The following is a 117,654-nucleotide window of genomic DNA, read 5'->3' on the forward strand; positions in this document are numbered from 1 at the left end:
ATCACACTCAGTCCTGCTGTTCCTGGCTATTTGGGGCTCCCTGGAGGAAGGTCCGTAACTAGGACCTTGGCCTTCCTACTCTCTGGCTGGACGAGCGTGGAGAGGTCACCACGCTGATGGTGACACCAGCCCTGGTGGGTTCAGGCGGCACTGACGATTTTGCTCATGACAACCACTGCAATATATGTAGTAAGGAACTGCAAAATTAAAAGGAGCCAGGCTTGATAAAAGAAACCACTGCCCGATGTCCAGGCTGCGTCCAATTTCAGTTTTGGTGTTCCCTGTTCCCTAAAATATTCCTATGAACTTTTTCGCTAACTTGGGAATATTTCACCTAGGCCCTTAGCAACTGCAAAATCAATTCATAAAGCTTGTGTTTCTTTTCCCTGATTTTTTTTTAAAAAAAGAACAAAGTGTGAATCCGGTTGCCAAGCCCCAGGAACACGCTCGGACGAGCGGGTGCTCCTGCTGCCTGCCCCCACGGTCGCCGTGACACAGCCCGGGATGGATGGTTCTGTTCCTTATTCCAGCCGGCTCCAGAGACTGTCACTGTGCCAAACCTGCAAGTGCACACCCATGAGGAGGGCTTGGTGCATGTGCACATACGCAGTGCTGTTTCCCTCACACTACACAAGGGAAAGGATCAGAAGGGGTTTTTTTGGGGGGGTTGGAGAGATGGCTCAGTGGTTATAAGAGCACTGGCTACTCTTCCAGAGGACCCAGGTTCAATTCCCAGCACCCACATGGCAGCTCACAACTGTCTGTAGCTCTAATTCCGGGGGATCTGACACCCTTAAACAGACATATAGGCAGGCAAAACACTAGTGCACATAAAATAAGAAGGAAAGAAAGGACCTTAAGAAACGTTTAATCCCTACCCCACCCAAAAGAAATACTTCATTAATGCTGTTGTCTGAGAAGGCCCTGGTGGGGGTGGGCAGGTACACGGGACTGCGTGTGATGAGTGGCACCACTGGGGACACTTGCTGGAAGGAGACCTCAGAACTGAAGACAAAACTCTAAATGCAGACCATAGCTTTCACTTGTTATGCCACAGTGCAGGAACAAAACGTCACTGTAAATGTAGAGATGTCCCCTAATGTCCCTGTTTCTCGCCTACTGTGTGCACTGCGGCCCAGCAGAGGGTCAGGTGGTGAAGCAGCCCTTGTCATTTGCATCGTGAAGGGGCAGGGCTGTGTGGCTTCCGGCCCACATGCAGACTGTGGGACCCAGGTCGCTTCTGCAATTTTCTTTGGCAGTGGCCACCAGGGTTAAGCATGACCGGTGATGCTCCTTGTAACGGCCACGGCCACGCACTACTGCCTGGGCGTTTGGCTGAGAAAGAAAATAGTCTGGCACTCCCAGGAGGCCCGGACACCTCCTCCCAGTCCCAGGGGCCAACAGTACAGGCAGCACTCCAGGGGGTGGGCCTGAGTGGCTGACTCTGCCTTCCATGGAGCATCCACATCATGGGGAAGGCCTGCCACTGGCTGAGGCCCCTTCAGGCTGCCAGACCTGTTCTCGCCTCCACCCACTCTTTTCTTTCACAGACAGTGCAAGTCCAACTTCGTGAATTCCATTGCCTAAGAGAAATTTGCTTTTAATGTCTAAATGCTCTGAGGAGTAGGGTGGGGTTGGGCATGTACAGGAAAAGGAACACCTCTTGGGAAAAACGCACACACAGGTGTGCAAGCACACACACGAAGTCCTTTGTGCTGCCAACACTCTCCATGACGTCACTGGTCAAACTGCTCAGGACTGTCGGAAAGGGTTAAGCCAAGAATTTCTGTCGTGAATATTTCTGCAGTGATTTCGTCTGGAAGTATTTTTTCGAGGCAGATTTTTTGATCTAGACAGACAAGAAAAGAAAACCAAATGCCTTTCCAGTGATAAGACTCCTAATAAGAGGGAAGTCTCAAAAACCCCGAGGGAATGGCACCAAACAGAAGTGGGAGGTGGGCGGGAGAGATGGCTCGGCAGTTAAGCACCTGGGTTGTAGTCTCAGCACCCGTACGGTGGCTCACAACCATCTGTCACTCCAGGTCCAGGGGATCTGGTGCTGTCTTCTGACTTCCCTGGCACCAGGCATGCACATGGTACACAGACATACACAGAGGCAAAACACCCATACACATAAAACCAAATCCTTGTAGGAAAAGAAGGGTGGGGTAGGCAGCAGTACTTGGAGCCAAGGGTCACCCCTTGACAGTCCAAAGCAGTGCATTATGGAGTGGAGTCCTGTTGACCAAGGTCCTAACGACCCTGGCCAGACAATAAAAGGAAGAGGTGGCAGGGAGACAGGCCAGGAATCTCTGCTTCCACAGTCTCAGGAACTGTGGGGTCCTGACCACAAGCTATCCTGGCCTTGTTGGAAGAGATTTTTTTTTTCTCCAGTCCAAGCAAGCCTGAAAGAGCTGTCTGAATTGGTTCTTCCTGAGTTAAGCTCACAACGGTAACATCTGTTCGTGACAGCTGGCTAAGATGAAGCGCGGCGTTCTTGGGGTACAGCAAGAAGAGGAAGAGGAGCTTTTGTTCGTTTGGTGCTGGGGACAGGATCCAGGGTTTCAATCATGTGAGGAAAACTCTTTACCATCCAGCAACACCCCAAGGCTAGTATGACCTCGGAGACTTGAAGCTGATGGAAATGTCTTAGGGGAGAAAGTGCTTGCCACACAGTGAGGATGGAGTTCAAATGCCCAGAACCCACATAAAAGCCCAACAATGGGGAGGTCCCTTCTAGCCAGAACCTGCCAGGCAGATGGGGCCTCTTGGAGCTAGCTGAGTGGACTTGCCAGAACTGAAAAGCTGCAGATTTGGTGACACCCTGCCTTCGTGAATGAGGTGGAAAATGGTCAAGGAAGACACATGGTGCTCACTTCTGGCCTCGATACTCACTCACAGGCACATATGCATGTGTACCTATTCAAGAGCACACGCATGCACACCATACACGTGTACACACACAAGAAAGACAAAGGAACTAGAGGGGTGGGTGAAATGGCTCAGTGGGTGAAATCATTTGTCACTTAGTCAGAAGACCTGAGTTCTATCATTAGGACCTACATGGAGAATTGACCACACACACACACACACACACACAGAGAGAGAAACAGAGAGAGACAGAGACAGAGAGAGAGAGAGAGAATAGAAAGACATAAAGAAAAGCTTTTTTTTTTTGAGGCAGGGTTTCTCTGTGTAGCCTTGGCTGTCCTAGACTCACTTTGTAGACCAGGCTGGCCTCGAACTCACAGCGATCCACCTACCTCTGCCTCCCGAGTGCTGGGATTAAAGGCGTGCGCCACTATGCCTGGCTAGGGGAAACTTTTAAGAGAAAGAACTTGAAGCCAGATATGGTAACATACACCTGTAATCCTGGCACTTGGGAGGTGAAGGCAGGTAGGCCAGGGGTCCAAGGCCAGCCCAGGCTACATAAAAAGACAATCTCAATGCAAACAAAACAAAAAACAAAAAAACTAATGCCAGGCATAGTTGCACACTCCTTTAATCCTGGCACTCAGGAGAGAGCAGGTGAATTTCTGTGAGTTTGAAGTCAGCGTTGGCTACATAGTGAGTCCCAGGCTAGCCAAGGCTACATAGTGAGACTTTGTCTCAGAAAAAAAAAAAAAGAAAAAGAAAGAAAGAAAAGGAAGGGAGAGGGGAAGGAAAACTAACACTAGAGAGAGAAGGGAAGAAGAGAAAGAGAAGAAACGTTAAAGTTCTGGCGGCCCGGAGCTGAGTTTGTCCGCCTACCCAGTTGTCCATGGCTGCCTCACTGCGCCCTCCAGGAATGGCTGGTGTGCATCTGCCGAAGCCGGAGAGATAAAGAGTGGCCCCGTGGGATAAAGAAAGGAACAAGGTCAGAAAGCACTACAGGGCAGGCCGAGCGGGAACAAACGCGCTCCTCTGGCAGCCACGGCCATGGCTCACTTGCTCCGTCATCACTTAATTCATGGGATTCCCAGCAGACTGACGCTGGTGTGTGCAGGGTCTAAGGAGAGCGGCTTGCATCAGTCGGGAGAACTAAATGCAGTTAAGTCTACAACAAATTTGCAATTGTCGGTTACCAGCCCGGACAAAGGCAGGCCAAGTACCTCGGTTAGCGGTGGCTGCAGGCTCCGATTTCCAGCCCTCGGGATTCAGGCCAAACAGCGTGGAGAAACAGTCGTTCATCTCCTCCTCTGTCATGTGCTCACCTGGGCATTGGAGGGTAAAAGGAGTCTGGTTAACTCTGGGGCTCCAGCTGACGTCTGGGGCGGAGAGTCAGGAGAAGGTCTTTTGTTTGTTTGTTTTGAGGCTGGGTCTCATGTATCACAGCCTGGCCTCAAACTCAACTGTAAGGCTGAGGATGACCTTTGAACTCCTGATCCTCTTGCCCCTACCTCCCAAGTGCTGGGATTACAGATTTGGGCCACCAGGTCTGGGGTGTGTGGTACTGGGGGGCTAACCGGGGCCTCTGAGCTTGCTAGGCAAGCACCATCTGGAGCCCAGACTGGGAAGTTTGCATCTTCTTTCTTCCACTTCCAAAGCGCTGTGGTTGTAGTCGTATTTCACCACATCTAGTTGGAGATTTTTTTTTTCTCACATTTATTTCTTTGTTTATTAGTGTATGTGTGTGTGTGTGTGCGCGCACGTGTCTGCCATGGTAGATGTTGGAAAGAGGTCAGAGGACAACTTCTGTGAGTTCTCTCCTGCCACTATGTGGGTCTTAGAGACTAAACTCTGGTCCTCAGCCTTAGCAGTAAGCACATTTACCCGATGAGCCATCTCACTGGCCCATAGCCAGAGAGCTTAAAGAAAAGTAATCTACCATTTCTTTAGACAGAAAGATGATCTACAGAGTCCTATTCTGTCATGATACTTCCTTATATGGTGTTATAAAGCTAGGGAGAAGACGCCGGAGCTTGTAGAAAGAGGCACGGCAATGAAGGCTCAGCTTGCTTTATTTCCTCTTCTAGAGCCATCCTAGCTTGCAATGAAAGAGCCTCACATCTGTCAGATACGCAAGACACATCACAGATGGGAATACCCGTCCAACTGCAGTGTGGCTTGGCTTCACGAACCTGTCCTGACCTTATTCTAGCCCAAGGAAACTGATAAACAGGCAAACACTTCCCGGGTTCCACACGCCAAGCTGGGTGTGGTGGTGTACACCTCTAATTCCAGCACGAGGGAGGCTGAGGCAGGAGGATGAAGACCTCAACAGCTGAGGACCAGTCTGGGCTACAAAACAAAACAAAGCAAGTGAGCATGCGGCTGGGACCGGGAAGCTGAGCCGAAGCATGCTTCTCTTCAAATATTTTTCTTGCATTTGAATTTATTTATTTTTGTGGGTGGAAGGAGTGAGCATGTGCCATGGCTGGCGCTTGGAGGTCAGAGTACAACTGCTCCCACCATGTGAATTCTGGGGGCTGAGCTCGGGTCTCCAGGCTTCATGGCAAACACCTTTACCCACTGTGTCGTCTCGCTGCCCCGTGGATCACGTTTCTCATTTCTAGGTCAGGGACCTTTTCGTTAACCGGCACTTGTCATATACACAAGACACGACAAGATGGCCCTGAGGTGGAAGCCCTGTCACATGACTGTTCGTCATCACAGATGGAGATCCCAGGCGTCGGCCTGCCCTAACTGGGCTCTTTCTGCTGGGAATGGCACGGGGGTGCGACCAGATGTCCTGGCTCATAGTTTACCTTTAGTGAGGAGCAAGTTCAGGAAATCCTCTCTCCGAATAGCCTTCTTCCCTTCGGAATTGGTGAAACCGAGCACGTCAAAGCTCTCCTGGATGCCTTCCATGGTGTTGCCAAAGGGCGGCCTGTGGTTAATATACACTTTGAGGAAATCCGGTAAGTTGATTTTGTTGATCAGCTTCCCAGTGTCCACATATTCGCTAAACTTGATTTCATTAAACATGTCCTCAATCTAGAGAAGAGATCAGAAAATAAAGCAAAGACAATGGTCAACATAAAAAGATACTTGGTTTAAAAAAAAAATAAGGGCTGGGCGTGTCGCAAAAATCCAAAATAAATAAATTAATAATAATTAATAATAATAATAATAATAATAATAAAATCTTGGTTATGGCACTTGTGAAAACTGGAAAGGCACATGTATTTGCGGGTTGTGTTGTGTGTCCCCTGCCCCCAAGAATGCTGAAGTCCTAACCTTGGGGACCTTATCAGAAATGGGGTCACTGCAGATATCATTATAAAATGAGGTCATGCTGGAGTGGGATGGCTTTTAATCCAATGCATTTATCATTATACCATCACAGCTCAGAGCTGAACACAGTGTGATGCCATGTGCACCCATTTCCTCTTGGTCAGGAAACAGAATGCAGTGTCAGAATGTAGGAGGAGCCCGAAAGGAGCCAACCTGACAGCTGACACAGGGAGCATATGGCCCTGCTGACACCAAGTTTACATTCTGTCAGAGGACAGAGGACAGAGGATTCAGTGCTTAGTGTTGAAATAAAATAAAATAAAAAATATTTTTTAAGACAAGGTTTCTCTGTGTAGCCTTGGCTGTCCTGGTCTCGCTTTGTAGACCAGGCTGGCCTCGAATTCACAGTGATCCTCCTGCCTCTGCCTCCCGAGTGCTGGGATTAAAGGCGATAAAATATTTTTAATAGACTTTTTAAAAAAATTACATCTATGTATGTGCATCTCTCTGTATATGCACATGTGAGTGTAGGTGCCTATGTGTGCCAGAAGAGGGCGTTGAATACCCTGGAGCTAGAGTCACAGGCGATTATGAGCCACCTAATGCGTGCGTGCAGGAACCAAACTGTGGTCTTCTGCAGGCACAGCAAGCACTCTTAACCCCTGAGCCATGCAGCCCTGACTTATTTTGTTTTAAGCCACCCAGTCTGTGGCATTTGTTCTGCCTTGATAGTTGTCACTCTGTCCATACCATGTGGACTATCACAAATACTATTCTGCTGTGTCACTTTTCACCCTAAGGATCTTACACTGTATCAGCCACTTCCTCACTCTGAGACATATGCATTAGTTCGTTTTAAAGGCAGAATCTAGCTAGGCATAGTGGTACACAACAGGCATAGTGGCATATGCCGGTTTCCTTATGATCAGGAAGCAGGCAGCAATATTGTCTTACATTCAAAGTTAATCTGTGTGACATAGGAAGTTCTAAGTTAGCCAGGGCTAGATAGTGAGATGCTGTTTCTTTTTCATTTTCTGTCTTTGTTTGTTTGTTTCTTTCTTTCTTTTTTCCCCAAGACAGGGTTTCTCTGTGTAGCCCTGGCTGTCCTGGACTCACTTGTAAACCAGGCTGGCCTCGAACTCACAGAGATCCACCTGCCTCTGCCACCACTGCCCAGCAAGATGCTATTTCAATAAACAAACAAAAAAGTACCTTCCCAGCTAGGCAGTAGTGTTGCACACCTTTAATCCCAGCATTCGGGAGGCAGAGGCAGGTGGATCCCTGTGAGTTCAAGGCCAGCCTGGTCTTCAATGCGAGTTCAGGACAGCCGAGGCTACACAGAGAAACTCTGTCTCGAAAAACAAAACAAAACAAACAAACAAAAGAGTACTAAGGTGACTGCCATTCAGACTGATCACTTGTCTGGCATGCCCCAGGCCTGGGGTGGGGGGGGTTGCGGGGTTTCCACTCTCAGGACCACCAGAAAACAACTGAATGAAATCCCTAAGCCCAGCTGGCCTTTCTGTTATTGTGGAAACTGACAAGCTGATTCTGAGATTAATACTGCAAGAACTGACAAAATTGTAGAGAAAAGCCAGTTATGGTGGCACATGCCCATAATCCCAGCACTTGGGAGGCAGAGGCAGGTGGATCTGTGTGAGTTCAAGGCCAGCCTGGTCTACAAAGTGAGTCCAGGAGAAACCCTGCCTTGAAACAAACAAAAAGAAAGAAAAGGAAGGAAAAAAAAAACCAAAGGAAGAAGAAAAAGAAGACCCCCACCTCCCTATTTCCTCATGTGCCACTTTCTTGAGACACTATGGACCTCCACGCTGCGTGGAAACACTACATGAATTTTCCTTTTCTTGCTACCTCACTGGCTTATGGGGTTCTGTTATTGGAGCACTTGTCTCTAAACCAGGGATTATTTACTTTCACTTTAAAGATACTCAAAAATGAGACCGTTTAAAACCTGTTGCTCTCAAGCTGTTCCCTGCAGCATTCGAGCCTGCTGGGGCCTTAATTTTCATTCTTCCCCTTACAGAATTTTGCTGCTTAAGATACATGTGTCAGGTTGGAGGGAGAAGGAAGGTGTGACCATTTTTCCTCATGTGTGAAAGAGAACTGCCAGATGCTGGCAGCCCGCCGAGCTCTTGGGAAATTGCATTGCTGGTTACGAGGAGCTGTGACCAAAAGTGTGTACACACTGTGTGTGAGGATGCTATTTCACAGTCAGCATCTACATAGTTAGCATTTACACTCCACACAGCTGCACAACTGTGCACTAGATTATAGATGAATTTTATGCACATTAAAAACTGGTATCGCCAGGTGTGGTGGCACACGCCTTTAATCCCAGCACTCGGGAGGCAGAGGCAGGTGGATCAACGTGAGTTTGAGGCCAGCCTGGTCTACAAAGCGAGTCCAGGACAGCCAAGGCTTCACAGAGAGACCCTGTGTTAAAAAAAAAAAAAAAACCAAACTGGTATCATGTGTATACTATAAGAGAAACTTTTAATTTTAATAACAAAAGCCGGGCGTGGTGGCGCACGCCTTTAATCCCAGCACTCAGGAGGCAGAGGCGGGTGGATCGCTGTGAGTTCGAGGCCAGCCTGGTCTACAAAGTGAGTCCAGGACAGCCAAGGCTAACACAGAGAGATCCTGTCTCGAAAAACCAAAAAAAAAAAAAAAAAAAAAAAAAAAAAAACCATAAAAAAAATTTAATAACAAAAAACTGACTTCTTTTTAGTTTATGTGTATGAGTGTTTGCTTGCATTATGTATGTGCCTGGAGCCTGAGGGGACCAGAAAGAGGTGTTAGATTCCCCTGGATGGTTGTGAGCTGCCATGTGGGTGCTGGGAACTGAGCCTGGATCCTCTTCACAAATAGTAACTTTCACTGTAAACTCCTAACCTCTAAGCCACGCCTTGGGTCCAGTTTTAATAATTGTAATCATATTGGGCTGGAGAGAGGACTAGGTGGCTAAGAGCACTGGCTGCCCTTGTGGAACACCCAGGTTTGATTCCTAACACCCACATGGTGGCTTACTGCCAGCTGTAACTCCAGTTCCAAGGGATCTAAATACCCTTTTCCAAGCTCTGGGGGCCCCAGACACACAGGAGGTGCACAAACGCACATACGTGTAAAACACCCACACACAAACATTTTTTTCTTTTGGTTTTTTTCAAGACAAGGATCTTCTGTGGATAGCCCTGGCTATTCTGGAACTCTCTTTGTAGACCAGGTTATCCTCGAACTCACAGAGATCTGCCTGCCTCTGCCTTAAAGATGTGTGCCACCACCACCCAGCTAAACATTTTTTAAATGACAAAAATATTTTTAAAAATTTGATAACTGTAACACTTAAGATATATACACACCATTACTTACTTAGTAGAGTCATAATTTCAGATAGCAGATATACATGTTCAAATTCTTTGTTTTTGTTTTCTCTGTGTAGCCTTGGCTGTCCTGGAGCTCACTCTGTAGACCAGCCTGGCCTCAAACTCAGGGATCCACCTGCCTCTGCCTCCCCTGTTGGGATTAAAGGGGTGTGCCACCACCATCTGGCTTTTCTTCAAATTCTAACACTGCCATTTTCTGTGTATGGGATCTTCAGTGCATTATTTAACATTCCTTATCTTCAGCCTTCTCATCTTGAGGGGGGGGGGCAAAGTATAACGCGTAAGCCCTGGGCTGGTTTTTGCTGCATTTACCCTGGGCTTCACTGTTGTGAATTACTTTTTGAGACAGAGTCTCATGTAGCTCATGTTGGCCTCAAACCTGGTATGTAGCTGAGGATGACCTTGAACTTCTGATCTCATAGACGTGTGCTGGCATGCCTGGCTTATGCTGTGCTGTGGATTGAATCCAGGCCTGCCTGCACGCTAGGTGAGTACTCTGTCATCTTAGCTACATCCCCACCCTGCACTGGGCTGTTTTGAAGCATGCAAGTAAAGTGTCTGCCCAAGGTCGGGACTGAACCGACAGTAATTATACTGTGATTGTTAGAATTCATGTAATTACAATATAAATTATAATTCTGTGTTAATGACATATGATCAAATTTATAAGTTATAAGTATATAAATTATAATACATATATGTTGCTGACATAATATGTGATTTCACTAGATTCCTCAGTAGGGGACTGTGGTGACAAAGGGAACTGAAATGCCTGCATTTGTCATACCCAGAGTCCCAAGATCTTGGCTAGTGCCACTTAGTAGGTCATTCGCCTCTTCTTCTCTAAGATCACGGCAGGGGCTGGCAAAATGGCTCAGTGGGGAAAAGGGCTTGCCGCACAAGCCTGGCTACTTCAGTTCCATCCCCGGTGAGAGACTGACTCCTCAAAGCTGCCCTCTGACCTCCACATGTACGTGCCACGCACACTCATAATAATAATGGTAAATGGTGAGTTGGCAGCTTGGCTTCCCGGAAACCCCCTCTTGAGCCTGTCTGCAAGCGTTAGCGACAGAGACAGGTTCTGCCGCATGACTAGATAAAGTTCGTGCTTAGGGGGAGGACTGTGGTGATGGACATGGTCCTCCCAGCGCCTTCTGGATGCCCTGGTGTGACCGTGACTCTGGAGATCCGGGAGGCCCAGACGCCCAGCATACAATGCTCTGGTAGTCATCTGCCGAGCTATCTATGCTATTCTCATCCTAGGCCGTCCTCCGCTGAGGCTGTGGTCTGTTCCTTCCACCTGGAGAGATGCCATAGTTCTGAGGGCAGCTCCCTCGCCCATCGATCCTGATTTCATTAGTTTGGGGCGCAGCGTCAGTCATACTATTTAAAAGTTCCCCAGGTGATTTGAAGTGTGGCCGAGGTTGAGAAGCCTGGCTTCTAGGTGAGGGTTCTCAAACTGTTCAGGCCAAAATGGCCCCGGAGGGCTTTTTAACAAGTGTGTGTGTGTGTGTGTGTGTGTGTGTGTGTGTGTGTGTGTGTGTGTGTCCAAAAACGAGCTTTGTTTACAAGTCCTCAGGAGGCTCTACACTTGCCTGGGGGAGGGGAGAGGGTTCACAGGGGTGACATTGATGCAGACTAAGGCTGTGGCTTTCAGCAGAGCTAGGACAGGTGGCAGCTGCAGGGCAGAGAGCTCCCGGTTTGGGTCGGTCTGTTCTCCTGGGACGCTGCAGCAGCAGCCACTCTCAACTCTACTTCCTCTGTGCTGGGGCCGCACAGAGCCTGACTGCTTAGTCGCTCAGAGAAACAGGAATGAAGACATGAGTGAACGGAGGGAGTGGACGGTGATGGACCACGGAGGGGTTCTTTAAAGTTCACAAGAGCGGGGCTGGAGAGATGGCTCTTGTTAAAAGAGCTCTTGTGGAGGACCCAAGTTCAGCCGCTGGCAGCTGCCTGTCACTCCAGCCTCAAAGGACTTGATACTCCCTTTTTGGCTTCTGGGAGCACCTGCAATCACACACACAAAACTAAAAGTAAAGATCAGTCTGACCTGGTGGCGCCTGCCTTTAATCCCAGCACTAGGGAGGGCAGAGACAGGAGGCTCTCTCTGAGTTTGAAGAAGCCAGCCTGCTTTCACAGCAAGCTCTAGGACAGCCAGGACTACACAGAGAGACCTTGTTTCTGATAAATAATAAGCAAGCAAAAAACAAAAACAAAAAACCTCTTTTTAAAAAATCTGATAAAGCCTTTTGGAACAAAACAAAAACAAAAATCCGTACTGACCCTGGTGGTGCCCACCTTTCATCCCAGCACTCAGGAGGCAGATGCAGGAGGATCTCTGTGAGTTTCTGGCCAGCCTGGTCTACATGAGTTTCACAACAGCCAGGGATAGTAAGATACCATCTCAAAAAAAATTAAAATTAAAATTAAAAAATCCCCTCAAAAGCCTTATTTGGAGTAACCACTTCCTGCCCTAGCTCATGTGACCCGGCTTCTAGAACGGCCTCAGCCTTGGCTTAATTGAAGTAGAATATTTACTGAATGATTTCTTACCTGACCAATAATTTTAAACATTTAGATATACAGCATGTTGTCCCTTGTTGGTGTTGCCACCTCAGGCCCTGCGACACAAGGCTGAGCTGATCTTGGTGGCCTGAGTCCCTCCCACAGATCGATTTTCCTTCAGCCCTGTACTGAACCCTGAAGGCCTTTTGGTTTGCAATCCCTGTTGTCAGCCACAGGAAGTCACCGAGGGCTTCTGAATCCCGTTTCATAATTAAGTTTTATAAGCTCCCTATTAAATGGAGAGCAACATGATATACGTGAACCGAGGCCACTTTCCTTTTGAGGAGGTGGCTCTGGGGGACCGGCATGCGTCCTTCCATGAGAGTGTCATGGGGTCAGGAGGATGGAGGACTCTCCACACTGCCCACGCCCTCTTCCTGCCTCACAGGGTTTCTCTGTGTAGCCTTGGCTGCTCTGACTCACTTTGAAGGCCAGGCTGGCCTTGAACTCACAGAGATCTGCCGGCCTCTGCCTCCTGAGCTCTGGGATTAAAGGACATATGGCAAGTCAGTCCTTTGCAGCAGCTCATCCCCCACGCCCCGTGCCCTCTCCTGGTTGCCCACCCCAGCATTTTCTTACAGGTTTGCTTTGTTCTCACCATAGGTATTAGAACACTTCCTTCTGTCTTTGTTGTTATTATCACTGTTTTGTGGTCCTAGGTATGGAACCTATGGAACTGCATGTGCTCAGTGAGCACTCAGCCTGACCCTTTGTTCCTTTTTAAGCAGAGCACTTTTACCTTCCCAGTTAAAAGGAGCACTTTGTGGCTTCTATGGCAGGGCCACTTCTTGGCAGCATTATGTCTGCCCTATGGGGCCTTTCAGTAACTTGAAAGTGACAGATTACATTGTGGAATTGCAACAGTCCATCAGACAACAGACGCACGGCTAGTGAGTGGCTAATGGGAGAGCGTATGTAGCATGCGTCCTTCTAAAGGTTTTAAAGAGATGGTCCTGCCCTGAATGCCAAGTCCTGTAGCTTTTCCCAAAACCACGAGAGTAGGTGGGCGAGGTACCCACCCACTGTCAGAAATTCTGATCGGGTCCTGGGCACACTGAGGCACCCGGATGCATGCTGGTTTCCAGTCAAGAAACAACATGGATAAAAATCCCCTAACAGGCACACACAGAACTCCCACCCGGCGAGGCGATTCCACTCGTTAGCACACGCACAGGAGAAATGGAGAGCCATCCACACAAGCACTGCACAGGACAGCATCACTCATGATAGTGCCGTGCTAGAAACAACCCAAAGGCCCATCAGCCCGTGCACAAATACAACGCGGCAAATTCACCAATAGAATATTATTCAGCAATAAAAGGAATGAAAGGGGATCAAAAAGATGGCTCAGCTGTTGGGAGCACTGACTGCCCCTGTGAAGGATCTGGATTCCGGCACCCGTGTATGGCTCAAAACCATGCAGAACTACAGCTTCTGCACGTCTAATCTCTTCTGACCTCCACCTGCATCAGGCATGCACTCCGTGCATCAACATACATGTAGGTAAAATACTCATTTGGGTAAATAAAACAAAGAAATCCAAAAAATTTAAAAAGGTCCATCATCAGCCAGGTGTGGTGGTGCATGGCTTTAATCCCAGCATTTGGGGGGCAGAGGCAAGCGGATCACTGTGAGTTCGAGGCCAGCCTGGTCTACAAAGCGAGTCCAGGACAGCCCGGGCTACATAGAAAACATGTCTTGAAAAAACGAGAGAGAGAGAGAGAGAGAGAGAGAGAGAGTGAGAGAGAGATCATCATCATCATGATGACATCATCACCACCACCATCCTCATCCTCATCTGCATCCTCATCCTCATCACTGCAGTTAAAAGTAGTTGCTACTCTGTCGGGAGACTTTTCTGGCCCCAGTAAGTAACTGCACTTGTAATGGAAGTCTTGTGTTTTTTTGTAAACTCAGTTGTGATATGTAAATATGTTTTTGTTCTAATCTCAAATGTAGGATTTTAGTTTGAGCTTTAGGTTGTCCGCTCTTGTTAATTGTCTCCTGAGGGGCGTGGCCTTTGCCAGCTGGTGATGCAGCAGGGAGAGGGGTATGACCTCTGAGGCTATAAGTAAGAACACTGAGAGAACGCTGTGTGGTGTGTGGTGTTGGTGTGTACCTGTAGCAGTTGGAAGAGATCAGAGGTGGACAGTGTAGAGGTTTGGAACAGACAGATGGAGAGCAGCACTTCGGAGAGCAGTGGCTTGGCGGAGACAGGTATATCCTAAAAGAACCTAGCTGGGGCTGGAGAGATGGCTCAGAGGTTAAGAGCACTGTCTGTTCTTCCAAAGGTTGCCAGTTCAATTCCCAGCAACCACATGGTGGCTTACAACCATCTATAAAGAGATCTGGTGCCCTCTTCTGGTGTGCAGGCACACACACATGGGCAGAATACTATATAAATAAATAAATCTTAAAAAAAAAAAAGAACCCAGTTGACCCTAAATAGCAGGGAGAAGTGAAGGGGCCCCCTCTCCCTACTAACCATCTCTCTCAGGCCAGGCGTGGTGGCACACACCTTTAATCCCAGCACTTGGGAGGCAGAGGCAGGTGGATCACTGTGATTTCAAGGCCAACCCGGTCTACAAAGCAAGTCCAGGACAGACAAGGCTAACATAGAGAGACCCTGTCTCAAGAAAAAAAAAAAAAAAAAACACCAAAAAAACAAAAAAACCCACCATCTCTCTCCTAGGTAAGGTTGGGAGATTGGAAGGGAGGTTGAGGCCTAAATGCCCCAAATAAAGTAGAGTTAAAAAGAAAGAGTGTTACATGTACTCCTGTGTTCAAATTTATATGCAGAGACACACACAAGTACATAATTAAAAAATAATAAGTAAGCTGGGTGTGGTGGCGCATGCCTGTAATCCTAGCATTTGGGGAAGCAGAGGCAGGCAGAACTTTGTGAATTTGAGGCCAGCCTGGTCTACAAAGGACAGCCAAGGCTACACAGGGAAACCCTGTCTTGAAAAAAAAAAAAAAGCAAAACCAGAAAATAATAAATAGCAGTTAACATTTCTTGCTCCCGCAGAGGATCCAGGTTCAGTTCCCAGCTTCCACATAGTGACTCACAACCATCCACAGTCCCAGTTCCAGGGGATCTGACCCCATTTTCTGAGTGTAGCAGGCAAAATATTCATACACATAAAAATAGGTCAAAAATGAAAAATTTAAAGAATAAAAATATTAGCCAGGTGTGGTGGCTTTGATCCCAGCACACTGGGGGACAAAGGCACCTGAATATCTGTGAGTTCAGGGCCAGCCTGGTCTACATAGTGAGTTCCAGGAGAGATAGGGCTATCTAGAAAGACCCTGTCTCAAACAAACAAGAACGAACAGATTAAAAACTTAAATATTAAAAAATAAAAAGGTGAAGGTGATGCATGCTACATTTTGAATGAATCTTGAACATGCCAAACCGAATGAACTAAGCCAGACGTATCACATACTGTATGATCTATTTTTATGCAATCAAAAATAGACAAGGCTGCACAGACAGAGGACAGATTGGCAGTTGCCAAGGCAGGGGGAGGAGGGGCAGAAAGTGGCTGATAATGGGTATGGGCTTCTTTGGAGGATGACAATATCCTGGGGATGCACAGGGTTGATGACTGCACAGTTCTGTAAACAACCTAAAACCTACTGAACTGCACACTCTAAATAGGTACATTGTATGCCGTGTGTTATTCTACAGTAAAGTAGTTTTTAAGGAGGTAGGCAAAGCCAGGCATGGTGGCGCACGCCTGTAATCCCAGCACTTGGGAGGCAGAGGCAGGTGGAGCTTTGTGAGTTCAAGGCCAGCCTGGTCTACAAAGTGAGTCCAGGACAGCCAAGGCTACACAGAGAGACCCTGTCTCGAAAAACCAAAAAAAGAAAAAAGAAAGAAAAAAAAGAATATATTTTTCCCAACATCTCTGTTCTCCATCCAGTCTTTTATAAGCATGAAGGTAGAGGTCGATGCACACTTGCTGTGAAAGCTACCAACAGTGGAGCATAAGAAAGAGTACATGCCTTGGGCAGGGTGCAGCTCAGTGGTCAGGTGCTCGCCTGGCACAGAAACAAACAAAAACCCGGAAATCCAGCGGCATGCAGGGATCAACATCTCCCCTTCTTTGCACCAGGGCACATCCTGGGTCTGGGCTGAGCCTGTGTGGTTCAAACTCTGGCTCTGCCCTCAGTAGCAGAGTGGCCATGCAAACTCCCTCCCTGCTCCAAGCCTCACTTTCACCACCTGTTAAATGGGTAGGATAAATAAAGCAAGGGCCTGCATGCTTCCTGGGGCCACCAAGAGTTCCAGAGCCCACAGGACTTCATGGTATCAGGTGCACACTGAGTGTGCAAGAGAAAAGCATGCTCCCCCCCCCCTCCATCTGCTTCACACTTGGGGTTACAGTGTCATTTCCTGCTTGCTTTATCCAGTGGCTCACAGGTATTCTGGGATTTACTCCAGTGTTAATGTATAAATATTTTTGCCTTGCCACCTTTCTGCAGGAAACTAGCTGGGTGACCGTCCTGCTGCAAGCCTCCCCCAGTCAGGCCTCCCCTAGAACACTGGGCCACTTCTCTTACCTTAAGGTGGAAATAACCTCCTGGTATTACTTTTCAGAGCAGGCTCCAACCTACTAGGAGCCCTGGGGGCTTTTCCAGAGGCGGAGCTGTACTCATGACAACCCCTCCACCAATTGGCTACGACCCCTACCCCTGCTGGGACCACAGCCTAACAGACTAGCATGACCGGCTTTGAGAGGCTCTTGTGTGTTGTCTTTTGTTTTTTGTTTGTTTGTTGTTGTTGTTGTTGTCCTGAATACAAAAGCAATGCAAACTATGTGCTGGTAGTTTAAGAAAATAGCGTGAAAACATAAGTAGTAGCCCCTGCCCCCTTCACAAGCACGCTGCCTGCTGAGGGGACAGGGAAGCTGTTAAGCAAGCAGGCTTTTCATTTTTAGACCCTTGATGGGCTGACACACCTGCCCAGGAGATAGAAGCTGAGGAGAGCCAAGGGGAAGGTGGGTGTTCCCAGGGCTCCCGAGGCAGGAGGTAGGAAGAGCTAGGGGTGGTAGCAGGAGAGATCCCAGCGGGGTGGAGGCGCATCACGAAGCTCATGGAGGGTGGCCCCATGCAGTGAAGTGCAGTTATGTGTGACCCTTTCTGGCACCTCAAGAATGTTCCTGGGGGAGCAGGCTTCGTGTTTGTGTGCAAATCGAGGGAGAGATGAACATCAGGCCTGGGGTGATGTCACATGCAGAGACCGGGCAGGCCGGAGCCTGCTGAAGGAGACCACAGTCAGATTTCAGTTGATCCCGGAGGTCCCAGCTCACCTCAGACTATATGTAGGAAGTAGGAAGAGAGCGATCGCCCAACTTGCAGCCCCCCAGGAATGAGTGTCATTACAGGCTTGGAACCTGTTCCTTCAGGTTAGGCACACAAATACACACGATTATTGGGTGCTACGGAGGACGGAACCCAGGACCCTCACACACGCACTACCACTGAGATGCCACTAAGTTCATTTTGAGACAAGGTCTTACTCTGCTGCCCAGACAGGCCTTGAACTTGTCATTCTCCGGCCTGCCGCAGCCTCCGGAGTAGTCGGAGGACAGGCATGCACCGCCACCAGGTCTGGCCGTATAAGTAATTATCCATGTAACTAGAGGCTTCTATCCTTGCTCTCACTCTCCTCCAAGACAGAATGCTGGGGTTACAGAGATGCACTTGATTTTATGTAGTGCTGGTGAGCTTTGGTGAGCTCTGAACCCAGAGCTTTGGTGAGCTGAGCACTCCACTGAGCCCAGGCTAGCCCGTCAATCTCACTTTCAATGGCTCCTGAGTACAGGCCCGCCTTATTTTATTGATCCTATCTCCCATCATTGGGCATTAGAATTGTTTCAATTTTTAAGAACTTTGTTTTATGTGTATGGGTGTTTTGCGTGCATGAATGTCTGTATTCTATGTGTGTGCCTAGTGTCCTCAAAGGCCAGGAGAAGGTGTTAGGTCCCCTGAAACCGAAGTTACAGACAGCTGTGCAGCCATGTGGGTGCTAGGAATTGAACCTGGGTCCTCCAGAAAAGTGGCCAGTGCTCTTAACTGCTGAGCTATCTCTCCAGGCCAGTTTCTTCAGTTGTTGCTGCAGTTAACAATCCTGCAGTAACTGCCCCTTCCCTATGGGTACCATCTTACATGTGTGACATTTTCTCTAGAGAATATATCCTTTTCTTAACTTTTAAAAAATTTATTATAAGCCAGGTGTGGTGGTGCATGCTTATAATCCCAGCACTTGGAAGGCAGGAGAACCTCTGTGAGTTTGAGGCCAGCCTGGTCTACAAAGCGAGTCCAGGGGAGCCAAGGCTACACAGAGAAACCTTGTATCAAAAAACCCCAGAAAAATAGAAATAAATAAATGTTTTTAATGTGTATGGGTTTTTGCCCAGCATGTATGTCTGTGCACCACACGCATGCTTTGTGCATGCAGAGGAAGAAAGGGGTATCAAATCTCTTGGAGTTAGCGTTACCAGATGTTTGTGAGCTACCATGTGGGTGCCCGGAATTGAACCTAGGTATTCAAGAAATGTGGTCAGTGATCTTACCTTCTAGGCATCTTTCCAGCCTGCAGTATACAGTATACATTCTTAAAATGAGATGTGTCAGGGCTGAAGAGATGGATAAAGGTGCTTGCTACCAGGAGTGATAACCTGGGCTCAATTCCTGGGCCCTACATGGTAGGTAGGAAAGAAAACTCCAGCAAGTCGCCCTTTGACTTTCACATATGCATCATGGAGAGAGAGAGAGAGAGAGAGAGAGAGAGAGAGAGAGAGAGAGAGAGAGAGAGAGCGCACACATACACATACTTGAAAAGTCAAGCAATTTCTCTCTAAACACTTGGGTAGAATTCTCCACTCCTGAGATTGCCCAGTACATTAAGGAACTTGGCAATTATCTGAGATCAAACAGTAATGCCAGGTTTTCCTGATTTTCTCTTCGTCCTTGCAGTTGAATGAGGCCACTGGGCGCCATGTGCTCATTTACTCACTCATTCAGTTAACACGTGCTGAGCGCCTGCTATTGGGGCGCTTGCTGGGGGCACATATGTTTCTACCAGGATTAGCCTTAAATTTATTGACCTGAGAGGTCGCACTGATCTTAAGTCACTACAGAACAGCCCAGATTACTCAATGCTGTGTGAGGCACATGAGAGGAGGGAGCCAGCAGCGCGCAGGCGGTCCTCCCAGTCAGATGGACATTAGAGGCGACTTCCTGACTCTGCCAGTGGTAGAGCCTGGGCACTTCCTTCTGGCTCCTTCTATGGCGTTACACGCTTTGCTCACTGTTCATCTAAAATAGGGTGTGGCGCACACCTACCATCTATCTATCTACACTACTCTGAAGAGGGGCTGGAGAACTGCCAGCCTGTGCTACGTAGGGACTCAAAACAAACCAAGGAACAAAATGAAGACTTGGAAAAATCCCCCTCTTCAATCAGCCCGCTAGGCAACACTCTGTGTATGTGCACCTTTCTGTAGAAGAAAGGGGGGCTAGGAATTCTTTGGGGAGGGTTGTATTCTTGTGAAATTTGACTTCAATGTACTGTACTATCTTCAAATCCAGAGATGGCTGTAATGATGTAAGAAAATTATGAACACTGCACGGCCTTGGGTCGGGGCTGGTTCGGCTCTGCACTGAAGTCTTGTGTATCTATCCCCAAGCTGGCTAGGCCAACTTCTCTGCACAACTTCTTAGGGAAGTCAGGTGGAGGGGTGGTGGAACAGTTGTGTTCTCATAGGAAGTGTTCCATGAACCTCAGCAGAGCCCAGGGTCAGAGATTTTAAAGCCCTGAAGAGATTTTGTTTTTAATTGCTATAAATCTGACATAAGAACAACAGATCATTCAGGTATAGGGGTTGCATGCCTGTAACCCCAGCACTTTAATCCCAGGAGGCAGAGGCAGGCAGATCTCTGTGAGTTTGAGGCCAGCCTGGTGGTCTACAGAGTGAGTTCTGGGACAGTCAAGGCCACACAGAAAAACCCTGTCTCAGAAAACAAACAACAAAAAGGAGGAGAAGAAGAAGAAGAAGAAGAAGAAGAAGAGGAGGAGGAGGAGGAGGAGGAGGAGGAGGAAGAGGAGGAGGAGGAGGAGGAGAAGATCAGAAACATCTTGTGCAGCTTCTGACATACAGGTGCATGAGTTAACAAAATCTGCACACTGGATCATGGGAACTTCAGACAACATCTCCAGAGAGTAAGTGCACTCGTGTGCACAGTAAGGAGTGTAGGGTTGGATGCTGCAATGGAACTGGGACCTTGGCCAGACAAGACCCATTACACTGAGCTATGCCTCTATCCCAGTGGCTCTCAGCCTTCCTAATGCCGAGGCCCATTAACATAGCTCCTCATGCTGTGGTGACCACAACCATAACATTATTTTGTTGCTACTTCACAACTGTAATTTTGCTACTGTTAGGAATCACAGTGTAAATATTTTTGGAGATACTGGTTTGCCAACGGGATCTTGATCCACTGTTGAGAACTGCCACTCTCGCCCAAGTAAATGGTTTTTGTCATTTGGGGTTTTTTGAGGCAGGGTTTTTTTTTTTTTTTAATTTCACTTTGGTTGTTCCCCCACCCCATGCCACCCCACCCCCCAGGACAGGGTTTCTCTGTGTAGCCCTGGCTGTCTGGACTTGCTTTGTAGAGCAGGCTGGCCTCAAACTCACAGAGATCTACCTATCTCTGCCCTCCGAGTACTGAAATTACAGATGCGTAGCACTGTGTCCAGTGAAGCAAGGTCTTATGTAGCCCAGGCTAGCCTAGGACTTGCTTACACAGCTGAGAATAACCTTGAACTTCCGAGGGCTGGAAAGACAGCTAAGTGTCAGAGTGCTTGCTTAGCATATGTCAAGCCCTGGGTTCTATGCCCAGCACAGAGAAGGGTGTGGAACCTTGAATGTCAGAGCCCGCAATAGGCAACCCAGGGGCCAGAAGTATGAAAAAGGCAGCTACACTGGGTACTTTTCAGACACTTACCATGTCCCATGGACTAAGCTAAACAGCTAGTTGCCCACAAAGTCTTCCCAGAAGCCGAGGAGGTGGGTGCCACCGCTGTCCCAGACAGAGCTAGGGAAGAGCTCCACTGCTGAGCCACATCCAGAGCCCAAGCACAATCTCAATTGGGAACCACGCCACTTGGCTCACGTCCTTCCCATGAGGGTGGGTGGCCAGGCCTGGTAGCCTGGGCAGTGTATGCTTCTAGACCGTGATGAGGTCAGGCCCACCGTTACCAGGTGGTGGCCGGGGCTCTGGAAAGGAGGTCCATTCCTGTATCTGGGTCTGTGGCCTCTTAGGCTCAAGCAGTACAAAGGCCATTGAGGCCCAGAGAGAAGGGTGCTTCCTGGAGTTGGACTTTGAGGCTCCGGGTTCAGTTGAGCTGCACACTGCCTCTATCTAAGACTTGGATTTCGGGGGCTGGAGAGATGGCTCAGTGGTTAAGAGCACTGTCTGCTCTTCCAAGAGGACCTGAGTTCAATTCCCAGCAACCACATGGTGGTTCACAGCCATCTATACCGGGGTCTGACGCCGTCTTCTGGCAGGCAGGGGTAGTATATGCAGATAGAGCACTTAGGTACCCTTGACTTACAACCAAAGAGGATTCCTGACCAACAGTCTGCAGTGGGTATTGAGGCCCTTGTCCCTGATGGTGAGCAGCCCTGGGAAATGCCACTCAGAGCCAGCCTCGGAGTTGAGGGCTTTCCACATGGCTGTGTATCCCAAAAACCCTGAACAGGTGAGACCCTAGCCAGGTTCCTGTCCCAGCTGGCTACGACACTCAGCCTGCAGTGAGGCCTAAGAACCCCATCTCACTTAGTTGACAAATGCTCAAAGGAATTCTGATTCTTAGACATTGGAAAGCAATGTCTAAGAACACAGTTTTGTAAAATAAGGACAGGGCACAGTGTCATGCGCACCTTTAATCTCAGCACTCTGGATACAGAGGCGGGTGGATCGCTATCGGTTTGAATCCAGCCTGGTCTACATAGTAAGTTCCAGGCCAGAGTTACATGGGGTGACCCTATATCAGAAGATCAAAGCCAAAACAAAACAAACATTTCTCTGAGAAAGACTTGAACTCCTGGGCTCGGGCTCCAGACTGTCAGGACAACACAACAGCAGCTCAAGGAATACCTTCATGCGGGCTGTGTGTGCTTTCTTGGCCATTGATCACAGGTGAGTGCTAGCACACCTGGCTGGCAATAGGGCCTTAAAGCTCCTGTTCTCTGACGTGGCCCAAGCTCTACTTGGACTCTGAATGATGGAAACAGAGATGTTCAATGTAGCTGTGGAGACATAGCCAGATGCTCCTGACAACCCCAGCATCAGTCAGCTAGGGAAGGAGTCAGTTGGGCCCATGGCTCTTAAAGGCCCATCAAGCTCACAAAACAATGGAAACTTAGGGTGTTGATGCTGTACTCATAAACATACCCTCACTAAAATACATATGTACACACACAGCTTAACACTGATATATTGTATATGTAAATATACCATAATGCCAAAAAAATTTTTTTTTCCAAGACAGGGTTTTTCAGTGTAGCTTTGGCTGTCCTGGACTTGATTTTGTAGATCAGGCTGGCCTTGAACTCACAGACATCCACCTGCCTCTGCCTCCCAAGTGCTTGGATTAAAAGTGTACACCACCACACCCGGCCCCTGCTAGTTCTTTTTTGGCATTATAATTATAGTTATATTTAATTATAATTTAAAATACAGATATGACTACATCACATATAAACAATAGAAGGGAATTCATCAAAAATATTAAGTGATTATCTCTACAAGGTTCTAATTTTGTTGTTTTGTTTTTTGAGACAGGACAGGCTAGCCTCAAATTTGTTATGTATCTGAAGTTGACCTTGAACTGCTGAAGCCCCTGCCTCTGTATCTGAAGTGCTGGGATTACAGGTAAAGCGGGTATTCTTAGTGTTAACGATTACAAAACCAAAATCTCTGCCACCTCTGAAAACCGCTGAAGGTGCTCCATCTCCTGCAGCATCAGGCATGCAGCTAAGATTTCAGTCTTATGTAAAACTAAATAAGCACATCCACCTCACTGGTGTGCAAATTTGTTTTGTCTTTAACAAATAGTACCATTGTATGAAAAGCAAGACTTTTTAAAAAAAAAATTGGTTTCTTCATAGTTTATTATCAGCAAATCTTTGATTTGTGTACACCAATGTACCCAGGGTTGTGTAAAAGTTTCTTAGACAAAAACGGGGTTGCAGGCCAGGTGGTGGTGGTGCACGCCTTTAATCCCAATACTCAGGAGGCAGTGGCAGGCAGATCTCTGTGAGTTCGAGGCCAGCCTGGTCTACAGAGTGAGTGTGAATACAGCCAGGGCTACAAAGAGATCCTGGCTCCCTATCTGCACATACTCATGCTGGCCAGAGAGACCAGGCAGCAGCAAATGTTTAGGAGGCCCCGCTGCATCTAAGACCACATGCTTACAAGGAACCTGTCTTTGAAAACAGGACACATCTTTACCTCCACTCAGTTACTCAGGAGTTCATCGCAAGTTCTCAGAACCTTCTTGCTGATCTATTGCTTCAGAAAAAAATGGCATGTTTCCAGGCTGGCCCGCAATGACTGCTCCCAGAGGCACTCGTTATAAATAGCCCGTCTCAGCACTGCTCTTGTTTGCCTTCTACCTACCTTCTCCTCCGATGGGTAAAAGCCAATTGCTCTCATGACGAAAGGAAGCTCCGACAGGCAAATATGCTCAGACACCTGCCTGGTCTCCATTGTGTCGATACCTTGACTGCGGATCTGAGAGTAGTAAAAATAGTCCTCCAGCTCCTGTGTCAAACGAAACAGAAACAGCACACAGTCCGCCTGACGTCAGAAACGGCCATGAAGGGGACATTTTCTAGAAAGTATATTCTAAGGGAGCTTTGTAGGAAAGCATAGAGGGTTAATCCCCAGCACTGGCTCTACACCCTTGACTAGGCTCCCAGGAAGTGTTTACCCTGATGGCAATTACCCTGTAGAATTTTCCTTGCCTGCCACCAGACACCAGACCATAGAATGGGGTCAAGTCTTCACCCCCAAGAGAAACGGCCGCCTCCAGGGCACTGGAACAATAGAAAACATCACCATTAGGGGGTACTCATGCACGAAGCTGTGGGGCCCCCGCACAGATGGTGGCCTCTGAAGGGCCCTCTGAGGCGTCTGTAGTCAGGGTCTCTGCAACTTGCCTAGGAAAGCCCCTCGGTGATGAAGCCTATGACAGAAAATTCAATTTCAAGTGTGGAGCGCAGCCGCACAGGGCACCACCTTAATTATGGTGATGCTCTCACTCTGATGACAGGGCAGACGCTTGGCAATTTGTCTGAAAGCTTTGGGGACCACATTTCTCCTGGGGGTGGGTGGGGGCTCCAGTCTGAGACCTGAACCCTCCTAAACTGAGGGCTGCTGTGCAGGTGCGCTGCCACCAGCACTAATTGCTTCCAGAAAAGCCCGGGAGATCACAGGGACCCATGCCAAGCGGATAAAAATAGCCTTCCGCTCTCTAACACAGGGTCAGATTTTCCAAAAATAGGCCCTTTGAATGGGAAGAAAACCTACTTTTGCATGAGACCAACCAACTTTTCCTCACACAAAAGGCAAATAATCTAAAATCACTGTATTAAAAAACAAAACAAAACAAAACCATTCACTGGATTTCTGCTAATTCGGTGAATTAGAACCCACTTCAGTGAAGACTCGTGGTGAGGAACTGAAGCAGCCAGGACTGAGCACACAGGGGCATGCACAAAAGCTGCGTGACCATGAGAAACACCCACCTCGGCTCAGTTTCCTCATCTGCGAAATGGGTAAGGTCATACAGGGCTGCCGTTAGAACTAGACAGGTGAACACGCATTAAGGACTTGCCACAGGCCTTCCGCCTCTCCCCTTCAGAAACCATTCCACCACTCCAAGCCACAAAATGTCCTCTGCCCTGTAGCTGGGGCCAGAGGAGGGCCTGATGCATTTGCTCACCACGTGCTCTCCAGCCTGAGGTGCTCTCCAGCAGGGCCCAGTCTTCTCCCTACTTGGCACTCACAGGAGACTATGAAGGCAGGTGACCAGCTAGCCGTTTCTCTAGGCCAAAACTTGCCTGACCCTGACTCAAGGCGTAACAAAGTCACTTTCAGACATGCTGTTGTAGAGCAGGGTGTGAGGGCCGGAAGTGATGTGGGAGCCTGTCACCACTAGGAACCCCCAAGGGTTAGGCTGCAAATACACTTGGCTCCCTAGGACACCCCAACTTCCTGGGTTCCCTTCTCTCAGATAACTTTATCAAGCTGATATAAAACGCACGCACGCTTGTGTGGTACTAGAAATGGAACCCAGAACTTCCTACATGCTAGGCAGGCACTCTACCAAACTGAGTCACAGCCTGGGCCCTGGTAGACAATTTTATTGTTTACTTGTTTGGAGTTTTTACATTTCTTTCCATTAGTGAAATGCTGAACATATTAAGTCACCAGAAGCAGCAATAAAGTGCTAATTAGTTTATAATGATCCTTTGTCCCTACAACAGATTAAATTGAAATTCTTAGAAGCCTGGATTCTAGCCAAAGCATAGGGATGCTCCTGGGAATCCCTACCAGATCCCAGAATGACTGGGGACAAAAACAAAAAAGGGGAACTTCACCGCTCACCCTTACCACTGGCCCCAAGGGGTGCAGGTGGCAAATGGGCGACACTTTGGACAGCTTATGTTGGGGGCCAGATAGGGAAATGCTTCTGGGTGAAGAGCTAGCTCACTTGCAATCTCCGAGCTCCCCCCAGATCAGCTCATGCAGGATGGCAGAGGCAAAAGGCAGAGTTGCAACTGCGATTTAAAGCCATCACGCACCAGAACAGATTTTGCCAGCTCTTTTCTCTCAAGTTCTGGATAAGAAGGAAAGCGTGAACATCTGCCATAAAGAGAAAGATGTGCGCTTGGCAGATGGCAGGGGCAGACGTTCCTGGGAGCCATGAATCAGGCTGCCTTTGGAGGGAGGGAGGTGCCTCTGAGGAGTTCAGTCTGCCCCTAAAGCTGGAGTGCACAGGCTCATCAGAAATAGGTCCTATCCCGTTTCATACACAAATGCCCTTTTCAGGAAGAAAAGGCAGGAAGGACAAATTTATAGATGACTTAACTCTAGGTTGGTTACCACGTTCATACACGTAAACCAGCCTGGTCCACACAGGACTCTGTAAGAGTTGTTACTCCCATGTCACACACGGCGTCTAAGGATCAGAGACACTAAGAAAACTGCCCAGATTCCACAGCAGAGACGACAAGCTATCTCTCTGACATCAAAGTCCCATATTCTTTGATGTACAACTCTAGAATTTTCCAGCCTTACTTTCAGCAGAGTGGGCCTCCTCTCAGGGCAGGGAGGGATAGAGGCAGCAACAGACAACAGATTATTGGGGGTTTTGTGGGGTTTTTTTTTTTGTTTTGTTTTGTTTTGTTTTGTTTTGAGACAGGGTTTCTCTGTGTAGCCTTGGCTGTCCTGGACTCACTTTGTAGACCAGGCTGGCCTCGAACTCACAGTGATCCACCTGCCTCTGCCTCCCAAGTGCTGGGATTAAAGGCGTGCACCACCACCGCCCGGCTGACTCTTAACTCATCCTTACTGTTTCTGTAATGTCCACTTTGGAGACTTGGCCTTGGTTTCTCTGGCCAGCATTGAGTACGTGCAGACACTTCAGGGAGCTAGGTGGAGCCAGGGGCACTCACCACCCAAGATGGAAGTGTAGCCCGTGGGCCATGAGACTGCACCACAGCCCGTGGTCTGCACATCACTGTCAATAAGAAGCATCCTGAGAGACAGGTATGGTTTGTCCTAGCACAGCAGGGGACATGCAGCAGGCACTTAGCAAGTGTTGTTGTAATTGGATGGAAAGAAAGGACCTAAGGGCTGGAGCAACAGCTCTGGGGTTGGAAGTGCTTGCGCTCTAGTGGGCGGCTCACAACCACATTTACTGCATCTCCAGGGGATCCAATGCCCTCTTCTGGCCTCCCCATGCATATGTATAGACTTAACATGCATGAGAGTGAGTGCACATGCAAGCATGCGTGCACGCACACACATACACATACAAATATATCTTTTTTTAAAAAGGCGTAGAGCCGGGTGCAGTAGCGCACACGTGTAATCTCAGCACTCGGGAGGCAGAGGCAGGAAGATCTCTGTGAGCTGGAGGCCAGCCTGGTCTACAGAAGAAGTCCAGGACAGTCAAGGCTACACAGAGAAACCTTGTCTCAGAAAAACAAAGAACAAAAACAAACAAACAAACAAATAGGTGTCTACATTTCCTTATGTATGCCCCCTCACGTACCTTAGGTTGATTCTCCACTTTACCACTGAGTGATCTTGGCCCCCTGCTGTGAAGGCATAGCGCCCATCATAGGAAAGGGCCATCCCAGCCACCCCGTTTGGGTGGCAAACGATGGCACACGTTTTGTGTGGGTTGCCGTCAATTGGTAAGATCTGGAGTCCGACCTAGAGAAACAAGTGCAATTAGATATTCAGACTTGGCTTCCCGAGGCTCAAGCTAGCCTAGTGTACTCCGGCTTACTTCCAGACCCTCGTGCCCCAGGCACACGGCTGGAGCCGTCCGTCAGAGTCAAGTTTAACATATAACTAGGTGCAGTGGGTTTGCGTGTCTTCCATGAAGACTAGACTTTTTTCAGGTCGATAAGAAAGAAAGAAGAGGGCTGGAGAGATGGCTCAGAGGTTAAGAGCACTCTCTGTTCTTCCAAAGGTCCTGAGTTCAATTCCCAGCAACCGCATGGTGGCTCACACCATCTATAACGAGATCTGGTGCCCTCTTCTGGCTTGCAGGCACACATGTGGGCAGAACACTGTGCAAATAATAAATAAATAAATCTTTTTTTTTTTTTTAAGAAAGAAAGAAAGAAAGAAAGCATCCTTTGGAAGGCTGTGAGTTTTCCCTGGGAAACGTTGAGAACTCAGCTCAGAAATGTCTCGTAGGGACTGGTGAGATAGCTCAGTAAGGCGCTTGCTGTCAAGCCTGACTGGGTTCTACCCCACATGGTAGAAGGAGAAAGCGGACTCCTAAAAGTTGCCCTTTGACCTCCAAACACACTATGACACATGTGCATCTACATACATACACACTTGAAAATTAAAACAGAAAGAAAGAAATGCCAGCCAGAAGCCAGAAGCCATTCTCAGTGATCTGTGGCAAATCCCAGTATGGCCAGTGGCCCATAACGGAGGTAATTCTGTGCTGCAGATAAGCTGAGGGCCCTCGGGGTTTTGTCATCTGTTTTATTACTAAATGTGTTTGTTTGGGAAGGGATGCTGGTGCCTCGGTGCATGTTTGGAAGTCAAAGAACAGCTTTTCCATGCCAGCCTCTCCTCTTACTGGGTTGTAGGGGAGCGGGGGGAGCTCTAATTCAGGCCTGTAAGTGCCTTTCCTGGCTGAGCCATCTCGCCTGCACAGGGCCTTGTGCTCTTTGGACTCACTGCACTTTCTTGCAGGGGTAGAGGAGGCAGGACTACTACCTTGTCTTTGTTGATAAACACCAGGTAGCGCTTCTGCAGCTCCAATGTGGATTTTACCGGGAGCACTTGCGTGTGCTCAATAGGTGACCCATAAGCAGGTCCAAGAAGCGTCTTTCTGTAAAGGGGAAAGAGAGGAAAAAAAAAAAAAAGAGAGAGAGAGAGAGAGAGAGAGTGTGTGTGTAAACTCCCTAAACTTCAACATATTTTTTAAGGTTGGAACTCACACCGGCATACTTTCGTTGTTGTTTGGGGGCTTGCTATGAGGTCCAGGCCAGCCTAGAACTGACCATCCTCCTTGCCCCAGCCTCCACAGTGCTGGGATTGCAGACACACACGGCCACCCTGGACTCCTTATCCATTTGTAATTCTGAATTTCCTGTCCTGCTGCTCCACTAATCCCTCTGTAAGAGCCTCCCATTCAAGCACTGCCAGAGGCTCCCAACAGCAAATGCTCCAGAGGACTGGAGGGAGACTCTGACCGGGAAGAACAGCGGCCTGGTGCTGACTTTCCCTCTTGATGCCAGAGAAATCGTCTAGGCAAGCGAGTGGCATGCCTTGGTGGGATGGGAGGCCCACAGGCTGGAATGAGACGCCACCCTCTGTTCCAGACATCCCTGAAAACAGGTCTGTGTGACATGCATGTTGTCAAAACACTGGTGCATCACATTGTGATGGCACTGGTCAGGCCTCTTTAATTTGACTTTAAGATTTCTTATTACATCTTTGTGGCAAGGGACGCAGGGGCAGGGCAGTTTTCTTTCTTTTCCTTCTTCTTCTTCTCCTCCTCCTCCTCCTCCTCCTCCTTCTTTGAGACAGGGTTTTCCTGTGTAGCCCTGGCTGTCCTGGACTCACTTTGTAGACCAGGCTGGTCTCGAACTCACTGTGATCCACCTGCCTCTGTTTCCTGAGTGCTGGGATTAAAGGTGTGTGCCACCACTACTCGGCTTTTTTTTTCCCCCCCTAGTCAGGGTTTCTCTGTCCTGGACTCACTTTGTAGACCAGGCTGGCTTTGAATTCACAAAGATCCTCCTGCCTCTGCCTCCCTGGGTGCTGGGATTATAGGTGTTCACCACCACGCCCAGCTGCAGGGTTGGTTTTCCAAGGTGAGCTTTGTCTGCTGGGCTGTGGGAGGCTCAGCATTTTGGAACACTGCAGGGCCCACCAGGTTCACATTGCCACATGCTGGCAAGTGAACATAGGCAGAGGCACACAGCTAAGAGCCCAGAGACAAGATACGAAAAGACTGGGATCTTTGTCCCTGGTTGGGGGAGTCGTGGAGGGCATGGGCTGTGGAAATAGTTGTAGAGCCACTCAAATGACCCAGAAATGCCAATCCTATGGCCATTCAAGGATATATGTCTGCCTGTCTACACCAACCCCTATGCCCTAGTGCTTATGACCACTACACGATGGAAACAGTGCAAATGTCTAGCGCCATCAGCAGGCGCACAGGTGAAAAGGACAGGGCTGACCCTCGGCTGTAACGAGGCACCAGCTCATGTCACAATGGCTCAAGAACATGCTAAGTGAAAGAAGCCAGACATGGAAGGCCACATGCTGCGTGGCTCCACCTATAGGAAAATGAAGCTGTTTGCACATGTGCAGAATAGATAAGTTCTGGGCAGGAGCAGGTCAGCGGCTTCTGGGGACACGGAGGGGCAGGGTTGGGGAGTGTCCACCGATGGGAACCAGAGTTTGGACTTGGTTTTTGCTTTTCCATGTGGACTCACTATGTAGCTGAGGATGGCCTTGAACCAACGGTCCTCTTGTCTTCACCTGGCTTACTGGGTTGGTAGAGGTTGAACCCAGGACTTTGCACATGGTAGGCAGGCATTCTACAAATGGAGCCAAATCCCCAGCCCAGGAACCAGCTACCTTTTGGGTGTGATGAATGCTTTCTTGAACTGCACAATGCAGTGAATATAATGATGATGATGATGATGATGATGATGATGATGATGATGATGATGATGATGATGACGAGGACGACGATGATAAGCACTCAAAATCGTTTCTGGCACACAGTGTGCAACTGTCAGCCAGCAACAGTCAACCTGTCTACCAATTTTACAGAATTCCTCTCTCTTCATTCTGACTGAAAGGCGCTTCATAGTCATTGAAAAAAAAAAGTTCAAACCTTTAGACAGGTGTAGAGTAAAACACCCACATTCTGCAGTGCTGCACCCTGTCCCAAGAAAGACAAGGGTAACTGTTTGGTGCATGTGACTCACTGAGAAACTACATAAACGTGACTTCATATGAAGAGAGGATTATACTATTCACACTTATTTGGCAACTTGCTTCGTCTCTTACTAAATCTTGGAGGTACTGCCTGCCATGTAACTGTGCAGACAGCTATCTCATTGCTTATTTTTCCCCTTTGCTAAAAGCGTCATTGTGTGCTGGTGTACTGACAAGACATCACTTAACCAATGCCCTATTAACGGACATTTGGATTGCTTCCATTTCACAACATATTTCCAAACAAGAGATCCTTTTACTTATGTCTTGGCATAAGCGCACAGGCACTTCTGCCGGCTCTATTCCTAGAAGTCGGAGGATATAAAATTTAACAGAGGGTGACAAATTGCTTTCCCCAAAGGTTACGCCAATTTACACCCCCAACAGTGGTTGGACGGGCGAGCCTGCTTCCTCACACCCTGGCCAATGCTCGGCGCCATCAATCACTTTTATCTTTACTAATCCCATCTGTAAAAGACGATGTCTTGCTTTCGTCTGCATCACGGGCAGGGGCCGCTGAGCATCTGCTCCTATGGTTACCGGTCTTCCTCTAGGAGCCGCCTCTCCATTCTGTCAAACGTTTTAAAATGCACTTTAGAATTCTTTTGGGTCCATCATGAAGAGGCGACTCCTCCCCAACTGAACTGTGGTTACTGGACTTGTTTCTCTGACTTAAGAGATGCCTTAAGCAAGGGCTCTTGTTTTGGAAGGAGAGAAATGTTCTGGACCTGCAGGAGGGGGAGTGGTGGCTATACAGAGTTATATATGCCCTTCATTTGAATGCTTTATGACTCTGGCTTCCAGCCTTGCTGAGTTATTGTCTATACTTGAGTTTAGCTGAGATGCTGAGATAGTAATCTTTTTTTTAATTTTTGCTTTTGGTAACTGTGTAGATGGGCTGGGTGGTGCATACATGCCGTGGCATGGGCGTGTGGTGCATACATGCCGTGGCATGGGCGTGTGGTGCATACATGCCGTGGCATGGGCGTGGAGTCAGAGGACAAGTACTTTTTACCTGAGGAGCCATCTTTTAGACATGTACACTGTTTTATTTTGAATAGATTTATTTTATGTAAATTATTTATTTTTATTTTATGTACATTGGTGTTTAGCCTAAGTGTAAGTCTATGTGTCAGATCCTCTGTAGCTGGAGTTATAGATATTTGTGAGCCACCATGTGGTTGCTGGGAATTGAACTCAGGTTCTCTGGAAGAACAGCCAGTGCTCTTAACCACTGGGCCATCTCTCCAACCCTGTAACTATTTACTTAAAAGATGCTTTGAGCTAACTTCAGATGAATGATTAATAGGCAGAACACACACACACACACACACACACACACACACACACACACACACACACATGTGAAGAGCCTCCTGAAGCTCTCTACCCAGTCGCTCAAGGATTTTAAACACTGCGCCAGACTTCCTGTCAGAAGATGTAAGGGCTCTGTCATTTTTCCTCCTGCCTTCTGGAAAAGAACTGTCACTGGTTTGGGAGGAGTGGACAAGTGTGATGGTTCATGCTTGTAATCCCTTGCTTGAGAGGCTGAGGCAGAAGGCTGGCTGCAAGTTTAAAGCCAGCCTGGGCTACAGAATGAGATGGTGTTTCAGAAAGAAAATCAAGCCCCCACAAAACCAAACCAAACAGGAAGAAAGCCTGGGGCCTTTGGAAATCTCATCCAAGATGCATTCCAAAGTATGATCGTGGCCAGGCATGATGGGGCATGCCTGTGTACCCAGAACTCGGGGAGACTGAGCTACACAGCAAGACCCCATGCCGGCAAACTAAAACCAGTCAACCAATTCAAACCCCCTCCAGCAGCCTGAGCACGCCGCTGCTGCCACTGCCCGGTCAGACCCTCTGTAGATGGCAGACCCAGAGCTGAGGGCTGAGTCTTGGCCTGCCCGCCTAACTGGCTCCTCAGAAATCATGAAGTCCCCCTAAACCTCAGAGAGACAATACTTTGCAAGGTTGTGGGCAGCTGAAGACAAAGTGGTCAGATTGCAAGGACAGCACACATTGTCAGTGTCCAAGGTGAGGAACCTGGCGGCGGCGGCAGCGTGTGCCTTCCATCTAAGCACTCGGGAGGCAGAGGCAGGCAGATCTCTGTGAGTTTGAGGTCAGCCTGGTCTACAGAGTGAGTCCAGGACAGCCAGGGCTTCACAGAGAAACCCTATCTCGGGGGAGAGAGAGAGGGGGAGAAAAAGAAAAAGAAAAAAGAAAAGAGAACTATGGCTACCCCCAACAAAAGGTTCCTTGAGCAGGAAGGAAGACCACCCTCTCACATCCCACCTTGGGTAATGCTGCCACCTCCAGCTACTCTTTCTCTCCAGTCTCCTGCCTCATGGCTTTAACATCCTCTGCTCTTGACCCCAGCTCGGCCTCCACACATAAGCAGGAGTCTAACTCAGGTGGTCGCTCTCACAGGCAGTGGATCTCGAAAGTTTGCCTTGTCCGAACGTGGGTGTGATGACGGATCTCAAATCTGTCCTTCCCCAACCTTCCCATGTCGTTCAAGGCCGATTCCATTTTTCTGCCTACAAGGGCCTCAGGCTTCAGGTATGTAGGGAAGTTTCCTCGCTGCCCCGCCCTCCCCCCCCCCACGCCCTAGCAAATACTGCTGGCCTCATTTCCAAATACACCCAAAATCTGCCACCTTCAGGTAGCTGTCATCTCCGCAAACAGCCTCCTACGCTAGCTGTACCCCTTACTCTGCAGCCCACAGTCCAGTCCTGGGATGGAAACTGGATGCCAGGAGCTCTGCAGGTGGCCTTGCCCGCCCTCTCCACTCACCCTTCCCCAGTTCCACTCCTACCAAGCCACTTTCTTAGAACTCCTCGGCCCCCGAACACCTTGTTCTTTCCGGCTCTATCTATGGGCTCCCCAACCCCGACATGTCCCACGTCTCCGTTTACTCTGCCTTCCCTAAGCTCTCCTCCCCATCCCTGGTACTCTTTGAGGACAGCAGCCCATTTGCCCCCAGGAACTCCCTCTCAACATCTGTCTAGTCACTGTGCACAGCACCTACTTACTAGCAGGCTGTCCATCCCGTGATGGTGCTTTGTTTGATGGTACTTTCACCACCCGGAACACTACCTGGTCTGTTGGGGGGTTGGCCTGGTGCTATGTGTTCTAATGCTGATTACTGGCCCCCGACATCTGGTTGCTGTCCCAACAAGCTCAGTCTCACGTACACCAAGTAATGTGTGAACTTTGCTCGTCAATATCCTCTGACTGGTTAAATAAAATAGCTGACAGCCTATAGCTGGGCAGAAGAGAAGTAGGCGGAGCTTAGGTTTCCGGGCTTGGGGTCAGATGGGGACCACGAGGCAGGAGAGTAAGCCAGAGAGGAGGAGGTCGCCATGGGGCAGCATGGACCATGAGCGTGTGGCCACGAGGGCTGGCCTGATGGAGCAGAAGCAGCCCAGGCAGGGACAAGTATGGCAGGTAACTTAGGGCATGGAGCTGGGAAATAGCGAAATAGCGTAGGGGTTGATACCTGCCCAGTTACTGGGCTTTAAAGTTTTTAAAGATCTAAAAGCTTCCACAACACCTGCCCATGTAAGGAATGAGCAAATGAGTGAGGGGCTAGACTTACAACTCCTCTGAGAAGCAACGTAAAAAGAGCCAACCATGCTGGGCATGGTGGCACACGCCTGTAATCCCAGGTGTCAGGAGGCAGACTGCAGAGCGGGACCCTCTCTCAAAACCAAAACAACAACAATAGTCAATCAAACAATTGGGGTATTTTTGTTTAAAATGGTTGGGTCTGGTTTTTGGAAATAGAAAGGGATGGCTGGTTTTGGGTTCCAGGCTGCATTTTTCACAGATACCTGAGCACCAAGCTCTGGGTCCCTTGCCTCCCTGGTACCTGGCTCAGAGCGAGGACCTCAGATTGGCATCCTTCTGTGGGCACGGCCAAGCTGTGTGCTTTTGGGTGAGAGGACTTATGTTATCTGTGACTCGGTTTCTCCCTCTGAGAAGGGAAAGGGATGCTGCTGCCAGCAAGCTGTCAACAGCTGAGGGGTGGGGGGAGGAGTGAGAAATGGATTAGCCAGCACATTAATGGGGGGCCCTGGTGCTCACCGGCACATTTTGGTGGTGGAGTTGAAAAGCTTCACTTTGTAGCCACTGTTGCAAATAAGCAGGAACAGCTCCTTGGTCAGCGGCGGGTACCAGATCATGCAGGTGGGGTAGTTGCCCTGGTCTGTCCGGTGAATGTCCAGGACTTCCAGGTGGTCTTTGTAGCTCTTGATAAGGTTGTACTCTATCTACACAGGAGCACAGGGACGTGTGAGGACCCTGCTGGAGGACGAGGTTGGCTGAGGAGCTTCAAGGCCTGGGTGTTAGCTATACCATAACTGGCTGTGTCCCTAAGGGAAGTCCCCTGACCCTACACTCACGTGCTACCTTCTCTAGGCGCTCACAGTGAGCAGGATGGTGGGTTCAGCATCCTAAACCACTATGCTCATGGACCCCAAGTCCCCGTAGTGCTGTCTCTCGAGGGCACACAGGCTCATGAGCAGGTGTCAGAGATATTAAGAGGGGCCAGCCCAGGGACACACAACTAAGAAGTGTGGAGCAAAAACTTTTATGTCTAGACTGGGTGATGGTGGTGCAAGCCTTTAATCCCAGCACTTGGGAGGCAGAAGCAGGTGGATCTCTGAGTTCAAGGCCAGCCTGGTCTACAGAGTTGCCAGGGTTGGTCTGGAGCTACTATGTATTCAAATGTTAATTTGCTTGCCCCTCAAGATCCTTAATGCTTAAGATATAAAATGACTATGTAAACGCTGCCTCCCAAATTATCCCTGATTGCTTAGATAAAGTTGCCCACAGCAGGGACTGGGCCCCAGAGAGGTAGGTGGAGCCAAGGTTTATAGGCTTGAGGGTGGCAGAGACCTGGAGGAAGGAGAAAGAAAGGAATGAGCCTGGTGTGGTGGCGCACGCCTTTAATCCCAGCAGAGGCAGAGGCAGGTGGATCGCTGTGAGTTCGAGGCCAGCCTGGTCTACAAAGTGAGTCCAGGACAGCCAAGGCTACACAGAGAAACCCTGTTTTGAAGGAAAGAAAAATTTTTTAGAGGAAGAAAGGAGCAGGTGCCGTGGGTTAGTGTGAACTAGAAGCACGTGGCTGGGCGGAGCTTGCTCTGATGATTGACGTGAGGGAAAGAAGCAGCCCAGATGGTAAGTACATGCGCAAGTACTATGGGGGCTTTGCCTAGAAAGTAGATAAGCTGGCTTAGAGGGCTAATATACCCAGCCCACGTGCATTGAGGCTTATCAAAAATCCAACAGGCTTCTGTGTCTTTTATTTATATAATAGTGGGTTAAGGAGTAACTACCACCTTAATAATTATATGAATCAAAATATTAATAATCTTTCATCAGCCAAAGCCACCCAGAGAAACCCTGTCTCCAAAAAACAAAACAAAAAGAAACCCAAAGAGTACCCTTAAGTCTAAGCCTAACTGACCCCAACCTGAACTCTGACAATTAACTTCTGCTGCCCACTCTGTTATTATTTTGTTGTTGTTGTTTGGTTTTTTGAGACAGGGTTTCTCTGTGTAGCCTTGGCTGCCCTAGACTTAGATTTGCTTTGTAGACCAGGCTGGCCTTGAACTCAGAGATCCACCTGCTTCTGCCTCCCAAGTGCACCACTGCATCTGGCTCCTTTAGGAACAGATTCAAACCTAAATCTCAGCACTTGATGGTCTCGGATGAGCAGCCTGCTCAGACTGGCCTGATGCTGTAGAGGAAACAGGGAAGCAGGCTGGCACGGAGGATGGCACAGGAAGGAGGGTGGGGGGACACCATGAGTGCTGGCTTCTGAGTTGGTAAGGCTTGATAAGATCACCCACTGTCCCTACCGCTCAGGTTAGTTGTTGTCAACTTGGTTGGAAATAGTCTCACCGGGGGAGGAACCACCTCCCCCCCCCATCACAGTGGCCTGAGGCCATGTCTGTGGGCTCATGGTACAGGCTGTATGAGAAAGGAGCTGAGCATGCCACAGAAAGGAAGCCGGGAAGCAGCACCCCTCCGTGGCCTCTGCTTTAGTTCCTGCCTCTGGGTTCCTGTCTTGAGCTCCTGCCTTAGCTTCCCCATGTGATGGACTACGAATATAAGCCAAGTAAACTCTCTTCTCTCCAAGTTGGTTCTGGTCAGTGTTTTATCACAGCAATGGGGAGTAAACTAGGACACCTAGCTGTATCGGCCCCCTAGCCCCCCACCTCACCGCCCCCCCTCCACCTTCCTGCTGTTTTCCCATTATATAAGTCACAGTCTCACCCTGACCTCTCAGCTGCACCTCTCTGGGAGGGGAAGACAGCTGCACCTTCTGTGCTGTGTGGGAACACACGCTCCCTGCTGCCCATCTCCCGGAACACGGCTTCCAGACACAAGCCATGTGAGGCATCACCTCAGAGGCGCCAATGTGGAGCAATCTGTACTACCTCACCATACACTCATGTTCTCCACATTATAGGTGGGGGCTCCACAAGATGCCAGGGATGGGAAGAGGGGGTCGGGCATGGTGAGGGTGGGTCAGGCAAACCAAACGTAAGAGCTCACCAAGAACCTGTCCTTCCCAAGGCTCAGCAGCCTGGGCTCGTTGCTGTCCAGGTGAACCCCAAACAGGAGGCTTCGGATGGAGCTGTGGTGGGAACGAAGTCTTGCCAAATACTCCCAGACCCTTTGTCCATTTTTGACCACCACCATATATACGGCCACGGTGAAGTTGTCATCCTAAAGGAGCAAGAGGGGAAGTCGTGCCCTTAACTTTAGGGCCTGAAGTCACCTTGGTGGTTTTCAGACTCACTTGCCTTCACAATCTGTTATCCAGATACATCTTAGCACAGCAGAATAAGTGGGGAAAGCGGTGCCCATTCTGCAGATCAGGCAGGGGAGAGAGCACAGGGTGGCACCCGCCCCACTCTTTCCAGGTGTATACCCACTTGCCCAGGGAAAGCCTCCTGCTCGGGGTTGATCTGGACAGCAATGAGCCCAGGCTGCTGAGTCTTTTAGCTTTTGCCCTCCCTACGCTTTGTCTGATACAGGTCAGAGTGGCAGAGAGCAGCCTGCAGGGGATGCTGATGTCTGTGTTGGGTGCCAGGACAGCTCTGTCCCTTACCAGGGGCCAGGCTGTGCGTGGGTGAAATGCCAGAGGGAGACGGCCCAATGGGAACCTTCCTCACAACTACCACCACACCATCGCCACCATACAAACACCACCTCTACCACCCCACCCACCACCCCACCCACCACCCCACCTACCAACACACCCCCACTACCACCATATCACCACCACCCCTGAGAGAAAGGCTGGCCAAGAGACAGCCAGAACCACTTCCCTGAGATCACGTGCCCTCGTCACAGAGAAAAGGAAGAGTCCAAAGCCCTGAGGAGGGACGCTGAGGTCAGTGAGGAGGCCGCCTTGTCAAAATGGCAAGGATGAAGGCTGGGATACAGAGTCAGGGCTCCAGAAACACGACAGCTAGCCAGCGCCTGGAGCTGTGGTGAGGCCCCGCTCCTGTCTGCCTGCGAAAGTCCTACCTCACCAACCCTTTCCCCATCCCTTTGTATCACAGCGTGACTGGGATGTGAGCCCCACTTTCCTCAGGCTCCTTGCCCCTTTGTGAGCAGAGGGAAGCACTCACAGCAGTCGCCATGTAATTGGAGTCATGTGAGAAGCTGACGTGAGACACGCTGGTTCTGGAATATTTGAAGGGCTCTGAACTTTCATTTTCTAAAGACATGGCGTCAAGAATATAAACTGTCCCCTCGGTGAATCCAGCTCCAAGCAGAGCTCCTGAAATGACAAACCCAAGAATGATGACGGGAGGGGACGGGACGGGGACTTCCTTCATTCTAGGAGTGAGTCCGCAGCAGGCTTTGCTCAACAGCAACAAGCAGCTGGGGGTGGGGTGGGGGGCTGGGGGGGACGACAACATGGATGGACCTGCATGAGGGAAGTGGCAAGCAGGACGCCTTGGGCAGGGCGCTAAGGCGCAGCTGTGTGTGAGGCTGGGGAGAGGGGCAACGGGATGGTGCGCCTACCTTCAGGGTTGTAGGTCAGACTCTGGACGCCGAGCCCCTTCTCGAAGGTCCTGCTGAACAGATAGACCTTCTTTTCGTAGTCCCACACCTTGATCATCCCACAGAGGCTCCCCACAGCGATGAGGGGCTGGTACGGGTGGCAGGATATGGCGTAAACGGCATCCCTGGGCTCCACAAAGAGCTTCTCCAGCTTGGTGCCATCTGTTGTCATGTGGTACACGGTGGCATCAAATGTTCCTATGAGAAAATTCCTGTTTGCCGAAGAGAGACCCAACAGGATCAGTGTTTGCGGGGAATGGCCACACCAGCCATTCTGCTTCTAATTGCACAGGAACCGCCTTTGTCGTCTATAATTTGGTGACATTATTAACCCAACATCTCCAAAAATATACCGCCAACATCCAGCAGCCTCCATTTGCAAGTGAAAAAAAAGCCCACTTTTCCACATGTAAATTGAGTCATTAAGTATGCAGATGGACAGTCAGTTGCACAATTAGCTAATCTACGCATGCAAATATTCATTTGTGTATGCAAATATGGAGTTGGGTGCACACATACAGACGTGCCTGTAAAGACTGCAAGGGTAATTAAGCAGACTCACAGATAATTCAGTCTTGAAATGTTATGGCTATTAATTACCCAATGCCTTTAACCTCAGTGGCTAGGAAAAGCTCAGCTCCAAGAGATGAGGCCAGCCCACGGCCAAGAACTCCAGGCACAGAGAAGGTGGGAACTCAGAGATAAAGGCCATCCAGTTTCTGGTTACTCAGGCTTCTAAATAGTAAAATCTTCAACTAATTATAAAAAACACAATTCTGATTGCAACCAGCCAGGGAACCATCTCACCATCTCTTTTTCTTTTCTTTCTTTCTTTTTTTTTTTTTTAGGTTTTTCGAGGCAGGGTTTCTCTGTGTAGCCTTGGCTGTCCTAGACTTGCTTTGTAGACCAGGCTGGCCTTGAACTCACAGCAATCCACCTGCCTCTGCCTCCTGAGTGCTGGGATTAAAGGCGTGCATCACCACAGCCCGGCCAGGGAGCCATCTCTTAACACTCATTAGAAAGCTGAGTTCCCTCCGTCCTATATCCTAGGGTCACAGGGAGCACTCATTGCACTGTGCGCAAACTGAAAGGAGACACCAGTCTTTTTTTTTTTTTTTTTTTTTTTTTTTGGCCATGTAGATGACTTAGATTCATTGGTGACTCACCTGACAACGAAAAGGTCGCCTTTTAAAGTGCAGTCAGTGGGGAGGTTAGACTTCTCTGAGGGTGGGTTGGCTGGGGTCTTTGAAAAGGACAGGGTCCTTATGGAGCTCAGTTTGAAGTTGCTGTACCAGTTGATGATGGACAGGGTGTGGTCGTAGAACTTAATGTTACCCTTAATGTCACCTGTGACAATGTAGCTGTAATAGAGAAAAAGTGGCTTAAAACCCAGTGGTGGCGGCAGCAGCGGTGTACACCTTTAATCCCTGCACTCCAGAGGAAGAGGCAGGCGAATCTTTGAGTTCGAGGCCAGCCTGGTCTACGGAGGAAGTTCCGGGACAGCCAGGGCTATGAAAAGTCTTTTGCAGTAAGTATATAACACTCACCACTTACATCTACCTGTGCTCCACGGCTAGAGGACGCAGCAGCCCTGTGTGCCTAAAGTAAATGGCATGTTCTCTTGCTCACTCTTCCGGCTCCAAGGTCAGCCCCTTACCATGGTTTGGTGACAGTGATTTACAGTCACTGCCAAATGAGTACAGATGACAGTGGAGAGCAACTGAGCAGCGCTCCACATCACACAGGCTGGGCAGTGGGACACGGGCTGCTATGTAAGAAAATACTGCTGTTAGGGTCATCATAAAGCCACACCCAGTCACCACAGGCAAAGGCCTCTATTTCCAGCTTCCAATCCATCCCAAGAGAACTTTTTGTTTTGGGTTGTTTTATTTTTAAGACTTAAAAAAAAAATTCTAATCACAGGAGGAGAAAGAGTGAATTTTCTCAGATGTGATGCAGGGTGAGTAAATGAGATTCCTGATTAATAAGCAAGGCAGGTGGCAGAGTAATTGACCAGGTCTGCTTTTACCGCCCTCTGCTGGGCAGAAGCGGCAAAGCTCGCCTGGTGTATGGGGAGCCTAGTCTTCCACTGCAGCATCCATCTAATCCAACAAACCTTCTCACGCCTCTGAGATAATGACTGCATACCTCTTTGTAAAGGCACCCCAGGGTGCCAACGGGCGCAGATAAAAGCTGCCACATAAGACGTCTTCTCACACTAATGATGGCTGTGTTGTTGTTGTTTTGTTTTGTTTTTTTTTTTTAACCTAGGGCTCCCCATATGCCAAGCAGTGGACAGGAAGCCATCATAAAGTTATTGGGGAGTGGGCACGAGTGCCACAGTGCGTGTGTGCAGGTCAAAGGACAACTTCAGAAGCCAGTTCCGCCCTTCCTCCTTTACGTGCGTCCCAGGGATTGCATTCACACCAGCAGGTTTTCATGACAAATGCTTTTACTCAAACCAAAGAACTGCACATTTTCCCACAATAGGAATGCTGGGATGGGGGAACCTGAACTAAAGGAATTACAGCACGTGGAAGGCTGAGGCATGATGAGATGCCTATGGCCACGCCAGGCTGCGTAGTGAGACTTTGTCTCCAGAAGCCAGGCTGACGAAAAGTTCCGGCACAGTTGATCTTTACATGATGTGTAAATGTTATTTTGCAGCCAAATTGTGTAACTACCTGAGTTCTCTTTTCAAAAATTGTTTTACATTTAAGTTATTTTATGTGCATGAGTGTTGTGCCTGCGTGTATATGTATGGGCGCCCGGTATATGCCTGGCACCTCAGAGGTCAGAAGAGGGTGCTGGATCCCCTAGAAATGACGTAACGGATGGTTGTAAACTACCATGTGGGTGCTGAGAACTGAACTCAGGTCTTCTGCAAGAGCAGTGAGAATTCTTAAGAGCTAAGCCCCCTCTCCAGCCTTTTGAGGTATTTTTTTTGTTTTATTCTTGTTGGGGTTTTTTTTTTTTTACTTAAAGTATGAAATTTGGGGGATAGCACAGAAGAAAAAATTCACTCTTTGTTTCACTAAAACAGATTTTTTTTTTAAAAGCCAGGCAATGGTGGTACACAACTTTAAAAAAAAAATTTATTTCTTTATTATATATACAGTACTCTATCTGCATGTACACCTGCAGGCCAGAAGAGGGCATCAGATCACATTATAGATGGTTATGAGCCACCATGTAATTGCTGGGAATTGAACTCAGGACCTCTGAAAGAGCAGCCAGTGCGCTTAACCCCTGAGCCATCTCTCCAGTTCCTAAACCCGAATTTTAAAACACAGTGTATGTCCATGGATTTAAAAAAAAAAAAGTCTAGTTAGGGTTTGGGCATGGTGGTGCATGCTTTTAATTCCAGAATTCAGAGAGAGGCAGATCTCTTTGAGTTCCAGGATAGCCAGGGCCACTCAGTGAGACTTTGTCAAAAAATAAAAATAAAAATAAAAATAAACTAAATAAAATCTCGATTGTGTAAGTAAGAACGCAAGAAGAAAGAGCCCGTGCCTGTCCTAACCATCACCGCGCTCTGGTCTTCTGCTAAAAGGCAGCTACCGCCCCTAGTTAACTACAACTCTCCCCATCTGTGAATGTGCACACAAAAGTGGGCTAATCGAAGAGCCTCAAGCACTGAGAGTGCAGAGAAAGAGTCTTCCTGGAGACCAACACTGAGTGTTCAGCCCCAAAATCATATAGATACAAGCAATGACATACAGACTGTGTGGGTTGTACCTATACATACATATATATATATATCATAATATGTAACAGCAACTAAAGAAAAAGAGGCCATAAGTTTGAGAGAGGGCGAGGGGGGCGGTGCATTGGAGGGATTGGAGGGAGAAAACAATACAATTACATTTTAATTTAGATAGACAGATAGAGAGATGGATATGAGGTCTACAATAGGCTGTGAGCACCCCGGGATCCTCCCTAACCAGGCTCATTACCTGTCCACTGTGGCGAGCACCGTGATGGCCTCCCTCTGTAAATGGACCAGTTTACAAGGCTTGAGGAAGGGAAAGGCCAAACCAGGGGAGGACTGCGGCGGGTAGTGTATATCCCAGACCACCAGCTTCCCTTCCTTCGTTGCCGACAGAATCTGTCCTAACTTCAGGTGAAAAACAGACTGGCTGAATTTCCCCACGAGTTTGTTGAAGGTCTGTGTTTCAAAAGACAGGTTATAAGTCACAGTCAGTGATGATCACATGATGATGATGACAGCCAAAGCCATGTGCCAGTGTGGCACTTGATTACATTAGGATGAAATACAACGAGACAAAAAGGACAGAAAAAAGAAATGACTGAAAGCCCATGGGGGTTTGCTCCTACCCTCCAGAGGTTCACCGAAGGTTACGTGCTGTGATTAACTACCCTGTTTAAATTATTTACTTCTTTTTATTTCACGTGTCTTGCCTGCATGCATGCCTGCATGAGGGTGTGAGCTGCCGTGTGGGTACCGAGGATTGAACTCAGGTCCCCTGGACGACAGTAGCCAGTGCTCTTAATCATTGAGCCATCTCTCCAGCCCTCCTATTACACTGTTTAACATGATCAAAAAGGTGGGTAAGCAATGCTTGTATCTGTTCATGTTCTCTCTCGTGGAGTCTTTTATACCCATAGTCTGTCATGAGCATGCGATAGGTGAAACTATAAACAACATCCTTCACGTCCTTTGATGGTAAGGTACTGTGCCATCACAAGAAATTATTTTAGTCCATAACATAAGAATACCTTGGTGCCGGGCAGTGGTGGCGCACGCCTTTAATCCCAGCACTTGGGAGGCAGAGGCAGAGGCAGGAGGATCTCTGTGAGTTAGAGGCCAGCCTGGTCTACAAAGCTAGTCCAGGACAGTCAAGGCTACACACAGAGAAACCCTGTCTCAGGGAGGAAAAAAAAGAATACTTTGGTAAAGCCAGGTATGGTTGCACATGCATGTAATCCCAGCATTGGCAGGCAGATCTCTGTAAGTTTGAGGCCATCTTGGTCAACAAAGCAAGTCCAAAACAGCCAAGGCTACACAAAGAAACCCTGTCTCTAAAACAAAACAAAACAAACCAAACCAGGCTGGGCAGGGTGGCTCACGCCTTTAATCTCAGCACTCAGGAGGCAGAGGCAGGTAGATCTCTGTGAGTTTGAGGCCAGCCTGGTCTACAAAGTGAGTCTAAGACAGCCAAGGCTACACAGAGAAACCCTGCCTCAAAAACAAAACAAAACAAACAAACAAACAAACAAACAAAAACCAGGCTGGACCTGTGGTGCACAACTCTAATCCCAGCACTTGGGAGGCAGAACCAGGTGGATCTGAGTTCAAGACTGGTCTACAAAGCAAGTCTAGGACAGCCCACAGAAAAACCTCTTCTCAAAAACAAAACAAATGCCCAGACAAACAAAATACTTTGGTAACTCCCCTTATTCAATATATGCTTTGTGAAATGAATAAGGCATTCAGCCATCTTTCTTTTTAGATTTATTCTTTATTATTTATACACTGTTCTGCCTGCATGTGAGCCGGCAGGCCAGAAGAGGGCACCAGATCTCATTATAGATGGTTGTGAGCCACCATGTGGTTGCTGGGAATTGAACTCAGGAGCTTTTGGAAGAACAGCCAGTGCTCTTATCCTCTGAGCCATCTCTCCAGCCCCCAGCCATCTTTCTTATATAATGTGTCAGAGAAGAAATATGGAAAGAGGGCCAGAGAGACGGCTCAGTGAGTCAGAGCACATGCTGCTCTCCCAGAGGACTCGAGTTTGGTTGGCAATACCCATGTCGGGCAGCTCACAACCATCTATGATTCGAGCTCCAGGGAATCTGATACCTCTGGCCTCCAAGGACACCAGCTCTCACAGGCACATAATGGACCCCCCACCCCACCCCCACACGCACATATGTACACAGATAACTCTAAAATGAAGGGGGGAGGTGGAAAGGAAGAAAACTTAACGAAGCTGCTGCCCAGTGCCCTCTGCAACGAGATCCTAGGTTTGTGTCACAGATAGGGTTTCTACTGCTGCGATGAAACACCATGACCAAGAGCAACTTGAGAAGGAAAGGGGTTCTTCAGCTTACACTTCCATCTCTTGTCCGTCACTGAAGGGAGGCAGGGCAGGAGCTGATGCACAGGCCATGGAGGGCTGCTGCTTGTTCCTCATGGCTTGCTGTTTTCTTTCAAGTTGGGGTTTCTCCGTATAGCCTTGGCTGTCCTGGAACCCACCAGGCTGGCCTCAAACTCACAGAGATCCACCTGGCTCTGCCTCCCGAGTGCTGGGATTACAGGCGTGCGCCACCAATGCCTGGCACCACCAGCCCAGAGATGGCACCACTCACAACGGGCTGGGCCGTCCCCCACCAATCACTAATTAAGAAAATGCCCTACAGCTGGATCTCGGGGAGGCACCTTCTCGATTGAGGTTCCCTCCTTTCAGACAACTGTAGCTTGTGTCAAGTTGACATAAAACTAGTCAGCACGGTTTGTCTCTGAACTTGAACACAAAAAGGTCCAGAGGGCCAAGCGAGAGCATTATGTGTGTCTCAGGGCATCCTGTGCCCGCACAAGGCGCTTTTTACCATTTCAGACTGTAATCGGTATCTGTTCTTGGCAGATTATGTGTCTGTAGTTCCCCTACCTGCCTTCTGCAGCCTGAAAATCAAGCCAGCACCACCACGGTCGTTTGTGAAAACGCGGGTGTGCAGACTGACAAACGCTCCCACTTAGCGGGCGTGAGCCTCTCCGGCTGAGATTGGACAAGGTGATGTTTTTGCCTCTCTATTTAATCTCACGTTGTAAGCGAGTATCCTTCGTGGCCTCGTCAGCGTGTTTTGTTGGGGATTTCGCTATTTTAACTTAAATCACCCCCTCCTGGTGCAGAAGAGCTGTCTGGTTTCACAGTCACGGCACTGCCAGTACCTGCCCAATGGAGGAACTATTGCATCCTGCGAGCTGTACAAGGTGCGTTTGGCTGTGAGAGCGAGAGCATCATTAATGGAGCAGCTCAAAGTGCTCACCTAGGCTACTCCAGACCCCGGGCTCCATCAGAGGAGGAGAGGGGGAGTAAGTCAAAAATATAAGATATACTCTCTCTCCCACGCCCCCTCTCTCTCCTGCCCTCCCCTTTTCCCTGGTTACATACAACACCATCACTTGCACTCCATGAGTCGCTGGGGACTGAACCCAGGGCTTTGTGCTCGGTGGACCAGTAGTGCGCCAGCTGAGCTATGTCCTGAGCCCTAAACGTTGTTGGGATTTTGTTGTTGTTGTTGTTGTTTTGTTTAGTTTTGTCTGAGACACTGTGCAACCCTCACTGGCCTGGAACTCACTCTGTAGACCAGGCTGGCCTTGATCCCCTTGCCTCTGTCACCCAAGTGCTGGGACTAAAGGCGTGCACCACCACACCTGGCCCTCAATGTCACATCTGAAAAAAAATATCGTTGAAGCAAGAGCCCACATCAAATATGGCTGCAAATATGGCTGCCGCTCACTGGAACCAACCTTTAGAGCCCCTCGGGAGCAATGGTTCACTGTTTCCCAAGTCATTGTTCACAGAGACTTTGTAAGACCTGACCACCAGGGGTCATGACCCTTGACCCTATTTCTTACATTTTCATTCGCAAAAACAAGGTCTGCAGACAGACACAATAAAATTTCCTAAGAAGTGTTTGTTTGGCTGGCTGTTCCTGGGGTTGAAGGCAGGAAAAATCATCTCCTCTTTATTTTCTCACTTCGACATGCCCTGTTTCATACTTAACTCTTATTCTTTGTCAATACACACATACACATTACAAAAATCTATCCGCTCTCTGGGTAGGTCCTCATACCGATAATATCTTTTTTGTTATTGGCTTTTGTTTTGTTTTGTTTTCCAAGACAGGGTTTCTCGCCAGGCGTGGTGGCGCACTCCTTTAATCCCAGCACTCGAGAGGCAGAGGCAGGCGGATCGCTGTGAGTTCCAGGCCAGCCTGGTCTACAAAGTGAGTCTAGGACAGCCAGGGCTACACAGAGAAACCCTGTCTCAAAAAACCAAAAAAAAAAAAAAAAAAAAAAAAAAGACAGAGTTTCTCTGTGTAGTCCCAGCTGTCTCGGAACAAGCCCACCTGCCTCTGCTTCCCGGGTGCTGGGATTAAAGGTGTGCGCCACCACCGCCAGGCTGCATGTCTTTTCCATAACATTTTATTTTTACAATATTTCTGTTATTTTTTAGCAGACAATGTGTTATGGATACAGGATCCAAGCAAAAATGTTCCCAGTGGCTTCAGCCCTCGCCCACTAAGTCTACACATCCGTAATTACCCTTAGCAGTGTCTAGCATACGAAAACACAACAGGAATACTCACTTTCTCGGTTAAAAGCGGGGCACTGTGAGCAAGTATACCCTCCTTTTCAAACTGAAAAGCACAGAAAAAGACATTACTATTTAAAGACCAAGCTGCCAACAAGGCGCACCATGTGTTAGCTAAAACAGAGCAAACGTGCCCAGATGGGGTCGGAGGGCTGCAGCTCCTGCGGGAAGAAAACCTGTCACCTAGGGAATATCTAAAAGCATTTGAAAAGAAATGCAAATCTCTTCAAAAGCCAGGCGTGATTGTGCCTCTATGTGGCAGGTAGCTAAACACCCAAAGCCAAAGATGCCACTGAGGGGCAGCTTTTTTTTTTTTTTTAAGGTAAGTGCATTTCACTTAACGTAAAATCAGCCGTTAACCACGCGCTAGGTGTCCATGTCCGTGGTGTGTCCGGTATTCACAGTGCTGCATAGCGACCATCACCCCGGGGAGACCGCCATCACTCCCTTCCCATTCTGCTCAGCCTCTGATGGCCGTGAATCTACTCCCTGTCTCTACGGACTTGCCTAGTCTCACAGTCTATGCGCATGGAACCAGACTCTTTATAACTGAATGTGTGTGGCTTCTTCTTCATTTTCTATTTCTTTTTCTTTTATTTTTTTATTTTTTTATTTTGAGGCAGGGTCTTACTGTGTTGACCAGGCTGGCCTTGTTACTACAGCCAGCATTCTGGTTTTTTAAATAGCATTTTTAAAATGTATTTATCTATCTGTTGTGCATGTTTGTGTCTGCGTGTCTGTTTGTGTGTGTGTGTGTGTGTGTGTGTGTGTGTGTGTGTGTGTGTGTGCATGCGTCCGTGTACCGGGATACATGTGCCATGGCATGCCTGTGGAAGTCAGAGAACATCTTCATGGAGTCGGTTCTCTTCTTCCAACTTTACACTGGTCTGGAGATGGAACTTACTCAGGCTGTCAGATGTGGCTACACATGCCTGTTACCCACTGAGCCATCTTACCTACCCAGCTGCTTCTTCTTCTTCTCCTCCTCCTCCTCCTCCTCCTCCTCCTCCTCCTCCTTCTTCTTCTTCTTCTTTTTAAGATGTATTTATTATGTACACAGTACTTTGTTTGCAGGTACACCAGAAGAGGGCACCAGAGCTCATTGTAGATGGTTGTGAGCCACCATGTGGTTGCCGGGAATTGAACTCAGGACTTTTGGAAAAACAGGCAGTGCTCTTAACCTCTGAGCCATCTCTCCAGGCCCCTAGTTTTTATTTTTAAGTCCATGGTTCTATTGCTTACCTACATCACAGCAAGCACAAACACTTCACATAGCACCACCCACGGTATGGACGGACCACATTTTGTTTATCTATTCATCGGCTCACAGACACTGAGTTCTAGCTATTGGTCATTTCTTTTTTGTTGTCATTTCTTTATTTGTTTTTGGAACAGGGTCTCTCTATGAGGTCCTGGCTGTTCTAGAGCCTGCCATGTAGACCAGGCTGGCCTCGAACTCACAGAGATCCTTTTGCCTTTACTACCCTAGTGCTGGGATTAAAGACGTGCACACCACACACCGGGCATTTTGGCCATTTTGAATAGTGCTGTGGCCATGAATATTTATGTAGAACTCTTTGTGTGAGCAGCTGTTTGCAGTTCGGTGAAGGTAAACACCCTGGAACTCTGGGTCACGGTCAGTCTGTGTTCGGCTGGGGCTGTTTGGGTGTTTCTCTAAGCTCATTTGACCTGCGTTGTATACTGCTGACCTGCTTGCTAATTCCTTTCTCAGGGGAGCAAGGAAGAGGTCTTCCGGGGAGAGGGGATAGTAGAACACTGTATGGTGTGAGGTTAGTGAAAGAAAATACCAGGAGTGAAAGGGTTTAAGCAGGCATGGGCTGGGAACTAAGGGAAGAGGAAAGAGTGAGGGTGGGCTAACAAAAACCAGCACCTGTGAAAACCCCCTAGTAGACACCCACTACTTTGTAGGCTGATTGAAAATATATACTTTTTAAAAATAGAAGGAGTTTAAACACCGATACCCTCCCTGCTCGGGTGGGCAGTGATTCCCCTATGAGACCCAGCTAGTTAAAAGACAATCTCTGTGCCAGGTACAGGATGGCTCCCTATGAGCTGTTGGTCATGGAGGTCCCAGAGGCTCCAAAAACAACACTGGATATTGCTACTGCTCTTGTTATCCCCCAAGAACTAGAAAGGAGGACCCTGTTGCCAAAGACAACACCCACCATGATCATAGGACAAAGAAATCCAGCTGGGAGCGACCTGAAAACCACCCTGCTGCCTGGCTCTCTAGTGTTAGAAGGTGCTATTCATGGCCCTGGGAAAGGAGAGATACCAGTGAGGTCCTGGCAGCCAGCCCTGCATGCTACAACAGCGATCTGCCAGGCAAGATGTGCTCACTGCTGCAAGAGTGGCACCTAGGTTATGGGGGAAACCAAACACTTTTGGATTAGCTCAAGGCCTGCTCTAGAGGAAGGAAATAAGGCCTGGTACTGTAAATCTGGCCAAACAACGACAAACCAACGCTCCAGAGGTCAAAGGGATTCAGAGAGGAACCTGCCACTGTAGTTTTGCTAAACAACATGCCATCAAACTGCCTTCCAAATATTTATGTTTCCCACCCATAGATTAGTGCTGCTCTCAGCGTGGGCCAGAGAAACCTCTCTCTTCAGTGAGCAAAGACTCATAGCTGGCCAGAGTTCTCAGCCCTAAATGGGAGAGCGACATCAACCCCAGCTCACCAAGTCTTAAGGAATGTCTTGTAAGAGAGGCAGAAAGAAAAGAAAAGAAAAGAAAAGAAAGAAAGAAAGAAAGAAAGAAGCTGAGGATTGGGATGAGTGCTGTGAAATGCTGTCTTCAAGATATGGCACGAGGGCTGGAGAGTTGGCTCAGTGGTTAAAGCACTTGTTTTTACTAAAGCCCAAGGGTTGATTCCCAGTACCCACCTGGAGGCTCACCATCCTAAGGCACCAGGCATGCTGTGGTACACAGACACACATGAAAGCAAAACATTCATACACAGAAAATAATAAAAATAAATCTAAATTTAAAAAAAACCCATGGTGTGATCATTGCACTTAGGTACTCACTACAGCTATGGGCAACTGCACGAGATCAAGTCAATACTCCAACAGGCATCACTAACTGGACTCAGTGGGTCATTGACAAAGAAAGGGCTGGGCGTGGTGGCGCACGCCTTTAATCCCAGCACTGGGGAGGCAGAGGCGGGCAGATCGCCAGCCTGGTCTACGAAGTGAGTCTAGGACAGCCAAGGTAACACAGAGAAACCTTGTCTCGGGAAAGAAAAAACCAAACCAAACCATAACCAAAACAAACAAACGACAACAAAAAGACAAGGAGAGGAAAGATAAGTGTGGTGATACACCTGTAACCCCAGCACTCGGGAGACAGGCAGGGGGATCTCTCTGTGTTTGAGGCCAGCCTGGTCTATAGGGTGAGTTCCGGGACAGCCAGGACTACACCGAGAAACTCTGTCTCAAAAAAAAAAAAAAAAAAAAAAATAGATAGGTAGGTGTACAGATAAATAGGTAGATGGATGGATAGATGGATAAAATGGGAAGGAGAATTTGTTATGGTACCTAGGGGAGGGATGGAGAAGAAGTTGCAAGTTCCTGAAGGGAGGAGGAAGGACTTCGGGGGTCACTGAGGGGAGGAGCCGGGGTGCATATAATCAAGATGTATTGCTTACATGTATAAAATTGTCAAAAAAAATAAACTATTTTCACTATTTAATAGAAAATAGTTTATGTATTTATTATCGTTATTATTGTGGTTTTTCGAGATAGGGTTTCTGTGTGTGTAGCCTGGCTCTCCTGGAATCACTCTGTAGACCAAGCTGGCCTTGAACTCACAGACATCCACCTGCCTCTGCCTCCAAGTGCTGGGATTAATGGTGTGTGCCACCACTGCCTGGTCTAGAGAGCGAGTCCAGGACAGCCAGGGCTACACAGAGAAACCCTATCTCAAAAAACAAACAAACAAACAAAAGCAGATTTCAATTTTGGGGGCTGGAGAGATGGCTCAGAGGCTAAGAGCATTGTCTGTTCTTCCAGAGGTCCTAAGATCAATTCCGAGCAATCACATGGTGGCTCACAGCCATCTATAATGAGATCTGATGCCCTCTCCTGGCCTGCAGGTATACATGTACACAGGGACACTGTACACATAATAATAAATAAATAAATCTTTAAAAAAGAAAAGTCCTTTCTGAAATTTGGAATAGAATCCAAGGTCTAAAAACAAAATAAAACAATACAAAACAAAAAACCATCCACCTTTTAGGCCTGTTAAATATAGACTAATAAATATTTGTCTCATCACTTAAAAAAAAATTAAATGAGGTGCAGTTATCTGCTTCTAATTTGATATGCTAATTTCCAATGAGACCAAGATAAATACCATAATTAGATAAAAATGTTTAAATATATGCCCATTGTTTCCTAAATAGATGCAATATTACTACAGAACATCTGTATTCAAAAACTAAACATGTTTCCACCCAAACTTTGAGACGACCTGCCACTACGTACCCAAGTGTAATAGATGGCCTGTGTGCTGCTGTTGCTCACCAGTTCTCTATTGTTCTCCGGGTTGAAGATGAGGTAGTTCTGAAGCATAAGGCATGAAAATGTGTTACAAACAAACGAACTTGTTCCTCACTGCTTCGGCTTAAAGAATAAGTTTAATTAAAATAAATAACTGAGGAGCATTCCATACAAGACAAAAGAAAGACTTGGAACTTGGGAAACAAAAGAATAGCATTTAAATATTGGCAGTAAAATAAATAGCATAAAATGTGTTCATTTTACAAGTTTTATTACAACTTGTCGTCTACAACAAGTAAAACATAAACCACATTCACCACTTAGTTGTTACTCATTTATTCTTTTTTTTTTCCCCAGTTGGGCAATGAACCCAATGTGTCCCGAAAGCATGCACTCTGTCCTTTGGACAACACCCCCACCCCATCACTGATAATCTTGGTTCCGTGTGCTTTTAGACAAAGGCTGATGAACACACACCTCTGAAACTGACAGGACCACAAGACATCTTGGAACAAACATGAGGCTTTGGAAGGGAATTCCGACTCCTGCCAAGACCTGGAATGGCGAGAGCCGGGGGCACCCTTCCCAAAACTCAGCTCTGCAGAAACTACGACGGAAACTCCTAGGGGCTGGACCGCATGAGCCTGTGCAGGGAGTGGGAGCCGCAGCCTGCGATGCCTGCGCACAAGATGAGGCGGAGGCAAGCTGTTTCTGCCCTACTCCAGATCCCGCAAGCAGCTGACACACCCAAGGCACCACCAGCCAAAAAGGAGACTTAAGGAAATCTGTGACCAGTGCCACTACGTAAACTGAGTGAAAGGAGCCAGGTGGGCAAGACGGCTCAGCAGGCAAAAATGCCTTGTGCTCGGCATGCAAGCCTGACGACCCGAGATCGATCCTCGAAAGCCACGTAAAGGTGGAATGAGAGCACTGACCCCACAGAGCTCTCCTCTGATTTCCCCCGAGCTCATATGTGCACAATGACAATTAGTATGAAATTAAACATTAAAAAAAAAAAAAAAAGAAGAAGCAGCCAGAACTTTCCAGGGTGGGGGCGGTCCGAAAGAAGAGAAAGTGAAGGTGAAATTCAAAATAAAGGGAAAGTGTAATAAGAACTCTGCCAGAAGGTTTTATTTATTTATTTTTAATACTATGCATGTGTGTGTTAGTGCAGGCCCTCACACGGAGGTCAGAGGGGCCACCTCTGAAGTTGGATTGCTCTCTCTGCTGTGAGTTCCAGGGGTTGAACTCAGGCCGTGAGGCCTGCATGGGAACTGTTTTTTATCTACTAAGCCATCTCACCAGCTCCCTTGTAGTTGTTTTATGTGAAGAGGCACAGAGGGCAAAAGCTGGAAGGAGCTGGAGGGCCCACAGGACCGGATGGAGACAGTGGTGTGGTGTGGAGATCTGTTTTGTACTGTAAGTTCCAGGTTAAGGGGAGGCAGGGTGCAGGGCCGCAGGGAGAGGTAACCTGAAGAGGCCGGAGGGTCTAGTGAGCTGGCCCCCTCCATGGGACAGAGAGAGAGAGAGAGAGAGAGAGAAACGTGGCAGGGCTGGGGGCAGATTAGAGGCATGGGAGTGGGACAGCCTAGTGGCCCCTGGTCTCTCAATGACACATGAGGAGTCTTGTCAGGCAGAGGGAGGGCTGTGGGGACGGTAGAAATGACTAGCTGACATCTCTGCTGTGGAAAGTGTCAAATGCTGCAGCCTGCTTACAGGCCGCGAGGGGCAGGGGAACTGATAACGTGGCCAGTAAAACTGCAGAACCAAACTCTCCATTTGACATCACTGTAATCAGTTTAAATTTAAATAGTGCATTTGGCAAGGTTGCAGGACACGCAGAGCCACACGGCAGAATCCAGCTGGGTTTCTACACCGCAGCCGTCAACAACCTGAAAGCGGGAATTAGAGAAGCGATTCTTCTTTCAGAAGCATCCGAAAGGGGGAAACATTTTGCAGGAATAAATCTAACTCGGGAAATGAAAAGATGTGTACACTCAAAAATACAAAACACTGACCAAAAAACAACCAAAGACGGCATAAAAGCAGAGAGATACCTGGTACCCTGGCATACTAAGATGACAATATTTCACAAAGTCATCTACAGACTCAGTGAGGGAAATTCCTAAAGGCATTTTGTATGGTAAAGTTTAAACACACACACACACACACACACACACACACACACACACACACACACACACACATACACACACCAAAAACAAAACAAACAAACAAACAAAAACCTGTGGTGGCACATACTTGTAATCCCTGCACTTGGGAGGCCAAGACAGGAAAACACTGTGTTCAAGGCCACCTGGCTACATATCCAGGACCTGCCTCAAAAGTGTCAAGTCTGGGACTGGTGTCCTAGTTTTCCTTCTATTGCTGTAATAAAATACTGACCAAAAGCAACTGGGAGAGGTTTGTTTGGCTTCCAGGGAACAGCCCATTGTTTCAAAAGGCCAGGGCAGGGGCACAAGGCAGGAACCAAAGACAACAGAAGGATGCTGTTCATGGCTGCCTTAGCTTACTTTCTTTTTCTTTTTCTTTTCTTTTCTTTTTTTTTTTTTTTAAGATTTATTTATGTATTATGCATAGTGTTCTGCCTGCCGGTACACTTGAAGGCCAGAAGAGGGCACCAGATCTCATTATAGATGGTTGTAAGTCATCATGTGGTTGCTAGGAATTGAATTCAGGACCCTTGGAAGAGCAGCCAGTGCTCCTAAGCTCTGAGCCATCTTTCCAGCTCAGCTTACTTTTTGTTTGTTTGTTTGTTTGTTTGTTTGTTTGTTTTGAGACAGGATTTCTCTGTGTATCCTTGGCTGTCCTGGACTCACTTTGTAAACCAGGCTGGCCTTGAACTCACAGCAATTGCCTGCCTCTGCCTCCCGAATGCTGGGATTAAAGGAATGTGCCACCATGCCTGGCTTTCCAGCTTACTTTCTTATACAGTCCAGGCACACCTGTTTTAAGGATGACTGCCCACAGTGGGATGAGCGCCCCTCCACATTAATTAGCAATCAAGAAAATGCCTCACATATCCACAGGCCAATGTGATGGAGGCGATTCCTCAACTGAGGATCTGTGTTCCCAGACATGCCTAGGTTTGAGTACAAAAGCTAGCCAGCACATCTGGGCAGGTGGCTCTGTGGTTAAAGGCGCCTGCCATAGGAGCCTGAGGACAGAAGTTGGAATCTCTAGGACCTATTTAATGTTGGGTGAGCATGGTTGGCTTGCCTGTAATCCCAGCCTCTCAAAGCAGAGATGGGGGATCCCCAGATGAGATGGCTTAACAAGATTAATCAAATCAGTTGGCTCTGTGTTTGATTGAGAAACCTTGCCCCAATGAGTAAGGTAGAAGAGCAATGGAGGATAATTCCAGACATAAACCCTTGGGGGCCTCCAGACATCCTTGCCCACATATGCATTACACACACACACACACACACACACACACATACACACACACATTTACGCACATGCACACGCACATATCCACACACCAACCCTGAATAGCCACATATGATTGGCTGTTGGATCAGTACAAACTTTTCTGGTAGAGCCATTTGTTTTTCTGGGTGATTGGCAGGGTAGTGGAGGTGGAGGTGGGCTGGACATCAGAGTGCATCGGGACCTGGGTCTTGCTGAGTCTAATTACTCAATCCTCTAAGTCTCGGGTCCCGTGACGCACATACCACAGCACTGGACATAGACCAGTCCTCTATGTACTTATTGGAGGAAGAATGTGAGAACAGGAGAAGCAGAGAGCAGCGATGTGGGGTGCAGAGAAGCCTGATGTTAGCATCCAGGGTGCCCTAGACAAGCCTCCTCACGCAACTGACAATAACGTGTCCATACACCTCACCTGCTCACCACGAGGTAGGAAGCAGCTGAGTGCATGCTTCTAGAACAAGAAAAGCTGCTGTGGGGGTGACTTTGGATAGATTAGTTAATAATTAATAGCAGTAGTCCACAGATATTAATAACTTTGCACCTGCATGTTTGTGTAGGTTATGAGAGATACTATCAGTAAAGACTTGAGCAGAGTCTAGGCCATAGCAAGTGTGTCAAACACATTAGCTGTTATTAGGAAAGATAAAGTGAGGTATGGGCCGGGAGAGCATTGTTCAAAGGCTCTTCTGCACCATGCCGAGCCCTCACTGGAACAGAGAACCCCTGCCCGTTAGGCCGTGTAAGCACAGGCTAGTGTTCACAGGTGTAAACAGCGCTCACCTGGAAACCGTACTCTTTGGGGAGCTCAAGAGTGCATGCAGGCGTCTCCACCGCCAACGTCCACTTCCAGATGCACACTTTCTACAGGGAAGAGCACAGGGAGGGACATGAAAGGCCCTTGAGAATGCAGGAGAAGCCAATGGCTATGGAAACCCTGAGGCCTCAGCTAACTGACCAGAGGCCTAGAGTCAAGCCCGTAGTGTAGGGCCCCAAGTCTACACTGTGACATCTGGGCATCACACGCACAGCAGGCGGTCTGTGCAGAGGTGGCTGCAGAGGCATCTGGCACGTTGGCCAGCTCCAAGAGGCCTACCCAAAGGACCCTTTACCTGAGTTTCAGCGTCTGAGATGGTGGCCAGGAACTTGGCGTCACGGGAGATGGCGATCGACCTTATGCCATTATCTTCTGGACAGCTGTCAAATATGGTGTGCACAGGGATTCTGAAAACAGGACAGAGAGAGAGAGACAGCTGTTATAGAAAGATATCTGGCTTCCAACTGAGGCTGAACTCAGCCAAACCTTTCGAAAACATAACCAAGTATGACCTGTTTACGCAAAGGAATATTTGTGTCTAATCAACATTTGTACCCAAATAATTCATTCTTTTTAAAATATTTACTTTAAAATTACGTATGTGTGCACAGATATATGTATGTAAGGGGCCTGTGGAGGCCAGAGGAGGGCGCTGGATAGAGCCATGGATTGATCCACGAAGCTGGAGTTACAAGCAGGTGAACTCCCAGACAAGCACTGGGCCAGGCTTGGTGGCGCACTCCTGTAATCCCAGCACTCAGGGAGGCAGCGGCAGGCAGATCAGTGTGAGTCCAAGGCCAGCCTGGTCTACTAAGAGAGTCCAGAACAGCCAAGGCTACACAGAGTAAACCCTGTCTCGAAAAACCAAAATAAAATAATAATAAATAGAACTCAGCAAGAATAACGAGTCTCTTAACTGCTAAGCCATGGCTCCAGCTGCCAACCCCGCTTCCTTTTTTTTTCAGTCAGGGTCTTACTCTGTAGCCCAGGCTGGCCTAAAAATTGTGATCCTCCTGAGTGCTGGGGTTACAGCTATGAGCTAGTAGGCACAGCTGAATTCACTCATTTTATTCATTAATAATACATGAGCAAACCACCGTTATTATTCTGTTTCTTCCACAAAGAGAATCACAGACGCATGCCACAACACAGACACACCCTGAGAACATGACACTAGTGAAAGGGGACAGACACAAAAGCTCGCATGCATGAGCCGACAGACAGGAACCGTACAGATTCTGGGGGCAGAGAACAGACTGGTAACTGTGGGGGTGTTGGGTGGGGGGAGGGTGGGAGCCACCGTTCCCTGGGGAATGATGCTTTGGAACAAGGTAAAGGTGCCGGTTGTACAACACTGTGCTAAATGCCAACCTCTGTGTGCACTTTCTCATGTCCTGTCTTACGTTAGGCACGCTTTGTCTTGATGATAACAGCAGGCCTGGCTCGGAGCAGTAGGATAAGCATGCTGTCGGCGCTCTTCATGAGCCCCCTGGGCGCTTGTTCACTTGTTCACTTGTTTCTGGTGCTGGTTCTGTGCAGGGCACGCTGCCAGACATGAAGGCAGCTGTAAGGCTGCAATGTCCACGAGGGCTTGGCTGTCCGCTGATGGACTCTGGGGGACTGACAGAGTCCTGAAGGCTTTAACGCTATCAATGGGTAGCTCCCTGAGTCCACGGTGGTACTGCTGGGTCGGGGTACAAACTAGATCTTGGGGACAAGGAGATGGCCTAGTGGTTACAGCACATGCCATGCAAGCAGGGGGACCAGAGCTTAGATGCCCAGAACACGCATGCAAATGATCGGTAAGTGAGGTGCACTCCCCAGTTAATCTAGTGCTTGAAAGGGGGAGATGGGGGTCCCCAGAGCAAGCTGGCCAGCTAGACTAGACCTATCGGCAAACTCTGGGGTTCAACTGGCAGCCCCTGTTTTCAGTGGATAAGGCAGAGGATAGTAGAAAATGGCTCCCCAAAATCAATCTCTGGCCACATACATGTACACCCACATACATGCACACATACCCCACCCCTCTCTCTCAGGGGATGGAAGAGTAGGAAGCAAGTGGATCCTGTTTAAGGAAATAGTCACTGGCGTCATGGTCCTGGAAAGAGAGCGTGCCCTGGCCCCTTCCTGGGACCTTCTTGGCTAGTGTGTGGTGAGCTGTTTTGTTTCAAAGAGCCTACTATGACCTAGAGAACCTACTATGGCTTCAAAGCGCCTACTATGGCTTCAAAGAGCCGACTATGGCTTCCGGCCACCGTGCTCTGCCTCCCAGCAGGCTCAGGGCAAAGGGTGCTTGTTGTCAAACCTGATGAGGCCAGTTTGATCCCAGGGTCTTATGTGGTGGAAGAAGAGAACCGACTCCCACAACTGTCCTCTGACCCCCACACTTGAGGCATGGCACATGTGTGCCTCCCCAGTAAGTGGATGGAGTAACAATAAGCACTGTTTTAAAAAGCAACTGCTGGTAGAGAGGGAAGGAAAGCTTCTGTAATTGTTTTATTTTTTTATTCAAGATTTATTTATTATGTCTACAGTGTTCTGCCTGCATGCCAGAAGAGGACACCAGATCTCATAGATGGCTGTGAGCCACCATGTGGTTGCTGGGAATTGAACTCAGGACCTTTGGAAAAACAGACAGTGCTCTTAACCTCTGAGCCATCTCTCCAGCCCCTGTAATTATTTTATTTTTATGCGTACTGCTCTTTTGTCTGGATGTATGTCTGTGCACCACATGTGAGCCTGACACCCACAGAGGCCAAAGCATTAGGTGCCCTGGAACTGTAGTTCCAAACAATTATGAGTCACCATGAGGATGCTGGGATTGAACCTGAGTCCTCTGAAAGAGCAGGCCTCCTGCCCACTGGGCCATCTCTCCAGGTCACAATTAAAACACTTCTTAAAGAATGAGGTCTGGCCAGGCAGTGGTGGCGCACGCCTTTAATCCCAGCACTTGGGAGACAGAGGCAGGTGGATCGCTGTGAGTTCGAGGCCTTCCTGGTCTACAAAGAGAGTCCAGGACAGCCAAGGCTACACAGAGAAACCCTGTCTCAAAAAACAAAACAGAAAAAAAAATGAGGTTTGATCTGAATAAGTGACCAAAACATGTGCAAACAGGCAAACACAGTTGCCCCCACCTGTGGGCATGTGACCTCATTCGGACACTCAGAGCCTGGAACAGATTGCCACCCACATGATGGCTCTGGTTGGTTGGAGACTGCGCTGGGGTGAGGAGACACAGTCCTGTGTCTACGTTCATACTCCCATTCTGTGCCACTGCTGAGACTTCCCAACAGTGTAGTTCACTCAAAGCCTTGACACACACAGAATTCAACAGTCTGACATGTCAACACCAACGGCAGCCAGTGAGTGCAGGAGACCGTAGGAGGGAGTACGTGGGGAGGGGAGGCCTCTGACTTAGGCTGGGAGTGGGGATCAAGTGGCAGTGAGACTGTGGGCTGTGTGGCGCCCCACACTTTCTGTCTATGGAGTTCCTGTTACAGCGACTGTGAACAGCCCTCTGTGTGTCACAGAAGTGTCAGATGGCTGGGTAAGTCTGCCGAAGGACACTGGTTCTCTGTCTTCTGTGGAGCTTCGGCTAAAACGCAGCCCCAAACACTCACCTCCACGGCTGCCCTCCCGTTGCTGTGGATGGTAGCCTGGCGCTCACAGAGGGAGGAAAACGTATCTCAGCTCCGGGGAGGTTTCAAATTAAATACACAGAAGGCAAGTCAGTCAGATCTGTAGTATTAACATATGGATGACCCAAAAAACTTGTTTGTAATTTTAGGGCTATATAAAGTTTAAGGGAATCTGACGTATCAGGGTCTCTCGCAGATTAGATTTGTGATTCTAATTTTAAATGTGTGGCTGATTTAGACTTCCAATTTTAAATAGAAATCGTTTTAGATTTATAAACAGTGTTAGAATTCCTTAAGAAAGCTTAAGGTTTACCACATTTATGAATAAGTGTATTAGATGTATAGGAATTACTTAAGTATTGGTGAGAAATCTGCGTCTTAATTAGACCACACACACAAAAAAAACCTTAAACATAAAACTGAATATATTACATTTCTTCACCCAGGTTAAAGTTTTTTTTAAAGGTAAATAGCCAAATTTGCATAGCCACAGATTAATCAAAGGCTCATCAAAAGTGACTGCAAACGTATGCTGCGTTTCTAAAGAGAGTAAGATCTGTCTGAGACAGCAACCTCCTAGTCCAGGAGGACCTGGAATTCACTGTGCAGCCCAGACTAGCCTGCCACTCACAATCCTCCTGCCTCAGCATCTAGCTGCTGGCATTACAGACGTCTGCCACCACACTCAGCTAATCCTTTGCTATCCTTGTGGCTGTGGTGGTAGGGATGGAGCCAGGGGCCATACACACGTTCCGTGGTTGCTCCATCCCTGAATTACATCCCTAGGCCTGAGGAGAAAAACAATATTTTTTTGGTTGTTATTTGTTTGTTCGGTTGGTCGGTTTTGGTTTTTTGAGACAGAGTTTCTCTGTGTAGCCCTTGGCTGTCCTAGACTCATTTTGGAGACCAGGCTGGCCTTGAACTCACAGAGATCCACCTGCCTCTGCCTCACTGGGATTAAAGGTGTGTGCCACCGTGCCTGGCTCTGAGGAGGATTTTTAAGTTAAATAAAACCTTAAGGAAAAATGTTTTTGTTTTCTGTTTTGTCACTAAGACCAAAATAGCCTCTAAATAGTCTTTTATGGACCGTAAGTTATCAGGAGGGCCGTCATAAGACTCATACCAAGCACCCAGCTGGGCTACATAGTGAGTCTCTGTCTCAAAAAAAAAAAAAAGTTCTGAGTCTATCTGGGAGCCCATGTCATAAACAAGAAAAAAACTAAGGGGCCAATACTGTTTATATCAGGTCTAGCCATGGAGGCCACTGTCCACAGTGGCTTCCAAGAAGAGGCACAGATGAAGAGGCCTCTTCTGCTTTTTGTGATTTTTTTTTCTTTCTGATTTTTGTGGACATCCTCTTGCATGGGTCAGTTTTTCCCCAGGATCAAGTTGGCTGTTCCATCACATGCAAGGACTAGCCTCACTCTTCCACTGCAATCCGGGCCACCATGCCCGGCGACTCGAGGGCTGCCATGGAGGTGACTGTTTGGGGCTGCGTTTTAGCCAAAGCTCCACAGAAGACAGAGAACCAGTGTCCTTCAGCTGGAGCGCAGACTTACCCAGCCATCTGACATGGCTGTGACACACAGAGGGCTGTTCACAGTCGCTGTAACAAGGGCTCTGTAGCAAGAAAATGTGGGGCGCCACGCGGCCCACAGGGACCTCAGGCATGAAGGTGGGGACAGTTCGCTTTCTGAGGAAAGAGCCTTTATGGCTCTGACGCAGGGTGTGTGCTCTCTGTAACCCGGGCTGACGGGGATGACCTCTGTAGGAGAGCTACAACAAGAAACGAGTGCACCAAATATCGTGTAGGAAAACCACACGCTGAAGGCCCTCTGTGTGTTTAAATCAGCAGCAGATGCTCTGGAAGGAAGCGCACCAGACTGATTATCACTGGGAAAGGCGCTGTAACTGGAGATGACGGTCAGGGCAGGCTCCAGTTTTCAGCTGAAATAATTCGTTTAGTTTTTCATTAAAATTGTGACAAATGCCTTTAGCGACCAGTCATGCCTCATTCCTGTTGCACTGATGGTTCAATGGAATTTGAAAGAAAGCTGGCGAGATGGCTCAGCAGTTAAAAGCACTTGCTGCTCTGGCAGAGGGACCTGGGTTTGGCTCCCAGCATGTGGCAGCTCACAGCCAGAGGACCTGACGCCCTCTTCTGGCCTTTGCAGGCAGGGCATACTTGTGGTGAACAGACACACATTCAGACAAATCACCCACACACATGCAAGATAAAATAAAACATTTAAAAAAAGAGAGAGAAACCAAACATTCACAATCACTATCACAAAGGAGCAGCAAGTGTTGGATTCTTCTGGAATGAAAAAAAAAACTGGTTCTGGCAACTTCAATACACACAAAGTTGAGTTTATAATCCTGCCTGACAGTCTTATTCATCTTACTCACCCCCAAACCAGAGTCTAGAGCCCCTCTAGAGTCAGTCCCCATGGTGGGTATAATGGGTTGAATAGGGTCTCTGAAAATTCATGCCTACTCAAAACCTAAAAGGGCAATGCTATTTAAAAATAGAGTCTTTGGGCTGGAGAGATGGCTCAGCCGTTAAAGGTTAGGCTCACAACCAAAAAATTAAAAATTAAAATAAAATAAATAAAGATTTTTGGGGAAGGGGTGATGGCTCAGTGAGTGAAGGTGCTGGCCACCAAGCCTGACCATCTGAGTTCAATGCCCTGGACCCACAGTATAGGAGAACACACTTGGAAAGTTGTGCCCTATCATTCACATGCAGGCATGTGCGTGCACACGTGCACACACACACACACAGAGTAAAAATGTAATTTTAAAAAGAAATCAAGTCTTTGCAGGTGCTGGTGGTTAAGGTGACGTCATACTGGATTAAGAAGGCTCTACAGAGGTGGGGGTAGGGGTGGGGGAGTGGGAGGAGGAACACATGAGAAGATGGAGGCAGAGACCAGATGCCAAAGACCACCAAGGACCCTCGGCAGCCAGCAGAAGCAAAGGGAGCAGCCTGGGACACTGCCTCCCTCAGAGCCCCAAAGGAACAGACTGCCGACACTTCAGTTTCAGACTCCTGGCCTCCAGATCTGAGAGAGTAAACGCCTACTAAACACACACGTGCGCGTGTGCATGCATCAATTAGTTGACTAAATATAAAACTATACACACACATACAAAGAGAGTGGCAGACTGTGAAAGCGTGCCACGGCTACAGGTAGAGGCTGAAGAGGACCCTGTCTCAAAAGAAAAAAAAAAAGACTTTAATAAAAATCTGATGTACAAGTCTGGTTCCTGGTGGTGACAGATTTGACCCGCAGTGTATGCTCAACGCTTAGGTGAGCTGAGTTCCCGTGCCCTTCCCTCAGTCCAATCTACTCTGGGCCATCAACAAACCAGGTTTCTTGGCAACAACATTATTTAACCCTTTCCTGGCCATGGTGGCCGATGCTCTACAGAAACCAGAGTGCACAGGATGGGTGCCCACAGCCTACCCTGTGAAGGAGTCCCATATGATGATGAGACAGTCCGGCCCTTTGTCTGCTGTGGCAATCCACCGCTTGTCTTCACTGACACAGAGGCAGGAGATGATGTTGGGGTGACCCTTTGGAAATGGAGAAGATGCTTAGAATCAGTAAGGCTAGGGGGATGGGCAGGGGGGCAGTGGCGTGTGGACCTCAGGATGGGCTGAGCCCACATAGCCCTGAGCTCCCTCCAAAGCTTGCAGGCCTGGAAAGCGGTTTCCATGGGCCCTCCCAGAGATCACCCCATCTCTTGTTGGGGTTGGGGTAGTGCCTTGAGTTCTCTTCACAAACCTGAAGGAGTTGTACTTCCTGAGGGAACGGGGCCTCCCTAGGGATAGAGGGAAGTCCCTGAGCCAACTAGGATCTCTCACCTTAGATCCCTGCAGCTTACTGGTCTCTGACCTAGCACCCATACAGCAAAAGAATCTTTCAGAACCATTCTCAGAGATGACAGCATTCTTGCAGGACATGGTCCAAATTTTTCCTCCCTTCCTCCTTATTCCTCTCTGCCAGGCTTCTCTGTGTAGCGGCTTTGGCTGTCCTGGACTCTCTTTGTAGACCAGGTTGGCCTCGAACTCACAGAGATCCACCTGCCTCTGCCTCCAAGTGCTGGGATTAAAGGTGTGCGCCACCACGCCCAGCTTGCTATCTGCTCTTTACCGGCTACACTAGCCTCTTCTCTGGCCCTCACACATAAAGCCTTAGCCCTTGAAGCAGCTTCTATCTGGAAGGTTCCGCCCCAGGCAGTCCTGCTGGCTCATTTTCTCATTCTTCAGGTCCCTGCTCAGCCAGTCTAAGGTCTCTCTCAGCATGACCTCCTTGGCGTGCCTCTGGGTGCTGGCTGCACCTCTTTATGTTCCCTGCTTTAATATCGTTTATATCATAGACTGGGGATTCCTCCAGGTTAGGGTCACATCAGTTTTTGTTCATGGCCACTGACAAATACTCTGAAACTCAGCAATGGGTAGGATGCAGTTATGGGGTAGACAAAAAGGTCAGGGCCAATCCTAGTTGTGAACCGGCATGGCCAGGCTCTTGCGGGTTGTGCTGCACCCATACAAGCTGCCTGCCCACCCTGCCGCCTTCCCTCCGTGGTTCCTGTGCTTGGTGATGCATGCTCAACCCAGCTTCAACAGGCTGAAGCTTTTCTCAGAAAGGAAACTCCTTCGAATGCATCCCCGGTACCATGCTGAGCACCACCTAGGTGCTTGGGAAATACTTTGTGATCCTTTTGAACTTGTCGGTGACTAACGGGGGTCCTCTGGTGACTAACGGGGGTCCTACAGTGTCACACAGTCATAAAAAGGCAGCTCAGAGCTGAGTCAGCAGTAAACAGCAGGTACCCAGGGAACTGATGACAATGAAAGAGGTCAAACTATCAGGGAAGGAGGAAGCAAGTGGCATAGAGGACGCCCAGGGAGGACAGAGTGGGTGAAATAATAAGAAACTTTGCAAAAGCCAGAGAAGCATGGGAGGCCTCCTGAGTGCTTCCAAGTCCTGAGGCCTAGAGTCACTGAAAAGCAATGCAGTCTGGGCTAGTCACTGTAATACACCGAGCCTCAGTTTCCTCTTCAGTCACACGGGTATGCTAAGACCCATCTTTCAGCACACTATCGAGAACCTGACTCTAAGTGGCTGTGGGTCTGAGTGCCCAGTGAACAGCTACCCTTCAAAACCCTGGGACATGATCTGTGCTGCCACGCTAGGCTCTGGTATGGTTTAGGTTTTTTTTGGGGGGGGGGGCTGTTTTGTTTTGTTTTGTTTTGTTTCAGAAACATACAAAATCCAGATGTTTCCAATTCTTTTGTTGTTGTTGTTTTTGTTTTTCGAGACAGAGTCTCTTTATGTTAGCCTTGGCTGTCCTGAACTCCCTTTGTAGACCAGGCTGGCCTCCAACTCACAGGCATCCGCCTGCCTCTGTCTCCCAAGTGCTGGGATTAAAGGCGTGCGCCACCATGCCCGGCTGATGTTTCCAATTCTTGAAGTGAAAAAATTAATATCGACTACTGTTTCCCAATGGACACTGACTAGTCTCAGACAGCGGGCAGTGACAGGATGTGCTTCCTTTTATTACATTTATTTGTGTATCCCCAGATGTATATGCATGCACATGTGAGTGTGTGTGTGTGTTTGTGTGCGTGTGAGTGTGTGTGTGTGAGTGAGTGTGTATGAGTGTGTGTGTGAGTGCGTGTGTGTGAGTGTGTGTGTGAGTGCGTGTGTGTGTGAGTGTGTGTGTGAGTGTGTGTGAGTGTGTGTGAGTGAGTGTGTGTGTGTGTGAGTGTGTGTGTGTGTGTGAGTGTGTGTGTGTGTGTGTGTGTGTGTGTGTGTGTGTGTGTGTACACACTCACAGTGCACATGTAGAGGTCAGAGGACAACCTAAGGGGGTTGCTTCTCTCCTTCCACCATGTAGGTCCTGGGAATCAAACTCAGATAGGCCCTCAGGCTTGATGTCTGCGGACGGAACCATCTCACTGTTCTCTAAAGGGAGAGCCTGCGGGAAAAGGGGAATGCCACCAAGTGTGACAGTGGGCACTGAAGCCAACCTGGGATCCAAGGCAAAGTTCTATATACAAGTTCCAGGTGTCTTTTTCCAGCCTGGCCTGATGGCACATGCCTGTCATCCATCCCGTTTCAGAGGCTGAAGCAGGAAGTTTGAGAGGCCAGGGCCAGTCTAGACATCATATCTGAGTCCTTGTCAACAAAACAAAACAGCCCAAATGACAACAAAAACAAAACCCACAAAGCCTACAGACCTGAAGGTGGTACTGGGTATTCCTGTCGGCACTGTAGATGACAGCCGTGTGACCGCAGGCATAGAGAATGACTCTCTGGTTCTCCCGGAGGTAGCAGACGGGGAGGAAACTGTTCCATCCAAAGGACCAGGTCATGGTCTGCAGGGTAAACACAAACACTAGGAGCTACTAGGGAGCCGAGCCCAGGGCTGTGGCTCCTGTGTGCCCTGCCTGCCTGCCCCTAGAGGAGAATGACTCTGGCAGCCCAAGGAAAAGAAACCTTTTGATTTGTTGGTTTGAAACAGGCTCGCTTGTAGCCCAGGCTGCCCGTAAACTCACCACATAGTTAAAGGGTGGGTGGCCTTTTACTCCTAGTCCTCCGGAGTGCCCTACTTTTCCTTAAAAAAAAGAAAGAAAGAAAGAAAGAAAGAAAGCTGTGTGTGGTGGCGCACGCCTCTAATCCCAGCACTTGGGAGGCAGAGGCAGGCGGATCGCTGTGAGTTCGAGGCCAGCCTGGTCTGCAAAGTGAGTCCAGGACAGCCAAGGCTGCACAGAGAGACCCTGTCTCAAAAAACAAAAAGACAAAAAACAAAAAACACACACACACACAAAAAGTGGTGGTGGCTGATTAACAGGCTTCTGAAGATTAACGGACTATGTTGGAATATAGCACCAAGTTGTCTTTCTTTTCTTGGAACAATACTTGAGGAAGCTGAATGGAGACACCTTGCATTTCTTCCTAAGACAGACACAGCAGGTAAACTGCATGGTGACTCTCTCTCTCTCTCTCTCTCTCTCTCTCTCTCTCTCTCTCCCTCCCTCCCTCCCTCCCTCCCCCCTCCCCCTCTTTCTCTTGCAGTGTTCGGTCCACACCCTTCCTGTTTCCATCTGTCTGCTCCCTGGAATTTGTGTTTCTATTTAGATCTCGGATTACGCAGGCAAGAATGGTGGGGCTGTGGGATCATAATTGTCTCAAGATGCACCTTCTAGGAACAGAATTACTTAATATTTTGGCTTGGATCTAAAAAAAAAAAAGCCGATTTTATGCAAACGAAACTGTTCCTTTGGAGATTTGCTAATCCTAACAGGGTCATTGTGTTCATCTTGAAATTTCATTTTGTCATTTTAAAATTAATCATGAGAAAGGAAAGGCCCCAGCTGGACGTGGAGGCGCGTGCCTGCCATGCCAAGATTTGAGAAGTGCAGGTAAGTGGATTAGCCTCGGCTACATAGTGCATTTGAAACCAGCCTGGGCTATATGAGAACCAGTCTTTTGTTTTTTGGAGTTTTTTTGTTCTTCTGGGTTGGTTTTTTTTTTTAAACAAAACAAGGGGTCATAAAAAATGGCTCCTAGGGTAAAGAAGCTTGCTGTGCAAGGCCAGTGACCTGAGCTCAGTGTCCAGAACCCATGTAAAAGTGGAGAGAAAGTCTGTGTGGTGCTGCACACATTTCATCCTAGCACTTGGGAGGCAGAGGCAGGTGGATCTCTGTGAGTTTGAGGCCAACCTGGTCTACAAACGGAGTCCACAGAACAGCCAGGGCTACACAGAGAAACTATCTCAAAAAAAAAAAAAAAAAAAAAAGAGAGAGAGAGAGAGAGAGAGAGAGAAGAGAAGCAACTCCACAGAGTTGTCTTCTGATTTCCACACATGAATACCATGTATATAATACACACAATAACCAGTTAATTATAAAAAAAAAAGATGGGCTGGCAAGCTGGCTCAGCAATAAAGGTGCTTGCCACTAAGCCTAATGACACGAGCTCAAGTTGTCCTCTTACATGCATGCATATGTGTGGACAACATACATGTGTGTACACAAACAAACTAATTTGTAAATTTAGATTTATTTTACATATGAATATATTGACTGCGTGTGTGCCTGTGTGTGTGTGTGTGTGCGCGCACACGCGTGTGTGCGCCACATGCATTCCTGGTGCCCACAGAGACCAGATGAGGTCACTGGATCCCCTAGAACTGTTGTTACAGATGGTTATGAGCTGCCCTTGGGTTCTAGAAACTGAACTTGGGCCCTCTGCAAGAACAACAACTACTCTTAACTACTGAGCCTTCTCTCCAGACCCCCTTTTTTTTTTAAGGGAACAAGAATCATGCTCTTCCAAGGTTAAAACTGGGCTTGGTGTGGTGGTGGCACACACCTTTAATCCCGGCACTCGGAAGGCAGAGGCAGGCGGATCGCTGTGAGTTTGAGGCCAGCCTGGTCTACAAAGTGAGTCCAGGACAGCCGAGGCTACACAGAGAAACCCTGTCTTGAGAAGCAAAAACAAACAAAAAGAACAAACAAACAAACGGAAGGGTTGCCCTTATATGCTAAGGCCACTCTGGAACCACACTGACGGTTACTGCCAACAAAGGGTTAACCGCATCTCCTATCTCCTGTCCTTGCTAACATTCTCCGCAAATGAACCTGGAGTATAAGTCACCTCGTACATTTACATTTTTCTAAAACACTGTGATATGAAAATGCAAGCTGCAGGTCTGGGGTTTCCTGCAGCTGACAACCCTGACTCTCGCCCACCTGTTTCTGACAAGACCAGGGTGCACGGCGAAGCCTGTGCATCAGTGGTGCGGTGGCTTCCCTACGGCTGCTGGACTAAGACAGAGGAGAGGGTGAGAGTGCGGGTGTAGGAGGGGCACAGGAGCGTGCCCACCAGAGCACCGTCAGTGGGAGGGAGGACGAGTCGGAGGCACCACAGCTGCTGGGGCGATGTGTTAAAGGGGAGCTTCCAAGACCTACTCAGATGTTCACATTTTGCAGAAATGTGGCATATCTCGGTGGTCTTTAAATCAAAAAATAAAAAAACAAAACAAAGCCATGGAAGAACTGACCTGAGTTCCGATCCCCAAAACCCATTTAAAATTTAGATAGAGATGGCTCAGAGGTTAAGAGCACTGGCTGTTCTCCCAAAGGTCCTGAGTTCAATTCCCAGCAACCACATGGTGGCTCACAACCATCTATAATGAGATCTGGTGCCCTCTTCTGACATGCAGGGACACATGCAGGCAGGATACTGTATAAATCATAAATCATAAATAAATGCTTTTTTTTTTTAAATCTAGGTATTGGTGAATATGACACACATATACCTTTAGTCCCAGCACCTGGGAGGCAGAAGCAGGCAGATCTCTATCAGTTCAAGGCTAGCTTGGTCTATAGAGTGAGTTCCAGTACAGCCAGGGATAAACAGTAAGACCCAGTCTGAAAAAAAAAAAAAAAAAAAAAAGGAAAGAAAAGCTAGGCAGACACTGTAGCCTTGTTTGTAACCCCAATTGGGTGGTTTGAAAAAGAATGGTCCCTGTAACTTCATCTATTTTCTTGCTTAGCTTTGAGGTTTCATATGCTGCCTGCAGATGGATCCGGGAGTGAGCTCTTAGCTCCAGCACTGTGCCTACATGCCTTCCTGCTTGCCTGCCTGCCTACCATACTCCCAGCCATGATGGTCATAGAGTAACCCTCAGAAACTGTAAGCAAGCCCCCAATAAAATGCCTTATTTTTGCAAGAGTTGCTTTGGTCATGGGGTGTCTCTTTACAGCAATACAATATTAAGCCATCTCAGCAAAAGGGGGGAGTGGAGACAGGAGGGTCCCAGAGGGTTGCTGGCCAGCCTATCTGAATAAAATGATGAACTTCCAGCTTTGTGAGACACAAAAACTAAAGAGGGACCTGGGCAAGATGGCTCAGTGAGTAAAGGGACATGCTGCCACGCCTGGGAACATCTGTTCAGTCCCTAGACCCGCATGATGGGAAGGAGAAAAACTGACTTCCCAAAGCTGTACTCTGACTGACCTTCACAGGGACACTGGAGCACGTGTGTGACCTTCATAAATAAAGGCACCTAACTTTTTTTTTTTAATAAAAATAAATAATGTGGAGTGTAATGGAGGAAGCCACTGAATGCTGGCAAAGTTGTACGTGCTTAGTATCCAGGGGGCTGGGCTAAGAGACTTGTAACTTCCAAGCCAGCCTGGGCTGTAGAGAACAAAACCTTGTCTCAAAACAAAACAGAAAAACCAAAATCTAATGTGAGCTGTGTTCAAAGGCTCACTCTGTGTCAGGACTAAGCTCTTTATATAGACTTGGTCTTCCAAAGGCATGAATCCACAAAGAGAGAGAGAGAGAGAGAGAGAGAGAGAGAGAGAGAGAGAGAGAGAGAGGGAAGGAGAGAGAGAGAGAGAGAGAGAGAGAGAGAATATCCCAGTAAACACTTTGCAGAAAGCAGCAGATGGAGAAAGAGCTGGGGGAGGGGCCTCTTCTTCCTTCACTGGGTAAACGACAATATTTTTGCACCTCACAGATGGTGCCTCCCTGGGAGACATATCAGCAGCAGCAAGGGCAGGTTCCTAGCCCAAGGCCAGAGCTGTATCTCTTTCTGACTGTGGTCAGGGGAGCTCTTAAGGCGGGGAAAGGAGAGGGAGGGGAGGAGCCATACAAATGAAGGATGGAAGAGAGAAAAGGGGAGGAGGAGAGAGAGAGAAGAAGGAGGAGGAACAGAGAAAGAGGACTGGCAGTCTCCCTCGTGAAAGAACCCGAACGCAACAAGTCAAGCTATGCCAGGAATTTCCGGCCTGCTGAACACGGCTATGGAACCCAGATGTTACTATCAAGTTCTAGGTCTAACACGTGGGGGCCCCCTCCCACCCCAGCTCTTGAGGGAACTTTGAAAGACATAGTTTGTCTGAAAAGACTTAGGTTAAAAAAGATTTGGGCTTTTTGTTTTTTAAAGCCGGGTGTGGTGGCTCACCCCTTTGATCCCAGCACTCAGGAGGCAGAGTCAGGCAGACTGCTGTGAGTTCGAGGCCAGCCTGGTCTACAAAGAGAGTTCTAGGACAGCCAGGGCTACACAGAGTAACCCTGTCTCAAAAAAAAAAAAAAAAAACAAACCAATTACCTGCCCCCTCCCCGGGGAATTGGAGAGAAGCCATTGAGAGAAATGAGTTTGATCCTCAAAACACCTGTTTAAAAAACCAAAACCAAACCAAACAATGGCTAGGCACGACAGACGTGGTTGTTGGTGATCTTAGAGCTTAGGGAGGCCGAGACAGGAGGATCTCGGAGTTTGAGGCCAGCCTGGCCTACAAAGTGAGTTCCAGGACAGCCAAGGCTACACCGAGAAACCCTGCCTTGAAAAACTAAACAAAACAACAGCAACAATAGTGGTGAAGAGAATTTGAAGAAAGACACCCAAGGTATCCTCTGGCCTTCCCATGCACACGGGTGCACACACCCAAGGTATCCTCTGGCCTTCCCATGCACACACTCAGCACATACACACTGGGACTTCCCTGACATAATACTATCCAAACCTGGGCTGACATGCTGTGACACTTACCAAAGGATATACCTTGGAGCCTTCCTTCTGGAACAAGGTGTCCTCTGAGGAGGTGGGCACCAGGGACTCCCTGGGATGCCCTGCTTTGAACTGGGATGATTTTCGTCTGTCTCCCTCCCCCAGGGTGATGGATGAGTCTCGGGATCTCGATTCAGCATCTTCCTGTTTTCTGGCCAGTCTTCTCTGTGCCACCTCAGGAATATCAGTTCTTGAACTGATGGGTTTGAAAATCTCGCTCACTTCAGGACTTTGGGAGAGGGAGGACGACTTGCTACTGTCTGAGGCCCCCTTTAGAAAGAAACGCAAGATTCTGACCCTGCATATGGTACTCAAGCCTACATCCTCCCATTCACTGGCTTTTTCTATTCCCAGTCAGCCAGTCTCAGACTATCAGGTGCTTGTACTAAGGAAATGGATCATAGCTTTGTTCAGGTTAACTCTTGGCCTTCCAACAGGGCCACACAGTAAGCCCCTGTAAGCAGCACCAGGAGTCTCGTCCTTGGACCAGCACTGAGATCTTTCTTGGGGAGCAGACTGTGTGGAATCCACACCAATATTACACCACAGGAACTTGGTCCCAAGATGAGTGTGTCTCACTGTCCGCTAGCCCGCTGGCCCTTTCCAAGCCAGGTGGAAGCTTGTGGAAGCTTGCACTGACTGGCCTCCAAGCTGGATTAACCACCGCCCTAGGCATCTCACAGTTACTGTACTTAGCACATAGTCTTCTTTTCTTTTTGTTCTGTGTGTGTGTGTGGGGGGGTGTATTATGTGGGTGCCCAAGGAGTCCAGAAGGCGGCATCAGATACCCTGGACCTGGAGTTAAAGGACACTTCATCATGGGTGCTGGGACCCCAACTCAAGCCCTCAGTGAGCACAAGGGCTCTTGACCGCCGAGCTGTCTCTCCAGCCTCAGGACTGTGCCTCACGTTGGTTTTGTACCCCACAGCCTGACATACACTAGCGTGCAACTGTGACTCTGAATGAATTGGAGGATGCATTACAGTTAGGACTCACCAGCGACGACCTTGACGAGGACGACTCAGAGCTAAGGACAGTACCATCCACTTTGAATGGTTTCTTGTGGGTCTTTGCCATTTCCTCTTGGGCTTCTCCAGCTTTTTCCTCAGTTTCTTTTATGACAGTACCTTCCTCTGTCCCCGCCTCCTGCTCCCCACTCTTCTCTTCTTTCCCCTCCTGACTTTCCCCCTTATGCTCCTCCTCTTCCACGACTTCCCTTTCCTTACTTCCCTCTTTCTCAACTCCCCTTTCCTCCTCACCTTCTTCACCTCTCTCTTCCTCTATCCTCTCCTCTTCCTCCTCTCTCATTTCCTCTTCCTCCTCTCTCATTTCTTCTTCCTCACCTCTCATTTCCTCTTCCTCCCCTATCATTTCCTCTTCCTCCTCTCTCCTTTCCTCTTCCTCCCCTATCACTTCCTCTCCCTCCTCTCTCCTTTCCTCCTCCTCCCCTATCATTTCTGCTTCTTCCTCTCCCTCCTCTCTCTTTTCCTCTTCCTCCCCTATCATTTCCTTTTCCTCCCCTATCATTTCCTCTTCCTCCTCTCTCCTTTCCTCTTCCTTCCCTATCATTTCCTCTTCCTCCTCTCTCCTTTCCTCTTCCTCCCCTATCACTTCCTCTTCCTCCTCTCTCCTTTCCTTTTCCTCCCCTATCACTTCCTCTCCCTCCTCTCTCCTTTCCTCCTCCTCCCCTATCATTTCTGCTTCTTCCTCTTCCTCCTCTCTCTTTTCCTCTTCCTCCCCTATCATTTCCTTTTCCTCCCCTATCATTTCCTCTTCCTCCTCTCTCCTTTCCTCTTCCTTCCCTATCATTTCCTCTTCCTCCTCTCTCCTTTCCTCTTCCTCCCCTATCACTTCCTCTTCCTCCTCTCTCCTTTCCTTTTCCTCCCTTATCATTTCCTCTTCCTCCTCTCTCCTTTCCTTTTCCTCCCCTATCATTTCCTCTTCCTCCTCTCTCCTTTCCTCTTCCTTCCCTATCATTTCCTCTTCCTGCTCTTTCTCTTTTGCTTCTCTTGCTTCCTCTCCCTCTATTTGTCCCTCCTCCTCCACCCATCTTCCTTCCAGCCCCTCTTCCTTCCCCAAAGACCTCTCCCCTGACAGTGTGTCTTCAGATAGGCTCTGTTGCCCATTTCCCTCCTCATTGCTTGGATTATATGCATCCTCTTTTCCTGCTTCTCCATTTTCTCCTGTTTCTTCTGGGGGGTTTTCTTCTGCATCTGACATTCTTCCGTAGTTTTCTCTAGACAACGCCTGACGTAGATTCAGCAGGTCCCTCTGCTTCCCACCTGAGCTTCCTCACGTGCTAACATACTGAAAAGCGAGAAGCAGCAGCTCTGGCTCCTTTCTGTGGGGGTAAAAAGAATGCCATCTTCTTGGGAAAGCCAAGCTCAAATCCAGGGCCCTCATCTTTCTAGGACTGATCTTAAGAGTCTTCCAACTCACTTTAAATAATTAATATTCCCACAGGCAGCATATGTATAAGGTAGACATGAGCAAAAACCCCAACGAAAGGAACACGAGAACAAGGCAGATTGGTGACAGAAGTGTGCGCTTCACAGTTAAAGGGTCCCTCACGCCGCCCACTTCCATTATCCTTGTTCTGTGACTGGAGACAAGTCACTTTACCTTTCTGGGTCACATTTGCTCACAGACAATAATAAAAACGGTAATCCTAAATTCTAGCATGATTTGAAGGCTGGGGGGCAACACGTCAGAGGCTCAACACAGATTCAGCCCACAGAGCTTGCAGAAAGTAAAGCCAGGTATTATGATGGGGATAAAAGCAACTCTGTTGTTGCAAAGAACTTGATAGTTTAAAAGTCCTCTGGGGTAGGTGAGGCCCCCAAGTCTGACTACCTAAGGTAGACCCTCAGGACTCACATGGTGAAGAAGAAAAGTAACTCCCAAAGGTAGTCATGCAACCTCCACACATACAACATGGTATGTGCCCCACCAGTAAATACCTCTGATACATTCTCTCGTTTTGCACCTACAACAAACAAGAGTTTAGGAGCAGGAGGGCTGGGGCCATGTTTGTAATCCCAGGACTCAGGAAGCAGAAGCAGGGAGATCACTGTGATTTCTAGGCCAGCCCAATCTCCCAATGCCCTCCTTTCTCCCCCCCCCCCCCCCCGTCTTTTTTGTTTGTTTGTTTGTTTGTTTTGAGTCAGGGTTTCTCTGTGTAGCTTTGGCTAGCCTGGACTCACCTCTGTAGACCAGGCTGGCCTCGAACTCACAGAGATCCACCTGCCTTTGCCTCCCAGGGTGCTGGAATTACCAGGCGTGTCACCACACGTGGCTCCAATCTTTAAGACAAAAGAAAAAAAAAGTTTATAGCTCTGGGAAGTGTGAGTTAAGACAGAGCTAGAATTTAGTTCTTCTGTTTGAAAAACAAAACACAACACAATAACAAAAAAACGCCACTATGATTCCAGTGTCAACTTTGCCAGTGCACTAGCCTGGAGACCTCTGCACCCAAGCAGAGCAGGGGCAGGGACGGCGGCAGGCGAGCAGGTCTATTCTAGTACTAGGTCCAGGAGCCGCCACTTTTCCTCCTGGATGTCCCAGGTCCCACATCCCTGCCTCGCCTGGCTGGGACCCTACCCAAGCCATGCCCTCCACTTCGTACTTACAGGGACGTTCTTAACTTCCTCAAAAGCCCTGGGTCGTCCTGCCTCCGGGAATCCCAATCTGCTGCCCGCATCGCCTGTCCAGGCTTCCTAGTGACGGTTGCCAACCAAGCTCCGTCCCTATGGCAACTGCTACGCACGCCAGGCCGGAAAGCTAGAGAGCAGGATGGTAATCACGTGTCCAAAAAGCGGCCTCCTGGGCCGGACCAGCCTGCCCCCTGCCGGGCTAATGGCTCACTCTCTAGTTTTTTTCCTTAGCAAGAGCTTTTCCCAACACTGGCAATTCTGACTTTCCCAAAGTTGGACAAAATGAAACGAAAGTGTTTTCAGTTACTTTCTCCAGATTGGGACATTAGGCTGGTGGAGGGAAAGGGGGCGTGCTGATTAAACTCAAGGGGGAAAAAAAACCCACCCCAAAGGTCAGGAGGCCATTTCCAAGGTCATAAAAGCAGTATAATTAATTAAAAAGCTAGAGGATGAACCAGGTGTGACACCACACACCTGCAAACCCAGAACTAGGGAGATAAGACAGAAGGGGCAGTCCACAATCAGCCTGGGCTACAAGCGACTTTAGTGGGGGACAGGAGCCTCCTCCGTGGAGCTGCCTGCACGTTGTGTATTCACAGTGCAGTGGGACTACCACTAATGTAGCTGGACACTCCTTTAAGGCCAGAAAGCTTACTGGTTCACCCGGCTGACTTGGGTGGGATGTTCCTTCAGTTTGCTGTCTGCAAGGGGGACAGGTAGGTGTTTCCTGCCTCTCCGGAAGTCATGCAAAACGTGGTATGCAGCATTTAATAAAATTCTCTCAGCACTAAGCCCAATTTCCTGGCTTCATGGATGTTACACACAACTGCCCACTTCGCATTCGGGCACAGTGTGCAGTTTAGCTGACTGGGATTGAGGGTGTGTGGAATGCATGATCTTGCTGTTATTGCAAAGCACTTCTGCAAACCCAGCTTGGTTAAATCCATCCAGGCCACTCTTGTCAAAGTGATGCACAAAAGAGCCCAAAGGTGGCTGTCCTGAGCTGTCCAAGGAGAGGCCTGCAGGAAACCGATTCAAAACACTGTGCTGCCGCCATTTTGGAAGAGTACGAATGCCTCCCCGACAAGCACACCATGCCCCAGTGCTAGTGATCAAATGCATATCTGGAAACTGATGAACTGAACGGTGCAAGCTGTGTTTATTGCAGTGTGGGGCTTACAACGAGGCTGGGAAACACTTGGAATTATAACCTACAATTTAAATAGCAAACACTGGTAAACACAGCAAGTCTGGCTACAAGAGCGGAATACATGACGAGGCTGTTTGGCTGAAGCAGTTCGGGGAGGCCTTCAAGCCGAGTGTGAGGATTCAAGGCAGGAAGCACACGCCAATACTGACTGTCATCAGAGAAAGCGGGAACCTGCCTCCACTCCGAGCAAATCCAAGGCCACAAGCTTCCTTCAGAAAGTGCCAGACTTTCGTAACAGAAACTGGTGGCAACTGGGGCCATAACTGGGGCACATGGAGAAAGGTGGAGTCACTCACACCCATTTTACAATCACGAGACAGACAGTAAAAGCAGCATCCATAAACATGTTCACCTCCACACCACCAAGCACATGTTAACTGCCCAAGCTGCTGATGCCAGGGCATGGTCAGGAAGCTCAGTTATAAAAGCCAAGTCAGGAGCTATCTGCAGGGGCTTTTATTACAGAAGGGAGGAAGCTTGCTGCTTTCCAGTACTGAAGAGGAAGTCAACTTCACACTGGGTAGTCTGTGAGGCCAAATTTTTTTTAAAAAACAGGGTTTCTCTGTGTAGCTCTAGCTATCCTAGAACTTGCTCTGTAGACCAGGCTAGCCCAGAACTCAGAGATCCACCTGCCTCTGCCTCCCAAGTGCTGGGATTAAAGGTGTATACCACGACCCAGCCTTCGCTGATGTTTTAATGGAGCCATGGTGGCTATACAGACCCAACTTTGGAGGATGCATCAAACTCTAGCACCTTCTCTGCGCAGGGTAGCATGGCTTCAGCGCAGGAAGGTAGCATCAGCTGCTGACTGGAGGGGCTGGAGGGTGAGCAGCCCCACGGTGGAACACTGGCCTAGAGTATGAGGTCCACGTTTCAGCTTCCAGCACAAGAATCAACTTGACTTCAGCCTGGAACTTCTGTGCTTTGCCCAACCTTCTATCCCATTCCTCTGCGCTTGGTTTGAGGCTCCTGAGGAATCCAGGTGGGAGGGCACAATGGTCACAGTCACCACCACAACACTGGTTTATTTAAAAAGAGGAAGTGTATACAAGGAGCCAGGCTTGGTGACACACTGCAATGCTAGGAGACTGAGGCAAGAAGACGCCAAGTTTACGGCCAGTACGGGATACACTGAGCTCCAGGCCACTCTGAACCCATGAGATGCTGTCTCTAAGCCCCTCCCCACCAAAAGGGAAAACACCTAGACAGAAGGTGATGCTGCCTTTGGAAGTTAGAGGGAGAAGGGCGAGAAGTTCAAAATTAGCCTTGGCTACACGAGACCCTGCTTCAAAGAAAGGAGAACACCCAAGTCCCTGTGGCTGTTGGGGTGTGGTCTCTGGAAGGCTGACCACAGTCCTCCAGTGAACCCCCACAGTCATGGTATATGGGCAGCATGAACTGCACTGAATAGGTTATTTATTTAAGGTGGGGGGACACGAAGCTGGGAAGTGGACATGAGGGGGGTTTTGGGAGGAACTGGAGGTGGGAGTTAATGATAGAAATATATTATATGCATGTATAAATTTTTCAAAAAAAAAATAAAAAGTATATATGTATAACAAATATTCCTTAAAATCTAGCCAGGCATGGTAGTGAATGTCCCTAATCTCATCGCTCCTGAGGCAGAGGCAGGAGGCTCTCTGTCAGCTCAAGGCCAGACTGCTCTACACAGTGAGTTCCAAGATAGCCAGAAGTACACTGAGACCCTGGCTCAAAAAAAGAAAATGACGTCATCACATCATTGCCTGCCAGCCATTCCCACTCACTGGCTCATAATTTAGAGAATTCCCGGACAGGGCCATGGCCTAATTTGCACAAGACGTAGCTAGGCACAAATCACATTTTTAATAATGCCTCAATGCAGAGAGATTACACCAGCAGCACGCATCTCTTCCACTTTGTCGATCAGGTTTCACCCACTCTCTTCAGGTCCTTACACATCAGGGAGCAAAGAGAACGAGGAAATCCCTCCCAGGCCCACGGGCAGGGCCTGCCTGAAGAGCCTTCCTGCAGGTGCCTGGGCACAGTCATCTCTGGACAGGAATAATGTTGCAGCTGTAAAAGAAAACAGAGACATGGCTCAAGCCTGCTGGCTCCAGCCTGGGAGACTGGCAAGGGAAGCCAGAGAGACTGAATGTGTGTGTGCCATGAACAACAGCCAGCTCTCTGGTCCCACCATGTGGACACTAGGACCTAGCGCAGGTCACAGGGTTTGGCAGAAAGCACCTTTACTTGCCGAGCCAACTCACAGGCCACTTTTCTTTCCCTTAAAGACAATGCCCCATTAACAAGAGACCAGAGTCTCCTAGATGACCCAAGGACTCATGGCCTCTTGCCTGCAGCCTCATTCATAAAAGCATTTAATTCCACACTCTGGAAACTGCCATCCATTAATGGACCTGCCAGCGTTCCCCAGCCTTCTCTCTAAGAACACTCCATCAATACTATGGTGTCAAGGAAGGAACACAGGAAGGAAGGAAAGAAGGAAAGGAGGAAGGGAGGGAGGGAGGGAGGGAGGGAGGGAGGGAGGGAGGGAGGGAAGGAAGCAGGCAGTCTCATTACCCCAGCAGTCCTTTTCCTGCCCAGCGTGCTGGAGTCAGCCTGAGCTGGTGTTTCTCCCCTCTGCGGATCACTGTCACATTCAGCGGCTTCTGAAAGGCAAACAAGGCCATTCCAGCCTCAACATTCTTAGGACACAAAACAGACTCGAGTAAAATGGCGAAATAACGCTTTCTGATGACTCTGAAATTGACAGAGCTTTGGGCCCCCAGTTGGGGACCATGAAAAATTTCAAAATGGTGGGAGGTAAAAGAACAGTTCAGGTATCTGACCATCTGGTTCCTATTTGGGACCCTATTAGGACATAGACCCAGACGCTGGAAACTGAGCTCCAAACCTGCGGCTCTCTCTAGAGCACCAGTGAGATCTCTTAAGGTAAACGCTCCATAGCTTGGGAGGGTACAGCAGCTCTCTGCTGCTCCCCAGGAAGAGAAGGTGATTTTTGTGAGGGACTCTTAAGACTGGCCTTGAGTGACTTGGACCAGGTCCCCTCCCAGCCCCACCTGCTCCCTTCTCCCCGTTCTCCTGGTTCTGAGCTCCTCCCTACACCCTCTGGCTGCTTTGCTCCTTCTGCCTCCAAGGCCTGCAAACCAGCCAAATGCTCTCTCTGGTGGCCACCCCACTGGATCAACTGCCATACACACCAAGGGTCAGTCCTTAGGGACACTCTTTCAACCCCAAACTAAATCAGGCCCCCACTGCTTCCCTCCATAACACTTGTCAGGGTGTGAAACTGCATGCCTGAAATTACTGAATTAATGTCTGCGCCCCCACCCCCTGCACCACAATAAGCACCCAAAGCAAGGACCCCCTCTTTGTTTCGTACCCTGCTGGACCTCAGCCCCCAATCCAGAAGTGAGCAGAAATGAGACGTGCTTAGGGCAGGAGAGATATGGGACTCTGATTCTCTTTGAACACTTTTGCAGAGTGATTTTGTGTGTAAGATAAATATGCATTATTCTTATCACTAAGATATAATTTGCATATAATGAACAAGGCTCAGTAGGTTTCCTGTACGCAGAGTCATCACCACTATCTAACTGCAGAATGTTTGCCTCATCCTAAGACTGTCAGCAGCCAGTCTCCATCCTCATCCCTAGAGCACCAGCAAGCAAACCCTTTCTATCTTTCTGCATCTACTTGTTAGACAATTTCACCAAGGAATCATATGGCCTTGTGTTCAGTCTCTTTCACTTTGTATTAGTTTTCAATGCCCATGCTATAATGGAGAATTTATTGCATTCCTATGGATGAACTAATTATGCAATGTTTTTATAATAAAGGCTGTGTGCATATAGATGCATATGTAAAATATACATGAACATATGTGTGTCTATATACATATGTTATACAAAACACACAAAAAAGTGTGCTGGGTGTGATAGAACACACCTTTAATCCCAACACTCAGGAGGCAAAATGTAGTGAGTTTTGGTTTCTTTAAAAAACTCAGTTATAGGGGGTTGGGGATTTAGCTCAGTGGTAGAGCGTTTGCCTAGCAAGTGCAAGGCCCTGGGTTCGGTCTTCAGCTCTGGAAAACAAAACAAAACAAAACACCTAGTTATCACTGGCGTGGTGATGCCCACCTTTAATCCCAGCACTTGGGAGGCAGAGGTAGGCGGATCTCTGTGAGTTACAAAGAGGCAACACAGAGAAACTGTCTGGGGTGGGGGGTGGGGGGAAACAAAAAAAAAAATCCCAGTTATGTATGTCTATATATTTCTGTTTTAATCCCACGTGTGGAATAAGAGGCTGCTTCACAGAAGGTGATTATAATTTGCCTCGTGCACTGGCAGGAACCTGATCTTTGCCAGCTGCTGACAGTTTACATTTACAATTCTGGGGACTCTTGAGAGGGTATAAATGCCAGAGCCCAAAGGAGAAATGAGGTGGGTGGGACACTCTGAAAAAGAAGGTGCTGATCCCCACCTGCTGCTCCTGATTGCTGTTGTTGCAGTTTGACAAGAAGTTGGAGATCTGCTGATGGTAAAGACTGAACTTGCCCCAAGGAACTTGACGTCCCTAGTCAGCAGGAAGTAGTCTAAAGAGGTCTATGTCCCCTTTCCCCTTTAACCTTCTTTTTCTCCTTATTAGTGTTGGGGGGAGGCTGAAATGAATAAGGGTTGAAAGGTAGAGGTTTAAGAACAAAAATAAAATAGCTTAAAAAAAAAATGCTAACAGCAGTGGTTAATTGGATCTCTCTTAGTTCCAGGCCAGCCTGTTCTACATAGTAAGCTCCAGGACAGTCAGGACTACACAGAGAAACCCTGTCTCAAAAACAAAACAACAAGAACAGTTTTGCAGATCATTAGGACTTTGCACTTGAAAAGAGATCTCCCACTGAACAGCATACCCCTCAAGACAGTAATTTCTTGAATTAAGATTACTTTTCCAGGGGATGGAGAGATGGCGCAGTGGTTAAGAGTGCCACCTGCTCTTCCAAAGGTCCTGAGTTCAATTCCCAGCAACCACACAGTGGTTCACAATCATCTGTCATGTGATCTGATGCCCTCTTCTGGCCTACAGGTGTACATGCAGGTAAAACACTGTATACATAATAATAAATAAATATAAATCTTAAAAAAAAAAAAAAGGATTACTTTTCCAGCCGGGCATGGTGGCACACACGCTTGATCCCAGGACTCAGGAGGCAGAGGCAGGCGGATCTCTGAGTTTGAGGCAGCCTGATCCATAAAGTGAGTCTAGGACAGCCAAGGCTACACAGAAAAACCCTGTCTCAAAAACAAAAACAAACAAAAAAGATTATTTTTCCTTTCCTAGCTGGGCGCAGTGGTGCATGCCTGTAATCCCAGCACTCAAGGAAGCAGAAGCTGGTGGATCTCTTTGAATTTGAGGCCAGCCTGGTGCACAAAACGAGGCCAGGACAGGTAAGGATAGACAGAGAAACCCTGTCTCGAAAGCCAAAAAAAGATTACTTTTCCTTGAAAATATACGTGTTTGATTCAAACACTGCACTTCTGGGAGGAAAGCTGGTGCAGGAGTTTGCTCTTTACGAGCGTAATCTTCATAAAACTGGGAACTACCAAAATGTTAGCAGCTCAGCCACAGTTGGGGTTTTGTTTAAATCCCAGAAGAGATGAGGAGAACCCAGACTCGTGACTCTCAGGCAGGGCCAGGGGGTCAGGGGTGAGGCCAGGCGTGCGGCTTTCAAACCAGCCATGGCAGCGTGGCTTTAAAACATTTAACATATCGGAATTCCCCCAAAATATTCTTTTGGAAAAAAAAAAGCATCTAAAAGGAGGATTTTTAGTCCTAGCAAAGAAGCTGAGCCCTGGGATGGAGGGCTGCTTGGTTCAGTGGTTAAGAGCACTGGGGGGCCGGGCGTGGTGGCGCACGTCTTTAATCTCAGCACTTGGGAGGCAGAGGCAGGTGGATTACTGTGAGTTCGAGGCCAGCCTGGTCTACAAAGCAAGTCCAGGACAGCCAAGGCTACACAGAGAAACTCTGTCTTGAAAAACAAAAACAAAACAAAACAAAACAAAAAAAGCACTGGCACACCAGGTGTGGTGATGCATGCCTTAAACCCAGCACTCAGGAGGCAGAAGCAGGTGGAGGCAGAAGCAGGTGGATTGCTGTGAGTTGAAGGCCAGCCTGGTCTACAAAGTGAGTCTAGGACAGCCAAGGCTACACAGAGAAACCCTGTCTCAGGGAAAAAAAAAAAAAGAGCACTGGCTGCGCCATTCCCAGCACCCACATGGCAGCTCACAACTCTAATTCCAGTCCCAGCGGATCCAATGCCCTCTTCTGACCTCAGTGGGTACTGGAAATGCCTGTGGTATGCATTACATGAATGCACGCAAAACATTAAAAACAAAAAAAGGTCAAAACTACATTTAGCTAGAAAAATGCAAATTAAAACCAGTAACTACTGTCAATCATCACCCAAACCAGGAAACACCGTAAGTGTCCCTCACTCTTAAGTGGATAAGCAGTCTATGACACACATGAACAGACATGCCACCCAACGTGTTCTATTAATGTGTTCTCCTGAGTGCAAGGAACCAAGCACAGAAGGCAGTACTGAGGCTGGGTGTAGTGTTGGCTATAGTGGTGCACACCTTTAATCTTAGTACTTGGGAGGCAGAGGCAGGAGCATGTCTTTGAGTTCAAGGGCAGCTAACTAATCTGCATGTCATGCTTGAGGCCAACATAAAATATGCAGTGAGATGCTGCCTGAAGAGGAAAAAACCTGGACTGTGGGTGTAGTTCAGTGACATTCTGCAAAATACAGATTTAAGGACAGAGCACCAATCAGTGACTGAGTCACCTTGGGGTCCACGGCTCTGTGTGTTTACTGTGATGTGACTACACAGAGTTATCACAACATGTGGGCAATGGCTCAGCACTACATAACAGCAGGCATGGTGGAGCACGCCTGCAGTTCCAGTGCCGTGGAGGAAGGGGCAGTCTCCAGCGGCTCTCTCCAAGCCCGCAACCCTTCTTTACGGGTCCCACCAGAGAGGCACACACAGGTCCACACAGAAACATCACAAGGTCTTGAGAAGGCAGTGATGGACAACTGTACCCCAATAACAGCTGTGGGGGAACAGAGCACATGCCCAAGTGAAGAGATCTTCTAGAAGAGTACTGGAAACAGGCACTGAACACAGAAGAGAGATTTAGACCAGGTGACAGGAAATGGCCACTCTGGGGACACAGCCGTGTAAAGACAAGACAGCACTGGGAGGAAAAGCATCCCAGTTAGAGGGATGCAGCACACACTCCTCCGAGGACCAGCAAGATCATCAGCGAGGACCCCACGAACACTTTCTGGGCTGAAAAATCCCAGACAGAATCCCAGTGCTAAGGGCTGTACATTTGCTTCTTTCTGGAAAGCTCTCTCACGGCAAGGCTGACCCTGGTGTGAGGGAGGAGGAGTCTGGATTTTAGAGGGGTCGTTTGTGGGGTTGGAGCCCTGGTATTGGAATTAGCGGTCCATCATTGTGCATGCTGTGCCATCTATGGACCAGACTCTGAAGCTGTGGTACCCCCAACTGTGAGCAGCATGCCTCTGTGGTTTGTGAGGCACCCAGATGCCAGGACACCCTAACTTACCCCCTCACTATGCTGGACCACGCTGCCGACGTTCTGCAGAGACTGGAAGTTCTGGGTGTTCACAGAGCCAAACTCCACAATTTCATCATCTACTTGCAGGCCCTGAAAGACAGGAGAAAGTGAAAAACCAACAAGAGGTTGAACGAATTTCTGGTATTTTCACTGCTCACTTCACAATTCGGTGGCAAGGTCAAGAGTTTAGTTCCCACAAGGAAGGAACGGCAGGCTCAGAGCAAAGACATCAAGGCTGTCGAGTCCACTCCTCTGCAGGAAGGGTCAGTGAGTGAGCGGGCCACCTCATCCTGGAGGTTCCTTCTAGGGCACAGCTAGCATACGCTGTCCAGGTGTGCCCGATGCGGCCTTGAGAAACACGTAAGGAGCTCCAGTTGCTTTCTGGAGTTTTGGAGGTTCAAGTGCAGAAGAGGAAGGCTAGTCTAGGCCTATTATTATTTTTTTTACAAGACAAACATTTGCTCTAGAAGTTTCTAAAGAGCAGCCGCAGGCCCAAGGCCAGCCCGAATCAGCGTGGTCCTTTTATTTCAGACATCTATCTACTTGCTGGTCTGTTTGGCAAACACCTACCACAAGCTGACTGCAGTTGGACGCCAGGGGCTGCGGATCCAGCTGTGACTAAGCAGAGCACATGTGCGGCCTGCCATCTTGTGACTTATTTTGCTTTTAAAAATTGTTTGCAGCACTAGGTAATCCAACATAGGCAAGAGCTCTACCAAAGAACTGTATTCTCAGTCATATTTCATTTTTTATTTCAAAATAGGATTTTGCTAAGTTAACCAAATTTGTGACAGTCCTGCCTCCGCTGCCTGGGTAGCTGGGTATATGAATGTATGCTGCCACATCCAGTAACATTGTGATCTTTTCTTTTTTTAAGTTTGGTTTTTTAGCTTTATTATTATTATTATTATTATTATTATTATTATTATTATTATTATTTAATGTGTATTGGTGTTTTGCCTGCTTGTATGTCTCTATACCACTTGTATGCCAGGTGCCCCTGGAGGCCAGAAGAGGGATCCCCTAGTACTACAGTTACAGATGGTTGTGAGCCTCCATGTGGGTGCTGGGAATGGAGCCTGGGTCCTCTGGAAGAGCAGCCAGTGCTCTAAACCACTGAGCCCTCTCTCCAGGCCCCAGTCTTGGGGTTTAATGGCCACAGGATGACCTGTAGGAGCTGTGTGTCCTGGCTCAGACTGCTTCAAGTTTGTGTGGCTTTTCCTCGTGGGTCAAATAGGGAGAAGAGCATAACTACCCGGAGAGTGGCCGCAGGGTTCACCTGGAATGCTGTCCACATGACTGTCCACAGCAGCATTATTTACAACAGCCCCAGAGTAGAAGAGATCCAAATACCCATTAACTGACAAAGAACAAATAAGACACGCCTATCACACAATGGGGCATCACTCAGCCACAGGCTGTACTGAAGCCTTGACAGCTGACTAAGCCCTGAGTAAACCCTGAGCACAGCACTGAGCAGAAGAGCACATATCACATGACTGCCTTCATGTGAAACGGCCCTCACACACAACAGGCGGGTCTGTCCAGACAAAGTCCCAGAGGCTCGTCTGGGACCTTACAGCTTCTTGTGAGGTCCGATGGAAATATCCTAACACTGGCTGTGGTGCTGGATGCACAGCTCTGTGGCTGGCTTCCCTGCATCCTCTAGTGAGCCATGGCACATGAAGCCATCACAGTAACGCTGCTGAGATATCTGCTTAGAATCTCTCTCAAGGCAGAACTCATTTCAAGCTCTTGTCTTTTTTTTTCCCTCCCCCTTCAGTGTCCAGGGAAAATGGTTCCAAGAAGAGCATCTCCTTCCCTCTTTGGGTCACGCATCACCTTCTACACTGTGTCCCAGTTGTCCCTCAACAGGTCTGTCCCTTAGTCCAGCGGGTGACCCATGTACGCCAAACTCTGACCAGCATATGTTAAAGGAACAGAAAGGAACTCAGAGACACAGAAAGAGAGGGTGGGTTTGGCTCCTGGCAAGCCTCTGCTGCCCGCACTCCGAGGAGTGGGTTTAGGGGAGCAGGCAAGATTACCGCAATACTGGCTGGGGAGCCAGGGCTGATGCTGTTCACTTTGGCGAAGGCCTGAGGTAGGACGGGGCTGCTGGAGCCCAGCCTGCGGCTCACGGCCTCTTCTTGGGCTTCAGCCATGTCCCGGGCCTGCTTCTCCTTGTCCCGCGCGTGTAGCTGGTGCAGGGCCTCCTCCACCTGCTTCATCACTGCCTTGTGATCGTTCTGCAGACCTGGGAGGAGAACGCCCAGTCAGGGCAAGGGCAGCCAGCTCAGGCCCAGGGCAGACGAGGACAGGACACACCTGAACTCACTCATGCCCATGGCGTAGCTTGTGAACTTCCGAGACAAGGCTCTGGAAGTGCACTTGAGACCATTTCCAGACAAGTGTAACTGAGGAGGGAGGACCATCCCCTGAGCACGGGCAGCACCCTCCACGAGACAGGGCCTCTGCCGCCGGCTGCAGCAGGCTATCCCCACCGCCCAGGGCTCCGGCCACTGGCCTTCTCCACCAGGATGACTCACCCTCCGACCGGGAACCAAAGCAAACCCTTCCTTCTTAAGCTTCACTTACGGGCCATTTTGTCACAGCAGCCAAACTGTGCCTAACACACAAGATTTTTTTTTCCGAGACAGGGTTTCTCTGTGTAGCCTTAGCTGTTCTGGACTCACTTTGTAGACCAGGCTAGGCACAAACTCCCAAAGATCCACCTGCCTCTGCCTCCCAAGTGCTGGGATTAAAGGTGTGCGCCACCGCGCCCAGCCATACGAGAATATTTAATGAATACTTGTTAGCTGCCCGACACAAAGCCAGAGTCCAAGGAACAGACAAACCTGTGAGCCAGACACAGGGCCCGCCTCGTTAGCAAGCTGGCTAGAGAGGAAGGCTACAGGACAGGTGACTACAATCACATCTGATGACCGGATAATACGGGACAGGAAGGCCCCTCAAAGGCAGCACAGCCCTGCTGAGACCTGAAAGGTGAGGAGGACCAGGAGGCCAGTGTAGGGTACAGAAGACCCTGTCTCAAGGAAAACAAAACAAAAACCAAGAGTCAGGCAGATGGCTCCTGAAAGGATTCACTGGGGTTGGGGATGTAGCCCCACTGGTAGTGTTTGCTGAGTACCCATGAGACCGGGGGTTTGATTCCCAGCCCTGCATAAAACAGGCATGGTGATGTAATTCCAGCACTCGGAAGGAGGAAGCAGAAGGACCAAAGGTCAAGGCCATGCTCAGCCACACATTTTCTTTAAGGCTTGCCTAGGGTCCTGTCTCAAAAACAATTTGTTTCTCTTACATTCTTTTTCTCTCTCTCTCTTAAATTCTTGTACAGGGTAAAAATGACACAGAGCCTAGGGACTCACGTGTGGGAATGCTCCGTGTAGGACAGGCCGCTGCTATGAGGCTCCTGCCAACCCATCTAGTGCTGCCAAATCTGTCTGTCTCGCTCTCTCTCTTTTGGTTTTCAAGACAGGGTTTCTCTGTGTAGCCCTGGCTGTCCTGGACTGGCTCTATAGACCAGGCTAGCCTCAAACTCACAGATCCGCCTGCCTCTGCCTCCCAAGTGCTGGGATTACAGACATGTGCCACCGTGCCTGGCTTGTGCTGCCAAATCTTTGATTTTCCTAGAAAGGCTAGAAACTAAGGGCTTTGAGGAGAGAACGGCCTTTAATTTTTCAATGCTAAAAGCTAACTCATAATGTTGAACCAGGGGCTAGAGAGATGGATAGCAGCTAAGAGCAATGGCTTCTCTTCCAAAGGACCCAGGTTCGATTCCCAGCACCCACATCGGGGCTCACAACCTTCTGTTACTCTAGTCATAGGTGATCTAATGCCTTCTTGTTGCAGACACCAGCCATAATGTCATATGCAGGCAAAACACCTACACACATAAATAAAAGTTAAAATAAAACAATGAACCACCACGCTAGCCCAACGGGTCCTGTCTGGAGGCCAGTCCTAAAAGCAGCTCGCATCTTATGTCCTTTTTAAACCTAAAAATGATTTCCCTACAACTCTGGATCCCACTCCTATTTCAACCCAGGTCAGTCACACAGCTGTAGTCTCCAAGGCAGCCTGCTACAGTCACCCCGTTTGCCAACCCCACATAAAACCCATAGGTCACAGACTCTCCAACTCTGCAGGAGCCTTTGGCTGTGGGCTGTTTGGTTTGACATTCCTGTCACTGTGGAGCAAAGGTGAGGCCCTCAGGCATTACAGGACTTGGGTACTCAGCTCACAGAAGCAGATGAGGGTGGGGGGGAACCAGACACCAGGCCAGGAAGGTTTAAAGCAGAGTCAATGTTACATAAGGTCACTGTGACTAGAAAAACCACCCCAAATGGTAAAGCCCACGAGGAACCCCAGAGCGTCCAGAAATGCCTGCATTACCCATATTCAGCACACTGCTGTAGGGGGGAGGGGGAGTGGCTGGCTGCTAATACACTACAAATCCATATCAGAATTCAAAAGGTAAAGGCTTCTGCTGCAATTCCTTTCAAACCAAGTTTAAGCTGTCGCAAATGTGCCATGCTAACACTTGCTGGTGCCCCGGTCCACCAGGGTTCGACTAACGCTCGGGAGGAGAATTTTCCTGTATAGGGACAGAACACTAGACAAGAAGAAGGAGGCAAGTCTGCATTCTGATCAAACCCCATTTATTGAAAATTTTCACAGAGTTTATATAGGCACAGAGGCATGGGTATTTGCGTAAGCAAGGGTTGCTATGGATACCTAACTCTGGAATGCTCCAGCAGGTAGGTATCTACCTTTACAGCTGCTAATTGCAGGAGAGAAATTCCAGGAAAGTCGTGAAGGATCTGGTTAGTAAAGAAAAAGCTCCAGGAACTGCTGCTCACAGGTAGCTGGCCCTTAATCTGATCTTATCAGTAGTCTCACCGGAAAAGGAGTAGCTCGGGGGTCTAGAACGACCAGCCCCCACAATAAACCACAACAGGTGTCTAACTGCCGACCTACGACAAGGTCAGTTGGTTTCTGGTGAATGGCAGACTGCTGGAGAAACAGGAAACTAGGCTCTGACAAGATGGCTGAACATTGGCCATGTAGCCCGTCCCCTACATCCTGGTACCTAGGGGAGATGGAGCACACAGTATATGAGACCTCTCTGTGTTATCTTCCCAATTTCAATGTAAGCCTAGGACCGTTCTTAAGAAAAGTGAGGGGCTGGAGAGACAGCTCAGAGGTTAAGAGCACTGGCTGCTCTTCCAGGGGTCCTGAGCTCAATTCCCAGCAACCACATGGTGGCTCACAACCATTGGTAATGGAATCTGATTCCCTCTTGTGGTGGCCATGAAATTAGAGCACTCATATACATTAAATAAATAAATAAATCTTAAAAAAAGAAAAGTCCGAGCTGGGCGTGGTGGCACACGCCTTTAATCCCAGCACTTGGGAGGCAGAGGCTGGTGGATCGCTGTGAGTTCGAGGCCAGCCTGGTCTACAACGTGAATCCAGGACAGCCAAGGCTACACAGAGAAATTCTGTCTCGAAAAACAAAACAAAGCATTAAACCTGTAGAAATAGTTTTTCAAAAGAACATTAGTAAGGGAGAATTGTTGAACCATATTCTTAACACATAATAAAGTCATTAAGAAGATATAAAATTGCCAGGCTTGGTGGCACATGCCATTAATCCCAGTACTTGGGAGGCAGAGGCAGGCAGATGTCTGAGTTTGAGGCTAGCCTGGTCTACAAAGCAAGTCCAGGAGGGCCAAAGCTACACAGAGAAAACAATCTCGAAAAACTTAATTAAAAGAAAAAAAAGGAAGATATAAAGTCACACAGAGAGTAGATACAGGCCAAGCGTAACTGAGGAACCTATGCTGGAACCTGGGCTGTAGCTCAGTGGTACAGTAAGTACTTAGCATGAAGCCCTAGGTTCCATACTCAGCAACACACACGCACTCACTCACTCACATACACACAGTATTTAATACTGCTGCATTTCACAGGGGCTTACAGAGACTGAAGCACCAAGCACACAGCAGGCATGGGCTGAACCTAGGCCCCCGACACACATGTACCTGACGGGCAGCTTGGTCTTCATGTGGCTCTCTAGCAAGTCGAGAGGGGGCTGTCTCTGACACAGACCCTGTAGCCTGCTTTTAGATCACTAGCCCCTAGCTGGGCTGCCTTGTCTGGCCTCAGTGGAAGAGGATGGGCTCAGTCCTGCTGCCCCTGATATGCTCGGGCAGGTTGGTATGGGGGCGCTGAGGATCCCCTTTTCTGAGGAGAAGGGAGGGAGAAAGCGGGAAGAGGGTGGGAGAGTGAGACCAGGAGGAGAGAAGGAGGGGGATGTATTCCAGACGTAAAGTGAATAAATAAAAAAAGAGAGAAAGGCACAGGGCGTGGTGGCGCACGCCTTTAATCCCAGCGCTCGGGAGGCAGAGGTAGGCGGATCGCTGTTGAGTTTGAAGCCAGTCTGGTCTACAAAGTGAGTCCAGGACAGCCAAGGCTACACAGGGAAACCCTGTCTTGAAAAATAAAAAACAAAAAAACAAAAACAAACAAACCCCCCCCCAAAAAAAAGAGAGAGAGAGAGAAAGGAATACCACTGCATTTCAAATTAGTGAGAAAAGAATGGTGCTGGACCCTGAAGTCCACAGTCCTCCAACTTCCCAGGTGCTGCTACTGCAGGAGTGAGAGGACCACATCCCTGGGGTTAGAGAGTTGGGAGTAGAGCCCAGAAGTTCTCTCACACTCAGCTGTCGCATGGCTTTCCTACTCCAGCGCCCGTGGCTGTTGTAATGTAAAACTGAACCACTCTAAGGAAGACTATTCAGGGAAAGAGGATGCTCTGAGGTGCTCTGCCGTCACACTGAGGTGTTACGCGGCCCTGCGGGACCCTGCATCTTACTCTACTTCCTACTTACAGAAGCAGCCTCATTACTAATGCGCTCTGCAGATGAAGCCAGGCTTGGGGCATCCTCAAAGGAAATCACCAATGTAAACCTTGGGTGAATGATCTCCTAGTGTAACTGGGATGGAGGGCTGGTTATCTACCAGGGCTAAGTAAAGAACCCCTGAGGCTGAGGCTGGTGCATACGTGACCTCCCAACACAACAGACTCTGCAGGGCAGGTATAATTAAGGATCCTGAGAGGATGGGCCAGCCTGGACTTTCCAGGAGGGCCCGACGTCATCACAGGGCTTTGACAGGTGAAAGAGGGAGGCTGAGGGCAAGAGGAAGAGTCGATAACAGAACCAAAGGCTGGAAAGATAAGATCACTACTTCTAAAGACAGAGGATGGCCAAGAGCCAGGAGACACAGGAGGCCTCTGCAAAGACAAATGATACACCTCCCTCCAGCCCCTGTCCTGGGCCAGCCCTGATGAAACCTTGATTTTGTCAGTAACACCATCTGGCCTTCTCACCTCCAAACTGTCAGAGAAAACACATGTCTGCAGCTTGTCATGGCAGAAACACAGACCTACTGTCCTCTCCGAGTGCCATGCTCTGCCAGCTACTTCATTAAAACAAACTAACACATGTAAGATTCCTTTAGGAGAGTGATGGCCTACAGCCAACAGGTTTGCCCAGCCTTCTTGGCAGGCTGTGTGCTGTGAGAAGAAGATGCCCCAGGACAGTGAACTGAGGGTGGGACACTGAGACCCTGAAGGCCGAGGCAGAGCCTGGCTTTTGCTGACGCTGTACTACATACATCCAGGGTCCCTGCTGAGAGCCAGGCCAGGTCTTTTCTGTCCGCAAAGGCAGCTACATCATTACCTCGACGAGCTGAACCTACTTCATGGACTCATGGGGCTGCTGAGCGACACTGGTTTGGCATTCCGCTGTTAATTCAATGAAATTCCCATAATGAGGTACAGTTTTGGGTCCTTGTTTTTTACTTTCTTATGCAGCCCAGACTGGCCTCAAAGCCCTGACCATTATAGATGTGTGCTACCATGCCCAGCTTGAAGCCAAGGGCTTTTTTTGGTTTTGGTTTTGGTTTACACAGGCTCTTTCTACAGCTGACCGTCCTGGAACTCAATCTGGAGACCAGGCTGGACTCAACCTCACAGAGATCCATCTACCTCTAACTCTTTTTTTTTTTTTTTTTTTTTTTAGTTTTATGAGACAGGGTTTCTCTGTGTAGCCTTGGCTGTCCTAGACTCACTTTGTAGACCAGGGCTGGCCTCGAACTCACAGCAATCTGCCTCTGCCTCCCGAGTGCTGGGATTACAGGCGTGCACCACCACGCCTGGCTCTACCTCTGGCTCTTGAATGCTGAGATTGAAGGTGTGAGCGAGCCACCACTCCCAGCTTTGAAGCAAAGTATTTAAAACAGAAAACTAAAGCCACCAACATGGAATTCTGTAGACTACCTTACTCCTTGGTCCTCAGGTCCAAAACAGGGACGAGATAATTCTGTCAAAGCAGAAAGCTTTGTAATGCCCCACACCTGTCATTCCCCTGTGTCTCAGTCCCCACCACCACAGCTAAGACAGAGCCCCGGCGATGGTCACTCACAGATGATGTTGTGTCTTGCTGTTCGGACCTGGTACAAGTCCACATCTGCCCGGGGATAGCCCTCACAGTCCACCAGTGGCTCGTTCATCCCAATTCCTTTTTGCTGGAAGAAAGACATGTGGTTAAAAATCTCATGGGAAGAACATCAAGATGCAATTCCCTAGACCCCTTTCCTTCTTGCTCATGACAAAAGTGACATAGGCTATCTATCTAGTGATCTCTTCAGCACACGCCAGGCTCTTCACCTGTATCTTTGCAGCTACCCTCTGCAGTGGGCACTATTTCCTAAAGTAATTTTTAATAGTGAAGCCACAGAGATGGATCAGTGAATAAAGATGCCGCCAAGATCCACAACCTGAGTTCAATTCCTAGGACCCACATGAAAGTGGAAAAGGAGCAGAGACTCCACAAGGTTGTCCTCTGACCTCTACATGCACTCTGTGCACCAAAGCCCACCCTCCAACACACACACAGTACACAGACATTAATAAAGTGAAGTCTTTAAAAAATAATGCAACAGGCCGGGCGTGGCGGCGCACACCTGTAATCCCAGCACTCGGGAGGCAGAGGTGGCGGATCGCTGTGAGTTCGAGGCCAGCCTGGTCTACAAAGTGAGTCCAGGACAGCCCAGGCTAACACAGAGAGACCCTGTCTCGAAAAACCAAAAAATTAAAAAAAAAAAAAATAATGCAAGCAATGCACGAGAACAGACTGTAGGTCAGCGGTGGAGCACTTGATTAGCATATACAAGACTGTAGATTTTATTCTCTGCAGCATAAAAAAAAATGTGATAAGTAGGGCTGGGGATATAGGATGTAGCTGTTGGTAGAGTGCTTGCCTAGTGTGCACACAACCTTGCACTCATCCCCAGCACTGCAGAAGCCAGGTGTGGTGATGCACGCAGTGGCGGCAGCAGGAGGAGAGGTTCGAGGTCATCCTTGTTACACAGTGAGTTCAAGATTAGCCTTGGATACATGAGATCTTCTCTCCAAAGCCAACTAATTAAAGCAACAACAAAACACTCAGAGAGCCTTGGGACACTCTCCCTCGGCCCATCCCTGACCTGACCCTCCAGCTCCTCCTCCCGACAGCTGAAGCCTTGACATCAAGGCTGCCTGAAGCTGGAGGGGGTAAGCTGGAGCACCCAGCTGTGGCCAGCGGTTGACTCTCCTAATAACAAGCCAGAAGAGGCACACCAAGATTCTTCGCGTCACTGGACGGCACTGGGTGCCGCCAAGGAAAGGGCTGGGGGAACTTTTGCACTTGATACCCATTAGCAGGTTCTGAATCTGAACATTGCTGAACATTGCAAGAACTGGACCAACCAATCCTCCTGCCTCAGCCTCCTGGGTCACTAGAACTGGAAGTACCTCTGCTCGGGCCGGCCTTAGCAACTGCTCATTTGAGGCCAGTTCTCACACTGGAGCTCGGGCTGACCTTGCACTCACGGCAACCCTCCTGCCTCAGCCTTCCAAATCCTGGGATTACAGGTCTGAGCCACCACACTTCAAGTTTTTTCTTCAGTTTCCTACAAAAATCAGCAGACAAAGTACAAAAGGGATGGAGTGTGTGGCCCTGGGGGGTGGGGAGCAGGCAGGAGCTCTCCAGTCGCCCAGGCTTTGATCTCAATCCCAGTTCTGCCTTACGCAAGCTGGGCATCTCTGTCCAAGACACATCCCAAACCTCAGCTTGCTTGGCTGCACAGTGGGTACAGGACACACCTGACGGCAGAGGGCTCAGCGGAGAGCCAAGCACGTGTGTGGTATGGTGGACTGAAACCGGCCCCCAAATATGTCCACATCCTACTCCCCAGAACCTGACGTGACTTTGTGATGTGGTCAAGCCAAGGATCTCAAGAAAAGTCGAAACAAGAGGAGTGTGTCAGTTACCCAACAGTCAAGGAGAATACTCAGATTTGGGGCTAGCCTGGGTTCCATGCTAACTCTGGGATCCTTCGTTTAACACAGCTGTAATGCAACAGACTGAGCCACTGAGAAAGTATACAACTCAGGGCTCTGTAATGTGCTCAAGAGTTAGTCACCCACCAGCACATTTAGCTCCAGTGCATTTGCATCAACAACACCTAAGAAAAAGAAAGCCTGGACAGGCCCGCACCTACAATCCCAGCATTCAGGATGCTGAGGCAGGAGTATAAGGAATTTAAAACCCACCTGACTGCATACCAAGACCTTGTCTCAAAAATAAATGTTTTTTCTTAGCCGGGAAATGTGGCGCACACCTTTAATCCCAGCACTGGGGAGGCAGAGGCAAGCTGTGAGTTTGAGGCCAGCCTGGTCTACAGAGCAAGTTCAGGACAGCCAGGGCTACACAGAGAAACCCTGTCTCGAAAAACCAACAAAGTTTTTTCTTAAAGAAAGAGGGTATGGCAGATATCCAGAGATCGACTGACCTACCTTGGACCTAGATGAACACACTTCCGTCTTTCCTATAAACCTCTGGCAACCGTTAAATGACTACATACAAAGCTACCTATCCTGAACTAGGTTTGTAGTGCACACCTGTAATCCCAGCACTCGGGAGGCAGAGGCAGGAGGATCTCTGTGAGTTCAAGGCCAGCTTGGTCTACAGAGGGAGTTCAGGACAGTCAAGGCTACACAGAGAAACCCTGTCTCAAAAAACCAAAACCAAACAAACAAGCAAAAAACAAAACTCAAAACAAACAAACCCCAAAGCTACCTATCCTGGAGGTGTTCTAAAAACTCTTAAGAATATGTCTGAGTATTATAATGAACAGAGAGACAAGAGGTTATTGGAGCTCATAATTGGGAAGTCTCAGTACAGAACTAGACAGACACATCACTGTCTGTCTGTCTGTCTGTCTGCAGGCTTGTATATATGTAATTTTGGAGACTTTGTTTTTAGTTCTGTGGAGGGGCAGAACATCACTGTAGAAGCACATGGTGAAGGAAGCAGCTTCCATCATGATCCTGGGAACAAAAAAAGAAAAGAAGAAGAAGGAGCCTGCAGCTCCACTGCCCCTGCACTCCTCCATGACCCCCAGTAGCCACCCCAGCAGGAGCGTGCCTCCAGTGCCTGACGTAAGCAAGGGCTCGCCTCCAATGACCTGCAGAGCTCTACCTCTGACCGGTCCCACCGTGTCTCAAGAGCATCACCATGGGCACCAAACTTTTAACATGCAGGCCTTCAGGGGACATTCCATACACAGGAAACCATGCAACACCAGGCACACTGACATACTTATAATCCCAACATTTGCCAGGCCAAGACAGAAAAATTACAATTTGAGGCCAGCCTGAAATACAGAGTCAATACAAGGCCAGCTTAAATTTTTAGCCAGATATGTGCCAAATACAGAAGCTATGTATAGTGGTGCCCAGCACTCGGGAGGCTGACACAGGACTGACAAGGGTTCAAGGCTGCCGGCCGTGGTGGCGCACGCCTTTAATCCCAGCACTCGGGAGGCAGAGGCAGGTGGGTCGCTGTGAGTTCAAGGCTAGCCTGGTCTACAAAGTGAGTCCAGGACAGCCAAGGCTACACAGAGAAACCCTGTCTCAAAAAACCAAAAAAAAAAAAAAAAAAAAAAAAAAAGAATTCAAGGTTATGGTTTATAGTGTGAGTTCTAGGACAGCCAACAGCCAAGGCTACACAGAAAAACCGTGGAGAGAGAGAGAGAGAGAGAGAGAGAGAGAGAGAGAGAGAGAGAGAGAAATAAGTGTTAGTTCCAGGCTAGCCTGGGTTATTTAGCAAGTACTGGCAGCTAGCCACAAGTACATAGCAAGATGAGAAAGAACACATGTGGTACATGGTGTGTTATAACTTCTTTATCAGTGTTAGCATGAACTACTAGTTATAGTATGATTTAACTCACTGTTCTTTTTTACTGTAAATATCTCACTGCACGGGTAGACTATTTTATCTGTTAGCTGAAGAATATTTGTGTTCTTTCCCATTTCTTGGCTACTTTAGACAATGTATGCAAATTTGAGGTGAATATATATTTGCAACAATAATAATTATCACACAAAAAATGGATTTTCTGGGTTATATGTAACCCTATGTTTTGGGGGGGAGGTTTTGGTTGGTTGGTTGGTTGGTTTTTTTGGAGGGTTTTTTGTTTTGTTTTGTTTTGTTTTGTTTTTTCACGACAGTTTCTCTGTGTAGCCTTGGCTATCCTGGACTCGCTTTGTAGACCAGGCTGGCCTCGAACTCACAATGATCCGCCTGCCTCTTAATCCCAAATGCTGGGATTAAAGGTGTGCGCCACCACCATCCAGCTTGAAATGAGAGCTTTTAAATACAATACCTAATTTATCATTTTCCTTTCATAATTTTTTTCCTTTTTTTTTTTTTTTCTTCTGGCAGGGTCTCACTATGTAGTCCAGGCTGCATCCTCAGAGCCTGTCTTCTCGTCTATCTGTTTGTTTTTCATTTTTTTGTTTTTGTTTTTGGGTTGTTTTGTTTTATTTGGTTTTGTTTTTTTGAGACAGAGTTTCTCAGAGTAGCCCTGGCTGTCCTAGAATGCACTCTGTAGACCAGGCTGGCCCTGAACTGCCGGCCTCTGCCTCCTGAGTATTGGACTGGGATTAAAGGTGTGAGACACCATTGCCCAACTCAAAACCTGTCCCTTAAAAAAAAAAATCAGCCGGGCGTGGTGGCACACACCTTTAATCCCAGCACTCGGGAGGCAGAGGCAGGCGGATCGCTGTGAGTTCGAGGCCAGCCTGGTCTACAAAGTGAGTCCAGGATGGCCAAGGCTACACAGAGAAACCCTGTCTCGAAAAAAAAGAAAAAATCAGAGCAGACTTTTATGTTTAAAGAAGCAAATTAGCCAAAGGCAATTAACATATACTATTACTTTGTATGTAAGAGAAAACAGCCTCACATTCCATGTGCAATGGGATTATACATTCTCCTCTCTTTATTTTCCCAGACAGGGTTTCTCTGTGTAGCCTTGGCTGTCCTGGAGTCACTATGTAGACCAGGCTGGCCTCAAACTCACAGTGTTTGCCTCTGCCTTCCGAGTGCTGGGATTAAAGGCATGTGGCACTGTGCCCTGCTTTTATTTGGTTTTTAATGCATGTGTTTGTGTGCATGTACATGTATGCAGGTACGTGTGTGTATGTGTGTGTGTGTGTGTGTGTGTGTGTGTGTGTGTGTGTTTGCATGCTATGCATATGCAGGTCAGAGGATAAGGAGGGCGGGTACAGGTGTCATCCTCAGGAACAGCGTCTACCTCCTCTGAGACAGGGGTCTCACTGGCCTCCAGCTCATCAATCAGGATAGACTGGCTGGCCAGAAGCCCTGGGAATGAATCTTCCTGTCCCCGCCTGTGCAGCTGGGACTACACACATGAACCACTGTACTGAGTGCTAGGGACTGAACTCAGGTCTCAGGTCTGTGAGGGATGCACTTTACAGACTGAGCTCCATCCCCAGCATGTCCTCCCTCCCTGACCACTGTTTTCTTCAGACAGGGTTTTTGCATTTCACTATATAGTCCTGGAACTGTCTGGGTTGGACAGACTGGCCCTGAACGTGTGGCCATCCCCATGCCTCTGCGTCCTAAGTGCTGAGATGGCAGGTGCGTATCACCACACCCAGCTAAATAGTAAATAGTAGGCCAATACCAACAGAGTTACAGTACATGATATTGGATTCTACCGGAAGCAGGCATGTAACTTCAGCTTAAGAAAATGCTTTTTGCTGGGCAATGGTGACGCATGCTTTTTTGTTTGTTTGTTTGTTTGTTTGTTTTTCGAGTCAGGGTTTCTCTGTGTAGCCTTGGCTATCCTGGACTCACTTTGTAGACCAGGCTGGCCTCGAACTCACAGTGATCCACCTGCCTCTGCCTCCCGAGTGCTGGGATTAAAGGCGTGCGCCACCACGCCCGGCCGTGACGCATGCTTTTAATCCTAGCACCTGGGAGGCAGATGCTGGCGGGTCTCTGAGTTTAAGGCCAGCTTGGTCTACAGATCAAGTTCCAGGACAGCCAGAGCTACACAGAGATAAACCTGTCTCAGAAAAACAAAAATTGCTTTTTATCTGTTTTAAGCCATATAGATGGTTTGTTTTTTTTTTAAAGAGACGTGTGTTACTGTGTCTGTTTAAATGTATCCACAAGCTGCGGGGTTACAAGTGCTTGTGGGACACATGGATTGTGACACAGTAGGTGCTGGATTCAAACTCCAGTTCTCATGAGTGTGGGGCCAGTGCTCTTAACCACTGAGCCATCTCTCCAGCACCCGACTTTGACTCTTCGAGCTTCAGGGGCCCGCACCAACTTAAACAGTGTAGTTGTGACAGCTTCCTGATACAGCCCACACACAAGAGAGCACCTTTCAGGGGTATGATCAGCACTTAATAAAACGGTCCCTGGCATGTGGTACCTCTACATGATTTTTTTAAAAGATTTATTATTATATATACAATTTTTTTTTACTTATTTTTTTTAAAGGTTTTATTTATTATGTATACAGTGTTTGAAGGCCAGAAGAGGGCATTAGATCATATTATAGATGGTTGTGAGCCACCATGTGGTTGCTGGGAATTGAACTCAGGACCTTTGGAAGAACAGAACAGTCAGTGCTCTTAACCTCTGAGCCATCTCTCCAGCCCCCTATATATACAATGTTTTACCTGCATACCAGAAGAGGGCATCAGATCATGTTATAGATGGTTGTGAGCCACCATGTGGTTGCTGGGAGTTGAACTCAGGACCTCTGGAGGAGCAAGACAGTGCTCTTAACCTCTGAGCCACGTCTCCAGCCCCACCTCTACATGATCTTACAACCATCAACTACAAGTCACTGCACCCAGCCTATCTGACATTGATTTAGCCTCCCTTCCTCTACACACTGACTTCTGGTTTTAAGAAAAATATGTCTGCTTTGGAGGTAGACAGATCACAGAACCTGAGCCACTAGCGCCTGCCACCTCCCAATTTGGCAAGCATTTGCTCCATGCTGGGCCTCAGTTTCCCCTTTACAGTAAGAATAATTCGCTTTACCGTCTGTCGCTCAAACCAGTTCTTAGGAACGCAGCGGAAGTTTCTTTGAAATGCAAAGTCTGTTCCCTCACCCCAATTAGAATAAGCATTTTATTTTTACTTTTGGTTTTTTTGAGATAGAGTCTACCATAGCCACAGGTTGCCACAGCTATGTAGCCAAAAAAATAACCCTGAACCGCTGATACTCCAGGCTCCACCTTCCAAGGGCTGGAACTGGGTGAAGATGCCTCTCCTAGCCACAACCTGTATTTCAACAAGAAGGCCAGTTAATTCTCACAGATGGCGTTTATTAAGTCCTAACGAGCAGCTCACCAAACCAGGTTACCTACAGAAGGCGACAGTGGCGACTAACACTACGCCTCAGCAAATATTCTATCCTTGTGAGGCAGTTTAACTAATGCTTCGGGCCCGTCATGGTGGCACAGGGCCTGGAATTCCTCCTGCACACGGAAGGCTGGCACGAGGACCACGAGTTCGAGGCCAGCTTGGGCTGCGTTAAAGAAGCAAAACCAAAATAATAATAATAATAATAATAAATTGGGCTGCGTTAAAGAAGCAAAACCAAAATAATAATAATAATAATAATAATAATAATAATAATAATAATAATAATAATAACAAACAACAACAACGCAAAGTTAGTGCTTCAGAAAATGAAAATAAAGAGGTTAGCAAGGGTTAATGAATGGAAAAGGCTTAAACCGCGCCTGGCACTCAGCAGAGTGCTAGCCAGGAACCCCGCAGCCTCCCCAGCAAGGCCACCCCGTCCTCTCTGCCCGGAGCCCTAACCACACTCACGCTCTCCAGGACGTCATAATTAGCCTTAATCTGCGCCTCGATCTCTTCCTTGCGTCGCATCAGCTCCTGAATGTCGCTGACCGCGGCCGCACGGGCCTCGGGGGACTCTGCCCTGTGCCGGGCTTCCTCACCCGACATCGCGGACCTCAGGCGGATGCTCTGGACGCCGGGTTTCCCGGCTACGGACGCCTGCGGAGACTGTGGCTACGGGTCCTCCTGAGGGCCAAAATACCCTAGACAATTTACGAGCACGAGGACCAGTAAAGGGTGGACATTGGAAGCGCAGCGAAGTCACCGGAAGCTCCTCCTAGATAGACAACGTCATTTTCAAATGACCCGGAAGAGATAAATGGAGGCCGAAACAATCTAGGCTTCCAGTCCCACTTCATAGTTGACTCGTTTTCGCTTTTCTTTTTCTTTAATTTTTTAACTTTTTTGGTTTTTTTTTCTTTTCTCTTTTTTCTTTTTTTGGTTTTTCGAGACAGGGTTTCTCTGTGTAGCCTTGGCTGTTCTGGACTCACTTTGTACACCAGGCTGGCCTCGAACTCACAGCCATCCTCCTGCCTCTGCCTCCCGAGTGCTGGGATTAAAGGCGTGCGCCACCACGCCCGGCCCCATGTTGCTTTTCTTTTCTTTTCTTTACTCGTTCTTTCTTTCTTCTGGCCTTTTATTTTAAGACAGAGTTTCTCTGTGTAGCCTTGGCTATCTTGGCCTCGCTTTGTAGACCAGGCTGGCCTCGAACTCACAGAGATCCACCTGCCTCAGACTCCTAAGTGCTGGGAGCCACCACGTCCAGTTCACACTTTTATTTATTTATTTATTTTTATTCACTCAGCATTTATTGTGCACCAGCTGTGTGACTACGAGAGGATTCTGTCCTGCTGCACCAGTTCAGTTCTAAATGTCTACGAAACCCTTGAACATTAAAAATAAATAAATAAAATAAAACAAAATGCTTTCAAGCATTTTGCTGTTCTTCTGACAAGATCATGTGTTTTCTCAGGCTGGCCTGGAACTCTTTATGTAGCTGAAGATGACCTTGAAATTTTTTTTTCAAGTTTTTTAGAATGTTCTACAATTTCATATATGTATCCAATAACTATCTTGATCACATACAACCTTAACCGCCCCACCTTATGCCCAGTTCCTACCTCCCACATCTTCAAATCCTCATTTTTCCCCCCTAATCTAATGAGTCCAGTGGTCTTTTTCACCCCTGAGGCAGAGTTTCTTTGTGTAGTTGTCCCGGCCCGCCAGGGTTCGACTAACACTAGAGAGGAAAATTTTCCTGTACAGGGACAGAACACTAGACACGAGGAAGGGGGCAAGTCTGCATTCTGATCAAACCCCGTTTATTGAAAAATTTCACAGAGCTTATATAGGCACAGAGGCATGGGTATTTGTGTAAGCAAGGGTTGCTATGGATACCTAACTCTGGAATGCTCCAGCAGGTAGGTATCTACCTTTACAGCTGCTATAATGGCAGGAGAGAAATTCCAGGAAAGTCGTGAAGGATCTGGTTAGTAAGGAAAAAGCTCCCGGAACTGCTGCTCACAGGCAGCTGGCCTTTAATCTGACCTTATCAGTAGTCCCACCGGAAAAGGAGTAGCTCAGGGGTCTAGAATGACCAGCCCCCACAATAAACCACAACAGGTGTCTAACTGCCAACCTACGACAAGGTCAGTTGGTTTCTGGTGAATGGCAGACTGCTGGAGAAACAGGAAACTAGGCTCTGACAAGATGGCTGAACATTGGCCATGTAGCCCGTCTCCTACATGTAGTCCTGGCTGTCCTGTACTCACTTTGTAGATCAGACTGGCCTTGAACTCACGGAGACCTGCCTGCCTCTGCCTCCCAAATGCTGGGATTTAAGGCGTGCGCCACCATGGAGTCTAGTGGTCTTGAACATCTGACCCTCTTTTCCCTCCTGTTGGAGGTTGGTTTGATGTGTTTTGATGCTAATTACTGCTTTCTGTCTCTTGACCCACCAGTACCTTGCTTAGGGCCCAACCTGTGTGGCCAATAAAAGGCCATCACACTTGGGCAGAACCAATGGGATAGGCGTGGGAAAGTTCCAGGGCTTGAGGAGACAGAGAGTGCTGGGATTAAAGGTGTGCGCCACCACACCGAGCTGATTGTTTTGGTTTTGTTTTGTTTTGTTTTTAATGGAATGTGTTAGCTACTTGCCCCATTGTTGTAACAACATTCCTAACAGATGCAGCTTAGAGGAGGAAGGGCTTGCTTTGTCTTACAGTTTCAGGATGCTGTCCATCCACTGTGGCGGAGAAGGCAAGGCTGCAGGAACTGGACGCTGCAGTCCACAGTGTGTCTACAGGCTGGACGCAGAGAGAGACAGATGCTGCAGCTCAACTTATTTTCTCTGCACATGGAAAGGTGCTGCCACACGCAGGGTGGGTCTTCCTACCTCAGAAAACCGAATCTAGGTAATCCCTCATAAATATACCCAGAGGCCAGCCAAATCTAGACAGCTGTCAGGCATGCCTGAGGCCTGCCTCCTGGGCGATTGTCGACCCCGAGTTATTGACTTCAGTCATAACTATCCCATGGATTTTTACAACATTGCAACTTGTTTTTTCGGGAGTTTATGCAGCCCAAGGTGGCTTTGGACTCTCAACCCTTCGGCCCCAGCCTCCACAGGCCACTGCTACCATGCCTGAATCCAGGGTAACTTTATGTCAAGTGATGTCATAGGCTCAATCACATTCCTATCTTCTCTCACACATCTGGAACCGAGCTTGGTCCAGGTTCCCACAGCTGGACCTGTCATTGCCTTTGTTGGCAACCAGCTAACTCATCATGGTCCCTAGTGGCTCTGCCCTCCATGTCACGCTCTGGACGTTGTGGGTATTTTGAGTTCACGTCCAGATGTACTGGCCTCTCATATTCCTCTCTGCTTTGCCTTCAAGGCAATGAGACCACTAGAAAGAGGAGAGAATAGGTAGAGAGCGTGTGTGTGTGTGTATGTGTGTGTGTGTGTGTGTGTATGTGTGTGTGTGTGTGTGTGTATGTGTGTGTGTGTGTGTGTGTATGTGTATATGCTAGTTTTATGTCAACTTGCTATAACCTAGATTCATCAGAGAGAAAGAAGCCTCAATTGAGAATATGCCTTCATAAGGCGTGGCTATAAGCCATTTTCTTAACTAGTGATTGATGGAGGAGGGCCCAGCCCATTGTGGGTGGTACTATCCCTGGGCTATTGGACCTGGGTTCTGTAAAAACAAAAACAAAAACAAACAAAACAGGCTGGGGTTGGAGAGATGGCTCAGCCACTTTTCCAGAAGTCCTGAGTTCAATTCCCAGCAATTACATGGTGGCTCACAACCATCTATAATGTGATCTGATGCCCTCTTCTGGCCTGCAGGTGTACACACAGGCAGAGCACTGTACATATTATAATAAATAAATAAAGCTTTAAGAAAGGAAAGAGTCGGGCGTGGTGGCGCACGCCTTTAATCCCAGCACTCGGGAGGCAGAGGCAGGTGGATCACTGTGAGTTCGAGGCCAGCCTGCTCTATAAAGTGAGTCTAGGATGGCCAAGGCTACACAGAGAAATTCTGTCCCAAAACACACACACACACACACACACACACACACACACACACACACACACACAAAAGAAAAGAAAGAAACAAAGAAACAAAGAAAGAAAGAAAGAAAACAAAAGCTGAGCAAGCCAGTAAACAGCAGCCCTCCATGGCCTCAGCTCCTGTCTCCAGGTTCCTGCCCGGTGTGAGTTCCTGTCATGACTTCCTTCGATGACAAACAGTGCTGTGAGTGTAATACAAGGCTGTTATGTGAACGTAGAGCACTAGATACATACCACTGCCGTCCCTGTCGGCAACAGGGAGTCCTAACAGTTCTCTTTAAAAATTCAAAAATAAGCAGGGCATGGTGGCCCATGCCTAGAATCCCAGAGGCACGTGGCTCGCCGTGAGTTCAACTCCAGCCTTGTCTACAAAGAGAGCAGGACAGCCACAGTTTCACAGAGAAAACAACAACAACAAAAACTCAAAAAATAAGAAAAAAGAAGGTTAAGAAAGCTTAAGCGATGTGTTAACACCACAGCAAATCAGAGGCCAGCAGTGAACTCACCCATTGCCCTTGACGAAGCTGAAAGTCAGCATTCCAGATGTAAACATAGGAGATTGTTGCAAGCCTGGGGACAGCAGCTGGCAAGGACACAGGTTTGGCCTGGAAAGGATCAATAGTTCGGGCTTGAGTAACTTCACTCTCAGTTTATGGGAGCAACAGGGCTACTGATGTCAAGGTAGTTAGAGTGGAGAGAAAATTCCTTTGATGTGCCCCAGGCTACATCGATTTCCCAAACAGTTTCATTACACCTGATCCCCAGTCATGGGGTTGTTCCACCCCTGAAACCAAAGCAAAGGGACAAGTGCTGTTGGCTCCCAGAGTCCACTGTTGATCCCTAAGGAAGTCAGGGCCTGAGTTCAATTCCCAGCACCCACATGGCAGCTCACAACTGTCTGTAACTCCCAAGATCTGACACCCTCACACAGACATACATGCAGACGAAACACCAACACACATAAAATAAAAAAATAAATAAATTATTTCTTTTTAAAAAGTTTAAAAGCAGTGAATCCCTGCATCTATGCAAATAGAGGGAGGTTAAACGACATGTAACCCAGCAAATCAGAGGCCAGCACTGAGTTCCCCCACTGCCCTTGACAAAACTGAAAGTCAGCATTATAGACGGAATCCTAGGAGATTTTTGGCAAGCCTAGGGACACTGGGTGGCAAGGCTAACAGAGGCCGGCAAGGTGGCTCAGTGGTTTGAGGCACTGGGTGCCAAGCCTGATGACCTGAGTTCAATCCACAGAACACACAGTATGGAAGGAGAGAGCCAGTCCTGTGAGACACACACACACACACACACACACACACACACACACACACACACACACACACACACAAAGAATAGAGATATTCAGGTGTTGGTGGCACACACCTTTAATTCCAGCACTTGGGAGGCAGAGGCAGGTGGATCTCTGTGAGTTCGAGGCCAGCCTGGTCTACACACACACACACACACACACACACACACACACACACACACACACAAGAATAGAGAGAGTAAATGTTCAAATCTCAGCCCTCCATAAACATTTTAATGTTGGTGTGACCCTCGCTGTTCCCTCCTCTGTACCTGCGTGTGATGAGTCCTTGTTCATGTGCTTCCCCATCCCAAGTCCAGTGGCCTCTCTCTGGCAGCCTAAAATGGGCCACAGGGACCCAATGGGAGATGGCATCAGGCTAATCTCCCCACATTGGATTGGAAATCCTTCCCTGAGGAAGCCGGTCTCCATCACAAGGTGTGTTATCTGTGGAGAATTCTAAGATACTAGTTACCTTGGAAACCTGGCCTGGTGGTGAACACTTGCAATCTCGGTACTCCAAGGGAGTGGCAGGATGATCAGAAATTCAAGGTCATGGGCAAAACAAGCTTCAACGGCAGCCTGGCATCTACAAAACCCTCTCTCAAATACAAAACAAAACACTGTTAAGTTGGGCAAGGTGTTTTCCAACTGTAATCCCAGGCCTGTACTGACACATGAGGAACACAAGTTTCAGAGGCCAGCCTGTGCTCCACAGTGACACACTGGGTGAAAAACAAACAAAAGGGGCCTGGAGAGATGGCTCAGAGGTTAAGAGCACTGACAGCTCTTCCAGAGGTCCTGAGTTCAATTCCCAGCACCCACATGGTGGCTCACAACCATCTATAGTGAGATCTGACACCCTCTTCTGGCCTGCAGGTGCACATGCATGCAGAGCACTGTATACATAATAAATAAATAAATCTTTAAAAATAAAATAAAGTTTACCAAACAAAAACAAAAGCAATAGGGGTTGGAGAAATGGCTCAGTGGTTAAGGACACTGTCTGCTCTTCCAGAGGTCCTGAGTTCAATTCCCAGCAACCACATGGTGGCTCACAACCATCTATAATGTGATCTGATGCCCTGTTCTGGTCTGTACCTGTACATGCAGATACAGCACTGTTACATAATAAAAGCTTTTGCTGCACCAGCCTGGAAATTTAAGTTTGACCCCTCCAAACCTGTGATGGAAGGACAACCCCCAAAAGTTGATTTTGTGCACAAACTAAACATCCCCCCCCCCACAGAGTAAACAATTTTAAAACAAAGGGGGGGAGGGAGGCAGGGAGGTGACTGAGTGAATCGCTTACAAAACAAGCATAAGGGTCAGAGGTCAGGTCTCTAGGCCCCACATAAAGCCAGATTCAGGGGCGAGAGGCAGGCGGATCCCTGTGAGTTCGAGGCCAGCCTGGTCTACAAAGTGATTCCGGGACAGCCAAGGCTACACAGAGAAACCCTGTCTTAAAAATACCAAAAAGAAAAAAGAAAGAAAGAAATCCAAACCAAACATCATCATCATCATCATCATCATCAGAAAAAGATGCTTCTCCTTGCTGGAGCAAATTCTCTTGCCTGCCCCGAGAAAGGTGAAGAAACACTTCGTGTTGTAATTGTTATTCTCTGTGTGTTTGTCAGGGCTGTGCTGTGAAGGCCGGAAAGCCAGCTCAAGCTTAAGCAAACGATACAACATTAGGCTCTGGGAGAGGCGCACCTGCCACACGATGCTAAGACACTGGGACTCCGAGCCCTCTCCGCTCAGCTCTGCTGCCTCTGTGCTGACCTCCCTCTTCAGACTTCAATATGGCCACCAGAGCACACCGTCTGATATGCACAGCAGACCCAGAACGCAGAGCCAGCAGTAGACTTCCTCAAGCTCAGGGCAGACCTCATCCATCCTTCATCCCGTCCCAAGGATTCTCATAGGCCGGTTCCATGCCATGTGACACACTAGCCAGAGAGGCTAAAGAGGCAATTCTACAAACGGAAAGGGAGGAGCTGTTACCAGGAGCAGGCTGCAGGGACATGAGTGACACAGCCGGGAGACTCCTTAGTGTCCCCAGTGCCACACACCATTCAAGCCTGCTGGATCTAAGGGCCCCCTGCCTTAAAAGTTAGGGACACCGAGACTTAGAGAGAAACTGAGAACAGCACAAGATGACAGAACACAGTGCCTAGGGTTTCTGTACTCAATGTCATCAACCTCCTGGACTCTCCAGGAATTCACTGATGCTTGCAGATACGGTTGTCTGCCACCCCCGAAGTTCAGGCTTAAAGCACTTAATGCCTCAAAAGATAAAAAGCAGTCCCACCCAAGCGGCCCCGCCCAGCTGTGCCAGCGTAGATAACAGGATGACCTGAGTACCCGGGCACACTTCACCTTCTCTATCTCCAACTGTGACCTGAGTCCAGGAAAATTTTAAATTCCAGGGCTGGAGAAAGGGCTCAGGGGTTAGCAGCATTAGCTATGGGGTTCTGTTTCCAGAGCCCGTGATGGGAACCTCACAAATGACTGTAGTTCCAGCTCCTGGAGATCTGACGACCTCTTCTGGTCTCCAAGGATACCTGCACTCACTCATGTGTACACACATACACACAAATAGATAGACAGATGACAGACAGACAGACAGATAGATAAAAGTTTAAATTCCTAGCTGGGGATACAGCTCACTGGCAGAGTACTTGTGTAATGTCCTAGGTCAATACCCACTATGACAAAAACAAGAGAATTTAAAAGATGTGGATTAAAAAAAAAAAAAAGCAGGGGCTGGGGGTGGGGCTGGAGAGATGACTCAGAGGTTAAGAGCACTGTCTGCTCTTCCAGAGGTCCTGAGTTCAATTCCCAGTAACCACATGGTGGCTCACAACCATCTATAATGAGATCTGGTGCCCTCTTCTGGCCTGCAGGTGTACATGCAGACAGGGTACTCGTAAACATCAAATAAAATAAAGTATTTTTTTAAAAAAGATGTGGATTCTTATCAGTGGGTTAATCCACTGGGAATAACTCAAAAGATATTTCCTTCAGGGCTGGAGAGATGGCCCAGTGGTTAAGAGCGCCACCTGTTCTTCCAAAGGTCCTGAGTTCAATTCCCAGCAACCACATGGTGGCTCATAACCATCTGTAATATGATATGGTGCCCTCTTCTGGCTTGCAGAAGTACATGCAAGCAGAGCACTGTATACATAATAATAAATAAATAAATCTTAAAAAAAAAAAAGATATTTCCTTCATGATCAGAATGTTCATGAAGCTAAAACCTCAGCTCTGAACGATGCTTGCCTCAAAGACCAAAGCCTTCAGTCTGTGAATACACCGGGGAGACGCTATGGCGGAGGCACCATGGGCATTCCCACTCTACAGGCATGAAGAGGAGCTCAGGGATGGTAAGTGACTGGCTTCCAGCTGCTTGACTGCTGAGAGAGGGACACAGAGACTCTGGCATCCGCCTCAGCAAGGGCTGTGCTCTCAGAAAGCTGAGAGAACGTGAGTTTGAAGCCAGCCTGGACTACACACTTAGACCCTGACAGCCCTTAGTGTAGAGGTCACAGGCACTTGGGCAGGCACACCTGCTCTCTAGATGTAACCGCTCACTGGCGGTGCGTTAAGGAGGCGCCAAGACCCTTGGGCAGGCTGCTGCCCTTGTTCTGGTTCTTGCAATAATGCAACCTGCTCGGTGGGTTTTGTTTTGATTTCAAATTGATTTTTTACTATTTTTAAATATGCAGGTGCTCCGTCCTCTTGGAGCTTGAGTTGCAGGCGGCTGTGAACCAGCTGATCGGGGGTGCTGGGAACTGAACTTGGGTGCTCTGGAAGACAGAGCCAATCTCCCTAGCCCCAACCTCCTGAGACAGGGTTTCTCTCCGTAGCCCTGGCTGTCCTGAAATTCACTCTGTAGACCAGGCTGGCCTCGAACTCACAAAGATCCACCTGCCTCTGCCTCCTGAGCACTGGGGATTAAAGGTGTATGTCACCATGCCCAATTCCTTAGGTGGGCTTTAATTGATTCTCTTTGTTGCTTTAAATAAAAGTGTTTCTTTTTTAAAGGTAAGATCTTGGTATCTTACAGCCCAGATTGGCTGCAAATTCACTTAGATCTTCCTGCCTTCGCCTCCCAAGAGCTAGGATTGCAGACATGCAATTACCCTGTTTTGAGCGGGATTAAGGGATAGGGTTCATGTGGCTGAAGTTAACCTTTAACCCCCATCCTCCTGCCTCTACATCTGGATTTCTGGGATGACAGGCATGCTCCATCACTGTGCAGCACTGGGGTTCAAAGCAAGGGCTCCATGCAACCTAAGCAAGCCTTCTACCAACTGAGCCACATGCCCAGGTCTAATTCTCCTCCTTGTAAAATGAAGATTAAAGTAAATGTGGCTGTCTAATAATCTGCTTTGACATTTTGTTGTTGTTGTTGTTTGTTTGTTTTTCGAGATAGGGTTTCTCTGTGTAGCCTTGACTGTCATGGACTCATTTTGTAGACTAGGCTGGCCTCGAACTCACAGAGATCCACCTAACCTCTGCCTCCCAAGTGCTGGGATAAAGGGTGTGAGCCACTCCTGGCCAGCCCTGCTTTGACATTTTATTTCATACTCGAGACGCAGTCTTCCTGGTGTCCACAGGCTGATTTTTGAAAAAGGAACCACACTATTTACAAACCCTGGTGCACTCGCAACGAGACAGCTCAGCAAGAAAAGTCACGATGGCTGGGGAGATGCCCCAGGTGCAAAGCACTTGCTGAGCAAGCCTGAGGTCCTGAGCGTGGACCCCCCAGAAGCCATCTTGGAGTTCCAACCCCAGTGCTGCTACAGCGAGAGAGGAGAGTCCATAGCCGCTCATGGACCAGCTAGCCCAGCTTACGCAGCCTAGAAAAGGAGTCTTCCCCAAACAAGATGGAAGGCAAAAAGCAACACCAGAAGTTACCCTCTGACCACATGCACACACCACGGGCCATCACACTCACACACATGAAGATGAAAGGGGGGGAGGGAGGTATGAAGGGACGGAGAGGGAGGGAGGGAGAGGGAGGGAGGGGGAGGGAGGGAGGGAGAGGGAGGGAGAGGGAGGGAGAGGGAGGAAGGGAGGGAGGGAGGAAGAAAGGGAAAAACACTGATTAGGACTGAGGATGTAATTCATTACTATAATTTATTTTCTTTCTTCTTTTGTTTGTTTGTTTGTTTGTTTGTTTCGAGACAGGGTTTCTCTGTGTAACCCTCACTGTCCTGGACTTGCTTTGTGGTCCAGGCTGGCCTTAAGCTCACAGAGATCCACCTGCCTCTGCCTCTCTGAGTGCTGGGATTATTTTTCTTTCTTTTTTATTTAAAAAATGTTTTATTTATTATAATTTATTTACATTACATCCCGATTGTCATCCCCTCGCTCTTATCTTCCTGTTCCCACTCTCTCTCCCTTATTTTTCTTTTTAAGCATACATACTTACATTCATAACTTATTTGTGTGGAGGGGGGGTGCCCATGTGCCACAGCATGAGTGCAGAGGTCAGTGGACAACATGTGGGTGCAGGTGCTTTCCTTCAGTTAAACTCAGGTCATTACGTTTGCTGACAAGTTCCTTTAGCCAGAAACCATCTCATCAGCCCAGTGGTAGAATTTTGAATAATGCCTCCCCTGTGGAAAAGTTAGCAGTTTTTCAAAATGGTGGAAGACTTGCCCAGAGGGTGCCAAGCCCTGTTTTCTCTCCCTCACACTCTGTTTATGTTGTATACATGTCAGCCAATGTGAGTCTGTGTGCACCATGTGCTCACAGAAGATTTCAGAACCCATGGATGGTGCCAGCTCCCTATGAACTGGAATTAGAAGTAGTTGTGGCCCAGGTGGCGGCGCATGCCTGTAATCCCAGCACTCGGGAGGCAGAGGCAGGCGGATCGCTGTGAGTTCAAGGCCAGCCTGGTCTACAAAAGCGAGTCTAGGACAGTCAAGGCTACACAGAGAAACCCTGTCTCACAAAACAAAACAAAACAAAACAAAAAAAGTAGGCAGGAGGAATCAGACCAGGGTTCTCTGAAAGAGCAGAAAGTAATCTTTTTTTCTTTTCTTTTTTTGTTTTGTTTTGTTTTGGGGGTGGGGTTGTTTTTGTTTTTGTTTTGAGACAGGGTTTCTTTGTGTAGCCTTGCCTGTCCTTGAACTCACTCTGTAGACCAGACTGGCCTCAAACTCACAGAGATCCACCTGCCTCTGGCTCCTGAGTGCTGGGATTAAAGGTGTACACCACCACCTGGAAAGCAGTAAGTACTCTTAACCATGAGCCCTCTCTCCAGCCCCAATTTTTTGCACTTTAAAAACAAGAAGAAAAAAAAAAACAGTGCATACAATCACCCTAGAAAACCCCTAAATATAAATATATGTGAATATATATATGTGTATGTTGTGTTTGTTTGTTTGTTTGTTTTGTTTTGTTTTTCAAGATAGGGTTTCTTTGTCTAACAGAGCCCTGGCTGTCCTGGACTCACTTTGTAGACCAGGCTGGCCTCGAACTCCCAGAGATCCGCATACCTCTGCCTCCGGAGTGCTGGGATTAAACCGTGCGCCACCACGCCCGGCCCCTCAGACCTCTTTTTTTTTTTCCTTTGTTAAATCTCTATATTTGGGACAGTTATAGAGGCAGGATAGGTGGTCTCACTCCCTTATTCCTGTCCCTGCAGGATGACTCTCTGCTCCCCTTACCCACAGAGGATTACACTGCAGAAGGCCATCCACTTTGATACTCCCCTGGCTAGCAGGGACATCTTGTTCTTTGTTTGCTGTGACCAACTCAACCCCCTGCTGCTGGCTCCTGGCCTGGGTCCTAGGCATAAGGCCAGCCTTTCCCGAATCCAGCAAGCACGTCATGAGCAGCCTTGGGGCTCAGAAGGCTGGAGTGGCAGGTGTCTGGCCCAGCTGGGCACAGGTGGTGACGCTGTATCTCTCCTCCCCTCGGGACTTTAGTTCCAGAGACACGATAGATGCTCATCCATCTTTGGGCAGAGCCCTGGGAGGGAACCCTCAGGACCCAGACTCTGGAGCCCCTCATGCCTTCTTCATGCTAGCTGCTCTAGCTGGGCCCAGCTGGACATCAGATTAGTCCTGGTTGGATTTGACCATTGCTGTTCTTTTTTTTTTTTTTTTTTTTTTTTTTTTTTTTTTGGTTTTTCGAGACAGGGTTTCTCTGTGTAGCCTTGGCCATCCTGGACTCGCTTTGTAGACCAGGCTGGCCTCGAACTCACAGCGATCCGCCTGCTTCTGCCTCCCAAGTGCTGGGATTAAAGGCGTGCGCCACCACGCCCGGCCCCTCCATTGCTGTTCTTGATGCCACCCTTTGCTAAGGTGTGGGTTCCAGAAGTTTTGCCTAGGAAAATATTTAAATGGGCTACTTCTCCTCCCCCCCACTCCACTACCCCCCAGAAGGGTTTCCTTTTAATCCCAGCACTCCGGAGACAGAGATAGGCAGATCTCTGTGGGTTTGAGTACCATGCCCGGCGGTTGGTGTGCACGTTTGTTTGTTTGTTTGTTTGTTTGTTTGTTTGAGACAGGGTTTCTCTGTGTAGCCTTGGCTGTCCTAGACTTGCTTTGTAGACCAGGCTGGCCTCGAACTCACAGTGATCTGCCTGCCTCTGCCTCCCGAGTGCTGGGATTAAAGGCGTGCGCCACCATGCCTGGCCTGGTGTGTACTTTTTTTTTTCTTTCTGGTGTGCACTTTTAATCCCAACACTGGGAAGATGGAGAATGGAGGCTCCCTGGTGCTCCCTGGCCAACCAGCCTAGTCAACATGGACGAATTCCAGGCCAGTCAGAGACTCTATTCTCAAAAAGCTGGATGGACAGTGCCTGAGGAAAAACACTTGTGGTTGTCCTCTCACTCCACACACACTCTCACACCACACCACACACACACACACACACACACACACACACACACACACACACACTCTCACACCACACCACACACACACACACACACTCTCACACCACACACACACACACACACACACACACACACACACACACACACAGATGTGGAGTTGGAGCAAACATGCCTTATAGGTACCAAGCTGGTAGGAACAGAGAACCAAACTCTAGCCTGTTTGATTCTAAACTTGAATCTTATCTGCTTCCAGACATCGTTTTTCTGGTTTTTGTTTTTGTTTTTCCGAGACAGGGTTTCTCTATGTTATCTTGGCTATCCTGGACTCACTCTGTAGACCAGGCTGGCCTCGAACTCAGAGACCCACCTGCCTCTGCCTCCTGAGTGCTAGGATTAAAGGCGTGCGCCACCACCGCCGCTGGGTTCCGGCCGACCCCCAACAGCACAGTTCATCCCTCCACCCCCACCTAGGAATCAGAAGTCCCCCAGCCACTCAAGCTGGCCTTGCTTTCAGAGCTGTGAATCTAAAGTAATCAAAGTCTCACCCTGGGGGTGGGGGGTGGGGCAGTCCTTGAGAGAGAATGTGCCCTTGGCTGCTTGGTTGCCTTGGCTCTGCTCTACTGGCCAGTGGACTGAGGCACATCCCTCTCCCTCTGAGTCTGGCAGCATTGCCCTGCCCTATGAAACCAGAGCTGACTCAGAGGTTCCCAAGCCTAGGAGCTCAGGGTTAGCCCAGCTCTCCACCCCCAGGAAGGCCAGGCCAGGGGCGGGCCCTGCTGTGCCAGGTGGTAAATACTCCATCAACACCTCCCTGGGTTTCTTTTCTCATCTCCATCTTACTGGTAGAGGACTGGCCGCCATCAGCCATGGTAAGTCTGTCTGGGCCATGGCAGTCCCCCCTGTGAGTGCTGTTCCATGGTGACTGGGGAAAAATTTTCCTGTGTCATAACCTCTCATTATGCGTTTCTCCCTCCTCCCCTGCCACCAGACGACCTACAGCAACAAAGGACCAAAGGTAAGCTGGAGAAGAAATGCAGGGCCCTTGGTCTAGGAGTGGGACAAGGTATCAACAGAGGGAAAATGTCGGTGGGTGTGCGACATCTATGCCTCCAACTGACTGAGCTGGACTCAATCTTGGCTTCCCGAGGAAGCCTTTTCCTAAATGCCTGCCGGTCACTCACAAACCTGGTCAGACTCTTCCTCTGCTCTTACACCTATGCTGTTCCCATGTAAGCTTTGTTTCCTTCTGCGAACCCCAGATAGGCCTCCTGTGCGGATTTCCCAATTCCGAACCCTCGAGGAGCGCAAAGCCTATAACAAGAAGCGTCTTAGGAGGGGCTAGCCAAAGATAGGGCTGGGTGGGTAACATTGCCCTAGGTTCTGGGGGGTGGGGGGTGGGGTTGAGATGGCAAGGTAACCTACTTCCGAGGATTCAATCTCATCTTTCTTCCCTCCTGCAGCCCGAGAGAGGCCGGTTCCTCCACTTCCACTCTGTGACCTTCTGGGTTGGCAATGCCAAGCAGGTAGAAAGGCTGGAGGGGGCAGAGGGCAAAGCAGAGGGCCACCTTAAGGGGCTTGGCCCCAACCGGAGCTGGGATTGGCTACTGGGAGGGGAGGATCCAGGCCAGGTCAGGCCAGGGCCCTTTGGATCCCTGTTACACAACCAGGGCCACAGACCCCAGCAGGGACTTTGCAGAGGGAGGGGAGAACTGCCTTTCTTCCTAGGAGGGTCTCTGAATGAGGACCAAGAGGGCAGATGGAAAATGGGGGGGGAGCCCTTCTAGGGATCTCCAGGTTGGTCCACACCCCCCCCTGAGCCCCTTGCTACTGTGTCACCCAGGCTGCCTCTTTCTACTGCAATAAGATGGGCTTCGAACCGCTGGCCTACAGGGGCCTGGAGACGGGCTCCCGGGAGGTGGTCAGCCACGTCATCAAGCAAGGGAAAGTGAGTATACACCCCAAGTGTCTTGGTGGTTGGCGAAGGCTCCAGTGTGGCCTGGCTTGGGTTGGCTACTGTTTCAAGCTGGCTCCACAAGCTGTGTGGCTAAGCTGCCACAGACCCATGCCCCAGGCCACAGAGACCTTTCCTGGTTTCATGCCCTCCTCAAACTGGTCCAGCATTGGACCCACAGCAATCTAGAAACCTAGGATACTGGAGAAGAGAGTCTAAGTGGTCTCTGGTTCATGGAGTAGCTGGGGTCCTGCAGGCACTGACCATTGAGCACCCAGTGCATGGCTACCGCAGGGGAAAGCCCCAGCTCTGAAGACCAGGAGTGGAAACTGAGGCAGAAAAGGAGCTGGAACACATGATCCAGGGCTCCAACACGGTGGAGCTTTGTGTCCCACCAGGGGTGCCGTAGAATAGGCAGGGAAGATGGAGGGGGTGCAATTTCTCATCCCTCTCCTGGCCACCAATCTCCCGCCCCCCCCCCCACCTTGTCCCACTTTTTTAGATTGTGTTTGTCCTCTGTTCTGCTCTCAACCCCTGGAACAAAGGTGAGGGGCATCACAGAGTGGGGGTGGGGTGGCATGGCTCTGACGGGTGGGTTGGGGCAAAGGTGAGGCTGGCCCCCCGACACACACCACCAGGGCATAGGGACTGGGAACTCCATGGCTTGCCTTCTCCTGCCGGCCGCAGAGATGGGCGACCACTTGGTGAAGCACGGTGACGGGGTGAAGGACATCGCCTTCGAGGTGGAGGACTGCGAGCACATTGTGCAGGTGAGAGGCAGCTCCTGGCCGGACATAGTGCTGCTGCTTCTGCCACTATGACCCCACCAGTCGAGGCTGGGTGCCTGTGGGATACACCCCTGACATCCAGTCACATGCGCCCCCAACCCTTTCCCTTGTGTCTGCTCTCTGAGCCCTTTGCCCACATCTCCAAAATATCAGCCTCGCTGAAAGGTTGGAAAGAAAACGGATTGAAACTATCACGCGCGCGCACGGAGCACGGGGTCTAGCGCCTGGAGTCTCAAGGGGGGAAGATCAGGAGTTCAAAGTCAGCCTCAGCTACCTGGAGAGTTCAAGGCTAGCCTAAGCTACATGAGACCCTTACTTGAAAAAGCGTTTCCTTGGTTTGGGGTTGGACTCAGCATTAGAGCAGGTACCTAATGCACGTGCCTTGCAATTCATCAAAGAAAACAAAAAAGGAAGCTCAAAGGTTCAGTGAGTGGCTACGTGATTTTGAGCACATGACTTTTCCGTGTTCATTTCCTTGCCTATGTACTGGAGATGACAAAGCCACCTCTGTGTAATGTGGCTGTCAGGACTGGAGAGAGTAGCCCCTAGGCTAGTGCCTGGCCTGTGATATGAGCACTTCCTGGAGAGAAGGGAGCCCCCGCTAAGAAAATGTGTGACCCCGGTGTTCAGATCACTCGGCACAGGGTCTGGCACTCTAGGTGTTCAATTAACGGTGCTCAATTTTGCTGTGTGACCACGCCTTTCCTAGGAGGGGAAACTGAGGACTGGAGAGACGGGTGGTTCAAAAAGTTCAGTTAACACGTGGTGCTTTGTCTCCTATAAGCACAGCTCTGAGCCTGGACCTGTTTCTCTACCTGCCCTGCGGGCATGAGACATGGTTACGAAGGACCCGGCTAAAGTCCTGTGTGTAGCTGTGAGTCCTGTGTCAGGGCTACACCAAAGCCCACAGCAGGAGCAGTATGCGTTGTGTCTGGGAGGCTCTAGCCTCACCATTCTCCCAACTTGGTCTCTCATACAGAAAGCCCGGGAACGGGGTGCCAAAATTGTGAGGGAACCCTGGGTGGAGCAAGACAAGTTTGGGAAGGTGAAGTTCGCTGTGCTGCAGACGGTGAGTGAACTCGGGTGCCCCCACCCCCGACTGTTGGAGGAACCCACCTGGAGACACCAGGACCAACTCGCCCATTACATCACCCTATCCATGTTGTCTCAGAGTGTGGCCTTCCTCGAGTCTGACCTCTGATAACCCTTGGCCGAAGAGGCTGCTGGGAGCTACCAGGCATCCTCCTCAGTAGAGGATAGAAACTTCAGTGGGGGCGGGGTCTTTAAAAGGGGGGGGAAGGGTGGCATCTGAGAAAGCATACCCCACACTAGCTTAGTGTCTCTGAGTAAATCTCCCTCTCTGTGGCAATGAGCAAGAAGTGAGTGGGGCCTCCCAGGTGACCTGGGTACATACTGAGTCTCCCTGTGCCTCTGTCTCTTCAACTATGACCCCTCTTATGTCTGGGAAGCATCTAGGAGGACACTGTCAACACAAGGATGGCAAGTCTGTGCAGCACCCATGTTACCTGGACACTGAGAGAGCCACAAGTCCCACTTCCCCTAAAGTTATATTAAGTTTAAAGGTTGCTAAAACTGACCTGGTGAGGAAGGGTCTACAATCTCAGCACCCAGGTGGCTGAGGCAGGAAGATCACAAGTGCAAGGTGCCTAGGCTCAAGAAGTCTAGCCTGAACAGCTCGGTGAGACTCTGTCTCAAAATCTAGAAAGTATAAAGAGGGCGCGGGAGGAGGTGGCACAGTGGGTAAGGTGCTCGTGTGCAAACATGAGGACTTGAGGTCAGACCCCTGGTCCACATGGAAAAAACCAGGCATGACAATGTATACCTGTTACCCCAGCATTTGGGGCTAGGGGGAGCAGACACAGGAAAGTCCCTGGAACTTAGAATCAACAGGCTGCAGGTTCAGGGAGAGACCCCGCCTCAAAAATAATGAGG

The 117,654-nt window shown here is 48.6% G+C and overlaps 3 protein-coding genes and 1 long non-coding RNA gene across 9 annotated transcripts in view; 2 read left to right on the forward strand and 2 right to left on the reverse strand.

Annotated features, from left to right (window-relative positions):
- Window positions 1-816: 816 nt before the first annotated feature.
- CFAP251 (cilia and flagella associated protein 251) lies at window positions 817-75,024 on the reverse strand. Of its 6 annotated transcripts, XM_084762669.1 has the most exons (24): window positions 75,012-75,024; window positions 74,586-74,684; window positions 72,726-73,723; window positions 72,379-72,683; window positions 71,365-71,652; window positions 66,035-66,172; window positions 63,252-63,361; window positions 56,439-56,550; window positions 56,110-56,190; window positions 51,859-51,936; window positions 47,343-47,393; window positions 42,962-43,173; window positions 40,172-40,366; window positions 38,967-39,217; window positions 38,567-38,718; window positions 37,482-37,655; window positions 35,004-35,188; window positions 28,674-28,788; window positions 27,481-27,644; window positions 24,145-24,235; window positions 23,817-23,960; window positions 5,688-5,916; window positions 4,092-4,193; window positions 817-1,849 (listed from the first exon to the last, which is right to left on the reverse strand). In XM_084762669.1, the coding sequence occupies exons 3-24, from the start codon at window positions 73,600-73,602 to the stop codon at window positions 1,737-1,739; spliced, it is 4,167 nt and encodes a 1,388-aa protein (XP_084618795.1). In that variant the 5' UTR covers window positions 73,603-73,723; window positions 74,586-74,684; window positions 75,012-75,024; the 3' UTR covers window positions 817-1,736. The 6 variants fall into 6 exon arrangements, with proteins under 6 accessions (XP_084618795.1, XP_084618796.1, XP_084618797.1 ...); XM_084762667.1 differs by having other exon boundaries at window positions 820-1,849; window positions 72,379-73,723; XM_084762670.1 differs by lacking the exon at window positions 37,482-37,655 and having other exon boundaries at window positions 818-1,849; window positions 72,379-73,723.
- Window positions 45,532-52,931, forward strand: LOC311586644. Its single transcript, XR_014775609.1, has 2 exons — window positions 45,532-45,760; window positions 52,231-52,931. It is a non-coding gene; the product is annotated as an uncharacterized lncRNA (long non-coding RNA).
- Window positions 75,025-76,170: 1,146 nt separating the features above from the next.
- PSMD9 (proteasome 26S subunit, non-ATPase 9) lies at window positions 76,171-100,499 on the reverse strand. Its single transcript, XM_084762743.1, has 6 exons — window positions 100,188-100,499; window positions 92,403-92,505; window positions 85,938-86,146; window positions 83,881-83,982; window positions 78,808-78,896; window positions 76,171-78,300 (listed from the first exon to the last, which is right to left on the reverse strand). The coding sequence occupies exons 1-6, from the start codon at window positions 100,323-100,325 to the stop codon at window positions 78,273-78,275; spliced, it is 669 nt and encodes a 222-aa protein (XP_084618869.1). The 5' UTR covers window positions 100,326-100,499; the 3' UTR covers window positions 76,171-78,272.
- Window positions 100,500-113,712: 13,213 nt separating this feature from the next.
- The window catches only part of HPD (4-hydroxyphenylpyruvate dioxygenase), an 11,779-nt gene continuing 7,837 nt past the window's right edge, over window positions 113,713-117,654 (forward strand). Inside the window, exons 1-7 of the mRNA XM_084762742.1 lie at window positions 113,713-113,831; window positions 113,951-113,977; window positions 114,423-114,485; window positions 114,803-114,907; window positions 115,416-115,458; window positions 115,601-115,683; window positions 116,681-116,770. Of these exons, the coding sequence (XP_084618868.1) occupies window positions 113,829-113,831; window positions 113,951-113,977; window positions 114,423-114,485; window positions 114,803-114,907; window positions 115,416-115,458; window positions 115,601-115,683; window positions 116,681-116,770 (414 nt within the window). The 5' untranslated portion in view covers window positions 113,713-113,828. The remainder of the gene's footprint in view (window positions 113,832-113,950; window positions 113,978-114,422; window positions 114,486-114,802; window positions 114,908-115,415; window positions 115,459-115,600; window positions 115,684-116,680; window positions 116,771-117,654) is intronic.

This window comes from Acomys minous (genome assembly GCF_964271855.1).
Source record: "Acomys minous genome assembly, chromosome: 16".
Taxonomy (NCBI): domain Eukaryota; kingdom Metazoa; phylum Chordata; class Mammalia; order Rodentia; family Muridae; genus Acomys; species Acomys minous.

Coding starts and splice junctions, on each gene's coding strand:
- CFAP251 (XM_084762667.1), bottom strand. CDS start 73,602: ATGTCAGATGCAGAAGAAAACCCCCCAGAAGAAACAGGAGAAAATGGA. Junction 39,218..40,171: donor GGCGACCTTTTCGTTGTCAG/GTGAGTCACCAA, acceptor TTCGGCAAACAG/GAATTTTCTCATAGGAACAT. Junction 5,917..23,816: donor TTTACCCATCGGAGGAGAAG/GTAGGTAGAAGG, acceptor TCTCTTCTCTAG/ATTGAGGACATGTTTAATGA.
- PSMD9 (XM_084762743.1), bottom strand. CDS start 100,325: ATGTCGGGTGAGGAAGCCCGGCACAGGGCAGAGTCCCCCGAGGCCCGT. Junction 92,506..100,187: donor ATTATGACGTCCTGGAGAGC/GTGAGTGTGGTT, acceptor TCTTTCTTCCAG/CAAAAAGGAATTGGGATGAA. Junction 86,147..92,402: donor AGCAAGACACAACATCATCT/GTGAGTGACCAT, acceptor TTCTCCTCCCAG/GTCTGCAGAACGATCACAAG.